The sequence below is a fragment of the Falco cherrug genome, chromosome 4, assembly GCF_023634085.1.
Source record: "Falco cherrug isolate bFalChe1 chromosome 4, bFalChe1.pri, whole genome shotgun sequence".
Classification (NCBI taxonomy): Eukaryota; Metazoa; Chordata; class Aves; order Falconiformes; family Falconidae; genus Falco; species Falco cherrug.
In genome coordinates this window covers 46,595,972-46,715,017 of record NC_073700.1, presented here as the reverse complement: position 1 = coordinate 46,715,017, position 119,046 = coordinate 46,595,972, and the positions used below count along the sequence as shown (strand labels likewise).

General features: G+C 58.7%; 4 protein-coding genes across 5 annotated transcripts; 3 read left to right on the top strand and 1 right to left on the bottom strand.

The window, feature by feature from the left end:
- Window positions 1-2,936: 2,936 nt before the first annotated feature.
- Window positions 2,937-51,820, top strand: STK11 (serine/threonine kinase 11). 2 transcript variants are annotated; one of them, XM_055708095.1, is made up of 10 exons: window positions 2,937-4,543; window positions 14,922-15,005; window positions 18,805-18,894; window positions 20,123-20,255; window positions 20,689-20,825; window positions 21,340-21,467; window positions 29,105-29,162; window positions 41,020-41,213; window positions 49,479-49,713; window positions 51,205-51,820. In XM_055708095.1, the coding sequence occupies exons 1-9, from the start codon at window positions 4,254-4,256 to the stop codon at window positions 49,685-49,687; spliced, it is 1,323 nt and encodes a 440-aa protein (XP_055564070.1). In that variant the 5' UTR covers window positions 2,937-4,253; the 3' UTR covers window positions 49,688-49,713; window positions 51,205-51,820. The 2 variants fall into 2 exon arrangements, with proteins under 2 accessions (XP_055564070.1, XP_055564069.1); XM_055708094.1 differs by having other exon boundaries at window positions 2,943-4,543; window positions 51,208-51,820.
- Window positions 51,636-60,446, bottom strand: CBARP (CACN subunit beta associated regulatory protein). Its single transcript, XM_055708091.1, is given in 11 exon segments — window positions 51,636-53,814; window positions 53,816-54,577; window positions 54,916-55,099; window positions 55,228-55,435; window positions 55,770-55,922; window positions 56,139-56,313; window positions 56,387-56,552; window positions 56,906-56,967; window positions 57,078-57,223; window positions 57,862-57,933; window positions 60,280-60,446. Coding segments are annotated over 10 exon segments (2,325 nt in total). The 5' UTR covers window positions 57,910-57,933; window positions 60,280-60,446; the 3' UTR covers window positions 51,636-53,393.
- Window positions 59,640-64,885, top strand: ATP5F1D (ATP synthase F1 subunit delta). The gene is made up of 6 exons (XM_055706737.1): window positions 59,640-59,828; window positions 61,308-61,526; window positions 62,519-62,672; window positions 63,127-63,215; window positions 63,752-63,879; window positions 64,756-64,885. Exons 1-5 carry the CDS (start codon window positions 59,640-59,642, stop codon window positions 63,872-63,874), a joined length of 774 nt encoding a protein of 257 aa, XP_055562712.1. The 3' UTR covers window positions 63,875-63,879; window positions 64,756-64,885.
- A 15,613-nt stretch (window positions 64,886-80,498) lies between these two features.
- Window positions 80,499-94,213, top strand: MIDN (midnolin). The gene is made up of 8 exons (XM_055708092.1): window positions 80,499-80,676; window positions 82,452-82,677; window positions 83,613-83,700; window positions 83,998-84,060; window positions 89,640-90,026; window positions 90,576-90,708; window positions 90,833-91,123; window positions 93,309-94,213. Exons 2-8 carry the CDS (start codon window positions 82,460-82,462, stop codon window positions 93,569-93,571), a joined length of 1,443 nt encoding a protein of 480 aa, XP_055564067.1. The 5' UTR covers window positions 80,499-80,676; window positions 82,452-82,459; the 3' UTR covers window positions 93,572-94,213.
- The last annotated feature ends 24,833 nt before the right edge of the window (window positions 94,214-119,046 follow it).

The following is a 119,046-nucleotide window of genomic DNA, read 5'->3' as shown; positions in this document are numbered from 1 at the left end:
GGTGCTGGGCCACTATTTTGGAGGATGCTCTTGCAGCTGTTTGGCCTCATCCAACCGTGTATCCCTGTCCCGTCCCCCATCTTCCTGCCTGTCACCCCCCCAATGCCAGCTGTCCCTTTGCTCAGGGTGGGTAGGAAAAGGTGCTCCCACTGCCTGAGTACAGAAAGGGGCTTAAGGAGACCATGGACCTCTCCAGAACTACTGTGCTGGGGATTTATTTTATTGCCCTCTTGTCTTTTTTTTTCCTCCCAAGCCTTTTCCAAGCTCTTGTGCATGGCCACAAGGGCCAGCAGACTTTTAAATAAAGGTAGACCTTCCCATGTAACCAAATCCTTTCCAGGAGAAGGGCTTAAAATATCACTTAGTGCAAAATTCAAAATAAAGCAAATCACAACTTATAAAGAGAGAACTCTCAGAGATGTTTTCTCCAGTGTTTTCTTCCCTTTCTGTAACAAACTGACCAAAAGCAAATAGCAACAGCTGGAAACTGTGTCACACAAATAACAGAGCCTTTAAAAAACACAAACAAGCCCAGGCAGCTGCTTGCTCCCTTGCTGCTCCAGGCTGCTGCAGAGCGGGCTGTGGGGTGGTTGCAAGCCCACCAGCCACCCTGCCTGGAGGGAACAGGTCCCAACTCCCTGTTTCTCCCAAATGAGAACTTTCCTGTTGAAATAAAAGGGGGAAAGCAAAAAAAGCCCCAAGTTTTATGCAGATTTCAGCAGTACCCAGCTTACGGAGGGGTTTGAGGAATTTGAGTGCTGCCTTTAAGTGCCCTTAACATGCACTGCTGGAAGCACAGCACCATGGACACAGGCTGGGAGAGCTGCAGGAGAAGCTTTTCAAGGCGGGTGAGTGAGTACAGAGCCAGAGACACCAGACTGCACCTGGTACAGTGTTTAGTGCTGGCAGAGAAAGCGAAAAACCTGTGGAAACGTGGGATCTATGGCACCAAGATGACTTGCATTACGTACTAGGAAAAAATCTTCAAGAGATGCAGTTCGGCACCAATGCAGGCTGTGCTGGGCGTGGGGAGGTCTCTAAAGGCTGGATGTAACGTGTGCAGGAGGCTGGGGGCTCCTGGCAGCATTTGCTGCATTTCCAGGCCTGGCTGTGCTGGGAGGAGCATCCCTGCCTGTCCTGCCTGATGGGGAGATAAGCTGTCTGGGCAGGATTCTCTCTGAGGGTGCCCTGTGCCTCCCTGGGTGATCCCTGGGCGCTGATGGTGAAACACAGCAAAAGGCAAATAAATAGTTTTGAGACGAGGAAAGGGTGAGGGGGGCAAGAGGGCACGTGTGTGAATGAAAAACACAAGCAATGTTGGTAAATTCCCCAGTAAACTCACCTCCCACAGCCAGAGCAATGTCCTTGGCCGCTCTCTGGGCAGGGAAGGGTTGGGATGTACCCGGGACCGGCAGTGGTCTAGGGAGGAGGCCATGGTGCTGCTAAGGGTGGGCAGTAAGGATCGCCTGTGGGGTTTAGGCTCGGCAGGAGCACGAATGCTGCTAGCCATGCTTGACTTGGTGGAAACGCTTCCCCATCCGGGTTTTTGAACAAGAACAGCAGACCTCAGTGCCTGCATTGACATTGCACAGCAGAGACGGAACAGATGCTGCCCCCAGCCCAGCGCTGGCTTCACTTCAGAGGCTGCCGCAGCGCCCCTGCGCCGGCATCGCCTCTGAGGGCTACAGACAAAAATCTGCGTTCTGTTTTATTTACTGTCCGTTATTTATTATTACCCTCGAGCCTGAAAACATGTGTTGGGACTCAATGTCCTCATCAAAACACCCAAGCCTGCCGAACTGTGGGGAGCCTTTGGCGGGGGAGGGAGAAGCCTGTGAGTGTGCGCTCACGAGGGGTGGACGAAGAAAAGGGACCTGAGCCAGGTCCACAGCTACGGAGGATGGAAGGGGCACCTCACCCCGGGAGAGCTCTTGTAGCAGAACTCCCTGTGTGCGTTGCAGAGGTTCAACGCACACATATAGCAAGAAGCGTACAGAACAGCAGCAGAGGTCCCCAAGACAGACGCAGTTTGGAAGCGTCTGTGCTCTGCTAAAACCAGGCAGCTCCAAACCACGGAGTGCTGCAGGAAGGCGGGCGGTGAAGGAGCTGTGGCCTGGCCGCCTGCCTCCGGCCGGGCCTGGCCCCACTCGGCACGCACGGCGCCGCAGGCCCCACCGGCAGCGGCGGGGGTGGCAGCGAGTACACCTGGCAGCACCGAACGCCCGGCCTGGCCCTGCGCGGCTGCCCCGGGCGAGGGTGGCTGGGTGACGCCGGGAGCCGAGCCGGGCTCTGCAGGGATGGAGAACGGGCGCACGGCGGGCCCCGCGTTCGCCCCGACCTCGGAGGCGCCGCAGAGCCGCCCAGGCGCGGCCAGCCCGGGAAGGCGGCGGCGGGACTGGCTGCCGGCGGGGCAGGCCCCGCGCCCCGTCTCCATAGCACCCGCCTCCCCTTCGCCCTCCGCCCCCTACCCTTTGCCCTTTGCCTTCCACCGCCCCGCCGCCGTTCAGCCCCGCCCCTGCCGGTGACGGGCAGCTCCCGCGGCCTATCCCAGCGCCCCGCCGCCCGCCGGCGCGGGTGGGCGGGTTGCAAGAGCAAGAGAACCAACCGGAAGCGAAAGCCGCGCCGCCGGCTCCGCCCCCTCGTGGCTCCGCCGCAGCCAACCGGCGAGCGCGCGTGGGGAGGCGGGGCCGGCTCGGCGGCCAATGGGAGCTTACGTCGGTCGCCAGGGAGGTGCGAGGCCCGCAGGGGGCAGCGGCGGGAGCGCGGCGGGGCCGGCCGGGTGGGGGCGGGAGGTAAACAAAATGGCGGCGGCGTGCGCGCTGCGGCGGGGCTGGCGGCGGGGGTAAAGGGGCAGCGGCAGCGGGAGCCGGCGGGACTGCGGGGCGGCTGGAGCGGGCCCCTGGGCAGGGCTGCGGGGGAAGCGGCTGGCGGGGCGCCCCCTGAGGTGGGGGGGAGGGGAGCGGAGCGCGGCGCCGGCCCGCGGCCCGGTTCCCGAGCCCGGCGGTGGGGAGGGGGGACGAGGCTGCCCGCCCCCCTCCCCCGACTCGACAGCGGGGTGCGGAGGCCCGGGGAGGAGGGAGCGGCCGGAGCTGCCCGTGGGGCCCGGCCCGCGGGGGAAGGCCCGGCCCGGGCGGGCTCCCCCGGCCCGCTGCGGGAGCGGGGAGCTCGGCTGCGGCTGGGGAGGAGCCGGAGGTCACCTCCGCCCCGGGGATCCCTTCTCCTACGTCTGTCGCTAATCTGGTTGCACTTAAAGTGTTTTCTCCCTTTTCCGCTCCCTTCCTGCCTTCCCCAGCGGTTGCTGCCGTGTCACTCATTTCCCTGCCTGCCCCGACTGACACCTGTGGCAGGGGTGTGAAGGAGGGGGGCAGAGCCTGGGCCAGGCCGGCATCTCCTCGTTGACCTTCCCGTGTTGGAAAGGGAATGGGGTGTTCTGGGTGCTGGGCAGAGAGAATTGCTTCCTTCTGCTTGTTCCCATTCTAAGGTGGGTCGGTAAAGCTGTAGTGGGTTTTGCGTTGTCTGACACCGGCTGACACCTGGACCAGTGGTGGTGACACATCATGTGCCACGCGGAATCCAGGTGGTTGAAGGATGCCCCTGGGAGATCTTGATAGGCACCGAAGGCCTCAAACTTTTGTAGGCGTGAAAAGCGAAGACGTTAGAATTGTTTCTGAAAACTCCTTCAAAGAAACTTGTTTTCAGCTTCCAAACGGCTGAAAGAAAACCCTCATCTGTGCTCATAGCTGGATGGTGAGGACAGCAGGGCAGAAACGTTTACCCTGCCATCCACTTTGGAGTTGGTGGCTATGATCTACTAGGAATGGAAAGTCACGAAAGAGACTCGGTAATTGTCTGTTTTTATGTGGTGGCCTAAAATCCCAGAGGATGACCTAGCACTTAAGAATCAAACTGGGCCAAACTAAAGGCCAAGTTGACTTGAAAGAACCCTAGCAGTGGGACCAGGTCAGAAGCAAAGCAAGTCCCAAACTGAGTGTATCTTGTCAAAGATATATGTTCTTTTTAAAAGACATTGTGTTACTGGAGCCAGGCCTGGATCTTTTAGCATCCAGTTGAGCTGGAAGCAACTCATAGGTTTGTTTTGTTTTTGGGTTTTTGTTTGTTTGTTTTTTATTCATGTTTGTACAATCTTCTGGATTTTTTTTTTTAAGAAGGAGTAAAAGGGAGTGTTGGAAACTAACAAACAGGATTAAAACCCTGAGCGCATAAGGAAAACAGGTTAAGGAACTTAATCCAGGATGGATATGCAGGAGCCACAGCAGCTGGGTATGTTTGCAGAGAGTGAGCTGATGTCTGTGGGGATGGACACTTTTATCCATCGCATTGACTCTACGGAGGTCATCTACCAGCCCCGGCGGAAAAGGGCCAAGCTCATTGGCAAATACCTGATGGGAGACTTACTTGGAGAAGGGTCTTATGGCAAAGTCAAGGAGATGTTGGACTCTGAAACCCTCTGTAGAAGAGCTGTGAAAATTCTGAAGAAGAAGAAGCTACGCAGAATTCCCAATGGGGAGGCAAATGTGAAAAAGTGAGTAAATATTTCCAGTAGCTGGGAGCTGAGGGATTAAACTTGGTTGGTTTTTTCCAGCTGAAGTTCTGTACCGCTTTAACTAACAACACGGCTTTCTGCTGTGCAAGTGCTTCCTAAACTGTAGGTATTCGGGAATGTCTTTGCCATTGAACTGCAGCCAGTGCTCTTGTTGAGTTTGAGAACAGGGAAGAGAGCTAGTTCTCGAGAGCCAGGGAGGCAAGTCCGTCTGCCTGAACAGACAAACTGTAACGCGCCGCTTTTTTAAATAGTATTGCTTAAAGAATAAAATAGGATTTCTTAAAGTAATTCCTTTTTAAGATTTCACCTTGAAGAGGTAAACTGGTGCCATTGGCGAGGGAAGGTGAGAGGTGGTGTACCTGAGTGCAGTAATGTGCTTTGCGTCGTTCCAGCCTGCGTTACTTGGGTACCCATCGAGGCGATGCGGCTCCTCGACTTTCTGGGATGGCAACTACTGCTCCCGCCTGTGTAGTAGGTGCCTGGGCCATGATCCAGCAGGCACCCAATGGGTGTAAGAAGTCTTGGTGGTGTTTTTTTGTTTACTTCGTTTCATTTCTGACTGATGAGTTTGGGAAGTAATTCAAGGCTCTTTTTCAGTTGATTTCTGCAGCTGTAAAATGGGGACAAGGGTTGTCAACCTTTTCAATTTCAGTGACCGAAGATACGGGCTTGGAAGCTTTCGAAGTGCCAGTTACATGCCGATTAGTCAGGGCAGAAGTAACTAATTAAAGTTAAGTGTGGGAGAAGCTTGGTGTTACGCTTCATCTGTTGGGCTGGGTGTATGAAACTTTCCCTTTTCTTGGGGCTGTGCTCTGCTTGCAGGGACCTCGCAGCCAGCTGTGTTTTCTGCAGCAAGCTGTCTGTCACAACCCTGCGAGATAGTTGTTTATCTGCTGCGGAGGGGAGCCTTGTGCAGCCAAAACAAACTACTTACAAGAGTTTATCTCATAGTGGGAGGGGAAAACTTGTGAGATGTTTAGAAGGTGTTTGTATTGGGTTTTTAGCTGTGGCATGCTGAGTGTGGAGCTCTGACCTAGCAGAGTCCTGTTCTGTTTCTCAGTTTGGTTTGAGTTTCCGAGCTCAGCTGTGAGATATTTCACATCCTGTACCAGGACTTCTGGCAGTGGGCTGTTTAAGTTTGCCTTCTAACCTTCATTGACAGACTTGGCTAAGGAGTAGTCACAAATGCTAATGCCGGGACCTCCCTTTCTTCCTTTGCTGGCTTAAGTTCAGAATCAGAGTAAACTGTTGGTTAATATGTAATAAAATCTTTCTTGTTTTTCTGGTAAAGGCCTGAGTGCCCCTTTACAGCTATGCCCCCTCCTTCAGTTACATCAAGAGCTGCTGCAGAAGAAGGGGGAGGTTGTTTCCTCCTTAGTGAAACTTTTAAATTTAAATTTTTCTCCCCTGTAGTGAAAAAGGACTTGCGAAATACCAGGGGAGCTTCTTGATACCAGAACTATGGTAATGGTCCTGTGTCCTGGAGTGAACTCTAAAGTTTTGTTCATGCACTGAGCCGGTCTGTGAACATCTTGTTTGGCTTCATTAAGGTTAGTTATTAAAGCAGGCTGGCCAACCACCACTCTGTTTTGCTGTGGATGTTTTTCTGGCTCAGCTGTACCTGCTTCAAAACACCGAAGCAGATTTTGTGTGTTGTCTTGTAACAAGGGTTTACTTTCATTCAGTTCCTGTTTTTGTCCCCTTGTTCTTCTCTCTTTGTCCACATATTCATTTTCTTTACCTGCTTCTTCAGTGGTGAATTTTTTTTAAAGGCAAAATGTCTTTTTTTTTTTTTTTTTTTTGTGTGTGTGTGTGGTTTCCCAGTACCATGACACTCTAACCTTACCAAACCCTTCAGTGCTACTACAACAGGCAGGGCAAGCCCTCTCCACTCTGAATAAACCTGTTGTGGTGAGATATGCCATCAAACCTGTATGGTTTGCCTGGTCAGTATGGAGGGAGGGGGAAACTAAACTGTTGCTGTATTTCCATGTAGTGCTGGAAATACTCTGCTAACATTATTTTTAACATTATTTTTGTAATGTCCTGTTCCTTGGCCAGACTCCCATTGAAATTTCACTTTCTACAACTGTGTTTGAGCGGCTTTGCTGAGTGGTTTATACCCAATAAACTACTTGCATGTAACAGAACAGCAGGAAATCAGATTGTGGACTGAATCACACCATTAGGTTCTACTTGCTGTCTTGAAAGCTGATAATAAGTAAATATGCAATTCCTGTGTTACACTGAGGCCTGCTTCCAGTCCCACTTGTGTCCTTATCTGTACAAGGATGTCTGCAGCTCAGTACATGTGAGAGATGAGTGTGATTAATTGTCTAATCTTTGTAAACATCCAGACTTCAGTTGGTGCCCTTTGAGATTAAAAATCTCTTAATCTGCCACCAGAACTAGAGCACTGCTTGGTGCTCTCAGTGGCATGTGCAAGCAGAAGGCTCTTCCAAAGCATTTGCATTCATGGTAAATTGGTCAGGAGCGAGAGTCTTCTGAATCCCTAATGAGTTGTTTTCTGTGCTGTAGAATCATTGCATAATGTTTTAACTATTAATCTGATCTGTGGGGGTTAATTTCTTCATACAGTGCTGCAAGTATGGCAGAAGTGCGCTGGCAGAGGGTCTGAGCAATTAGGGCATGCATTCAGGCTTGGGTTGAAGTGCTTATCTCTTGGAAGTGACTACTTAATATTTCGGTCTCAAAATACCTTGTTGTATGTACAGTTTTCTCCTAAATGCAAAGACAGTGTCTGTTCCTGCTGGTGATCTCCAGCATTTCTTAACCATACAGGGAAAAGCTACGTATGTGACTTAGGTTTGTTTGACAGAGATGTAATTTGAATTATTACAATGGGTTTGTGCCTCTGCTGTTATCACAGGATACCTCAGTATTGCTGCTGCCGTGGTGAAGATGAAACTTGCATTGATAGTGTAGTGTGTCATCAAAGAAATTCCCTAGAAAACAGTTCCTAGACTGTTGGCCCTTGAGTAATTACATGAGCAAGTAATACACAGGGAGTAATGACAAGGGAGAGCACGGTAACGATGAGCTGCGGAGGACTGTGCAGGTGTGTGCTGGGGACGCTGGATATGTGGGGCTGTAGTGACAACTCAGGGGGCTCTGACTGTTGGTACCATCTCTGTGTTAATTCCTTCCTAACATTCGAGTCTGCAGCCTCCTCCTGCGTGTGCAGGCAGGTTGCCCCGGTCCTGTGTCTTGGTGCAGTAACAGAGTTCTTGAGACCTAGAAATTAAGCCTGAAATACCTTTGAGACTTAAATAAAATTGAATGATTCTTCTCTACCCTAAAATATTCCAGTTCTGCCCCCTGAAAATGAACCCTTGAGGTATCTGTGAGTTCTGGTGAGGACACTGAGGGTTTAAACTCCTAAGACACATGTTTTGCCTAAATCAATATAGGGAATTTTCACTTCTTTTCAGTTATTTTAGAGAAATTTTGGGGTGGCTTAGTCAACCAGACAGTACTATGGCTAATTACTGCTTCCAGTTAATAGAAAAAAATGAGTTTAGTAGGATTGCCAAAAAGATGAAAGAAAATTTGGAAGACTATTTGTCTCTAGCAGCACAAGTTTAATAAAACTGTGTGCTAATAGCCTCACATTTTAATTAAGTGTTTGGGACTTTCTGTGCGTATCCCAAGTGTTTTGTACTGTACTTACCACACTCGGTGATTACTTCGATTTGAATATATGCTCATTAGAATTCCTCGGAGGTTTCAAATGTGTAGTAGGTCTGCACTTGGACAGTTTGCTCCTTGGGTCTGACTCAAGAGTCTTGCACCTCAAAACATGGACAGTTCTGCTGAGGGGAAGGACTTGTTGCAAGCAGCAGAGGCGTGGAGATGGGCTAATGCTGACTCATACGATTTCCTGTCCCTCCTAACAAGAAAGGTCTGTATGTAACTGGGTGGCTCTGTCACTTTCTTTGCTAAACTGGATATTCACTCGGATTCAGTGGCGAAACGTTAGAAACTAATCTGTAGCAGAGCACGGGTCGCTGTGCGGTGGTGGCTGTAGGGCTTGTAACATCAGAGATCCCTGCTGGGAGTGGGATGTGGATGGAGGCCTGGAACTAGTAAAGAGGAAAAAATATCACCGTGATCCTCCCCTCCCTTAGCAGCCCCTTGGGCTCACAGACACTGTTCTGGAGTAGGTGCCTGGCTGTTGCTGTCGGCTTCTGCGAGGCGAGAGCTGGCAGGGTTCAGATCGCCGTGTTCGGTGGCGGAGGGTGCGCTCTGATTTGTGTCTGCAGCACTTCACCTCTCGTGGGCTGCTTCTGGCTGCACGTAAAGAAAGGAGCGTGGTGACCACAGGGGCTGTTTCTGTATCTTGACATCTCTGACATTGCCTCCTCCAGGGAGGGAGGGGCAGTGGGGACGGGTTGCAGTTCTCACAACGTCATTTTGGGTAATGGAGAAAAACTGTTAGGATACTGAAACCTGAAAGATGTAGATCAGCGCTGGGTTCATCAACACATAACGATGTCAACCCCTCCCCATATCAGGCAGACCTTCAGATGTGTAAAGCTTAATTTGAAGAAGGAAATAGTGAAGTGCTCTGCTCGGTCTCTTATCTGAACTATGTTTGTGCTTGTGAGAGCAAACTTCTCACATGGTGCAGCTTCTCACATGGATGAAAATGACAAGTTGCATCCTTGTGAGTGGGGGGCTGGGTTTTTAGGTGAAATAAAGAGGAAAAAGCTGTTCACAAGCTACATTTTAAATAAGTTAATCTTTGTGGCGTATTGGGGATACTAATGTGTAATTAAAACTTGCTTTGGCTATACAGGATTACAAAATCAATCTAAATAAATACCTAATGTAGTTGTTCATTGTGTAAGGACCAGATGAATGATTCTTGAGTCCCTTGTAGCAATTAGCAAGAATGGCATTAGTGGCTTTATGGTACGTGCCAGAACTGGCATATGGAGCTGTTCTCTGTGCACGTCTCCCAGCCCTTCGCTGTGGCACCAGTGCTGCAGTGGAGCTGTTCCAGTTCCTTGTGCCTGGCTCCTCAGTGCTGTTCGTAGAGAGTCTGAGATGGCCCACGGTTGTGCGCAGAGGAGTAAAGGGGTGGCTGAGGGTGAGCTTCTCCCAGGCTGAAGATGTCACTGCAGACCTGCTACAAACCCACGTTTCTGACATGTGATCCAACCTGGTGGGTAACATGGAGAAGATTCACTGTCAATTGTCTCCAATAAAACCCCAAAAGCTTGGACCTGAGGAGGAACCTCGGGAACCCAAGGAAGGGAATGAATCTTGGCTGTATTGCTCGGTTTTCTTTAAGCAAAAATGGCTTTGGTGAAACTGAGGCTTGAAACAAGCTGTAGAAGGAATGCTAAATCTTAAGGTGAAGATGTGATTTTACTAGAATGGCCCAGGAAAGAATGTCTTTCCAGGCTGTCCTTCCAAAATTGTATAGCACGTGGTACAGGTAGGCAGTTTTGCTATATACAGTTCTGAGCACCACCACACCCCCCCCCCCCGTTATTTGCCAGAGCAAGGTACGTTGCTGGGGATTAATCTTAATCTGTCAGGATGAGCTTAATGAGTCTGACAAAACCACATGGAAACCTTGAAGTTAGAAGATCTTTTTTCTTCTTCCTCTGAGACGGTTATAGTTTGAAGCGGGCCCTGTACTCTGTCAGTCTGTCTTGTCACACACTTGAAATCTTTCTAGTTTAGAAAACCAGGAGCAGGATTCATAATGGAGACAACTCTAGCCAGGTAATAGTGGTGTTAAGTAGGGTGGGTATGGAAGTGACTACCCCATAGCAGAAAGCGCAGCCTGCCGCTTTGCTGGGCTTCTCCTCTGTGTTTGGAAAGAGGTCTGATCTCAAAAGCAACTGTTGTGATTTAAATTTCATGTTAAATTGTAGGGGTAGCAAAAGGAGGCAAAGTTGCAGCAGCAGCTGGAAAAGGTATGCTTAAAATCTGAACCAGATTCACTAGGCTGGTGTGGGAAAGGCAGGAAGCCACCTTGCCTGGGTTGAGGGGAAAGGCAGCAAAACCGCAGGCATGCAAATCCTCCTTTCCCTGCACTGTCAATTAAAATGCTGTTGTGCAGGCAAATTGCAAAGAAAGCAGTATGGGCTGGGGTGGGGGATTTTTTGATCATTTTGAAAAAAGTCAATTTAGGCACCTTCTGATGAGATGAGCACCTATGTTCGCTTGGTGAAGTTTGAAAACCAAAATGGAATTGGAGGTGACTGTGGTCTGGCTGTGTCTGTTCCTCAGTCATTCTAGAATGCAAGAGTAGCTAAAAATAGAAATAATCTTTCCTCTTGGAAATGGGCTGCTTGGCCTCTGCCCCAGAGGTGGGTGCACTTCACTGGCATTTTAGATTGGTTGACAAAGTCCTCCGGGGGGGGGGGGGGGGGGGGAAGAATCATTACAGAAATACGAAATATTTATTAGTTAAAGGTGGAAGGAATTAGTGTTTGTGCTTTCAAGCCGTATTACAGGGAATGAGCTGTTGGGATCAGGATTTTAAATGCGTTCCTAATATTGGAAGCTTTCTTTGCCTTCACAGCAAAGTAGTCTTATGTAAATAAGTATGTGTTCACTCCCTCTCTTCCTGGCTTGGTCTGAGCACGCAGCCCGTCTCCCTTCATTATGCAGAAACTTCTTAGACCAACACTTACGCTGGCTGCAGTTTCTATGCTAATTTAATCCACTTCAGCCTTTTGGTCATTACTATAATTAGAGTGGCTGCATCACTTTGCAAATCTGTCTGCCATTTAAACTAAACACTCTTCTGAGCTTTGCCTTGTTATCCTAGGTTTTTGTTTAGCTATCATTAAAAAAAATATATCTTTTTAAGGCCGTTTAGGCTAGGCATTCTTCCTTTATCATAAACTTCGGTAGTGAAATGATTAATACCACTGCTCAGGGATCCTTAGAAGATCTTTAAGGAACCAGTAGCTGCTCCTTCAAAAAGCCTGTAAGATGCAAGATCTTTTTTAATCAGATGTGATGCGTCAACAAGCCTTTGTACTGCCCACAGCTTGTTATTAGAGGCTGGCTAATTGTGCAGGCAAGGGGTGATGGCTTTCTGAGCTTGGTGTGTCATGTGTTTGGGCAGAGGCTCTTGCTTTCGAAGCTGTGCTCTGAATTCCTGGTAATACTGCTTTCAAAAGTCCTACCTATTGAAATGTAACCATGTTTCTTAAAGCAACTTACTGAATGGCCAGAGAGAGAAGCTGGATAGAGGAGTTTTTATGTAGTTTAGCCCAAGCCCAGGACTGAGCAGCAGAACAAAGAGCAGTATCTGTACTTCCAGACACTGACAGAACCACTCTGACCTGACTGTCCTGATCCTCCTGTTTCTCTTCACAGTTGGCATCTAGTGGGATTTTGCTGGCTTGAGTTTAATGCAAAAGGTACTAGAATGTGGTTTGGGGCACAGTACAAAATCCCAAGAGACAGAGATGAAAACAGTTGATACAAGATGACATACAAGGGTCCATTTTCATAGCCAAGAGAATATGTCTCCTCGCTCAGTTTTACATTCTTTACTCTCTGCAGACAGAGGATTCAATTCGGTTTTAATCTGTTCAGTCAAGTTAGGGCTAAAGTTTGGAAGAAATGGACTTATTAGCTGGAACTTCTGTTTTTGACTCATTCTTCAGGCTAGTGTTGTAATTCTTAGGTTGGTTGCTTCACTTCTGAATTATCCTGCAAATTTCAGCTTTATTAAAGGGTTCTGTGAAACTGCCTCAGTAGTTTCCTACTGCATATGAGTAACTTGATGGATTTTCAGGGTGATTTCTGTGCTAACTCTACTGTAAATACACTTAAACTGATCACACAAATGGATTAATGGACTGTCTGGCTCAGGGGTCTTTGGCTTGCCACCACAACACCAAACAGCTTGTATGTTGTATCTGGTGGTACTCGGGGGCAAGCAGCCTGTAGCTGTTAAACTGTGCATGACTCCCAAGCGGTTCCAAGTGTGGTTCATGCGGTGGGGAGTAGGTGGGAGATCGCTGGGTAGCCTGCATCAGGAGCTGGAGGTGTGCTGAGGCAGAGTGTGGAGTTGCTGGGAGCCAGCCAAGGCCAGCTCTGCAGGAGCTGGTGGGACTGCTGGGAGGCCGTTGTCATCTGCCACTTGTGAATCGTATGGTGGGTTGGGTTGGATGGGACCTTAAAGACCATTCTAGCTCCGGCCCCTCTGCTGTGGACAGGGATACCTTCCACTAGCCCAGGTTGCTCCAAACCCTATCAAACCCAGCCTTGAACACTTCCAGGGATGGGTCATCCACAGCTTCCCTGGGCAACCTGTTCCACTGCATCACCACCCTCATAGTGAAGAATTTCTTCCTAATGCTAATCTAAATCTACCTTATTTCAGTTTAAAGCCATTCCCACTTGTCATATCACTCCGTGCCCTTGTAAAAAGTCCCTCTCCAGTTTTCTTGTCAGCCCCTTTAGGTACTGGAAGGTCTCCCCAGACGCTTCTCTTCTCCAGGCTGAACAACAACTCCGGAGTTCTTCCATCCCTCAACTCCAACATCCATCACGCTTGTCTCCTGGCCACGGGAAGCTTTTGGTGCATGACTTTTTGGGTCAGGAATGCTGGAGATTCGCTGCCCCTTTGGCAGCCTTGGCACGTTGGCTGTTTTCCCTGTTTATAACCTCTCCTTGTTTTTCTGTACTTTATATGTTCTGTAGGAAATCATATTCTACTGAACAGTGCCTCTTCACACATTTCATGTGGTATAGTAAAATAGTTGCATTTTTTCATGTCTCTAGTAGATTAGCCAGTTTCTGATGTTTTTATATTTATGTTTAAATAACTGATATCTGTTCACAGCTATCAGAAGTAACTGATTGTTAGGTATAGAAACATTTTTATTTTTTTTGCGAGTACTAATACTCAAGTTGCTTCCCAGTTAAATAATTGTTTAAAAATTGTGCTGAAATGTGCTATATACTGCGTTAGCTGCTCTGCCACATTTGGCACCGGGCACTGCCTGCCTGTGACAGCAGGAGCACACCTAACTGCACGATGCTGTATCGCACTGACATCTGTGGGGGTTGTTCCTGCTCACGATGCTGATTTAAAAACATACCCTGAAATGTGAAGACTGGAAGCCTGAGCAAATTTACTTCTGCTCTTGTAACTACAGATGACACTTACATATAACGAAGCACGAAGTGCAAACATGAAAGGTTTGTCTTGGAAGTGACTGGCCTAGATATTACGGTAAACACCAATGTAGCACATCTCTAGGGCTTTAACTGAAGAGAGTGACAGTGAGCTAAGCTCCTAACAGTCCAGCATCATTTGAAAAGCTTCAGTTGGAGGGAAACTGATAAAGCCACACGTTTGGCACGCGGAGCAGCTTGGGGTAGGCTTTGACTTGCCTGAGCAGTTGATGGGGCAGCGATTCGGTTCCGATGACACCTTGCCTGTAGTCACCACTAGCTTGATCGGGGAATAGTGAGGCACTTGCCCAGGCCATAGGGAAGGGTGTGAGCTGGAGAGGGGACTGCAGGGGACACTGTAACCCCCTCCTTATGGCTGGCAGGAGGAGGTGGAGGAGACGGCTTGGCTTGCTGCACCAGGCCCTTGCAAGTCCAGTGCTGGTGCTGCTTGTAGAGGCAGGGGGTTTGGAGAATGTGTCCTTGGGTTGCTTTCTCTTTCTGTGCAGCCTGGTGTCCGAGGGTCTGGTGGGATCCCACCAGGAGCCGTTTTCTGTGTCAGCTCAGCATGACGTACCTCTGCCGATCAAGCTTGCTGTTCTCTTGCTCCTGCCTGCTTTGAATGGGGCTGTTTGGCTGTCAGCGTCCCACTGTTGACCAGTCAAATATTAAAGGGGAGCACTGCACAAATTTTACAGATAAAACCAGAATAAAGCTTACATGGGAGTGCAGAATAAAACTTTTTATTAGCAGAAGTACCACAGCCTGTGTTGACTGGCACCAAAGCGTTGGCACAGGGCGTTTTTATCACCAGGTTCATGTCCAGCACAAAGGCACGTTGCTCCTTGAGGATAGTTCTCCTGCTGTTGTTTATCAGTGGACTAAAACTCCTGTCTAGAGAAGAATTGACTGCCTGCGTAATGTTAACTGAAAGGGTACTTGTTTATAGTCCTAGTTAGTGACCAGTAAGTATTTTCGTGGTCTAACCTTGGACTAATGAATTCAGGAATACACAAGACCTTCTGTCAAACAGCATGCATAGGTAGCCTTAGGTGAAGCAGCTGGGATTAATATGGTTTGAGATGTCTTTAAAATCCCTGTGATTTAGAAAACATTAATTTTATCCTAGTAAGCAGGTAAGCTTTTTAAAAGTAACTTTTTTCTTTTTCTCTTCCTGCAGGGAAATTCAGCTCCTGCGACGATTACGGCACAAAAATGTTATCCAGTTGGTAGATGTATTATACAATGAAGAGAAGCAGAAAATATATCCTTTTTTTTTCCGCACAGTTGTTAATAAGGTTTGAATTTGCATTGTTCTCCACGATAGTGCTGAATCGTTAGAGTTCTGCTTTTTTTAAGACCCTTTTGAATGTTTCTTAAGCTTAAAATGTCTTTCACTGGTATTAAATATACCGCGTCTGGAGTGTTTTCCACACAAGTACATTTTCTTAAGTTTTCCAGCTTCTCAGCTGAGCAATGTGATATTGTCCCCAGGTTACAGATGCAGGGCTAGAGTAGGGAACAGCTGACCCTCAAATACCGTGTTTTGTTGTGTGACCTTCAGCAACTCGGAGATGAAAAAAGAACTGTGGATCTGGCACTTCTAACCTCCCGTCCTAGCTGTGGCATGTTAGTGCTTTTTTTTCCCTGAAGATGGGCCTTTTATCATCTCAGCTATGTGAAATCAATTTTTGTAATGCTTTTTTCTTTAAGTCCTTGGCAGTGATGTAGATGTGGGGTTTTTTTCTTTCCCTCAAAAGAAAAAAAAATTACTCGTTGGCTGGCATCTGGATGCCTGCAACTCTCCCCTTTTGGAGGGTCTGTACTGCTGCAGTGCTGCCTTCTCTGTAGGCAGTTGGTATGCTTTGCTGCTGGTTATCCTTAACAAGATAGGATGAACTCCCAAGCCTCCCCTGGTTGTTGTTTGTGTGAAAGTCCCTTGTGATGGCGTTTTAAGTGACCTAAATCTTGTAACAGTCATGAGCGATTCAAAGCATATTGTTCCTGAGAGACCTACAGCCCAGCTTTTTGAGACGAAACTGTTCATTTCTTGAATCAAAGTTGTGGCTTGTGATCTTGGTGCACCTTTCAGACTTGAACATGTTATTCCAGTGCACTGCATCACCCAAGCACACATGGACACTAACCAACGTAGTTACGTGCCATAATTTGCGAGTGGGTGGCTGGATTTCTAAGGAGTCTGCTGCAGTTGGAGTGCACTTTGATTTCAATCAGTTTTTAAGTTTATTGAGCTGATTGCTGTAGTAAGTGTTGTAAATGGTTGCTTTTATTTTTGACAGTGTTTTCTGAATACTGTCTTCCAATTACAGTACTTCAGAAAATGGATAATTTAATTGTATGCCTTAAGTAGTGCTCTGCCACCAAATCATTAGTATAAAAAAAAAAAAAGCATGACAACTTTTGGTTGTGTTTTGTAGCCTGAACAGACCGAAGAGACTGCAATTCAATTACTGTCTATAGAAAGATACCATTTAATTAATAAGAAGCTGGGCTGCTAAAGCAGAAGGATGGGGAAAAAGAGCCCGAGAGAGACCTCATGTGTTGGTAACAGGTGATGACAACCCAGAATGGTCCTTCAGAAATGTGACCTCTCTAAGCCGGGAAGCATGGTCCTTGCTTTATTTCCTGAACAGCAGCGTTTGAAAAAGAACAAACTGTTTTTCAGTACTTTCCCCTTGCAAGTGTAGGTTGACTTGACTGTTTTTTATCTTTTATCTGCTTCTACACTCTTTGAAAGTTTGTTTCTAATCGGTGCTTATTCTGTGCACGTGAGCAGCATTAGCACTGGGGCTGCGAGCGGGAATTCATCCATGATCATGTTCTCGTTTAACTTTTCTCCAGCTTCTCGTTGGCACTTGCAGTGCCTGTGTGGCACATCCAAGGATGTGGCGGTACAAACACTTGTGCCGTGGCATGGTAAACAGGCTTGGGAACAGATCCAGATGAAAAGTAACTTTCTCTTCCAGGCTGGCTTCTCTGGAGGTCAGTTCCCTTACTAGTTTCACTGCGTCATTGTGCAAATGTCTGTATTAGTGCCTTGCATGGAGCAATGCAAGGCGAAGGTTGAATGGGTTATAGAGGAGGGATGTCAGTCTCCCCCTTACTAATAAGAAAATGTCCTCATTTCCAGAATGAGCGTTGTGGCATTTGAAACTCGGCCTGTAGAAGGGGGAAGGGCTCTGTTCTCACCTGAGTTTTCTGTTGCTGATAGAAGTGAACTGCAGGCTTCAGCCATGTTTATACTTGGGAAGATAACTTACCTGCCTAGTCCAAAGCCTGCAATGATTTTCTTTGGTAAAGGGAAAGCTGTGATGACTGGATTAAAAATATCAACTACATTTAGTATTTAATGGGCTGCTTTGATGACCTGCTGTGGCTGGGAATGCAGAGCTGCTGCTGAATGGAGAACTAATCCAGGCAGAAAATAAACCCAGTTCAATAAGCAGCATCCCAGCTGACACCATCTCTGACAGCTTCTGTTACCAGTATGTGCAGTTGTGCGTGGGAGCAGAACCCTATTGATTAGAGGAATTGAGAGCCTCGGTCGTCTTGGGGCAGCTGTAATAGATCTGCCCCAGCCTGAAAGTTTGTACTCTAATCTGGCTGATGGACCAGAGATGGATCAGTTACAAAAGGAGGGGTGAAAAACAGTCTGGCAGCTAATGAAACCAAAATCAGGCTGTCCTTTGTAGATGAGAACAAGAGCTGGGTTTTGCTTCCCGGGAGCTACTCTACGTAATCTGCTGTTAGTATTACTCTCTTGAAGGTGGGAGAGTTGAGGTCTTCCACATTACTGTAAGTATTTAACAGATTTCTTCCAGAGTAAGAAACAGTAGGAATGAATTTTGGGAGCTCTTTCTTCTGTTCCTGCTTCTTCTGATTTACTGGGTGGCATCGTAAAATCTTACAGTATTTTAGCATCCCTCTGAAGAGCAGCTCACATAGGGAATGTAACGTGATTTTAATGAGTTTGCACAGTGTTTTGAGCTCCTGGATAGAATGCGCTGCAAAAGGGGAATGCAGCCTTTAGCACAGATCCCACTTAAAGCACAGGTCATCTCTTTAGCCTCTCCTGCCTCAAGAGTTAAGATGGCATCCTGGGACATAAGCAACTTATTTTAGGTTTAGGTTAAGAAGGCATCTGCCAGGAATAATTAAGAGTGACCAAAGAAATGCTTTGTGTTACTGGAGAACAAGCTTGGGCTTCCTGGCAATCAGTGCTTGTCTCAGCTCTTTATCTTGAAGGTGCACTCCCTTGGCGATGCCACCAGATGTCTCAGGGTCCGTCCTTGCTGGCCCCTCTGGGCTCACGTCTGCCGGAAAACAAAGGCAATTATTGCTTTAGGGGGTTGTGTCATTAAGGAGATGTAAACTAGAATAAGCTGCAAGGGAACAAATGCTAAAAAGTGCCACCAGTTCTTGGCATTCTGTTCTAATTTATTTTCATGCATGCGGTTTTGAAAAAGCTTCCCAGCTCTCTAGGGGTCCTTTCTCCTGCTACTGAAGTACTGCCATGGGGATGGGGGTAAGCAGTGGCTGTTAGTGCATACAGCCGTATCATTTTGAGAGAGGAAATGAAGAATAATAGAAACTTTGGGGAAGGTGATGGGAGCTCACTGTCATGTCAAGTGCAGAACAACTAAGGTGTTGGGAGAATACACTGCAGCTCTTCTGCCAGGGCTTTCTTAATTTTTTTGTAGCCACTTTAGACCATTACCCTATTTCTGTCCCATTTGTGAGATCTCTAACTTAATTTCTGTGGAGTTTGCATCCCGCTTTGGGTCTGATCACAGAGCTGCAGCTGGTCATTAAGCAGGAGAATTTTCCTGTGGGTTCTTTGCCACCTTCTGTTAGAGTTGGAGGAAGGCAGCTACCTTGGCAAGTGCCCCACAACTCGGGCTCTAGCTCTCCAGTGTCTGTAGACCAGTAACAGGTCTGTCTGTGCAGCAGCCGTCCAGTTGCACTGGAACAGGGCTGCAGTCCTCACACAGCGTTTGCCTGAGAAGTGTTTAACCTTGAAGTTTCCTTAACTCTGCCTTCACGTATATGGTGATGGAGTACTGTGTGTGTGGGATGCAGGAAATGCTGGACAGTGTCCCAGAAAAGAGGTTTCCAGTTTTTCAGGCTCACGGGTAAGTACAGCTTTGTTCCTTAGGCTGTGTTAGCCTCTCACCACTGTGCTGTCTTGAATTCAAGAGCACGTTCGACCGTGTTGCTTAGACTGCTGGCTACACTTTAGAGTAAACCAGGCTTTGCGTAATAACTGCATCTCTTACATCCATAGAACAAATGAAAAACTGATGAAGTGGGGGCAGGGATAGCGCTTAGATTCTGGGAAGCGAAAACATCTTTGTATTGAATTTTCTGTTACTTTTTGGTTTACTTCATGAGATGCATGACCTGGCCCCTTTCCTACAGCTCTGCCATTCAGCAAAGATGGGTGCAGGGGAGGAATCTGTAAGGACTCTTGCCCTGCCTAAATGGAGGCAAACCATACAGTTCAGCGTCAGAAGAGATACTAAAAGGTCTTTGGATGGATTAAGGATTGACAATATATCCAGCATGATCTGTTAGCTTGTTTAGTTAGTAGACAGGATAAGCTGAAGCCCCTTTCACTCTGCAAGTAAAGTAACCTTAGAATTCTGGAAGTAGATGCAGGAAGATTGTCATGTGTATCAAATCAGTGTAGATTAGCAAATCTGTGGTAACTATACAATTTTATGGTCGTACTTTCCCATTCTGTTTAAAAAGATCTTTGAGATTGCAGATGGCTTAAGTGAAATACAGGCACATTAAGTCAAGTAGTATTTCTGGATATTACAAAACAAAAAACATGCATGCACCATTGTTGCCAGGCTGTCAGTGTGCAATGCTTGTTATGTTCTGGTAACGGCTTGCCAATAATCTCTGACCATAAGTGCAGCGAAACACTCCTTTCTACTGGCTAAAGGAAACTTTTCCCACCCCCTGTTAGAGCAGACTGTGCCACTGAAAGAGCATCTTTTGCTGGCTTAACTTAGCCTAGACTACAGCAGGTGTCAGGATTAACTGTCAGGTCTGTGTCAGTGTGGTGCTCAGCGCTTAGAAAATACACAGAGGTGTGAAGAGGGCTTTGGAGTGGAGGAACCTGGAGTCTGAGGTGGTTAACACAGTGCTGCAGAGCTCCGACAGGTAACTTCTGACTTTGTCAGAAGATGAAATGCCGTTTCGTACAGACCACAGTTCAATTTCAGGTTCCTCATCAAATGTAAATGTATTTCTGACATGTTTCCAATAACAGCACTCTTTGCTTTATGTTTATCAGTTTTTCTTAGTCTATGGAAGTGCTTGGCTTTTTTTCCTCTTAACTCTTTCTTGCAGGTACTTTTGTCAGCTTATAGACGGCTTAGAATACTTGCACAGCCAAGGGATTGTCCACAAGGATATAAAACCGGGGAACCTCCTGCTAACAACCAATGGGACGCTAAAAATATCCGATTTAGGCGTAGCAGAGGTATGTGGGAAATGTGACATTCCAGGTTTAGGTCACCTTTGTGGTGTTGATTGACTTATTGTGCTTTTATTCTGTTGAACTTGCAGAGTGCTCTAGAGTGACTCTGAATATGTATTGCAACTGGCAAAACACTTTTGTTAACAGCAGCACAAAACTTCCATCCTGGAAGCGTGCAGAGGAAGGCCACAATCTCAGACAAACCCAAAAATGTGGTGAAATGGGGATAAGCTATATAACCTTATCCTTCTTACTATATGAAGGCTGTCTCAGCTAGGTAGGAGAGGTGCAAGAGGTGTAGTGGCATGTTCTCATGATGCGTAAGTAGATGTTCAGTGGCAGAGTTTTCCTGTTTTGGTTCCCAGGTGGAACTTTTCTAACAGTTACAATTTGCTTGCCTTGGAAGTTTGAAACTAATCTGTCTCTTCTACTGTAGGCATTGCATCCGTTTGCAGAGGATGACACGTGCAGAACGAGCCAAGGGTCGCCAGCATTCCAGCCACCAGAAATTGCCAATGGCCTTGACACCTTTTCAGGCTTTAAAGTAGACATCTGGTCCGCAGGGGTCACACTGTAAGTGCCCATCCAGCACTCAGGAATCGCAATAAAAAAATATATAAGCCCCCAGATAGCTCAGTCATGTGCATCTGCAGTCATTGCTGCTCTTCTGTATGTTTTGGGGAGGGGCAGGGAGGGTGTATGTCTGTTGGTCCCTCCTTCGGAGGGGTTTATGTTCCCCGAAGTCCTTGTAATTCTGAAGAAAGCAATCTTTACTTTCAGTGAGCCAGCCATTTCTCAGCATCCGAGATGCACAGCTACTGCAATAACAGAGACCACAAATATCTCCAGTATTTATTTTTAAGTTTCTTCTATCCCAGCTTGTCAGGGAAATGTCTTGGTGGTTTTGACTCATGTGAATGAAGAGGCTGTGATGAAGGAAGGCTAAGTTTAAAGAGGCATTCCAAATGCTGTCAAATATTTGTCTTTGAGTTTCCTCTTGGCTTCTCTTGGTTTATGTAGTCACATAAGAACTGAAGACCTGTTCTGTGAGCTTTATCTTATACAGCTTCTCCTTCTGCCTTTACAGATACAACATTACAACGGGTCTATACCCTTTTGAAGGGGATAATATCTATAAATTATTTGAAAACATCGGGAAAGGTGACTACACAATTCCAGAGGATTGTGGTCCTCCACTCTCAGACTTATTGAGAGGTGAGTCTCCCAACTGTCTCTAAAAGGGTAAAATTTATAGATGCCGCAGATGCTCAGCTTGCATAGTGCTGGGGAGAGCTTCATTCCAAGTATCCTGTGAAGATACAGGATCCTATTAGAAAGGGAGGTTGTGCTTATGAACCTCGTAAGACTTTGAGAGATCTTTAAAACTGGTGTTTTCATGAGATACCGTAAACCCTACGTGGCTTGCAGTCACTACTCTATAAAGAGTTGGTTTTGCATTATGTTTCTTGTGTTCCAAGAAGCTTTTAAATCTAAAGGCAAAGCCCACAAGAGGTTAAATTTAAAATGGCATCACAGCACTGATGCAGGTTTTGTAAGTGAGAACACTCAAATTCCTTGTCTGAGCTTTCTGTGATGAGGAATAGTGAGTACTCAGGTTCTGCTGTCCTTCCTCATCAGCCTCTGCTCTGAATTTCTGTGCTGCAGTCCTGGCTGTTGCCTCCTTCCCCCCAGATTTAGAGTTGCAAGGATACTGGAGCAAAGTGACTGCTGCCCACTTTCACAACAGGGCTGTGGTGGAAGCAGGAGTAGCGCTTTCTCGGTAGAAGCAGCTTGTGGGTTTTGTTTGTTTGGGGGGGTTTGTTCCTGTCACAGCAATAGTTTGAGGTTTAGCGTTGAACAGTCTCTACTTCTGCAAGCTGAATGGTCAGGGCAGCAGTTATGCTGTGCGTAGCAGCCTGCTTGGTGATACCCATTTGGCAGCAGATGGGATAGGATTTGAAGACGTGGGAGATGCTGACCAGAGTTCATGCTGCCTTACTGGCGGTGGAACAGCCAGGTGTGGTAGTGGCCCCCAGCCCTCAGCTTGGGCTTGCTTCTCCTTCATTGTTTCCGGCTGTTTGTGAAAGATCAGACCTCAAATATGAAATGACGCTGCCTTGTTTCAAGTGTATTTTTCTGTTTTTTGTGCTACACGGGGTTAAGAAGTTAGTGTGGGTGAAGGGCTGTGGGTCACTGAGCAAACCAAGTTGGTTTGCCCTCCTCCCATTAGCAGGTTTGCTCATACTATGTGTGTTATTGCTAAACCAAGGGGTTGTGTACTGTGCCGTGTCCTCTGTGTGGTCACGGTGCTGTTGCAGTTTGTGGCTAGCCAAAAGGTTCACGACTTCGAAGCGGTTTATGGCTGCACTTCATGCTAGAAACGGCAGCAGTTTTGCCTCGGCAGGAAGGGCTGCGCTGCCCGTGGGCTCCTGGCCTTTCCGAGGATGGTCACAAGGAGCTGCAGCTCCAGCCTGGCCCCACTTTCTCGCCCCATCGGGTCACACCGCAGCCTGGTGCGGTGCTGGCGATGCTGGTGTCCTCACACGGTGCCAGCTGCCTGCCCGGTGCAGTGCTGGGGACACGAGCATCTTCACGCAGTGCTGGCTGTGTGCCCAGTGTGGCGTTGGCGACTTGAGCATCCTCGCCGTGGAGCCAGAGGCAGGCATCCTCGCTCGGTGCCGCCTGCGTGCCGGGCGGCGGCAGGTGGTGCTGTCTGTCCGAGCTGTGCCTGCTGCTGCCTCCGGCAGGGCTCCCCGCAGCCCCCCGCTGCCGAGGAGGTGGCAGACCCCCTGCAGTCCTACTCATAGGAGACTATTTTAGCTTATCTGGCACCACGCCGGTAAGTTATTTCCATGTGTTTCAGAAAGCATTAACTACCGTTAACAGCTTTCGGAAAGCATTACATAAGGCATAGCTTCAAATTGCACTCAGCGCAGCTGGTATCTTGGCCGTTCTGCTGAGACTAATGTGGCTACTGCTCACAGCCCAGCACTTTGACTGATGTGTGTTTCATGTTGGATCTGCCTGCCCCAGGGAACGATGTCCTGATCTACGTGTGGTGTTTGATTTGCGAATGCTGACTCAAAACATAGCCCTTTTTATGAGCTTGGGAATTGCCCAAATGGAGTAAATCCAGTAGTCAGTCTAGACTGGCAGCCAGTCTTCTAAAGCATCCAGCAGAAATCATTTGAGGTTTGTGATAAGCCTCTCAGCTGCACTTAGTGTTGTCCCCCAGGGAAAATGAGTGTGGCAGTTGTTTCTCTTTTCTTGTCCTGAGGATATTGGTAGCTTAAAATCTTATGCTTCATTATCAGAATAACTCCCATTTTAAGTTCTCTTTCCATCCCTTGTATGAGACCTGGAGTCAGAATTTCTTTCTTTTCTTTCTGCCTCATTTTAAACAGAGGAGCCCTCGCACCTGATGCCCTTTGTCCATCTCTTACAGCCTCAGTTGCCTCGTTCATCCTAGCAGCTGTCTGTCTTCATCCCTTCTGTGTTTGGACACTACAGAGATGCAAGTCGAGTGTGTTCCATAGGCAGAGGAGCTTGCCTGGGAGGAGATATCTGTGTGTCTCTTACCAATTTGACCCTTTCTTCCAGGGCAGTGGGATGCCCTAAGGATTCTTCTGTCTGTCCTCCCTCCATCTCACCTGAGAGCACTCTCCCACCCCTCATCTTGTCATATGTACCTGTTAAGCAGTAAAAGCTGGCAAAAGCTTCTAATATTCCCCTTGTTTGGTTTGACACACTTTTTCTAGTGCTTAGAGTAGCTGGCAGACCTGAGGTGATTGAATTAAGGAGTGGAATTGCTGCGGCTCGCTCCACTCTGGAGGCCTGAGCACCTCCACAGCCTGGCAGATAGCAAAGCATCTGCTGCAGATGAGGGCTGAGCCTTGCAGTGGTGATACTACGTAGCTATGGTGACAAAACCTGAATGCTTTATTTAGTTCATGCGTTTCCACCAGAACATCTGCATTTCCTGGTAGGTGCCTGCTACTTCTGCAGCAGGCTGAAACTGAATCGAAAGCCTGCAGATCAGATATTGTCAATGACTGGCTGATGCTTTCGTATGAGCAGCACAGACACCCACAGCTCAGCTCTATTTCACTAGAGACTTTGTTTTGCCTTTGCATTGCTTTTAAAAGACTTTTAAAGTACTCTGCAGTGCTGCAAGCATTTGTTCTGGTTTTCTTGTAAGGAAGAATTCAGCATGTTGCAGAGTGCTTATTTGCTCTCTGGCTAGAAGTGCTGTGTTGACCAGAATACCAGTCTAGCTGTGAAGCAAACACTAGCATGCACTTTTTAAGGTTGGGGGGTTTTTTTCCTGTTCTTTTGTTGACTACTTTTGTAGTGGGTTTTTACTTTTTCTTCCCCTTGAGTTTGTTTTTCTTTGTTCCTCTTTCCAGAAGAAGTGGAGTTTAGAGGACTTTAAAGCTTCTACAGTATTTGAGTTGTAAAGAGACTTGCATGACTGTATTTCAACAGATTAGTTGGGATGCTGTTCCTCTTTTTGTCTCCCTAATCAGGGATGAAGCTTTATTTATACTCTTCACTGAGGGAGAGAAGGGCTAGTACTGTTCTGGCTTCTGTGTGTGCAGTCAGTAAAGATGTGTCAGAGTGGAAGCGTTTATAAATAGCCATAAGGTTCTTCTGTCACCATCTGCACATGACTTATCAACTTGTATGCAATTTGTTTCTGGACAAGAAAAATGCACAAGGTCAGCTTTTCTTCTTCCTTTTCTAATGTACTTTTACTGAAAGATAAAGCTCTGAGACTGCAGTCTCTGCATTAGACATCTAGATTGACTTCCAGGCTCTGCTACAGACTTTGTGACCTGGAACAAGTTAGTTTCTCAGAGTTTTGTTTTCTCACTTTTGTGTAACCACCGTGACCTTTCATTACAGGAATGCTGAGAGGATGTGCATTCTGATGGCAGTGGGATGCTTTAATTCTGTTAGAAGCAGGGAGTCCCTGGATCCAACTGGTGTCTATAACCCATCCAGTGGCAAACCTTCTGCACTTGTTTGATCAAAGACTCAAGGTTTGCCTGCAGAGGGAGTTTCTGATCAGAACTCCTGGCTGTGCTTGCAGAGGATGAAGGAGAGGGGAAAAGTCCTGTCTCATTTTACCAATTGGACTTACACTGCTTTTACATCGGTTCTTTTAAATGTTGATCTGAGTTGGAGGCTCTGAAGTGAAATCCAGGTGGAGTTCATTAACTCTTGCTGTTAGATTTCTTCCTTCTCATAGCTAAGGTTGTGCTGTCTGCTGAAAACGAGATATTCTACCAGATGATATAATGCTGTGCTTGCTCAGCATTATTGAAGTGTGTGGGCTGGAGTCTGTAAGGAGCTCAAGATGGGTTCATGGTCTCCAGTTTCTGGATTGCCACTTGACATGATTTGGAGGGGGTTTGAGACTACTGGTGTGCTGTGATGAACACAATATCCCATGTACGGGCATAGTGAATCCTTCTGAAATACCACGGGAGCAGAGGTTTGTAACGTAGGCATACTCATGAAGAATTGCCCTGTTACACTGTGTCTCATCTCTACTCACAGATAAACTTCATGGAAATCTTTACCGTAAATGGTAGAGAGTATGTGTGGTTACTGTGGGCAGACACTTAGGTGACTTGACTGGTGAATAGTACATGATGTTGTGTCTTGATGAAGTCTCTTTTCAGTACAAGACTTCAGCCACAGAGCTGCCATGGGTGAGTCACAGAGCTGAATGCATGAACATACATTTTTGGTGCTTGGACCTTCTGCTTTCCTTCAAACGTTGCCCAAAATACAGTCCTTTTTCATTAAAGTAAATTTCTTCTTGGTCAGTTATCATCTTGCAACTCTTTTTCTGCAGCACCCTAGTGAAATGAATCCCAATCTGAAAGTGCAAGAGCCTTGAGGAAATCCCACTGTACTTCACATTCCTGTGAAGAGTTTCTAGTTGTATCTGCTTGGATGTGCAGCAGCTTATCCTGACCTTGATGATAACATGCTGGATTCCAAAAGAGTCTTGAAATAAATAAAGGGGGGGGGTGTGTGCGGTGTCCTGACTTACCTGTTTCTGACTACATTAATAAGGTAACCTAGCCAGTTCTTGCTTTGGTGTCCCCTAGACTTCATGTAAGATCTCTCTGCAGTCCTATTTCTTTTTTTTTTTTCCTTTTAAAAAAAAGCCAACACATTTGTGCAGCTCAGCTGTGAAACTACTGCCTAATAACCTTATTAATAGGTTATTTAATTAGGTGTGGGATATTTTTTTTTCTCTGAACCACCTTCCTGTCTTGTTCCTCTTCTTGTAAGGTGAGGAGAAATTCCATCAAAGCAGGAGAAGATTCCTTTACTGCAAGGGAGGTTGGGTGCTGGAACAGGTTGCATAGGAGGGTTGTAGAGTTTCCATCCCTGGAGATGTTTGAAACCCAGCTGGACATGGTCCTGGGCAAGCTGACCCTGCTTAGAGCAAGAGCTTTGCACGAGGTGATCTCCAGAGGTCCCTTCCAACCTCAGGTGGTCTGTGATTCTGAGAAGGCTGCAGGGACTGCTAGGGATGCATGCTGGGGTACAAAAGAAAGGAGGAATGTGCATTGCAAGGACCCTTGCTGCGGAGAAAGGCCCTGATAAAGGCTGTGTTCAGTGTTAAACTAATTTTTTATTTTTTTTTTTAACTGTAGGGGTGTTTGTTTTGTAGTACTCCCTGAAAAAAGAAGGGCTTTCTCCAGCATCAGTTCATTAACAGTGGATAAAGTGAGGAAACAACTTGGAATTAGCCCTGCAAAAGCTATGTATCTTGCATTACAAGCATTGCAGCACCTTGCAGCGAGATTCAGGATCAAATCCATTCTCTGCTGAAGGTGGTTCAACTGTACCTTCCCTTCTCTCGCTCTTACTGTGAAACCATCTCAAAATACCCTTTCAGTGGTGTTCCTCAGTAACAGACCTAGCAGCTGAGCTGTTCGGCTTTTGGCACTGTCACTGGCATTAATCACCTCCTGCCACACACGGGTTTGGTCTGGAGCTGCTGGTTGCTTGTTTCTGGGGCTTTGGCCTATTCAGGGGAGAAGATACCAGATATAAGGAACTAGGGTCAAGGTTTAGAGTTCTTGAGCAGGGAGCTGTTGCTGTAGCTCCAGTTGAGCTCAGCCGTGTACCCCTAACATAGCCAAGTGGTGGTTTTTATGGTCTCAACAAGGCAAGTACAAATTTCTGGTGTGCTCTGTCTAAATTGCTCTGAAGAATTGGGCTCTAAAGATCCCAGTGACTTGAGTTTATGAGGCCAGTTGCCTCTGATGCACTTGACCTTCTCTAACCTGGAGAGGTCTTCCCATGTTTCTTTAACCTCCTTCATGGTGATGTCATGTCGATCAGTAGTGACTCCATCTGCCTTAAAGCTATTGGTGCTGTCATCAGCACTGATAAACCTTTATGAATTGCCATGGCAAACTGTACTTTGGTTTCTGGGGGGGAAAACTTCAGTCCTTCCACCCTGTACATTTTCTGTGCCCATATTCATTACTGTTAGTAATGTGATACAAACTGAACTGGCAAGGAAGATGTTCTGGATCAGCTTTTTTTTAATCACATGTACTGCTGGTGATTTATCTCTTCCGTTGGCTTTGGTCAACAGTATTGCACAAACTCGTCTGTGAGGCCCTTGCAACTTCTTATTTGAACTGCAATGTCTCTTTCCAGCCCTCCCTTCATAAATGTCCATCCAAACGTATCTCCCATCCTTGTGTTTTTCACAGTGTCCTTGTACTGGCTCTCACCAGCACTCTGCACTGTTTGCTCCTTATCCTGACGTTAACTCCTGTTTGACACTGTTCTGCTTCCTAGCCTTTCTTTTCTTCTGGTTGCTGGAGACGAGGTCCTCCTGTTCTCCCACCTCTTTCCAAAACCTTCCTCTTCATGCTGCCTGTGCAAGACTCCAACGGTGCTAGTGCTTTAAGAGCAACAAGGAGATAGCATCCAGTAAAAGCAAAACTCCTTGTAACGTACAGCAGTGAGACTTTGTTAGACAAATATATTCTTGGAACCTTCATTGGAGAAATCTTGGTTGCTGCTGCATGAGACTTGTTAGGTCACGTTGGGGCTAGTTTCTGGAGAATATGGCAAAATTTGCCACTTCCCTTCTGTTGAGTTGTGAAGCTTTTTAAAGGCAGTAGAGCAGAGTGGGCATCTCATGAATCTAAGGAATCCACCTCCCTCTCTCCTAGAGAGAATACAGATAAGCTACTTTTCCTCTCCCCCACTCTCTCTCACCCCCACCCCAGTTGTCTTAGCAGATGATGCCAGAAATCAAACTCCTGGCTAGGGCAAAAGGATGGACAGTAGGATTATTTTTTTTGTCAGTTCTCCTCATCTGTATTTCCAGAGTAGAATTTCACTAGACTAGAATTTCTGGGATGCTGAGCAACTGGATAGATGCTGTGCCTAAGGCTTTGGCTCTTCCATGGAGAAAGTTCAATAGCATTATCTATGAAATGCAAAGTCTTGATGTTCTTTGCCTGAAAACATACTTGGACATATGATCCAGGGCTGTGCAAGCCTCTGTCCCTGCAGCGTGGAGGAGGAAAAGGTCGTATCCACTTTGCAGGTGGGAAAACTGAGGAAGGAGACTTGATCAGGTAGTCAGCAATCGAGTTGGGATTTTGTGCTGAGCTTCCTGTGACCAATGCAGCATATTCTTCCTGGAGGTAAAGGCTTCCTAAGCTGCCAGGAGGGCTGGACACACCAGTTGCTGTTGTGGGGAGGGAGGTGGGAGGGAAGGGTAGAGCTTTATGCTTCCTGTCTTCAACTTGGCTGAGAGCATCTGTGATCACACCTGGACTTTTTTTCCTTCTTTTCAGGGATGCTTGAATACGACCCAGCCAAGAGATTTTCAATACAGCAGATAAGGCAGCACAAGTGAGTGTTCAGCTTCTTCCTATTAGTCATTCTCTTTCTGCTTCTTATGCTAATGTACCTGTGCTATTGCTCTCAACTCATTTTTCCTTTTGACAGCAGACACATGGAAGTCACTAGATACCCTTCCTCCAGCTCTGCTGGAGCCCTGGCAACCCCTACTTGGCTTTTTTTCCTCCTATTAGAGCATCCGGTTAAAACATTTGAATTGCTAACTGGTAAATGATGAATATGTTGAAAATATGTTCCTAGCATGACTGGTTCTTGATAATTAAGGGTTCTGGATATTTTTTTCAGAGGTTAGCTAGTAATAATGGAGCAGAAGAACAGGGGTTCCTTAGAGCTGGGTTATTGAACTAGGACTGTTTAGTACTGTGTGTTAGTTCTGGTTTTCTGGACAGTCTGGTGACAGAAATATCCCTTGGTATTTGCTCCATATGGAATCAGTATGTAAAGAAGTGTTCCAGGACAATAGGATTTTTTTTTTCTTTCTCTTTAATGTCATACTCCTCCCTCCCCCATATCCTGCCCCTTTATCCTTGCCATTGTCTGGGGGGGGGGGGGGGGGAAGGCCCCGTTATCTCTGAGGATTTTTTTTTTTTTCTTAAAGGATCTGTTTGAACATGCTGCCTCTGAGCAGAGATTTCCTGGGCGGATAAAAGTACAAGAACAAAAAGCATCATAAGGATGCTTCATTGCGGAGGCTGCATTAGCTTATCTCCTATTTGAATAGGAAGTGCTTCTGAGGACAGGCAGAGCTGCCTGCTGGACTGCAGCTGCTCGGCAGAGGTCCTGCCTACAAGCTTGCCCAGAAAGCTTTTGGGAACCTTGTAAAAACAAGGCTCTGATCCTGGAAGGTGATGGGCCTGCTCTGTGCTGCCTTGCAGGCAGGAAAAGCACTATTTTCTTGTTGTCTCTGGAAAAAAAAAACCGGCGGTGGTAGCCATGTGCTGTCAGATGATGATCCCTGGTAGATGTTATGGCATGGGAGGCATCTGCAGGAGCCACAGAACAAAACCTGACAGGCTTGAACTGCACTGGCGTTCTGCAGAGGAGCAACTGCAACCTACCCCTGGCGAAGATCAAAGAGGCTGGGGAGGCAGGTCTTACGGAGCTGCCTGGTCAATTAATTAAGCAGTCAGGCTGACTCTTTTAATAGTAGCCAAGCACTGTGCATTGCTTGTTTCACTGGGTCTGGGAGATGATGGGAGCAGGCATTTGCTTTTCAAGCCTGCCTTGCCTTGTGCACATGCCTCCCAGTAATAGTGGGCCATAAAAGAAACTGCTTGGGGCTGGCCTCTTAAATGCTGCCTGGCATTTAAAGCACCATATAGAGCTGGTCTTCGAAACAATAGCTCCTGCTGTTCCTGACTGTCCTCCCCTCTACCACTGAGGACTAGAGTGCTTCAAGCCAGACAGCAAAGCACTGTATGCTTTTGTACTTCGTAATGAAGCAGTTCTCCTGTTCATTACAGCTAGTGCTAGGGCAGTGATCAGCTTGCCGCGCGGTCAAACCGATGCTTTGTCAGTGAGCACTGTAAAGGAGCATGGCAGGAATTAACTCAATGGAGTAATTAGTAGGTGTTGAGAAAAGCGCTTTCTTTCCTATCGATGCTGTGGGTGCAAAGGCTGCGGTGAACTGTCCCGAAGCTTGGGGCAGCGTAGCTGGTTCTCATGTGTCACTGTCTGCGAGGTATTTGAGCTAGTTATCCAACTCTGTATACTTGATTTTATACTTCTCCTGTGTGGCAGGGAGTTTTTGTGTCAGCTTTGCCCAGCTGGAAGCAAAGAGGTTTCTCTAGAGAATCTGCCTGTAGTTAGAAAGCGGGAGAAACTGGAGCACCCTTCTGGCATGGAGGGCAGTCGCAAATCTCCTGTGCTGTGTCGGCACAGCCTGCCCTCTAATCGGGCACAGCTGCTGGTGGTGAGGCTTTTCATCTCATAGCCCTGAGAGGGGCTGAAGAAAGACTCTACCTGCAAACACAGGAGCATTTCCAGGGCTTAGTCCCTTATTAGTTTTCTGTGAGCTTAGCCAGTGCTTCTTAACAGGCTTTTCTTCCCTATTAGTAATTGCCTCCTTCCTCCTGCTGTGGCATCCTAGTAATTACATCAAGCACAGCAGAGCTTGCAGCCTTGGGCTTTGGATGTGTCTGTCCATCTCCTTTTTGTGGAGTAGCATTGTGTGAAAGAATCCAGCGTTTGGTTCTCCTGGCTGTTCTTTAAATAGAAGAGAAGCTTAGCCCTGACCCTGATTTCTAAAATTTTTTAAGTTGAACAAAGCAATCGGAAGGACAGCAGGTAGCCATTCAGATATTGTCAGAGGGTTTTTGGAAAGCATTTTAGTAGGAAAAGTCTTGATTTCTAGAATCCTTAGATTTCTACTGTATGTGGGAGTAATAGTCATTAATGATTTCGGGTTTCTCCACACTCCTCCCACAAAAGCATGTGTTAAGGCACAGGAACTAGACTATAGAAACATCAAGCGACTTACCCGGGCTGCCCTGCTGAGATGGAGACTGGCTCAAACCAGAATTACCCGGTGCCTTTCCGTGCTGCTGGAAGTCTCCTTTTATGTCTTTGAGCTGATGTTACTGGTGCCTTGCTCATACGGAGAGCTGGGATTATCAAAGTGCACTGAAAATCAACAGGAATAGCCCCTGTGTCCTGGGCAGCAGTTTTTTGCGGTAGAGCCAAACGCTGCTAGACCAGGCTCGTGCCAGCACAACAGCAAGCAGCCGTGTTCCCCTGTCCTGCAGGGAAGGGTGCTCCCAAGGAAAGCATCACAGAGCGGGTGTCCTGTGGCCGTGGAGCTGCTGGGCACTCGGCATCCAGCCAGAGCTGGCTAAACAGCTCGTGTGGCACCTTCTAGAAAGTGATGTTTCTTGCTCTCGTAGTGGGATCAAGGATAAAAGGCTTAATCAGCGCGTCAGGGGAAACACTGGGGAAGTACTGAGTGTTGCTCCATGAAACAACAGAGCTGCAGCGGGCAGAGAAGGCAGCCTGGCATGTGTTTATTGCCTGGCCACAGTAATTCTGCCATTCCTCCCTTTATTCTCGTCAGCTATTCCACACGCTTTCCCCCCTTCCAGTGGCAGCCCTGTCTGAACAACGCTGTAGGAAGTCTGCTTAGTTTTAATACCTGCCAGCTGCCTTCCTCCTCTCCTCACTTCTGTAGCTGAACTCTTGCATCAAACTCGTGTTTCTGCACTTTGTTTTAATTCAGCAGGACAAAGCTAAATTCTCTTTGCTTTCAGAGGCTTTTCAAACCTAGTCAATCTGTGCAGTGCAGACCTACAAGTTGTAAATTGAAAGGAATTAAAACTCTCTCAGCCTGTCATCTTAAGAGTTTATGAACTGCCAGAAGCTGACCCCTGAATAACAATGAAAGAGCCTTGAAAGCTGCTCTTCCCAAAAGGAGCTGGATAGGATGATGATCAATGGAAAAGTGATACGTTTAGTTCACCTCTGTGAATATTTTGTACTCCCGGGGTGGGGATGTGGGGCAGTGAAGAAAAGCTGCCAAGAGCCAGGGAGTTAACAACCTGTTCCCTATAGATTATTCACCATCTCCTCTCTACCCAGTGCTTTTGCTGAAGGGCTTAATGCGTTCACTGCATTTTGTAACCAATTCACTGACCCTGCTGCAGCACTTAAAGTGATGAAGTGGATGCAGAATTCTACCTCTGTCCCTTGTTTCCAAGGCAACCATCTTGCCTTCCTTCTAGAGAAGTGTCACACTTAATTTGTTCAGTCATAGATATAATTGCAAGAGTTTATAGCAAGAAAAGGAAGGCACTTCCACCTTTTATTAGTGGAGATGCAAATTAACCTGCTGGGCTAGTGTCTCCTCCTGACCTCCTGGAGGCTGCTGTGCCACCTTCCTGAGTGCTTTTGCTCACCGCAGAGTCCTCCCCGAGAGGTTTGGAGGGTAGCTGTTGGGTGCTCTGCCATGCTGTTCAAACCCCAGGTACTGAACCCCTTGGAAATTGGGATTTGTTGCCACTGTAGACTCCTTTGCAGGCGCTGAACATGTTCCTTGCCTTCTGTGCCTGCATTTGAGGGAGTGGAGGAGTTTCCCTTAACCTCTGCTTCAGCATGTACACTCATGGGCTTTTCCCATCCCTTCTCCATCACGGTGTCATGCAGTAACCTCCCCTCAGCAGGACACAGACAAAAAAAGCACTCCTCTCCTTTTTTTGCCAAGGCACCTGGGTCTGTCTGCCTTCTGTGTGGCAGGCATGTGGAAGGAATCTGGTTCTTCTGCCCACGTTCTGCAAATCAGTTTCATAATGCAACTGTGTGGGGCATGTTAAAGGAATGTGAGTCTCTAGAACCCCTGTCCTCATAGGAGTCTGAACTATCCCCTTTGGCCCTGGGATCAGCTAGGGGAAAATGGCTTCTTTCTTACTCATTTGTATTTTTTTTATGAACCTGGCTTAAAAGCATGGATATTTCCCTATTACAGGAGTTGGAGCAGTGATTGGAGTGATGCCGATATATATTTATTGCTAGCATGTGTTGCCTTTCCCCAGGGCATACTGTTGTGTGTCTTCCACGTTTGTCTGCAAGAGGACTGAATTAAACTGGAATGCTGTTAGTTGCTTCTTGTGATGCCTGTGACCTTCCAGTAAGCTTGAAGTCCTCGTGGTGTCACGGGAGGTGGAGAATCATTCATAACCGATTCTTGCTGGCAGGATGGTGATCTGCAGCTTTGCATCTGGTTTCAGAGAAAATTGTCCGTATACAAAACAAGCAAACTGAAATATTTGTGACCTAGAATGGGAAGTGAATTAGCTGTAAGTATTTGGAAGCTGCAGCTGTGCTTACTGATTCTTATTTTAACCTTGCTTATCCCAGGACTTGAAAAGAGCAGAGTGATGACTTCTGATGTAAAATTTGAGCTTGGAAGCTGCAAACCAGACAGGCTCATTAAGCATTGGTCAACCCAGATTCCTTTTTTCATTCAGTCCTTGACCCTTACTGTCTTATCCCCGTGTAGATCATAGCAACCCGTCTGGATGCTACTTCTTAACTGGCAGGATCACAATTAATACTTGTGCAATAATTAAAACTTGTGGTGGTTTCTGTGCTTTGCAGGCATTCTCAACAAGCTTGCAAAGTAATAGGAAACAATCTCTTACTACTGTTCCCTTCACTCTGTTTCAAAGAGCTAAGAGTAGCTAAGAAATGTTTCACAGACCAGAGAGGAATCTGCCTCTTCCTGGGGATGTTCTGGGCAAGGGGCGCTTTTGAGATCTGCAAAAGCTTTTCTTTTCCTTCAGCGGTAAAGCAGTAGTCTGCGAGCACCAGGTAAATGGCTCTGTGCCGGTGTAGTTGGCTCAGAAGACGTCAGTGAGCCTGGGAGTAAATGGTGAAACAGGGCACTCTGTCAGCAGTACTCTAATCCAGCCCGTGTTTTAGGGTCAGTGGTTGAAGGCAGGATGAGGAAGGACTTGATCTGCGTTGCTGACCGATGGGAGAGTTGCACTGTGGGAGGGTAGCTGCTTTCTGGCTTAGTCAGTGGCCAGTTGAGCCAGATTAGGGCATTTGATGGAGCCAGTGATCCTCAGATGAAGAGCAAATCTTCTCTAATAACATTTAGCACCAGTGCAGAAAGCAGAATATCTGTCCCTGCTGGAAAATTGCTTGCCAGGAAATACTCTGCTACTCGATACAGAACTGCTTGAGGCTCCTTCCAAGAGTCTTTGATTTTTCTTAGAACTTCAATGAATTTCTCTTCTCACTCTATATCCTCATTACCATATATGCATATGCAAGTATTTGAAATCACCTCCCAGAGGATGGAATCATTATGACTAGAGTACAGTGATTCAGGTTTCTGCTGTTAATAAAAACCTATTTTTACTCTCCTGGTAAGTAGGGCAGAAGGAAAGAAAAAAGCAGAGCTGAGATACAGCAAAATGAAAACACTAGTTGCTATAGACTTCTAGGCTTTCTCCCGTTAAAATACTCCTTTTAACAACAGTCATTCCGATCTCATTTGTCCTGTATATTCTATTTTTCTTAGGTCCCTGGCATTTAGTTTGGATCCCTCTAGCTCCAGTGCCCCTGGCAAAAATAACTGGTGGCTGTGTTGGCTTTTCTGTTTCTGCGCTAGATGATCCTGCCAGCCTGGATCAGCCTAGGCTGAACTTGCTATCTTGGCAGTCGCTTCCTTGACGAAAGCAGTCTCCCAAGGAAAGGAAATCAAATGATCACATTAGGAGTGCTGTGTGCCATGCGCATCACCAGGAAAGCCATCCACAGGCTTTGTTAAAACAAACGGTTGCCCCAAATCTAGTTACGCTGGACCTGCTCGCTCCTGTTAGTCCAGCGGCTGGGATGACTTTTTACTTAACTCTTGTAACCATTCTGTGATGATTCTATGCCGACGCTACTCCACGAACCAGAGGTTGTACTGACAGATGAGATCTGCATTCAGTTCTCTGCTGTTTCCCTGAAGTATCCTGCAGCTTCCAGTATGGTTGTGGTATGACCGTGGAAGAAATGCCAGTAGATCAGCATCGGTGTGGAGGTGGAACATCCCAGCCTCAGATTTTTGGGGTCTTGCCCATCCGTTCAGACTGTCAGCATGGAAGGACAGAACATGATTGCTTGCACGACATGGACATGCTCTGTGATTAACCAAAATACATTTATTTTTAAAACTTCAGGCTATAGGGACTGCTTCACTTTTTTTTTTATTTTTTTTTACTGTCCTTCTCATCAAGCAGTAGTCTTACTTTAAAACTCCATCACCACAGAGAAAACAGTTCAAAGATGCTAATTGTGAAGCAGGGTGTTTCTGGGTCAGGGTTCACTCCTCCTTTGAATCCTAGATGATTTGTCCCAATAGCTGCATTTTCATTTATCTCCTCACTCCTTGCGTTTGCTGGGTAGTTACGTTAAAATGCCACTTTTTTTTTTAGGCCTACTGTCAAAGCAATGCAAGACTAGAAGAAAATTATAATTACAGTTTTTCTGTGCAGGAGGTGCATCCAACCCTTACTTCCTAAAATGAATTTGGAACTGGAGTGATAAAAAACAGATGGCTCAGGTTTATCAGAGCTCTTTGATGACTGGCTTCAGGCCCTCCTCGGTGGTTATTAGCCAGAAGTTACTGGATGCCTGTGCAAACTATGGAGAGGGAAGCACTTAGGTCACATCAGGCTTGTCTAGGGCAGCAGTCATCAGCCCAAGGAGTGACTATACCGTGAGGGGATAATTTTAGATCTTGCTCTGCTTTTGAGGTGTGTTTTCAGAGAGACCTGAAGTTGCTTCCTAAGGCAGCACCCTTTTGTAGCCTAAAGTAAACTTGGAAAACAGGGGGGAAAAGCTTAGACTTTCTAGGCTGCCTCTGTGAAAGGTTCTGAGTGTCCCTTTGTGCAGGTAAGTGGCATCCACATGATATTTAGCAAGGTGACAAGAGCGCAGTTGATCTGGTGAGGCTTTTCTTTCCTTTGCTACTGTGCAAAGACCAGGAAGAACAGGTCCCAGGGGGCTTAACCAACATCCAGCCCACAGCGTAGAAACAGGGAGGCTGATATCCGTGCCAATTCAGAAGTTTATCAGGAAAGCAGGCTGCAGTTCAGGAGATGATCCTAACTGTGGGAGGGTTTGATGCTTTCTGACTCTGTGTCCAGCGACCCTCCAGGGTAAGGTATGAGTGAAGTGCCCCTGCAGGACAGCCTGCCTGCTGGCAAGGGCAGCCAGCTGCTTGGCACACCACCTTTAAAGGCAGCAGAACATCATCTGTCTGATGTTGGCTATCACCTGACCTTTTCATTTGCTAGCCCGCGGCACCTGATTTTTCCCTGTTGCAGGATGCGTTGCAGGGAAAAAAGGAGTAGCAGGAGGTGCTTGGGCTGGAAAGGTGGTTAGAAGTACCTGGATCAGGAGGAACTTCTGGTCCCACCTGCATTTAAGAGAGGATCGCTAGGAGTGTGGAGGCTCCAGCAGTACTTCTAGGAAACTTTCGGTGCCCACGTGCAGTGCTGCTAGATGTCCCAGAGACAGGCCAGCGTTGGAACCCTGCTATGGAAATACGATAAAAATGTAAGAGGCCACCTATATGGCTTCTGAGATGCTGATGTATGTGATGCAAGCCTCTTGGATTCTTGATCTGATTAAGAGCAGCTTTCAGAGCTGATACCCTTCACTGGGCAGATGGTAGCACTTTGGCAATGGTAATAGAAGTCCCTTGAGACAGGTAGGATAAAAAGTGTTAAGCATTTTTGCTGTGGTCTTGTTGAAAACTGCCTGTTAAAGGAGCTTGTGAGTAAATACCGCTCTCCTTAGACTGACATTCTGCCCGCTCTTTGTCATGTGCTGGGTTAGCCTCAGCTTCAGGACAGGAGATGTTTCTTCTTTTTCTTTTTATTGCTTTGACAATAAAACTCGGGAGCTCTCACAGCTCTGCTAATAGGTTTTGACTTACAGGTGGGTACTTTGGCCTTGAGTTGGCAATGGAGAAAATGTTTGAGCCCTGAGTGTTCCCAGGTCCTGAGCTGCCCTTCTGTAGATGTCCTGCACTCCGGTGCGTCTTGCAGCAGACTTTAATATGCTAAGTTAGTTTCTCCTTAGCTGATAAAGCACCTGGTGGATGGAGCACCTCGTGGAGTGGCATACACAGCTGTTGGTGTCCCTGCAGAGTTGTCAGCAAGACAGACTTGCCTTTCTTGACACTTGCCCTCTCTTGGTTGTTACATATTAAAAAAAAAACCTGCAGTGGTATAAAACTGGCTGGGAAGTGTTCCGTTAACAAACCGCACGTACTTCTGAATATCGGGGTAGAATGGGACCATCTTGTTATAAACGATAACAATTAAAACATTTTGGGTTCAATCAATTTAGGTTGAGAAACAATAAGCAAAAACAGCACTGGGTGCGCGGAGAACTCAATTAGTTCCATCACATGCACACCTGAGTCCTAAAAGCAGCAGCATCTTTTATACCAGCATCTTCAACAATCTCTTCTCGCGGATATTCATCCTGCTTTTTCTCCACGGGGTCGTTAGGGTACACCTTCTCCTCCTCTTGGCTCTTCTTTGGCAATCTTTTCTAAGTAGGGATTGCCTCAGAGGAAGGGGGAGTTTTTATATTAAAGGAGAAGCACATGCGCCTGTTCGTTACAATTGTGATACAGGTTATAATGGTCACAAACCATTTTAGATTTACACAGGGTACAACAATTACACTTATCAGACTATATTCTATTTTGACATGAATCATGATTGCGTTTATCACAAGCCCCCCTTCTGTTTTTATCTCATTGATTCATGTTTTAGTTTCCAATTCAATAATAGCTTTTTGTGTTGTAGCCATTCCTTATTTCTGGTTGCATAATCTGTATAGCTGATAGTATTAATCAAATAAAACATTGAATTAAACAGGGGATAAGTAACAACCCCCCAAATATTCCCAGGAGTACAATACTCACTTTGGTAACTCAATTACATACAACAATTGGTAAGATTAAATAACTATTACTCTTTGTTATATTTTTGACAAGTTTTACAAACAGATTTTTAGCAGCTGTGGGAACTTCATATTTGACTTCCATTTCCATCTCATGACAAAACCAACTAAGTAACAAAGGATGTTCTTTACCTTCTCCTTTCTTTATCCATCCCTCTGTTTTCTCAATATAAAGTTGGAAGTATAAAGGATGTCCACACCTTCCCACAGGGTTACAGTCAGGACCCATACCAAGAGAGGTCCCGTCAGGGTCATACTGCTCAGCGGTCACCGCCCAGGGGTTGCAGCCCTCGGCAGACCTTGTCAGCTGCAGCACCGATTCCCTCTGGTCTTGCCCTCTCCAGTTTTATCAAGGTGTGCCTTTCTTTTCCAACACAACCAACACAAACGGAGGTCGGGGAAAAGTAGGTTCCATCAGCTACTAAAGATAACATCGGTTCTCTTGTGCTTTAAATTTTTGTAAATTCAGTTAGAGTTTTTACCCTTTTACAAAGTCAATATAAATTTCCCCAGCCGTTACATCAAGTTCTTTTAAAAGTAGGTTTGGTATCCCCGGGTTCAGTTACGACTCTCCATTCCTTTATTTGGTCCCTTTACCCTTGAAGCATGTGTCCACCCCTTTTCAGCCATCCTTATTGTCATTTCTGTAATTTACACCCATAAAATTTTAGGAATTGTTCCACACAAGGGCTCTAGTTCCCTTTGCTGAGTTTCCCAGACTGCCATTGCAAACATTTTTGCTTTCACTTTTTGTTTTCCCTCATCCCTCTGTACATACGCTTTCTGAGCTTCCTTCAACAATTCTTGTAATCCTCGATCTTGCCAATCGCCCAGCTTTTCCAGCTTCTTTATTATATCCCCCCATGATCTGGCCACAAATTGGATTTTTAGAAATGCTTCTCTTGACTGGAGAGGCTGGGTTGGTTATTCCAATTCGGGTTCTGGCTAGGCCATTTCTGTTCCCCAGGAAGGCCTTGTTGATACCTTCTTTCCCACATCTCTATTCCTGCCTGTCTAATCATAGATTTTTCTTTGGCTGTAAATAATATTCCTAAGATAGATTGTATTTCTTCCCAGGTATAGGTATTAGGACCTAGGAACTGGTCTATTCACTTTCTTCCTGACTAAAGGGTTCTTTATTATTCACATATATAAGTTCAATGTCTTACAAATCCAAAACATCCAAATACCGGCCAATATACATAATCTGGTCGAATTTCCTCTCTCGTCCACACTTCCATACAGTAATGGACCATTTTTTCCTTAGTTTTTTCCTCTTGAGATGGCCAGTAACCCCAATGCCTGACATTGTTCCCAAGGGACTATCTAGGGGAATAATTTTTGGGTATTCTTTTCCCTCCTGTGTTTCCTCTTCAAAACTTGACTCCTGTTGGCCCATTTTAGGAATTTTGTGGCAATTCCTATCGCCCTTAGCAACCAATCAGCATCTTGCAGGGGGTCTGCACCCACCGACGATACCTGGGAGTGTTACACTCTTGGTTGCCGATACCAATGTCTACAGGGGGTTTAGGGCCTTCCACCCACCCGCGAATCCTAGGACTTTTACAGTGGCTTCCTATCGCCCATAGTTACCGGTGAGAGTGTCCTGCAGGGGGTGAACCCTTCACCCACCCACATACCCTATAGGAGTCGCGATCCCACCCACGAATCCTATAGGAACCGCTTCGGTCCTTCACCGGCCAAGTCCCTCACGGGAGTTTGGAACCGCGGTTAGAAGACCTCCACACTCGCTTCAGAACTCGACTCCTGGCTCCGAACCTAGAGTCCATTTCCAGAATTAGGTTCCGTCTCAATCACACTCTTACACACAAGCAACCGATCCCACCCAACCGAACGGCTTCCCTTATACTCACGACTCCGTCGTCTTCGTTCGGATCTTCGTGCACCAGAATTATGGGTCCTTTCTACTGCAGCTTTTCCCTAGGAGCTCCAGTCCCTTTTGGTTATTGTTTCTCTTTTGTTCGTTGATCTCCGGAGAGTGACCCAGAGTGCTACTCTCAAGCCACAATCTGTGGGGCACCCCTCAAAGAGTCACAGTCCTGGAAAGCGCAGTGAGATCACATCAGGGTCACCAGATTGATATAAACGATAACAATTAAAACAATTTTATTTTGGGTTCAATCAGTGTATTGAATTTATTTTTCAAGCACATGTGCCTATTCATTACAATTGTGATACAGGTTATAATGGTCACAAACTATTTTAGATTTACACAGGGTACAACAATTACACTTATCACGCTATATTCTATTTTGACATGAATGATGACTGTGTTTATCACAATCTCATAGTGTCAAGGATTTCTCCGTGCCTTCTGAAAAGTGAAGCTGTACTGATGAAACTGCTCTTGGATTCTTTGCAGTTGGTTTCGTAAGAAACACGCTCAGGCAGAGGCTCTGGTGCCCATACCTCCCAGCCCCGAAACAAAGGACAGGTGGAGAAGCATGACGGCGGTGCCTTATCTGGAAGATCTGCATGGCTACAATGAGGAAGAAGATGATGACTTGTATGACATTGAAGATGATATCATCTACACTCAGGACTTCACAGTACCAGGTAGGAGAGGATGATGCTGGGATGGGTAGGGCAGAAGTGGCTTTTCGTTTTTTCTTCTTTCTTTCTTTGTTAAAAGCTTTTTTAACAGGAAAGGGCTGGAGGTCTGAATAATCCTTTCAGCTGTAGAGGAGACTATTGATTATTAAGTGGTGCGAGTGCCCACGATGCTCCAGAGGCCTCGGTCCTTTATTTGATCAACCAGAATGCCCCTTCCTGTGTGTTACCTATGTGCCAATTTCCTTCCTTCATCCAGTAACAGCTTGTTCCTGCTGGACCCCACTGTTGAGCACATTTAATTCTTTCAGCCAGTTTTGCTAGACTTGAGTTATTTTGGAGCTGAGCTGTAAAATGACACGGTGTTCAGAGTAGATGGCACATCTGGGGAAGAAGGGTGCTTGTAGGCTTACACCGAGACCTTTTTTCTGCTCCAGTCTTGGTAACTATCTGGTTAGAGAATTACTTCTTTCTTTTATTAGGGATTTCCTGTTGTTTTAAGGTAAGTAAACCAGTAAGTACCGGGGGTATGTTGTTTTAACCGTGTAGTTCTTCCAAAGTGGTGGTAATCGAGTAGCTTTCCTTCTTTGGCCTCTCTGTGCCTGTAAGCCATGTAGCTTGTGAGCAGAAGGCTGAAGGGCACGTCTTTAGTAAGACTAAAGACAAAAACTGCTCAGCTTTACAGTCATCGAAGCAGCGATGTATGATACTGTATGATCAAGCCAGCAGTTTGTCTTGCTGCCTGTGTTCTCACTGCCTACATCAACAGAACATGAGTTTCTAGATTAATTGCTCCAGCCTAGTTTAATTGTTTTGGAGGCAAGGTGTCAAATACTGTTTGTAGGGATGCTGATTTACTTCATCACAGTGTGATTGGAAGTACCTTTCCTCATGGTAAGGAAAGCCCTAGTTTCTGTAGTTCAAGGTTAACCCAACTGCTTTAGTTTTTCCTTAGTGATGGCCTGGTGGGCTTCTGTGGACCTGAGTAAAAGCAAGGATTCACCAAATCTTGCACCAAAGACCTTGTTTTTTCTCTTTGTTTCCTGGTTAGGCGGAAATTGCTTTTATGAAGCACTGTCATGGAAGAATAAAACATCAGGCCTTGAATTTTAATAAGCCTCAAATTGTACCCAATGCTTAAAATTTATTTGGGCAACAACTGGAAGTAGGGTTAGCTTTCCAGGCAGTGCCTTCCAGGGGGAGAAGGGGAGAAGTTGCTCTGAGCTCAACTGGCTAAGCCAGCGCTCCGCTCCGTGCTGTATGACATCCGGGGGTGACAGTCCCCAACAGGGTGGCTGTTCAGATGTTCAGCCAAACGGATACGGAGGTGGGTCGGAGGTGGAGCCTGCCAAGATGACGGGAGCCTCATCAGAGTGAAATAGATCTGTTTCCAAGTGCTGATTCACTGGTGACTGTCAGGTAATTTATAACCTTTTTCTAATAGAACTAATGTCCCAGTGCCAGCTGGGTGACCTGCAGAGCTCTGTCCTTTGCTCTCTTCTTACATCCCACAGATTTTGTGCTAGAATCTGAGCGGGGGCCAGGCCTTTCCTCCCAGCTTAGCGGGGGTTTTTTGAAAGGAGGGATCCTCTTAAAAATGCAGCAGACACACTGAAGCACCTACTTGATTGCTGGGGCCTCTCGAAGTGCAGAAGCAGGAGAGAAAGGGACTTGCCGGATGCGTTCCCTGTTGTCAGAGGTTAGCCATTTTCTTCTGCAAGAGCTCTCACCAGGTGCAGCCCGTGCGTGAGTGCCCGAGATGTAATTCTGCAGAAGCATTGGGGATGGAAGCCCTGTCACAGTGTGGCCTGAGCACAACGATGAGGCTGTGAAGCTTGAAAATCCATAACCAGCATCACTTACATCCCTTTCTAATTTTACATTTTCTTTTCTGAACTGGCTTCAAGAGGCAGGAGGAAGGTATGGTTGGCCTGTGTGCGCCCATAACGTCCCTTGGAGGGCCAGCCTTCCAAGATGAGGGCTTCTGTGAGAGTGGATCTGTTGCTCTTGGTACCTGGACTATCTCCCAGCCAACCAAAGAGCCCACAGGACAGGCCGTTAATGCTTTCTTTTTTGGTGTCACTCTGGAGAATAAGCTTGTACATGTCTCTAACGGTGCTCTGTTGCTTCCCTGTGCGTTCCCAGCGGCAGAGGAGGAAGCTGAGGCAGGGCTTAGAGGACAGAGCGGAGCACTGAGCAGTCATGACCAGCTCTTTGGAGAGGAAGCCATGTTGCCATCGGCCATGGGCGCAGAAGAGGAGCGTCAAGCTTAGCCTAGGCCCCAAAGCCACTGCCCTCTCGGGCTTCCCATGGCCTGAGCTAATGGCAGTGGCCGGAGAGCGCAGGATCCTTACTTCCCCAAGCGGCATCAGGACCCTACTTATCTCCAGGATAGTTGTATTATTTCCAAAGCAGGTAACTTTGTTGGGCAAGGGGATAATCCCTTAGGTTTCGGCTTTGCATTTTTAAGCAAAGGGGAGCTGTAGGGGTTCAGCGTGCTACAGAGGAAGGTGGTTTGTGGCCCCTTTCCGAGTGGGTTATTGAGCTTGTAAAATCCAGCCCGTTCCTGCAGACCTGCCCCACAAATGATTTGGGACAAAAGATGCATTCCTGTCTGTTCGCGCTCCACTTTAAATGTTTTGTTTCTTGTTAACCTCTCCAGTGGTGATTAGCCTGCGTTGCTGTCTGGTTCACACACTTCGGTGTGGTTAAAAAGTGGAAGCTTGGGCAGACTTCCAGCATCAGAGAGCGGGTGTGTGTCCGGCAGGCCCCGGACAGGGCTGGCTGTCCCGCTTGCTCTTGAGGGTCCCTGGCCTGCGACTCCGCAGCTGGGTGTCGCGCGTGACCGTCTGCATTTGGAAAAACATTGCGCTCTGCCCTTCCTCTGAAGAACGGCCGAGTGTGCGGGGTCCTCTCCTCGGCCGGGTGAGAGCCGAGCCCTCCGCACCGAGCGGCCGAAGCCTCGTGCCCGCCCGTGCGCGGTGTCCGCTCCCAGGCTGCGGCTGCGTCCCACGGGCTGCATTACTGCCCCGTGCATGCCCTGGAGCCCGAGCCGAGCCCCTGCCGGTGCAGGCGCTCCTCCAGCAACCTGTGTACCTGCTGGATGTACCCACACACGCAAGCAGGTGACTGCGATAGTGGGAGATCATCTCCAGAGCAGTAATATCAGCTATTATACGCTCCTAATGCAAACAGCAGTATTTAAACCCAAATAAGAGCTGTCATTTCCAAAGATGACAGGCAAATTACTGGAAGATTTTTTAAGTTCTCATGTGTCATTTGTGCTGTTTCAGAGGGATTAGAGACCTGAAGGTTAACTGTGGCCCCCGTAGACCAGTGCTTCCCATGTTACAGTTAGCCAGGGTGGATAGGCTGTGGTTTAACTTGATGAATGGTGATGGTTTTCACCTTATTTCAAAAGTTGTTGCTTAACTGCTTAGGTAGATAGTGAAATGAAGCGTTGCTTCCAGCCACTCTGAATGTCCTCTTCCCAGCACTCGGGTGTTAGGCTTTTGTAGCGTTGGTGACTTGAGTTGGATGCATCCATGAAGGGTGGATTCTTTGGGGGCTATCAAACACAGCAGTTCAGGTGGGGGCTAGAGCTCGGGAATTCCCCAGGGAGCCATCCAGAGCAGGAGGAGGATCTCTCTGTGCTGGATGTTCTGGTGCTGCTCCTGCACAGCTGTCACTGTAGGTAGGTCACTGAGTATGAGCAAATGCGGGTTTTTTACCACCCTTGATTTGGGAACATAACTTGCACGTGGAAGAAATTCTTCTCCCTCAGACAAATCACCTCTGGCTTGGCTTGCCCTAGAAAGGACAGAAAGCGTAGTCCAGCGTGCCCCCAAACCCGGCAGGAACAGATTTCGCTCAGGGTTAAGCACTGAACAGCTGAATGCTGGTCCACCGTGGTGGGTCCTCTACCTTACAACTTCTGATCCGGCTCTGATGGAGGTCAAGCTGTTCACAGGACTTGTATGGAGCCCTGAAAAGAAGGCTGTTGCCAAAAAACAAAACAAAAAAAGGTTAAGAGGGGTTGGTGAGATGGGATATGAAGGTGCAGTTTCCAGGTCCAGTGTTTGTGATGGACAACAATCCCCTCACCAGAAGTGCAACACTCTTAGCAAGCTCCTGGGAGGATTGGGGTGAGGAGGGAGCCTGGTGTGGGTACACCATGCTCGGGTGGGTTTGCATGGTGTTTGCAAAGGCGGAGGGGCAGCTTGCAGAGAAAATAAATGTGGTTGGTTGGTTGGGTTTTTTTTTACCCGAGTCCTCCTGCAGGATCCTTTTGAACTTGCTCAGCTCCGTGCAAGTGTTACATTTCTAACGGTGACAGCATATTAAAACAAAAATTAAAAAAACCCTTGTAAATGACTGATCGATTCAGTTGTGGTTCTGCCGGGCAGCGAGAGCAGGAGTACAAGTGACTCATAGGTGGGAGTGGGTGTTCAATTTGGGAGGGGAAAAAGAGGGAACCTCATTAAATCGTGTATTTTTCGGAGGAAGAAGAGGCTTTGAGAATGTGCTTTTATTTTATTTTTTTTAAAGGCTTATTTAAAGATTTATGCAGCTCTGTAGAGAGCTTTAAATGCTGCACGCCCCTGGTTCAATCGGTGTTAAACATCTCATCCGAGGGAAGTGCTGAGGAGAGAATAACTGTGGCATTGAGCACGTGACAGAGCATCCTTTCCAGAAGTGGCTGCCGCCTTATTTTGTAGAGAGGCAGCATATGTCATAAATGGATGTAAGCATCTTGCTTGTTGCTTTTGTGCTGCGTTTCAGATTTGGAAGGCTGTGCTCTGCTTTTTTTTTTTTTTTTCTCTCCCCTTCCATTAACCCCTTCCTCCTCTGCAGTCCAGTCCTCCTGCAGAGGCAAACGGCTGCATAGCTTGATTCTGGGTTTGGTTTGGTTTTGGTTTTTTTGTTTTGCTCCCTTAGCATGCAGTCTGGGGTTGGAAAATAACTCCAGGACTGGAGTCTTTGAGTCAAGCCTGGTCCTTGGGAAGGTGCGTTTCTAGCCACAAATCATGTATGCGTGTTTGTGTCTGACAAACGCAGCAATTCAAAAGCTCTTCGTGGTTTTATTTTGAAACCTTTTTTGTGCCTGAATGAGCTGAATGGAGCCATTAAGAAATGTGAGAGGTGGCAAGGACGAACATGCACGTTCTCAGCGCCTCTCTCAGCCCTCCTTTTATTTATTTTATTTTTAGCGCTGTTCAGCCGGTAATGGTAAGGTAGGATGTAGCTGTTCGAACAGACACAGCGCTGGGTCACTGGCTTCCGCGTGGGCAGACAGTTGCCAAGACTTCATCCCATGTTGAATTTTTATTTTCATTAATTTGAACGTCAGCAACTGTCATTGGTGAAGGAGGTAAAATTAGCTTGCAATTCACCCTCCCTCCTTGGTATCCATAATAGACTCCCGGGACTGTGCTTTTGAAGCAGGGTGGGAGGGGGAGGAGAGAAGAGTCACACAAAAGACAAATGAACTGTTTGGATATATTTTTTTTTTTTCCTTCCCTGATCAGAAATGTTAATTGACTTGGCCTGAGTTCAGCCGAGGGAGGGGAAGGATAAGTGTTCAGCTTTGCTCTGAGCAGGGTTATTTGAGGCAGACGTGCAGTTGGGATGTAGGGAGGAGAAGAGGCAAAACCTTGAATTCTGGGGCAGGTTTTGGGCTGCGGCTTGGCCCACGCTGAGCCGCCCCGCGCCGGGTCACAGGGGAGAGCCCCATCCCCGGAGAAGCTCCGGGGCCAGCGTGTCCCCCTCCTTGGAAGGGGCTCTCGGAGCTTGGATGCCTCAGCCCTTCCTAGCAAGTCCCTACCTCTTAAGGGGCCGGAAGGTGGAATGATCGGATCGGTAGCAGGTCTGTAAGTGCACGGCCAGGTACGACTGACGTTTCTGCTCCTGGGCCTCTCGCCTTGCCAGTTGTTTTCAGAAAGCAGCCTGACAGATGTCCAAGGTACCCCCATCCTTTGTGCTGGATCTGTGCTTCTGGAGGTGCAAGCCTGGACAGCCCCCCCCGGGGGAGCGCAGTGGGTGTCATCAGCTCTGGCAGCGACAGGCTTGGGTGGCCGGAGCCAGCAGCCGTCCCTGCTGAGTCAGTGCTTGTCCCTGTCCCGTGGCAGGGCAGAACGCTCGGGGCAGCAGCAAGCCCGTAACCATGAGCTGTGGCAAGGCTTGGAGCCATCAGAGAGGGATGCAAGGGGCAGGTCCGCAGGGGAACCAATCGCGCTGGTAACCCGGGATCTCCCTACAACAGGTGGATCCATCCTACCCAGCCTTTCTGGTTTTGAGCCCCTGTACCTGGCTTCACCCCCTTTTGCATGGCCAGAGGCCCAGCTCTGCCGTGTTGGGGTGTCCAAACCACACCACCGGGAAGCTGCTCCCGAGCTCTTAGCAAGCTGAATGGCTTGGAGAACCGACTGCTTTGATCTATAGATCAATCAGCAGGGTAATTTCTCAAGATAATTCCTGCCTGGGCCCAGCTCTGCAGCTAAGCCTGCTTTTAGGGGGAGAAATCCGCTCCCTGGCGAGCACCCTGGTTCTCTGGTACTCGCAGTCTGCACCAGGCCAGGCCAGCCATGGAAGCACCTGGTCTGCCTGATGTCCAAGGACGTGTTTTCCCTCCAGCCTGCCGGATATTGCCCTGCTGCAGCCCCCACTTCGCTCCCACTCTCTGCACCAGTAAGATTTTACCGAAGCCGGTCTCCACCAGGCAGCAGGGCTGGGGGCTGGCGCTGGGCTCCTGCTGTCGCTGCTGCTTCGGGTCTCTGCGAGCGTTCAGCGAGGCTGATCCCTCTCCCCAGCACTAGCCCTCCGGGGAGAGGAAGGTGGGTGTGGAAGGTGACTTTGTCCGAACAAGGTGACCTCCGTGTCCCCTCGCAGCTTCTGTTTCCCAAATGACTCTTCACCCGTGGAGGACGAGGACTGGAGGATGAGGACGTGCCGTGCGTAGCTGCCCGGTTCCCGGTGGGGGCCGTGCAGGGATGGAGGGACCGGAGCAGAGCGGATGGGAGCCCGCAGCAATACCGGGGAGGGATGCAGCGATGCAGAGGAGAGCACAGGGGTCCGAGGGGGACCCCCGCCACCCTCCTCCAGAAAAGCAGCTCTCCCACCACCCCCATCCCGGCATGTGTCCCCCTCCTCCCCAAGCTCAGCGGCAGCGGGGTGATCATTGGCGCAAGTACAGAGGGATGACGTGCCATTCAGCCTTGGCGGAGAAAGGATTGAGCATCCTTTAAAGAAAATTATACATAATCGTCTTACAGCCTTCGCTTCCACTCAAACCTCTGAGTCATAACCGAAGGGCCCTGGAGCGTGACGTTCCTGTTGGAAGGAAATTGCCTCGGCTGGATCCGGTGGGGGGGAGCTGGGAACCTGACGAATCCTCTCATCAGCCCTGTGGCTGGCTGGGGGATGCGCAGGGCTGCCTTTGGTGATGTCCCCTCCTGCTCCAGTCCAGGGCTGCTCTGGGGGGGCCCTTTGTCACTCCCTGGGTGAATGGATGTGACCTGAGCCCCGTCCAGCCACGGCAGCAGGCAGATGCCTCTGGAAAGGGCTCTTCGTCTGCTCTGCTGAGTCACACGGAGCTGGCCCGTAGAGCAGGGGAGGGGGGCTGATTTGAAGCCATGCTCCCATCCGGGTGTCCCTTTTAGGGGACAGTGGCATGGCTGAGCTGCTGCATCGCTGCCTGAATGGGCAGTGCCCCCAGCCCTGCCAGCCGTGGCTGCGCGCCAGCGGGTGCCGCTTGCTCTTGGAACACACCGGGCTCCTGGGTGCTCCGCAGGTCGGTGGATGGGGCTGGCATTTGCATTCTCCTCCAGAGAAACCAGCAGGAGAGAGGAGGAGGAGGAGGAGGAGTGACTTTCTCCACTGATGCCCCCGCCGCTCCCCAGCCAGGAGCCAGGCTGCTGCCTGGGGGTCCAGGGTGGGCATGGCAGCTGCCCAGGGAGCAGGGGACATGCTGGTTTCGAGGTCCCGACCAGTTGTGCCCATCATTCTTGCTCCCAGCTTCAGGTTTTCTTTTCTCTTGTGTGCTGGGGACCACCAGCTGCTGCGTGCTGGAGAAATGGGGGTAAATCCAGTGGGGGGGGGTCTGGGTGCAGCCTCGGGCTCCCTGCCTCACGCATCCCCTGGTCAGGCTGCTTCTCCTGAGGTCCTCAAAGGCCCGGAGCCGGGCCCCGACAATGGGGAAGGTTGCTCTTTGGTGTGGGTGATGCTGCGGGGCTGCTGCCCTTCCTCTGCCTCACCGTCTCTCTTCCCTTGCAGGACAGGTGCCTGAGGAGGAGGCAGGGCAGAACGGGCAGAGCCGTGGCAAAGGGCTGCCCAAGGCCGTGTGCATGAACGGGACGGAGACGGGACAGCTGAGCACCAAATCCAAGGCAGAGCGACGGGCGAGCGCCTCTTCCAACCCCTCCCGCAAGGCCTGCTCTGCCAGCAGCAAGATCCGCAAGCTCTCCACCTGCAAGCAGCAGTGAGGCGGGAGCCCCCACGCTCTGCACAGGTACAGGCAGCCCGGTCCCCGGGGTGGGGGGTACCCTGGGTATCTGCCCAAGGAAGGGGGAGGGGGGGATATCTGAGCCTGCCCCAACGGTGGGCGGCAGGAGGGAGCTAGAAGGGGTGTTCTGGAGTCCCAGGTGTGGAGGGAGGGGGTCCGGGCCTGAGCATTCCTCTGCAAATGTCCCTGGCAGCCAGAGCCTGGATCCTCCCTGGTGTTGCGGGGGGTGCAGAGCCCGGGGGGCCCCCTGTGCTCCCCCTGCCCTGCTCTGCCACCTGCCTGGCTCTGCTCTACCTGCTCCTCGTGAGCTGCTGCTGTCGTAATCCTTCCTCCCCTCCTGGGCTGCAGCCAGGCTGCATCACGACAACCCGGTCCCTGGCACCGGCATCCCCCGGCTCTGCTCCCTGCCCGGGGGGAGCACCAAGCCTCCAGCACGCAGAGCTGGGCTGCGCCACCTCCTTACCAGAGGCGTCATCGAGAGAGGGACCTTCCCCCCGGTCCAGGAGGTGGCTGTGTCACCCCTGGCCAGGCCACAGCCGTGCCCGAGCCCCTTCCTCTGCTGGGGGATGCTGAGCACCCTCCCTGCTTCCCCCTCCTTCCGGCTCTTTCCTCCTCGGTTCCGCAGCCCCGTCCCCTTCTTCCCACCCCTCATTCATAAGTGAGCCAGCAATGACTCATGTTCAGTGCTCATCCACCCCCAGCCTCATGCTTGTGCTCGTCACCGGCGCTCTGTGGGGCTGAGGCTCTCTTATCTGTTTGGATCACGACCAGCTTTGTGGTGTGAAAAAAAGCCAGAAATAAAAGCCTGTTCCTCCCCTTGCAGCTGTCAGCCCCGCGTGCTCAGCCCCTGTGGCAGCTTTCATCTTTAATTCATGGCTGGCAGTGAGTCACCTGCATGGGGAGTTACTGTATCGGCAAGCGAATGCCTCGGATCTGGGGCTCCCCGGGGATCTGCTGCTCCTCTCGCCCCTTCCCACCGGGGTACCCGGCCTGGGGGCTCCCCGGCAGCTGCCCAGCGGCTTTGGGAAGGGGAAGGGCCCTGCAGGCTGCCTGAGCCTGGGGGCTGTCGCTGCCTCCGCTCCCCCAGCCCTCCCATGGGCGTTGCAGGGGCAGCCAGGCTGGGATCACCCACCAGTGATCCCAGCACCTTAGAGCCTTTGAAAGAAAAAAAAATAATAATAATAATCACGCAAGCTCCCTCCTGCTGCCTTTTCCCCTGGGGGTTTTGCTTCCCGGCTGCAGGGGCAGGTCGGGGGGCTGCAAGCACCCCCACCCCACCCGGGGGCAGAGCAGGGACCCCCGTCCCCTCGCTCCCATCCGCACGGCGCTGTCAGGAGGGAGACCTGGAGCAGGATGCGACCTGCCCGTGGGCACGCCGGGGGGCCGGAGCAGAGCGAGGGGGGGGGGGGGCGCGCTTGTGCCCCGCTCCCCCCCCCCCCCCCCCCCCCCCGCCCCCGGTTCGGCCCTCACCCCGCCACCTCTCTGTTCTCCCGCAAGCAGCATCCCAGGGCCCAGGCCAGCCTGCATCCCCCATCCTTGCCCCATCTCTCCATCTCTCCTGGGAGTGGACTGTGCTTGCGATCCAAAAAGAATCCAGAGGAAACCAACCAAGGAAACAGCCCCCCACCCTCCCTGCGGCCCCCCGCTCCGGCCAGCGCCAGGAACCAGAAGCTGATGGGTGGCCAGACCCCACTTACCACCTCGGAAGATGAAATCTCCGGCTGTGAAGATGCTGCCCCTCCTCCCCAATCACTCTTTGCCAATCAAGACACTGATTCTCTTTTTAATTTCGCGATGGGAAGGGTGGGATGAGGGGGCCGGGGGGCGGTGGGACCCCTGCCCCTCTCCCTGCTGGGCCCAGCCGTGCCCACCCTGGCTGTGTAGAAGTCGTGCAAAGCCATTGCCGTGCACTTTATGTTTTAGACTACTGTTATATATTATATATTTTCCTCCTTTTTTTTTTTTTTGTTTTGTTTATATTTGCGGTATATTTAGAGATTTCTACACATTGTGATGTGTTTAAAATAAACCAGATGAGGAAAAAAAACCAGGTATTAAGACAAAGCAAAACTCTATTAAACCTGCATGCTGTAAAAGGGCTCGGAAAAGGGAATGGGTGCGTTCGTCTTTTTTTTCTCTCTCTTTTTTTTTTTTTTTTTTTTTAAAAGAGAAAAAAAATAAACTGAAAACAGCGAGGTGGGTTTCATGTCCTTCCTCCTGCAGCAAGCGGGACGGGGGGGGGGGGGGCACGGCCAGCCTCTCTCCCTGGGGGGCTGTGCTCCTTTTGGGTGGGTGCGGGGCCCCCCCAAGCAGGATAGGACCCCATCCCCAGGGGGTGGAAGGTAAGAAGCAAGTTCAGAAAAGTCACAGTTGTTTGGGTTTTGGGGTTTTTTTGTTGGGCTTTTTTTGGTCTTTTTTTTTTTTTATAGACTTAAAAATGCTGAGTTGTAGATCCAGTTAGCGCTTTGGACAGAGACTTTGCAGAGGGAAGGAGCTACCCAGCCTCTTTACTCACATGCAACTGGGATGCCGTGGAGGGGTGTGGGGGGCCCTCGCTGAGCCCTGCCTGCCCCTCCTGCCCACCCCACTGCCGAGTCTCCCAGGTACCACATCTTCGCTTTGGGGGGGGGCGACATTTTTTTTTTCTCCTTTTTCTCCCCCCGTCCTTTGAAACTCACATAAAAACCCACTAAAAAGCAAACCCCTCCCCCACAGCAGCAGCAGCCACCTCTGTAAAAATCAGTAAATATCCTCTGAACACCTCGAGCCCAGCACTGAGCTCCCAGGAAGGGCAGGGGGGTGTGGAGGACTCGGGGCGGGGGGGGAGGCCCAACCCCAGGGTCTGCTCTCGCCCTGTACACATGGGCAGAGGGGACAATGCCAGGGGCAGGTGATGGGCAGCCCCCCCTCCTACTGGGGGTATTTACAGGGGGGGGCCCGGGGCTGGTCCTGCTTCCCCAGCCCTAGGGATCCAGCTGCAGCTGCGCCCCCGGGGGCGATGCCCGAGCCCCTCGAGCATCCTCCTGCCCCAGCACGGTGCCCCTAGGCCCCCCCACTTCCAGTTTAGATCCCAGGCTCCCTGTAGAACTGGGAGGGGGTTCGTGGGCTTGAGGAGGCAACTGTCCCCCTCAACAAACAACTGCCCCCCCTGGCAGGGCAGCACCGCAGCATTCCCCAGCCGGCCAGGGGATGCCGAGCTCTGGCCCCTTCCTCACAAGGATGTTCCCAGCCGCACAGGAGGCATTATTGCTTGTAAAACACCAGCGAGAGGGGGGAGAGCGTATCTGCTACACAGCTCTGCCGTGAGGTAAGGATTAGGCCTCAGCTGGGTTTGGGGGTTTATTACCCAAGTCCCTCGTCGCTGACCTCCCAGCCAACGCTCTGCTCCACCTCTGCACCCTGACCCCCGGGGCACCCCCAGCCCGGGCCCTCTGCGGCTGCCTGGCACCTCGGCACCTCGCTCCCAGGAGCGAGGGGGCTCGGCCACCCCACGCTACCGGACCCCCACGGTGTGGGGGGGTACGGCCAGGGGACCCCAGGCGCCCTCCTGGCCTTCCCGTGCCAGGGTGACGCTTCCCGCGACACCCCAGGCTGGTCCCCACGCTGGCAGCAGGAGGGGATGGAGCCCCGAACCCCGGTGGGGGCTGTCCCCCCCTGTGCCGGGGTGTCTCCCCCTCGTGCTGGGCCTAAACAGGGCTGTGGTCAGGGGGGGCATCGCTGGCTGCCACGGCCACCACGCACTCGGTGCTGTCTCCTGCCTTCCTCAAGTGCCCATAGAGCCGCTCCTCGAGGCCGCCGGCGATCTTGTCCATCAGCTCCGAGCCGGAGCCCAGCCCCAGGCACCTCCCGGGGCCAGGGCAGTCATGGTCCCTGGGGGGCTCGGAGCCAGCCTTGGGCTCAGGGACCACCTCTCCGGGCTCTTCCACGATCACCTGGATCTCGGGGTCGGGCAGTGCTGGGGCAGGGGGGACCCCATCAGCCGCCTCCGCCGCCTCCTCGTCACCAGCGCTGACGATGCGGGGCAGGGGGCTGTGGAAGCGGGCATCCAGGGGGTAGTTGGCGCTGTCCCCACGGCGCAGGGGCGTGCGGTGCCGCTCCAGCGCGGGGGTAGCGCACGCCGGGGTCGCTGTACTGCTTGGTGTGCTGCCACTGCTTGCGGAGGTGGGTGCGGGAGCGGTGCTTCCCCCGCAGCGGGGACTCGTCGAACTGGGGGTCGTGGCGCACAAAGGCGTTGAACAGGGCGTCTGTCTTCTCGTCGATGCTGTAGTCCCGCCGGGGCAGCGCATCCCGCCCTGGGAACATCTGCCCGTAGGGGGACCAGGCCAGGGGGCTGTGGGGACGGGGGGGTCCCCCACCCGCTGCGCCCCAGGCCGTGCTCCCCTCCTCCTCCTCCTCCTCCTCTTCCTCCTCCTCCTCCTCCGCCTCCAGCTCCCGGCCCTCGAAGCTCTCAAAGATGGTACCTTTCCGCCCTGCGCTGGTGAAGCAAATGCGCTTCTCGGAGGCCGTCTGGTCCTTGGGGGGCCCCTCCTCGCCCCCCCGGCTGGGCGCCTCGATGGAGGCGTAGCCACTGTCCATCTGCAGCAGCTTGCGCGTGCCAGGCTCCGACTCCTCCACCTTGGGCCGACCCCAGAGCTTCTCCTCGGGGCCTTCGGCCTCATCCAGGGAGGAGGAGGGGCAGGGGGGCATGCCACCAGCAGAGGAGATGCTGTCCCCGCCGTCACTGCGCACAGAGTCCTGGTCGTTGCTCCGCTCCGAGGAGGCGTACAGCTCCAGCGAGGCACGCAGGCTCCAGATGTCATGGTAGGCGCTGGGCTGCTCCGGGCCACCAGCCTCGCTGGGGCTGCCCGTGCCCCCCTCGCCCGGCTCTAGCCTGCGGGCACCACCCCCAGCATCACGGCAGGGCCGGGATGGACCCGGCGAGCAGCAGGCAGGGGCAACGCCAGCCCGGCAACCACAGGCGTCGCAGCGGTGCTGTGGTGCCACACGGTTCCCCCATGCTGTCCCCAGCACCCTGCCCATGCACCGATCCACCCTCCCCATCACCGGCTTCCCCTGGACCCTCACCCCACACCCTGCTGCCCCCCGGCCGCCCCACCAAAGCTGCACGAAGGCTGGAGCCCCCCACGCATGGGGGCAGCGTGGGGTCCCTTGGTGCCTTCCCAGAGCCCGGCTCGCCCATCCCCATCCCCTCTATCTACTGAAAAATACCTGCCGAGAGAGGGTGGGGGGCTGGTGGGGGAGGGCAGGAAAGGGCCGCCCGCGGGGTGGAAGGCCACATCATCCGTGTGGGCGATGTACTGGATGATGTCTGTCTGGTGAGGGTCCCAGTCCTCCTGGTCCATGCTCTCGCTGGCTGCCCGCTGCCGCTGGAACTGCCGCCGTTTGGGGGACCCTGGAGGGGGCACAGGGCAGGGCTGGGGGAGACAGTCCCGTCTTGGGGCACAGCAACCCCCCTGCCCACACACAGCTCCACCCGGCCGGGCACAGCCCCGCGAGGCCGTGCCCCCCGCTGCCCCCCACCTCTCGTGTCCAGGCTGGACGCCCGCTGGGTGCTCTCCAGCTTCCACTTCTTGATCTTAAAGTAGGGGCTGGCCCCGTCCAGGCTGGCATGGCGGCGCAGGCGGGTGAAGAACTGCAGGACGGTGCCCTGTGCAGGGGCTGGGGGGGGCTCCCCGGGGCCAGCACCGCCCCCCCCAGCCACCTTCCCACTCCTGGGTGCTGCTGCGAACTGGGGGGGGAGGGGGGAGGGGGACATGAGTGCTTGCTCAGCTCCGGGCAAAGGCCCCCCCCAGCCCCAGCTCGGTTCCTTTGTCACTGCCGAGCTCAGCTGCAGCAGATGCACAAATGTCCCCTGGGGCCGGGGCTGGGGGGAGGGGGGAGCAGGGCCCATTTCTAGCTGGATGCCCACATCTCTCCCCAGAGAGCAGGGGGGGCAGGAAGCCCCCCCGGGCCTGGGGCCGGGCCTGTGCTGGGGGATGGGGCCAGGGACAGGATCCCTGGGGCTGCCAAGGCTGGAGAGCCCCTTCCCCTGCCCGGTCCTGGCCGCTCGCCCCCGCACTCACCAAAGGGCCCTCCCCGGAGTCGGAGGAGGCGGACGGGCTGGCCTCGGTGAAGCTGGTGTCCACGGTGGAGTTGTAGGTGTCCCCGGGCAGGGCAGAGCTGGGGCACACGGCATGGCTGGGCAGCGCCGGCTGGGGCAGGGCCCCTGTGGGGGGCTGCAAGGCAGAGTGTGCTCAGGGGGATGTGCATGAGGGTCAGGGACCGGGAGGGGGCCCCTGCACCCCAGGGCCTCCCATCCCCACATCCAGCAATGCCCTGAGACTCCCACCCCGGGTCCAGCATTGCCTCCTTGGGGTGCTGCAGGACATCTGGACCCCTGTCCCCACTGTGTCGTGTCCCACCACGTCCCCCTTGGGGTGCTGACGGCTCACCTGGAAGATGGCAAGGCCGGGCTTGGGGGGGGGCAGGCGGGGGGTCATGGCCAGGCTGTTCTCGCTGGACTCGCACTCGTGGATGGTGACAATCTTGAGGGCAGGTGGTGGGAGGTGCAGGTGGGTCAGGCGGGCGTTCTTCAGGTGGTGGAAGTCCCCCTCTGTCAGCGTGTACCTGCAGGGCACGCCGGGTTAGGAGTGGCGTCCCTAGCCCACCCAGCCCACCCCCCCCCAGCCCAGCGTTTCACCTCCTCCCCTTCTCCTGGGTCTTCTTGCCCTGGTCAAAGAGAGTGGCCTCGTTGAAGGAGACACGGCGGGCAGTGGAGGAGCTGGAGGACAGAAACCGCTCGCTCTCCACATCCCGGTAGCTGGAGGACGATAGGCAGTCGGGTTCCTCCACTTTGATGGTGATATCTGTAGAGAAAGGGGGTCAGCAACCAGGGTCCCCCCTGCCGTGTGCACGCCAGCTTCCCCAGCTGAGGCCTGGCAAACTTGCTGCACCCAGGGCCTCAATGCCAGCCCGGTGGTCCCTGCTCCTGGCCACCAGTCCCAGGCAGGCCACCACTGGGATGGACGATGGGGGGTGCAAGGTGTGCATGACCATCCCTGCCCCAGGCCTGGGCAATGCACCCAGGAGAGCGACAGTCCAGGAGCTGCTTTCCCACCCACCGGGGAGCTGGGGGCGCTGCTGGGGGTGCAACTGGTGTTACTGGTGGGCAATCGCTCGCAGGTCACCATGGCACCCCCGGCCCCGCCATGGCACTCACCCTGGGCTGGCTGTGAGTCGTCCAGGTAGGTGGTGGTAGTTTTCTCAGGGTCATCACTGGCTCTGTGGGGGAAGGAGGGTCAGCGGTGCCCCATGCCAGCCCCCTGACCCCTTTAGCAGTGCCACATACCCCAGGGACAGCCGCAATGCCTGTCCCCGCAGCCCATCCCCACCTGGAGTGCCGGCGGTTGGCCTCGCAGCACCGGCGGCAGATGATCAGGATGCCAGAGAGCAGGACCAGGGTGCCCCCGATGAAGATGGAGAGCAGGGCAAGGAGCAGCACGTAGCCATCCTGGGGGGAACCCTCGCCAGGCACCACCTGCACAGGACGTCAGGGGCCGAATTGCTGGGGATGCACTGGAGGAGGGGACATGGCCCAGCCCCAAACCCTGCCCCACTGGGGTGCCAGAGCAGCCCCCTCCTGCGCTGAGGCTGATGCTGAGCGCTGCTCCCCAGAGATGCTCGCGCTCCCCCGCCACCCCCGGGCCTGCTGCCGGCTCCAGGGACCTGCCTTCACCAAGGCAACCGCAGCCAGCGGGGGCAGAGCCGTCAGCGGCCCCCGCACCAAGCAGGAGTGGGGATGGGGACAGGACCCCAGCCCTGCCCCAGCATGGGTGTCTTGGTCACACCCCTGGGCTATGGGAGAGAGGCTGACCTGGTGGCAGCACCCAGGCTTCCCTGAACCCCCAGCACCCGGAGTGTTTCAGGGGGTTGCAGAGGACACAAAGGGGTGTCACCCACCCCCAGGATGGGTGGAACAAGGTGAGCGACAACGGGGCTGGGTGGCTGCTGCCATCCCCACTCGGGTGCAGACCCCAGCCCCACAGCAGCCACGCAGACCCCACACCTCCCAGGCACTGCCCCACATCAGGACACTCATCCCCACCCTCCCCTGGGACCCCGAGGATGGCAGCATGGGCAGGGGCAGGCAGGGACGGGCAGGGTGGCCTCACTCACCGTGGCACTCTCCGTCGCGTTGTCCCAGGGTGTCGGGTCATCGCTCATGGTCCGTCCTGGCCCGAGCGCGTCCTGCAGTGGGGGGAGACAGTGGGAGGCACCGGGCAGGGGCGGCGGGGCCGGGCTGGGGCCAGCGGCGGCTCCTGCCCGGCCCCGGGCCCTGCCCAGCACCGCGGTGCGGAGCTGCCGGGAGGGACGGAGAGGGAGGGACTGGGATGGATAGATGGAGGGAGGGATGGAGGGAGGGACCGGGATGAAGGGATGGAGGGAGGGTGTGGTCAGGAGGGAGGATGGAGGCACGGAGAGAGGGAGGGAGGGAGGGTGCGGCCGGGAGGGATGGGGAGGCAGGGATGGGGAGGCAGGGATGGGGAGGCAGGGATGGGGAGGCAGGGATGGGGAGGCAGGGATGGGGAGGCAGGGATGGGGAGAAGGAGGCAGGAGCACTGCCCCTGCCCGAGGAGCCCCCAGGCACTACTCCCACGCCACACTCACGCCTGGAGCACAGACCCTGTCCCCGTGGAGCCCCATGCCAGGGTGGAGAGATGCTGCGCTCCCCGTGCCAGGCTGGGAACCACAGCACCCAAGCGCTGGTCAGTCCTGATGGCCAGAGCTGCCCCGGGGTGGGGCTGATCCTGCCCCAGGGTCCCACCCGGGGTGGCTCGCAGGGAAGGGGATGACATCACGCTGCCCCAACACTGCTGTCCCTAGGGAGCCATGGGGCCAAAGCGCAGCTCCCAGCACCCAGGCACCACTGCTGGAGGGGATGAGACTGCCAGGGGTCTGGGGGTGCTCGAGGGCCCCTCAGCAGGGAAGGGCAGCAGATGGCTGCCCCACACAGTGTGTGAACAGAGCTGGCGTGGGTGTCACTGGAGCGTGACGGGTGACGCTTCTGAGTCAGCCCAGCAGTGGCTCCGTCACTGGACTGTCACCATGCAGGAAGGGGATGAGGCCGCAGAGGGGCCCACGGGTGATGGAGAAGGGCCAAGCACCTGAGGAGTGAGAGCCACCAGAGCCAGGGGACACAGGGCTCTGCGTCCCTGCCACAGCATAAACCCTGCGGCCTTTGAGCATCTGGCCGAGAGCTCCTCGCCCTTCCGTGCTGCCAGCACGGGCCCAGGGGGGAAGGGGTCTTCCCTGGGGTCTGCCAAGCTCCAGCTCCCACTGTGGGCCTGTGCGTCCCCATCCGCGTGTCCTGGGCTGCTGGGGTGGACGATGCTGGTGGCAGGGGAGCCCCCTGGAGCGGCAGGCAGGGGTGGGCGTTGTGCCGGCTGGGGTGCTCAGAAACTGCCCAAAATCAGATCAGTGAAAAACGTGAATGGAGCCCGTGGCTGGGTGGGAAAAGCCACTTGCAGGGACAGCACAGGGGGTGACAGTGTCACAGCTGGCAGCGAGAGCCGGTGACAGCTGTGCTGCACGGGGCTGGGGGCAGCCCTGCCACAGCTCCGGGTGCCATCTCCTCCGGGGGATGTCGGGGTGCCAGGCACAACCTGGGGCAGAAACCCCTCACCTGCACCGGCCCTGGGGCATCTCTGAGCTGCCGGGGCAAGTGGGGCAGCGTGACGTGACCCTCAGGGGCAGGAGAAGGGGGTCCCTGCTCCAGCCACCAGCTGTGCCGGGGGGCACCCCAGGCCTGGCATGGGGGACCCCGGGGTGGGCGGGCTGCGGCTCCATGCGGGATGGGTGCCCCTGGGTGGGATCCCTGCGGGGCACCCTCTGGCCAGAGGCAGGGGCGCGGGGGGCCGGGGTGAGCAGGAAGAATGTCCCTCCTGTTCCCCATCATGGAGGAATCCCGTCTCCATGGCGACCCGGCGGGAACAGGACGGCCATTGTCTGGAGGAGGGGGCCGGTCCCCGCGGTCCCCGGGCTGTCCCCCCACGGCGGGGACACGGGGCCGCCGCCGGTGCCCACGGCGGGGGCCGCGGGACCGGGGGACACCGGTGCTGCCGCGGTCCCAGACGTGGGAGCCGGTAGGATGGGACGGGGGGGATCGGGGCGGGTCTGCTCCCCACGCGTGTGCGCGCCCCGCGGGGCCCGGCCGGGGCTGGGCTGGGTGCGGGGGGACCCGCTCTGCTCCCCCCGGGTGCAACGCACCCCCGGCCCCGGGCCGGTGACGGGGGATGCGGGCAGGGATGCGGGAGGGAGGCAGGGATGCAGGCAGGGATGCCGGCAGGGATGCAGGCAGGGATGTGGGGCAGGGATGCAGGCAGGGACGGAGGCTGTGGGGCAGGGCTGTGGGGCGGAGATGCAGGCAGGGCTGTGGGGCGGAGATGCAGGCAGGGATGCGGACAGGATGCGGGTAGGGATGCGGGAGCCCCCGGGACCTCCCCGCGCGGTGAGGCGTGATGAGCTTCCTTCGGCCGGGCCGGCCCTGACTGTCGCGATAGGGGCTGTCGCGAGGCGGCGGGGCTAGACACTCACCTACAACTGGGACCGGGGCTCCATCGCCGCCGCTGCGCTCGGTGCGGCGGGGCGGCCCCGGGATTTATGAATGAACCGGAGCCGCCCCCGCGCGGCGCGGGCGTCACGTGGGGACAGGGGCTGCCCCGAGCCCTGCCTGCCCCCCAGCTCGGGCTGCCCCACCGCCCGGGCTACCCCCCAGCTCTGCCTGCCCCCGAGCTCTGCCTGCCCCCCAGCTCTGCCTGCCCCCCCGCCCGGGCTGCCCCCCAGCTCTGCCTGCCCCACCGCCCGGGCTGCCCCCCAGCCCTGCCTGCCCCACACCCCTGCCTGCCCCCCAGCTCTGCCTGCCCCACACTGCCTGCCTCACCACCCAGCCTGCCCCACACCGCCTGGCTTGCCCCCCAGCTCTGCCTGCCCCACACTGCCTGCCCCATGACACCCCTGCTTACCTCCCTGCCCGGCCTCCCCCCAGCCGTGCCTGCCCTAAAACACCCCTGCCTGCCCTCCAGCTCTGCCTGCCCCACAACACCTGCCTGCCCCTCAGTCCAGCTTGCCCCCAGCCCAATCTGCCCCACTACCCTGCCTGCCCTCCAGCCCTGCCTGCCCCCCAGCTTGGCCTGCCCCACCACCCGGCCTCCCCCCAGCCCTGCCTGCCCCACAACACCCCAGCCTGCTCCACCACTCTGCCTGCCCCAAAACCTGTCTTGCCCCACCGCCCTGCCTGCCCCCCAGCCCTACCTGCCCCACCGCCCAGCCTGCCGCCCAGCACCGCAGCCCTGGGCCAGCCACAGGCTAGGGCCCCCGCGGCGGGACGGGACGGGAAGGATGCAGGGCAGGAGCGGCCCTTGGAGCCGACGGGGCACGGCCAGAGCCGGGGGGTCGCCCCCGGGGCCCCACTGCCCGGGGGGGGGGGTGGCCGGGTAGGGCCGGCGCTGTGCGGGGCCGCGGCCCCACCACCTGTCGGGGAAGACTACAATTCCCATGCGCCCCTGCGGGCCAGCACGAAACGTCACTTCCGGGCGGGGCGCGACGCCCCACGGGCCGTGTAGTCGCGCGGCGCGGAGCACGCCGGGAGCTGCAGTCCGCCGCCGTCCCGGCCTGCCCCGCGCCGCCCGCTCGCCCTTGCCGCCGCCATGTTCCGCGCCCGCCGCCTCCTCCCGCGGCTCTTCGCCCGCCGGGCGCTGCTGCCGCCGCCGCGCGCCCGCGGCTATGCCGAGCCTGCCGGCGGCCCGGTGCCCATGGCCTTCACCTTCGCCTCGCCCACGCAGGTAGGCCGCGGGCCCGGCCCCCTCGGTCGCCTGCGGCGGCCGGTGCGCGCTGCGGCGGGGCGAGGCTTGCGCTGCCGCCCCCGCGGGACGGGCTGTGCCCGGGGCCGGGCGGGGGGGGCGGCGGGGCCGGCTCCCGGCGCTGGGCGCGGGCGGACGGGCCGGGGCAGGAGCGGGGCCGGCATGGCGGGGCCGCGCGGTGTCCCCACCGCTCTGCCCGGCCCGGCCTTGCCCCGAGCTCAACCCCGGGGCCGCCGCGCCGCCCCTCCCGGCCCGCTGCCGCTCTCCCCCGCCGCCCTGCGGGCGCCCCGCTCCCGCTGCAGCGCTGCCGAGGCCCGCGGGGTGACGTTCTTGCTCTTCCCGCCCGGCCCTGCTGCTGCAGCCACCGGCTGCCGGCGCTGCCGCCCCGGGGCGGTGTCCTGGCCCCGCTCCCGGCGGCGGGGCACGGCCCTCGCCCGCCCCCGAGGTGCCCGCCGCTTTCCTGGGGCAGGGCGCCGGGGACGGAGCTGCGGTGTCGCAAGGCAGGGTTTGTGCTGCATTGGCAGAGCTGTGTGGGACGCTCGCACGGAGGCTGCGGCGCTGACTCCCATCGCAGCGGTGACGGTTGGCGTCAAGGTCTCCCTACGCTCTTCTCAGGCTTCTCCCAGCTGCACCCTTTTCCTCTCGCCCACTCCCGACTTCATGTCTCCGTGTGCCGCCTCCCTGCCTCTGCCACTGCGCACCCACCTCTTGGCAGGCTGGGAGCGCTTCCCCACTCTGTTTGCCAGGACCCCTCCTCCAGAGCCCAGCCCCGCTCCCACCCTGTGAAGGTTCAGGCTGTCCCGGTCACACCTTGCTGTGCGTTAAACGCCGTGGCCTGCCAGCTGCTGGGAGCAGGGCTGCTCCCTTGGGGTGGGAGCAAGCTGCCCGCCGCACCCCTTGGTTCTCTGGAGCCACCTCTCTTCTTCCCCTCCGTTCCTGGTGATGGACTGCTCCCATCTGCTCTCCCCGGCCAGGTGTTTTACAACGGTGCCAATGTGAAGCAGGTGGACGTGCCCACACTGACCGGCTCCTTCGGTATCCTGGCCTCTCACGTCCCCACCCTCCAGGTCCTCAAACCAGGAGTCGTGACAGTCTATGCTGAGGATGGCACGGCCACCAAGTACTTCGGTAAGGAAAGCAGGTTGGGAAGGAGGAAAGCGTGTGTGTGTGAGGTGCTCTCAGGGCTTTCACAAGGGAGACCCTGCCCATCAAAGTGTGCTCTCATGCTCTTCCAAGGATTTCTGCTTTCCCAGACTCTCAGGGGCTGCTGGAGGCTGCCCTCTGGGGAATCTGCCCTGGAAGATGGGGCTTAGCACAAGGCCCTGGTCTGGGGTCAGGTTTTCTTAGCTTTGCTCAGACTCTCTGGGAGCATCCCCTGCTTTAGCTTCCCTTTCGGTAGGAAACAAGCCTGTGCAGAACAGGAGAAATGTTCTGGGAGGGCACGAAGGTTTTGGCAAATGGATCGTGGAGGTTCCAGGGATGAGCTTGCCAGTTCTGTCCTGTGTGTTGACCCGCAGACAAGGCCCATCTGGCAGTCCTGCCCGTGCTGCCTGACTCAACTGCCGCTGTTGTGCCTTTGCAGTGAGCAGCGGCTCAGTCACGGTCCACGCAGACTCCACCGTGCAGGTGCTGGCAGAGGAGGCGGTGACGATGGACATGCTGGATCTGGTTGTGAGTACCCGATGCCAGTGGACCAGGCCACACTCTGCCTCCCTTGGGCAGGCCCTGGCAGCCAGGCTGCCTCCTGGAGGGGAATTTGCTGCCTGTTTTTCTCATGTGGGGTGGTTGTCTCAGGAGCTTCCTGTGGCTGCGGAAAGCATGCCCAGACCAAGGGCTTTGCCTTCACCCTGAGCTAACCCATCCCTGCTGATCGGGATCAAAGGCTCAGAGCTCCTCCACAGTGAACTGTCCAGAGGCTTTGGGGAGAGGAAGCCATGCAGTCGTTAACCCTTCCCCAGGCCACTTCCCTCGCCTCGGACAGATGCTGGTCTTGCCCCTCCCCACCCATCTTAGTCTCGGAAACAGCTTTTCCCCAGCAGTGCCTGCAGATAAGTTGTCTGCTGTGCATTAGGGGGTCTGTGGGGCCCTGTGCGCTGGGCTAACAGCTGCAGTGTGGGGAGGGAGAGGGGTGACTCAGGGGCTGTAGGACAAGCCACCTGTCCTGCGGTGGTCTCTCAGTGACGCATTCCTTGTGCTCTCATGTTCAGACCGCAAAATCAAACCTGGAGAAGGCAGTCTCAGAGATGGCTGCAGCATCTGATGAAGCAGCTAAAGCAGAAGCTCAGATTAAAGTAGAAGCTAATGAAGCCCTTGTAAAAGCCCTGGAGTAATTAAGGTAAGTGTCACCTGTATCCAGGCTGAGATTCCCAGACCTGCTCTGGAGCCAAGTCCTGGCTCTGCTGCCCATCGGGAGCTTCCCCTCACAGTGGCCAGGCCTGCTGGGCTGTGTGGGGGCAGACAAGGGTCTGTACCCGGGCTTCAGGGAGCAGTGACATGAGAGCTGTTTCTGTGGCCAGCTGTCAGCTTTGGGGGGCTCGTGGGGGACCCCTGCCCAGAGCTGCTAGATGGCAGCAGGGCCCAGTGCTGTGCCGTGACATGCCATGCTGCAGCACGGTGTAGTAGGACTCGGCTTGATGCTGGGGCAGGCCGGGAGCCTGCAGTCACTGGTGGGGCCTCGCTGCTCCCTCCAGGTCCCCACTGGGACAGGCCACGCCAGGGGCAGCTTGGGAACAGGCTGGATGCCTGGGGCCCCAGAGGGAGAGCGATGCGTGGCCTCTGCTCTGTGTACGCTCCTTCCACTCAAAACAAACAGCTTCTGTCTCAGGGGAGGCAAGGCTGGGCTGCTCGCCTCGTGGCCTCTTTTCCCTCTGCCCTGCTAAGACTGTGCCTCGTCCTTCTTCCTGCGTGCTGGCAGTTGGGGGACTTACTCCACAGCAGTGTGTGTGCTGTGCCTGGCAGGTGAGTCACCAAAAGCCTCTCCAATGGCCTCTGCCTGGAGCAGGTACAGCAAGGCACCGGCTCCCCTGCTATCTCCCTGATCTCTGGTCCCTGTGCTCTTTGGCCCGTGAGGTCAGGTCCGAGAGAGCCGGTGGCTCTTGTTTACTCGCAGCGGTTTTAACAACCTGAGCCAGGGCCAAGCCTTCAGATCAGATTCCACCGCTCTGCTGAGCCCACCCCGAGTTAAACCCAACTCCGCTTCTGTGTGTTGCAGGAATCCCACTGTCGATGTAGAGAAACCCCAGGCTGTCCTACTTGTCCTGGCTTCCCCGATTGTACAGATGGTGCGGGACAAATGGAGGCGGAGAAAACGCTCTGATCAATTAAAAGGAAATGTAATCCCGTCTCGTAGCATGTCACCTTCTTCTGAGGCAGCAAATTGCAGCTTGTGCTGCATGGGTGGCTGCGTGCCTGGGTGCAGGCTCCTGCCCTCATGCCGGGGTCTGCTGGGGTGCAGTGGCTTGGGGAGGGTGTACCGCCGGCGCTGTTCTGGGGTTCGGCAGGGCATTCCCGTGGGAGATTCACCTACAGGAGGCTTATCAGGCAGATTTTATAACCCCCTCCCTGTGCTGTCAGCCACCTCCACCTCCAGTAATCCACCTGGACAGCAGGATTACAGCGGCGCGGGAGGCATCCACGGGGCAGCGCAGGTCTGTACCAGAGGCTTCCTGTCCCAACTCCCCCGCCCCATCCAGCGCTGGCTCTGCTCAGCCTCCTGGCTCTGTTGCTGCAGGAATTCACATCGGCTGGGCTGTTTCTTCACGGTACTTCTTGCAGCTGGACAGCAGCTGCCGGGGCTTTGACCCATTCCCCTAGTCCTGTGTTTCCACCGCGCGTGTGGCACAGTGCGGGGGAGATCTCCCCTTGCTCCTTGGAGACAGGCTTGGTGTGGAGAGGGAAGCAGATGCCATATGCGGTGGGAGTCTTTCCTGAATCCATGTGTGGTGGGGGTAGCTGATGATACTGCTCTGCTGGAGTTGCCGCTTGCCTGGGGGCTTGCTAGCCAGCAGCCCTGTTGGAGGCAGCAGCCCTGGGCTCCTCGCAGCCTGGAGGAAGCAGGAGACACTCGCTTGTGTGTCTGCAGCGAGCTCACCGGTCCCCACGCGCCTCCAGGAAACGGCGGCACTGCTGGGAAGGAGTGGGCTCCAGCAAGGGGCCGGTTCTGCCTGTGCCAGACGCCTGAGGATGCGTGTCTTGCCAACGGCACCATCTGCTCCGAAGCTCCTCGCTGGGTGCCACCCTCCCCAGAGGCATTTCAGGTTCCCTCTGCTGTGCAAACCCCCCCAGCGCAGGCTCGCCAGCTGGGGGAGGCTGAGGCAGCCACCGGCCCTTGCGTGCGTGGGGCTGCGGTCCCTCTGCCTTGCTCTAATCCCCTTTTCCCTGCGGTTTTCCAGCGCCTGCCTGGGAACGCGAGTTGGCTTGCCTGTGTGGGCAGCTGCTGCAGCAAAGGTCAGCGGGCAGCAGGTTCAGCCTCCTGCCTGCCCTCCCCGCGGGCCGTGAGTCGGCTCCCTGCGGCTCCGCAGTTGGAGCAGGGCACAGCTATTTTCAGTGCTGCCACCCAGGATGTAATCTTGGCTGCCTCCTCTTCTTCTCACCACCGCCTCCTCCCCCTCCTCTCGCTCGCTGTGTCTTTCTCTCCCCCCCTTCACAAGTGATCAAAAATAGTGCCTGTGGTGTTAAATTTCTCACTCTCTAGCTTATTAAAAGCCTCTGAGTGCCTGACGCTGAGCCTATTTGAAGCTCAGCCGACTTCCCGGTTTCTGAGCTGCTCCAGTCCCTTTTTCTTTCCTTCCCCTCTCTCTCTCTTTCTTTCTTTTCCTTTTTTTTTTTTTTTTTTAAAGGTCATACATTGCACCGTGCAGAAGCAAAGCCTCAAAGTCAGAGCGAGTGCTAATTAAAACATCTCAGGAATAACTGGGGACGGATGGCTTCGCTCCCTCTTCCGTTCCCTCTTGCTCTCCTCTGTCCCTGGTTTCTATTTGCGGCGTGTGTGTGCCTCCCTCGACACACGCAGCCGCTCTCTTTCTGACGGAAGGTGGCTGTTGTGTGTGTGTTGGGGTTTTTTTTTTGGTGGGTGTTTTTTTTGTGTGGTTTTTTTTTTTTTTTTTCATCTAATGGAAGAGCGTTGGCGAGGCCGGGAAGCTGGGGAAACGGCCAGCTGCTATTTTTAGGATGGGAAAAAAGTGTCTTCGTCAGCGTCCTCTCACCAGCTCTTCCCACTGCCTCCCGCCAGCTCAGGGGTGGATGAGGGGGCCAGCAGGGATCCGGCTCTGCCCCCTTGCAGGGTGCCCTCGGCTGGGCTCTGCAGCGTGACGCCTGCTGGGACTTGTAGTCTGCGTTTGAGGGGAGCAGCGAGGGCCCCTCTGGCTCGCCCTGCACCCAGAGTGGCCAAGAGACCCTGGGGACATCCATGTCCCCATGGTGCTGCGGGAGGCTGCTCTCCCCCTGGGCTGTGGCTCCCCTGCCCTCCTGAGTCTGGGGAAAGGGGTTTTTTGTCCTAAATGCTGCCCTGCCGGCGCCCCTGCCGCTGCCAGGCAGCACTGGAGTGGTGCTGAGTGGGCACTGCACCCTGGCTGGCAGCGCTGCAGCCCTGCTCACCCTGCCCTGTGGCTCTGGGGTGCAGGATGATGTGGGGGGCATTCCCTGTGCTCTTGCATGCTCCCCCTTGCAACCGAGTCCCGGCAGGGTCCGTCCGTCCCCCGCAGCCTCAGCTCTGAGCCCCTCACCTGCCTCTGTCCTTGCCCATCACTGCTAATTATCTGGTTCTGTCGAGAGCAGCATTATCCTCCTCCCCCGGCTCGCAGCGCTGAGCTCTCGGCTCCCTCTGCCCACGCCAGGAGCCGCAGTCAGTCACGTCTGTCCTGCTGGATGCCACAAAAATGGTCTCTGACTCTGCGTGGTGCAGGAGGTGTGTGGCTGAACTGGAGGCGAAGCCCTTCCTGGCTCCTGGGATCTGGTGTGGGTGCTGCAGGGATGGACCTTGCTGGGGGGAGGTGGGGATCAAGCCCCGATGTGGACCATGCCTGTGCTGCTGATGTGATCCAGCAGGAGAATCCTCCCTGATCTCCTCCCCAGGGCTCAGGGCGGCTGTGGGGCCATCCCAGCTGGTGGTGGCACCAGCGTGGTGCTTGGCATTGGCACATGCCCTTGCAGCCCGCCGCCTTCATCCATGGCCGAGGCAAAAGGTCTTTCCCCGCCGCTTCATGGGGCAGTGGGTGCTGGGGCAGCGCCTTTTCCCTGCACTTTGGTCCCCAATCCAGGCAGGATGCAGGGCCATGGCAGCTGGGAGCACGGGCACGGCGCGGCGGAGTTATTATGGGGAGCCTGGGATCTGTTTCCCTCCAGCTTTCAGCTCCCTGGGATCTGTTTGTCTCCAGCTTTCGGCTGCCGCGGGGTGGGGTGGGCGTGAGAGGGAAACGTTCGTGTGCAGGAGGGAAGGGCTGCCTGGAAAATGGCGTGAGCGGGGCGGCAGGCCGGCGTGTCGCCCTCCTTCCTTTCCACCGAGGGCTTTTTTCGCCCATGACTTGCATCTTCTGCTGCCAGATGGAGGGTGGGGAGCTGGGCCGGGAGCACTCGGAAAGTGAAGCATCACCGTTTCTGCCAGCGTTGCCACTGGCAGCTCTTCTCTTGGGGGATGATTTCCGAGAAGGGCCGAATCTCCGGGTGCTGTGTCTCCTCCCGGTGCTGTGTCCCTTCCCGGTGCTTGGCCACATGGCATTTCCACCGTCCCACCCAGATCCCGAATGCAGGGGAAAGGTTTGAGCTCTCTCGTTTCTTTGCAGGGAAAAAAAAAAACACAACCCCAAACCCCACCGCAGCCCCAGGATTCCCCCCGCTCCCAGCCGGGCTGACTCATCTGGCAGAGCCGCCGCTTTCCCTGCCCCAGCCCTCGCTGCTTGGGATCCTGCCTGGCCTCTGGCAGCTGCCGCATCCTCGGTGCCCCCCTTGTGATATCGGGGTGGGGGCTGCAGGGACTGCCCCCCACCCCTCATCCCTGCCAGGGGGGCTATAGGGGGTGGAAGGCAGCCCCGCTCGCAGCCCCCCAGGAGCTTGGGAAGCCTTGGAGCCAGGAGCACCCTGCCAAGGCTTTCTGGCACCCGGCTGCAGACCTGGCTCCCGCCAGGACCCCTCCCCAACCCCCATGGCCATGGGGGGCTGCCTGTGGCCCCAGTGCCGGCGGCATGGGAAGGTCAGCAGAGGCTCCGCACGCTGCCAGCACCAGCCCGGTCACGTCCTTGGGCCAAGTTGCCCTTGGGTGGCTCGAAGGCCGAATCCTCACAACTTCCTTCTCCGGGGGGGCAGCCCTGCTGTAATGATTAACCCGCGCTGCGTTAGTCGTTCCATCCTGCAACCTTTTTTTCCTCTTGGTTTCCAGCACTGGAAAATGTTCCGCTTCTGCTGATCTCCCATGCACGTGGCCCCCGTGGTGGGAGCGTGGCAGAGCTCGGGGAAAATCCCCACGGGCAGGGCAGGCAGGAGCAGGGGACCCGGGCTTGGGGCACAGTGCCGGGCAAGATCTGGCCCAGCTGCAGCTTCTGGGTCCTGGCCCATTTTTGGGGCGATGTGCCGGCAGATGGCAGTGAAGCCGTGGGGAGATGTTGCCCCACCAGCCTCCCCGGCCTCACCCCCCCAAAATCTGGGCGCAGGAGCGAGTGCCGACAGGTGCTGTGGAGGGCGGGTGTTGTAGCCAGCGCGATGGTGCTTGTCATGCAGCTCCAGGGCCAACAGCCTCGCAGCACCGCGCTGGCGAGAGCGGCAAACCCTTGGCCTGGGGCAGGTTCTCCCTTGGGGATACTGAGGCACAGACGGGGAAAGCCACTTGCAGGCTGGGGAGAACAGGGACAGGACATGGGAATCCCAGACCCTGCTCGGGGGTGCCACCCCTGTGGGGGAGCTGCGGGGGTCAGGCAAGGGGTGGTGGGGGCAGTGCGTTGCCCTGGGGTCCCAGGTGCCTTGGCAGGGGCTCGGTGGTCCTGGGAGCTGCGAGCACAGCCCTCGCTTGGGGCAACTTGGGCAGCCGCTCATGCTTGGCTTCGCTGGAGCCGGCCCAAAGCCACGGGGCGCGTGGAGCGGGGCACATGGCCCCGTGCTGGAGGTCCCAGCGAAACCCCCTCCCACCGCCCCCCTGGCCAGGGCCGTGACCCGCACAGGGCAGGGGGAGGCCAGCGAGGAAGCGGCTGCCAGCTGGGCTCAATGCCGGCTACAAAGACGGCCCAGAGAGCCCGAGCGGAATGAGGTGGCACCCATCCAGGTTCCCACGGCGGCCCTGGTGCAGAAAATACACCCGGAGCTGGTGGCGGTTGCCACAGCGATGGGCTGGGTGCCACGCTGCAAGGGGGGCACAGCCCCAGACCCAGGTGTGCCGGCACAGGACCCCGGCTTTGGGTGGTGGGGTAGCAGAGCTGGGAGCTGGTGGGGACCAAAGGCTCCTGCCCCGGTTCCTGCTGCCCCCGCCTGCCTTTGATGTGCCGGTACTTCGCCCTTGGTAAAGCTGGGAGGTTCCCAAGAGTTCCCGGCTGGAGCCCAGCATCCAGCACCCAGGCGTCCCCACTGCAAGGCCCCGCAAGCCCTGGGGCTTCATCCACCACTCGGTTCCCTTTGCCGTGCCGTAGCTGGGGGGCTCGGAGCCCCCATGGCTCCCCCGTGCCTGCTGGGGCTGGCTGGGAGGAAATGGCTGCAGCTGGCCCCGGCAGCAGGGCTCTTCCTGGTGATGCTGGCGCCGGACTGGGGCCTGGGGTGGGGAGGGGAAGCCGGGGGGCCGGGGCTGGCTGCTGTCCGGGATGCCCTGGCACACGGCGGGGAGGAGGAGACGGCAGCAGCTCGGAGGCCTCCCGTGTGCCGAACACGAATAACTAGCAGGGCTTGAGGCCTCGTGTGACACTGGAGTCACTTGTGCCACCGCCACCTTGGGTGCTCCCCCTGCCGCCCCGTGGGACCTCAATGGGGTCATTGTGCCCTGCAGCCCTGCGGGGCACATCTTGAGCAGCTGCTGAGCCTGACCCTCCCCCCTCCCCCGCTTCCCTCCACGTGCCGGGGCCGCTGTGGGGCTCGGGGTGCCCCTCACTCGCTGTGGGACACTCTGCCCCTCACTCGTCCTTCTCCGCCCCGGCGGGCGAGGGCCACGCATGGGCTCCCTGCCATCCCCGTCCCCACCTGGCCGTGCCGGCTGGCTCTGCCCCGGCCCTGCCACCCCCTCCCTGCCCGGGCAGCGCCGGCAGCTGCTGTGGGGCGTAATGATGGGGTGTGCCTGCCTGCCCCGGGGTGGAGAGCGGCACGGGAGGCTGCTGCCACCCAGCAAGACGGGGCCAGCCGGGCGCGGAGCTTCCCTGCCTGCAGCCGGCGTGGCCACACCTGTGTGGGCTGAGCGGACCCCGCTCCCACCCCGACGCCCGGCTTAACCAGCTCCTTCGCGTCCCGGCTGCCCACGGACAGGCCGCTGCAGGCAGGCCCCCCCGGGCCAGGCAGGTGCAGGGTGCCGGGGAGCGCCCAGCGTGGTGGGGGGATGTGGGGGGCCTGGGGGAGCCAGAGCTGACTCCATCCCTGCCGCACCTGCCTGCTGCAGCCCCCACCGAGATGCCGGGGGAGCTGGGGGCCGGAGGGGCTGTGACCCCCTACTCCTAGCTGGGGGCTTTCCGGGCATGCCGGGACCCACCTGCCTGTGCCGCCGCGGGATGTCCCTGTCCCTGCTCACCCCTCATCGCTTCCCCACATTGTGTCCCCCCATCCGGCCCCGCATCCTGCCTCGGCAGCTGGGCCCCGACCCCGGCCAGCTGCAGCCCCCACACTTCGTGTCCCAGCCAGGGCACCCCAGGGGCGCAGGTCTCCGCCGGGGTGGGCAGTGATGCGCCCCCCCCAGCTCCTGTAGGCACAGGAAGAGCCAGATCTCCCATTGCGCTGCGAGTGGGGCAGGCAGGGCAGGCAGGGCAGGCAGGGGCCCCTCTGGTGGGGACAGGTGTGGGCACAGAGCGTGCACCCGTGTGCGCTGCACCATCAGTGGGGTGGGGGGTCGTGCAGCCCACATCCGCCCCATCTGCTCCCACCACGCTTGGCCAGCCCCCGGGGCTGCTTTCCCTCCCGTCCCAGTTTGGGGGGCGAGGGCTGGCTGTGCTGCAGCCTCCTTGCTCTCTGTCCCACGGGACACGGGAGCACCGGGAGAGCGGCACAGGGCTGGACGGCTCATGCCAAGGGCCTCCCGTGAGCAAAGAGCCGGGTAAGCAGAGCCAGGCCGTGCCAGCCACCACGTGGGGCCCCGGCCGACAGCTTTCTGAAGCCACCTCGGATTCAGCAAATGGCTGTGGCTGGTTGAAAAGGGAAGGAACTGGTCTGGGGGCTTAACCGGCAGTGTTTTCCTTTGGAAATGCATCTCCTGTAAAACGTGAGCTGATGCTTTTCACTTTGAACGCTGTCTGGAGCGCCTGAGCAGGGCAGGCGGCGCAGAGGCTGATGAGTTCTTCTTTTGCTTTTGTCTGGCTCTTGTTTGGCCAAGCACCCCACGCCAAGCACAAGCAGGCTCCCGGGTCTCTCCGGTTTCCATCAAAGCATTAGCAACGTCACTGCGTTTTTGGCTTGTCCATGGGTGATGAGGGGCTCGGCAGGGTGGGGGGCCGGTGGGGGCCGTGCTGCCTGGGGAGGGCGGCGGGAGGCAGGCGCTGCACCACAGAGGTTACACAAGAGCCCTGCTCTGCTGATGCTCCCAAAACCACAGATGATCTAATCTCCTGCAGCCTAACCTATCGCTGCCGTATCGCATTTCCCCTCAAACCCTAATCCTGCAGAGAGCACACGACGCCGGCCTGGCCCAGCTGGCAGTGCCCCGGTGGGAGCACCAGCAGGCAAGTGCCGCGGCACCCCCACAGCCCCCAGGGAGCCGCTGGCAGCGCTGGGACCACAGGCACTGGGAGAGCAGGGGGGGCCCCCCACCTCGGGAGGTTTTTTTCTGGCGGGGTGCTGCAGCCAGCCTCTGCTGAGCTCAGCCACCAGCAGAGCCCTCTCTCCCTCCAACCCCAGCCCCACATGGCACCGAGTTCCAGGGATGGTGGCCCGGGAGCTGCTCTGTGCCAGCTGCCCTGAGATGCTGGCTGCCCTGGGATGCTGGCCTTGTCTGGCGAACTATCGCAGCCTTGAAGCGAATGTCGCTGCAGCTACCCACACCCCACCGCCAGGGCCGAGCTCTGGGCACTAATTGCACCCTGTGAGGGAGAGGAGGAAGAAGAGAAAGGCAGGAGGAGAGCCCCGGCACAGCGCTTCCTTCCCCCTCCCCGTCGTCACAAGTGGTTCGAGCTCTGTCACCACATGTGCCTCTTTCATCACTGCGACTAACGCAATCAGGGAGATCCAATTCCTGCCCACTGGACACCCCCCCCCCCCCCCCCCCGAGCCTGGTGGGTGCAGGAGCTCCCTGCTCCATGCCTGCCAGAGGGGCTGCCTGCCTGGCAGCATCCCAGGATGCTCTCAGCATCACCCAGGCAAGGGGCTGGAGAAGCACCCGGCTCCAGCTCCGGGCTCTCCAGGCAGCGGGGTCCCAGCAGGGCTTGGTAGGGGTCTGGGACCCCGCTGGCAGCTGGGACAGTGCCTTGCCTTCACTGGCACGTGGAGTGCCGGGGTGTGCTCGAGCCCACACTCATCCACACCACCAGCCACCCGGTACAGGTGTGAGCAAGTGTGTTTTGGGGCAGGGCTGCCTCCGAGCTGGGCCAGCACCGGCCCAGCATGGCCAAGGTCTCCGTTGGGAGCTGAAGGCGCTATGGGCAGACAAAGGTTTAATGAGGGTTTGTTCATCTCTCTCTGATCCTTCCGCCCATTATCTAATCAGAGCAGGGCATTTAAAAGGCCACAGTGCAGGGTGAGTCACTTCCCTGGTTGGTGCCTCAGTTTCCCCACAGGTAGCGCGCCGGGGGTGAGCTGAGCCTGTCTCCCAGCAGCGTGCCTTGGCGCTGGGGAATGTGGCGCAGTGGGTCCAGCCCAGGGCCAGATTCTTCCCTCTGCTCTTCGCTCCGCATTGACTCACCCACACCCTGAGCACACCACCTCCCTCCCTCCCCCGGGGGGCTGGGGAAGGGGTGCAGGGTGGCCTCGCTTCGGCAGGCACCCCTGAGCACCCAGGGAGGGTCCGGCAAGAGGGAGGGGGAAAGCCAGCCCTGCCTGGAGGTGCTGGGACACCCTGACATACAAGTGTCCAAGCACAGGGCAGCCACACGGCACCCACACCTCCAAGCATGGCACAGGGCAGCCTCTGCCCGGCCGCTGCTGCCCAGCCCTGTGTCCAGCCAGGGTCCGGCTCTCCTCCCGCCAGGATTTCCTGCTGTTCCCAGAACAGGCTGTAGCCCCGCATCCGCGGGGGAGTGGGTGACCCCACACAGCCATCAGCTGGGGACCAGCCTGCCACCCCGAGCAGCACCAGGACCTGGGGTCAGGCACGACGTGCGGCGCCAGCACTGGTGTCCCACAGCTGGGGCCACGTGGCAGCACTTGTGGCGGTGCCCCCTGCCCTGGCCAGCCCCCACCCACCCGGTGCAGGGAGGGTCGGGCAGGCAGCTCCATCACTGTAAACAGGAACCGCAGCCGGAGGGAGAGCGCAGCCTGGCCAGGAAGCGAGGGGGTGCGTGCACCCATGACGGGATGTGTGTGAGCAGCGTGAGCCAGTGTCCGGCCTGGCTGGGGGGGTGTGGGTGGGGGTGCAGCCCCCACCTGGGTCAGCGTGCATGGGGGTGAGCGTGTGTGCCGGTGTCTGTGTGCAGAGCAAGCATGTCTGTGTGTGCATGAGTGTGCCTGGTTGGGGCTGTGCTGCTGGAGGGGTTGCACACGCGTGTGCGGGGATGAAGCAGGAGGAAGCGCCTCCTCCCGGGGCCAGGGCTCGGCAGGGCGACCAGCATCCCCGTGGCACCTCTGGCACAGCAGGATGGCACAGACATGGGCGGTGGGCACGGGCACACTCATGCAGACACATGCCTCGGTGAGCGCCAGGCTTGGGAGCGGGGCCGTGTGTCAGCATGCCCACCGCCCATGCCTGCACCATCCCGTGGCCTGTGCAGTGCCAGAGGTGCCACAGGGCTGCTGCTCACCCTGCCAGACCCTGGCCCTCCTGGCAGCAGCCCTGAGCCCCCCGAGGTGGTGATGGGGGCGCCAGGCAGAGGGGCACCCGTGGCGCTGGGCTGGCACCATGACCCCTGCCCAGGTGAGGTTCCCACATTCCTGACGTGGGCCTGAGCGGAGCAGCGGGCAGGCGGGGATGGGGATGTCACCACGCTGAGTGTGTGCCCACGTGTCAGTGCGTGGGGCAGCCCAGCGGGACATGCCACCCCCACCCCCCGATGGCCATCCCACACCAGGCCCCAGGGCCTTGCAGCAGCATCACCCCCGGCCCTTGCCACAGGCTCAGGCTCTGCAGGATCCATCCCACGCTCTGCCCTGTGTGCAGGCAGGATTTGGCCGGTGTCCCCTGGGCAGCAGGGACAAGCCCCCACGGGTGGGCTCAGCACCCCCCATCACCAGCCATGCTCCCGTGCGACCCCCTGGGTGGTGGCACCGAGCGTTCCGCAGCCACGGGGCAGTGGTGAGGGTTGGGTGCTGGGGATGCTGCACACCAAGCTGCGCACCCCGAAGGGGGGCGGCCAGACTACACCCCCCATGATGCATTGCGGGAAACACTGGCCCAACCCACTGCGAGGTCGCCTCGGTGCATTATGGGGTGTGTAGTCCCGGGGGGTGGCCGGGCTGCGGGGGTGGGGTGGGGGGTGGGGAGTGATGGGGTCCTGGTGTCTGTAGCGGTGGCACCATGGACACCCTGTGACAATGCTCCCTGGTGCCGGGCAGTGCCAGAGGGGCAGCCCCTGCGCCCCCCGGCTGAGGTGCGACAAGGGCAGGGGCAGCTTCGGGGGCTGGGGGTGGCCATGGCAGCAGGGTGAGGGGATCAGCCCTGGGGCGGCGGCGGAGGCAGAGTGCGGGTGGTGCTGGCTGGCTTGTGGCCACCGCAGCTTTGGCTCCGCTCTCGCCCCGGCTGGACCACAAACCGCCCCAGCCAGCCCTGTGGCAGGAGCTGAGGGATGGGTGGGATGGGATGGGGTGGGGTGGGATGGAGATTTTACTTTCCCCCTGATTTATGAGCCTGGGTCGCCCCACGAACAAGGTTCAGCAGGTACCCAAGGAGGCTACTGAAATCCCAGGTCCTTCCCCTCCCCAGGGCTGGCAACTCGCTTCAGCATTTATAATAATAATAATAATAATAATAATAATAATAATAACAACAACAACAACAAGCTGAGTTGTCATCTGACTCCTGGAGCTGGTGATTTAAAGCAAACCAAGAAATGTTGCGGCAGCATCTGAGAAACGACTGCGCAGGCTGGGGCCGGATCCAGCCGGAGGTCCAGCTGGGAGGGGGCTTTCCGTGGGAGGGAGGGGTGCAGGGTCTCGGGGCTCTAGTTCCTCTCAGCCACAGCGGGCAGGGGGCTGTTCCCTGGGTGCCACTTCCCACCCCAGCAGCCGCTGGATGCCTGCATTTCCAGGGGCTTTCTAGGAGCAGGCGCCAGGTCCTGCCCCACAGGGGGGTCTCAGCCCCCAGGCTGTGCCCAGGAGAGGGTCCCATCAGTGGGCACAAACCAGCAGCATGTGCCCACAGCGCTGATGCAACTGCCAAGACCTCTCCTGACCCGCAATTTCTGCGATTGCCACACCGCCCCCGGCACTTGCACAGGGCTGGCACTGGGTTCCTACATGGGCTGGGGCACAGGACAGGGCTCGGCAGGGACAGCGGCTGCGGTGGCAGAAGGGCAGCAGCAGAGCTGGGGCATGAGGTAGGACTGGATATGGCCCGTGCCGGGGTTCAGGGTTCCCCCTGCCCTCTCCCAGTATGGCTCTGGGCTGAAGCCCAGGCAGGGAGCGAGGCAGGGGAAATGCCCCCAGCCCCCACGGTGGTTTCAGCTGCTGCCAGAGCCCCGGCTGCACGCCAGCCCAGGGATGCTGCGCAGGACTGGGGCCAGCTGGCTGCCCGTGCCTGGCCCCGGGTGCAGCCGGGCCAACCTGCCCGTCTGCTGCTCCGGCTGGTGAGAGGGGAGAGTCAAAGCTCCGCTCCCACCCCGTCAGGGGGTGCTGGCCACGGGCCGGCAGCGTCAGGGGCTGGCAGAGAGGCAGCAGGGCTGAGGGCAGGGAGCCACTGACCCTGCGTCAGCGGGGACGGAGAGCTCAGCGTCCCGAAGGGGACCGTGAGCTCAGGGAGCCAAGAATAGCCTTGGCCTCACCGTAGGCAGCGGGGCCACGGCCCAACACAGCCAAGTATGGCCCCACACCTGGGCCCACGGTGCTGCTATATCCAGAGGGATTCGCCATCCTTCCCGGAGCCGGGGCCAGGCCATGAGTGGGAGCCTCTGCAGTGACTCCCCCTGCCCCAGCCCCGCACCAGCACTGCATGGCTGGGAACTGGCTCATCCTGGGGTCCGGTGGGAGCTCTCCAGCCCTGCACTGTGCTGAGGTCCCCCCTGCCTGCAGGGCTGCCCAGGGTGCCCGGTCCCCCCTACCTGGGTGGCCGCCTAAGTCATCCCAGTGGTGCCTTCACCTCTGGGGCTCACCTGGCCTCAGCCAGACCCGAGGTCGCAGTGATGGGCAGAGCCCCGGGGAGATGGGGTGCCCCAGAGCCAAGGCATGGCAGGCAAGACCAGGCTGGGCCACTGGCTCCGGCTGCATGAGGCCGGCAGTCAGAGTGTCCCCAGGGCTGTGACGCCTGGACACGCTGCCAAGGGCCACCGGGACACATCCCGGAGAGCCGGGAAACACACGGAGCCGGTTGTGTGTTTCTAAGGACACGCCTGGGTGTTTACAGCCCCACCAGCGTCACCAGCCCCGGCCCCGCCATCCTGCCCAAGGACGCCCCGCACTTGCCACGAGCTGCCGGCCACCAGGCAGCCTCCTAGCTCGGTGGGACGGGGGGCTCTGGCCACGGGGGTGTGTGCCTGGCTCTGTACCGGGAAGGTGGGGATTGCCGGTTCCCGGTTCACAGCAGCAAGCCATGTCTCACCTGAGCGCGCCAGGGCAATGTGAGTCACCGCTTGCCACCATGACTAAGGCTGAGCCGCTTGGCCCTGCAGGGCTCAGGGGATGGGGAGGGGGAGCCGGGACCCCCAGCCCTGCATCTCCCCCACTGAAGCAGTGCTGGCTGTACCTGGTGGGCCAGACCCTGTGGGTGGAGGTGAAGTGGTTCGGCTGCACCCTCCTGCCGGGGTGTGCCCGTGCGAGCCCTGCCGCTGGCCCCGTGCCCGTGGGAACGCTCCCACTCCTGCCGGCAGCTCGGTGGCGGGGCCCCGGTTGGGCACCATGTGGCTGGGCCCCGCTGCCTGTGCCATGCCCCCCGGCATCGGCCCTTTCATGGCCACGCCATTTCCCCATGGAAATGGGATCGTTCCCCTCCCCGGGCTGGGGGCCAGGTGAAATCACAAGGGAAAAGAGTCCCTGTCCCACCTGGGTCCCCCCAGGCTGCACGTTACAAGAAACTCCCCCTCTTCCCTTGTCTCCCTGAGCTCAGCACCAGCTCTGCCCTAGTCCCATGACCCCACACCTGCAAGGGGAGCGCAGAGACTTGGGATAAAATCCCCGTTCGCCCAAGCTGTGAAGTCAGCCAGGAATTCAATCCAAAAGGGGGTTAAAAAAAAAAAATTAATTCGGAAGAGAGAAAAGAGAAAAGCTGCTGCCTGGGCTGGTGGGGGATTTCCCCAAAGAAGGAGGGCTGGGAATTCCCTTCCTTCGAGGGACAGGACTTCCAAGAACCAGCCCCCAAAAGATTCAGGGCTCCCATCCGAAGCTGGTGGGGATGGAGCAGCACCAAGGGAAGCAGAGGAGATGCCACCATGGTCCTGCCCGAGGAGTTGTCACCGTGGTCCGGCCTCGAGTGTGCCCCTGTGCCGGGACATGCAGGCTGGTCAGGCCCTGTGGGAAGCGTCCCCGTGGGACCCCGGGTAAGCCCCTCTCCTCCGCCCCGGTGCATGTGAGCCGCCGCAGGGGCTAATCCGCAGGGCCCAGGTTAGCTAAGCGGATTGCGGGAGCTGCGTGTGGCCTGCAGCGGGATTTGTGTAGGTATTTGCTTGTCGGATCGTCTCTCCCCAAGCTGCTCAGCCATGCGGGGTTTGGAGAACGCTCCCTCTGGAGACGGCAGGAGCCTCTGATGCCGCACAGCAATTATGCCCAAGTCTGACTGTAATCTTTAACGATTTATTCCCAAGGCAACACAATAAACTAAACACACAGAATCTGGGCTGCTGGGAATCCTGGGATCTCCCAGCTTGCGTCTCTGGAGGCTCCGGATACCTTTGACCATACTGAAATCTGCACATGCTTCCTAAAGCACCAGCTCCCGGAGTCATGGGACTGCTGAAGGAGATGAGCTTCCTCCCAGGCAGGAGATGGAGGCGTGCAGGGAGGGTGGCGACCGTGAATCTCCTCGGGGCTGCAAGGACGTGGGGAGATAAACTGCCCTTGGGGCATGGCGTGCTTTGCCAACAGAGCGGGCCACATGCCCAGCCAGCGTTGGGGCAGCTGCCCCATGGCTGTGACATCCCCTCGTCCCTCCCCACAGGCCTGGGGTGGGGGCTGGGCCCTAAGGAGGTGGCTCTGGGATGATGCCTGGAGCCCACCACAGCCCCTCCTGGTACACAAGCTTGAACCGTGGCAGGGCCAAACGTGCCGGGGCCGGGCTGCCCCTCTCCTTGTGGGGCCTCACCCCACACAGCAAGTTGGGGACCTGCCCCCCGGAGGGGCGGCTTCACGGGCCCGGGGCTCCGCAGCTCCCGGGGAGAACAATGGCGCGTCCCTGCCCCGGCCCCTCTCCCAGGGACAACAATGGCAGGAGCTGGAGCCGGAGCCGCCTGAGCTCATCTCCCCCCTGAGAGCCTGGAGGGGGCCGGGGCGGGCGGGGGGCCGCGGGCTGTGCCACAGAGGCTCCCTCCCAACCCAGCTCTGCTCTTTGCACGTGGAGGGGCCTCACTCCCACCCCAACGTGGCTCTGCAACCACCCCAGGCAGCGTTTCGGGGCTACAGAGAGCTCCCCCCGCCCCCCCATCACTGCTGCTTCACCAGTCAGGGACGTGTGGCCCCCTCCCCGCTGCAAACTGGCCGCCAGATCCCCACCTCCAGCTGCTTTGTGTCTTGGTTGTGCCAGGGCATTGTCTGCGAGGGAGAGACCCAGCACCGTCAGCCTGAGGTCACGCAGCATCTCCCCAGCATGCTCCCCACGCACTGGGGCAGCTGCCAGCCCCCCAGAGACTGTCCTGGGGGAACAGTGGCCTGTGTGTCTGCTCCAGGGCACCCACCGGGGCACCACACCCCAGCACCAGCGGTACACTGGCCCCTTGCTTCTCTCCTCCAAAAAATTCTGTAGGGCTGAGTCCTTGTCCTGACTGGGAAGTAGGTGGTTGGCAGAGGGAATCCCTAGGGGAGGGACAGCCCAACCTCGCTATTAGACATCAGAGAGTCTCCACCGAAGCTCAGCTTCCCAGGAGAGTTCAGCCCATCGGTTCCCCATGCACAGACTGACTTTGACCCCCAGCGATGCGACAGCCGGATGGGGAGAGGAGTCCAGACCGCCCCCTCCCCCCCACCCGGCTGGTCCCCCCTGCCTGCCCGCGGGGTGCAGCAGCCCCGTGTGACCGGGACCCCCGGAGGGACAGAGCCGGGACCCCGGGAGAGGCCAAGCCCCCCCTGGGGGAGGGGAGGGGGGGCTGAGACGGGGGGGGCAGGGGGATGCCGAGCAGGGACGCCGCGAGAAGGACCCGGGATGGAGGGCAGGGGCGGGGACCCCCAGGGAAGGGACCGGGCGGCAATGGCCGGGACCCCCCCCGGGACCCCCCCCTTCGGGAGCAGGTGCGGCCGCGTCACCTGCGGGTCCCGCCGCGGCCGGGGCCGGGGCCGGTCCCTGCCCCCGCCAGGCTCCACCCCGGGCGGTGCGGGATAAAACTTGGGGCACCTCCCCAGCAGCTCCGCGTCAGGGCTGCGCTGGGGCGGGCGGCAGCGCTCGGGAGGGGGCACGGCACGGCACGGCACGGCGACACCCCCCTCCCCAGGAGCCTTCAGGGGTCTCGCTCCCCCTTCCCACCACCGGAGGCAACTGAGTTCCAGCCGCGCCGGGGAACCGCGGGGCAGCGCTCCGGGCTCGGTGAGTGGGGCCGGGCCAGACCATCGCGGGGGTCCCGGGGAGGTGGGGGGGACACGACACGGGACCGGGACACGAACCGGGACACGGGACCGTGGCTGCGCTCACTCAGTTTTCGAGGAGCGGGCGGGGTGGTCTCGCTTCCCCGGGGGACACGCGGCAGACCCCAGCCGCTCGCGGTGTCTGGAGCGCTCCCCATCCGCCGGGACCCTCCGTATCCCCGGTCGCTCGGGGCTTCGCCCGCCCTCGGGGCACGGAGCACCGGGGCTGGCTCCCCTCGCCCCGGCTGCCGGGGTCCCCGAGCGAGGCCTCCCGGGGAGCGGGTTGCGCCCCACTCAGCCCCCGCCGCGTCCTGGGGAGCGGCTCCGAGCCCCCAGCCCCGGCGCGCCGGGGGGGTCGCCCCGCTCCGTACGAGCGGGAGGGCAGCGGACCCGGGCGCTCCGCGGCCGCGCTCCCCGGTGCCTCGCAAGGGCTCCCCGGACGCGGGAGGCGCGGCGGGGCCGGCAGAGGGCGCCCGCGCTTTGCTGACTCATAGCCCCCCTCCCCCGGCCCCCCCGGCGACGCTGCCGGGCCCCGGAGCCCCGTTCCACCTCCCGGGCCGGGGCTGGGGGTGCTGGGTCGGAGGTTCCCGGGGCGAGGGTGGCAGGAGCGTGCTGGGGGGGCGCAGCCCCGCGTCGGGGCAGTTCCTCGTAGCTGTAACGGCGTCACCGGGAGGATGACCGGGCGAGTGCGTGTGACCAACCGCGGGTGACTGCGCGCGTGTGTGTCCCCCCCCCCCCACCCTTTCCGCCTCGGTGTCCCCGCGTCACTCGGCTCCGGGGGCTCCGGCCCCGCAGGCACTTCCCCTCCCGCCGCGGGGGGCCGCCCCCACCGCAGCCCGCCCATGTCCCGCAGTCACCACCACCCCCCCAGCGCTGCCCGGGCCTCGCACCGGCTCCCGGGGCGGCCGGCGCTGCCGGGCCCTTTGTTGCCCGCCGGGGTTATGAATGGCGAACGGCTCCGGGGGGGCGCCGGGGGCGGGGCCGCGTGGGCGGGAGGAATCCGGCCGGGCCGCCCTTCCACCGGGCCACGTGGGGACCTGCACCCGCCATCTATTGGCTGCCTCCGCGGATATCTGGGCGCCCGGCGCGTCGCTATTGGCCGCGGCCGCCGGCGGAGCCGGAGTGAATGAGGGCGAGGCCCCGCCCGCGGCCGTTGCTACATTGTAACTCCGCGCGCGGCCCCCGCCCGGTGGAGCGCGGCGACGGCGGCGGCCGGTTCGGCGGGTCCGGCCCCAGGGAACGGGGGGAGCGAAGCGTCCCCGGCGCCTCCCCGCCCCTCGCCGCGGCCCCCGGGCCCGCACCCCGCCCCCAGGCACCCCGCGAGCGAGCGGCGGAGAGAAAGAAAGGCGGCGGCGGCGGCGCAGGCAGCAGCAGGGCGGGCAGCGCAGGCAGCGCCGCTTCCACCGCCCCCCTCCCGCAGGCAGCGCCGCCTCCCCGCGGCCCCGCCAGCAGCCGCCGGAGCGAGCGGAGAACGGGTGGTTTTTTTTGTTTTTTTTTTTTTAATCGTTGTTATATTTTTTTTATATTTTATTTTGCCTGGGCCGCGTAGGGCCCTGCCAGGGGATCGCCACCCCGGCCGCCCCCCCCTCCTTCGGCTCGTCCCGGCCGCTTGAAGCTGTACCGGGGTCCCCGCGGCCGCCGGCGGAGTGGGCCCCGCTCCCTCCTTTGTCCGCTCCCGGCCCGCCCCCCCTCCTCCCCCCGTTCCTGCGCCGGCCCCGACCGCCGCTCCCCCCGCAGGCCGGCGGATGGACCCGCAGCCCGGCGCCAGGAGCTGCAGCCGCGGGGCTCCCGCCTGCGAGGTGGTCCCGAACGAGCCCCCCATGAACCTCTACATCAACACCACCACCGGGACCCGCTATGAGCTCTCCGTGCCCGCCGAGGAGACGGTGGAGGGGCTGAAGCGGCGGCTGTCCCAGCGGCTCAAGGTGCCCAAGGAGCGGCTGGCTCTGCTGCACAAAGAGAGGTAGGGCTCGCCCGGGGGGGGGGGGGGGCGTTGGGGCCCCATCCCCGGCCGCGGGGGCGGCCCCCTCGCACCGGGCTCGGCACCGCACAAAGGCTCCCGCCCCCTTCCCCCTGCCTGGCCCCATTCCTCGACGGGGCGGGAGGGCAGAGCCGGGGGGGAGCCCGGGGGGCCGCGGGCGGGGGCGAGCGGGGGCCGGGGCGGAGGGAGGGCGGCTCTGGGCCGGGGACCGGAGCGCGGCCGCCGCCCCCTCGCCCGGCCCTTGCCGGGCTCCTTTGTGGGCGGCGGGCGCCGGCCGTGCCCCGCGGGGGCCCTGCCCTTTGTTCTGGGCTCAACTTCGGCGGCGGCGCGGCTCGGCCCCCCCGGAGCCCCCAGCGCGGGGGGGGGGGGGGGGGCCCTTTGTCTGCCGGGGGCCCGGTCCGGGGGGGTTGTGGGGCCGCTCAGCCCCGGCCTGCGGGAACTTGGAGAGTCCCACCCGGATCGGGGAAGGGATGGCGGGGGGCATGCATCTGCCGGCGCCCCCGGGGGTGGGGGGGACCGCCCCACCGTGCCACCCCCCCCCCCGCCCTACTCTGCCTCCGGCTCCTTTCCCACCTCCCGGGGCAGGTTTCCCTGCGGCCCCCCCGCGCCGTCCCTGACCGGCTCTGCCGATGGCTGCGATGCCCCTGGGCCCCGTTTGCACCGTGTGCGCCCCCGGCACCGTGTGTGCTGTGCCCCCCTCCCTCGGCCACAGGGGGCAGCTGGGGAAAGAGGCAGCAGAACTGGTGCGGTGCTGGGTCCCCCCCCCTGCCTGTCGGGGGTGGGAGCTTGGTCCCCTGGTAGCAGCCAGGCTCGCAGCTGGGGTCCCCCCGTCCTGTGCGCCCCCCCCCCCCCGTCGGTGCACGGAGCCGGCTGAGGCAGCGCCGACCTCACTTGTATCCGTCTCCTCCCCCCCACAGCCGGCTCAGCTCTGGAAAACTGCAGGACCTGGGGGTCGTGGAAGGAAGCAAGCTGACGCTGGTGCCCACCGTGGAGGCCGGTTTGATGGTAAGCGGCCTTTTCCTGCTGCTCCCTCCCTCCCACTCGTTCCCATCTATTATTAAAGCCCCGGGCGAGGATGTGCTGGCAGCCCTGTGGCTCTGCTGCCCCAGCCCTCGCAGGTAGGCAGCGCCGGGCTGGCCACGGCAGTGGGTTTAGTATTTCGTAGCTTTCTCGGGGCTTGTGTAGAAATAGTGGAAGTGACATTCATCCCTCCCCTCCTGCTGCACAGACGCCCCCTCCTTCTCTGCATTTGTAATGTTAATTTCCACCCCCCCTCCTTTTTTTTTTTTTTTTTTTCCCCAGTCCCAGGCATCCAGGCCGGAACAGTCGGTGATGCAAGCTCTGGAAAGCTTAACTGAAACTCAGGTGAGAGGCTTGATGCCGGGGCACTGAGATAGAGACAAAGGAAGCGAGGCGAGGCGGTGGGGGGGTGGGCGCTGCATTGACCTGACTCCTTCCCCTCCCCAAAAGGCTCTGGTGTTTAGTGCTTCGTTTAGGTTTCCCCTTCAGAAAGGGTTGGGAGCGCTGAGGGTGGTGCCCGGGGCAGGCGCCGTCATCCTGTGCAGCACCGAGCGCAGGGAGGTCCCACGCTGCAGCGCTCGCAGCCCAAACACGCCGGGAGCCGGGGAGGGCAGAGGCGCTGGGAGGTGAAGTGACTCACTCAAGGTCACGCAGCAGGTCGGTGGCAGAGCTGGGCCGCCCAGGGGGTGTGGGGCTGCAGCCCCCCCACCCCCCCAGCTGTCTGCCCCCCAGTGCGGAGGCAGGGCTGCCCACCTGCCTCGTGGCTGGTGCTGTACGTTGCAGGGGGCTTGTGGGGTTGCAGCTGCCCCCCCTCCCCCCCCCCCCCAAGTTGTCTGCCCCCCAGTACAGAGGCAGGGCTGCCCACCTGCCTCGTGGCTGGTGCCCTGCGTTGCAGGGGGCTTGTGGGACCACTGGGCTACCCTGGGGGCTTGTGGGGCTGCAGAGCCCAGCTTCTCCCAGCACCCAGAGGGTTCTTCCCCCTCTCCTTGGAGCCGTCCTTGCAGGGCAGGGGGTGTTGGCCATGCCTGGGTGTTCTGGCACTCGTGTGCCTGCTCCGTGGCCTTGTGTGCCGGGTGCCAAGGAGGGGGCGTAGGGGGTGGCGCTGGTGGGGGCCGTGTTTAGAATAACTGTGAAGTTTCTTGGCGGCTGGTGGGGTGGCCTGCGGTGTGGGAGGTGGCGTGGGTGGGGGGTCCCTCCGCCTGCGGCGCGGGAGGAAGCGTTCCCAGCGTTGGGTGAGCTGCTGCGGGTGCGCGCGCAGCCACCGGCCGCCTGCCGCGAAGGTGGAATTTACCCCCAGCCGCGCAGGCCCTGGCTTCTTTGTTTTCAGTCTCTTTATTATTGCTGTTAAATGCTTTCCTTCCTTTCTGGCCAGTGGTGCAGCTTTTTTTTTTTTAAAGGTGGCGGGTGTTTTTGTTTTTGTTTTTTTTTAACCTGTCTCACTGAATGTGGAGGAGGGGGCTGAGCGCGGTGCTGTGCCATGGGCTCAGCCAGAGCTGGACCGGGTGGGGGGCTTGGTGGGGGCACGGCTGTGCCCTCTGTGTGGGGATGTGGCAAGGGCCAGGGCTGGCCCCCTCAAAGGGACCTCCATCAGCGGTGCCCAGGGTGACCTTGACTTTGGCAGCTGGTTTAACCCTGTGTGGACCAAGGGGTTGAGCTTGCACCAGGAGTCCTGTGCCACAGGCTGTCCCTGCGGAGCCCAGTCTGCTTGCGGGGTGCTGGCAGTCCCAGCTGGGGTGCAGAGCTGTGGGAGGGGGCTGGTTCTGGCAGCCCAGCCTGGGGGTCCTGGTGTGTGTCCTGGCTTTAGGGCTGCAGCCGTTTCTGGCGGGAGCTGTGTGGTTCCCTGCTGGGGTGGGCAGTGATGTGTGATGGACTGGGGAGCAGCAGGGCCAGGGAACCCATGGAGCTGCCCAGAGCAGGGGGGTTTGGGGTACCCCCTGCATCTGGGGGGGCTTGTAACAGCCAGCATGGCTCCCATCAGGCAGGCAGCAGTGGTCCCTCCTGGCCCAGCACAGCAGGGGTGGGGGAGAGATGTGTGGGCTACGGTCTGGTAGCCCCCCCCGCCCTGCGCTGCCTGGTTTTCCCCTGGAGGCTCTGCCGGGTGGGCAGGGGTCTGGCAGCCCGGGTGTGCTGCGGCAGGCGGGTGGTGCTGGCTGTGGGCAGCAGCTCAGCACCTCCCTGCCCGCTGCAGATTCCTCCCAGGTTGGTGATTCAGGAAGCCAGAGCTGTGCAGGAGGAACCGCCAGCACCTGGGGGGGCGGAGGGGGGGAGGGGGGGGGGGGCAGGAAACCACTCCTCTCATTCATGCTTTGCTTGGCTCTGCCTGCGTCACGCATCCTCCGGCAGCGCAGGGAGAGCTGCACCGACTTCCTCTGGGGGCGGCGGGGGGGCTGGGGCGCTGCCACCCCCTCCCCACCCAGGTACCTTTGGGGAAGTGGCTGCCAGGCAGGAGGTGACGCTGTGGCCCGGCCGAGCGGCACGGGGTCTTCCTGGAAGGGCTTGCTGTGCTTCCTTCCGCTGGGCACGCTCAGGCTGCCCCCGCTTTCCAGGGAGCCGTGCCCACGGCCCCGGGGCGGGCAGCTGGGGCCTGATCCTGCGGCATCAGCTCTTCCTGCCCCCAGCCCCTTCCGCCCCATCGCAGAGCACGGGGAGACGGGACAGGGACGCATCCTGCCCAGCTCTACCGGGGCCAGAGGAATGTGGCTGAGGGGCTCTGGCCCTCTGCCCTCCTTGGCATGGAAAAAACCCCGGGCAGGGGTTGGGTGGTGGACCCAGCTGCTGGCCACAGCTGTGCCCGGCTGGACAGCCGGGGGGGGGGGGGGGCTGTTTCCTGTCTCCCCCCCCTCCCCCATCCTTGCTCTGGGCTTGTTAATCCCTGCTGGCTCTGCCAGTTTCCCTGCAGTTCTGTGGGGGTGCTGCCCACCCTGCTGAGGGCAGGGGCTGCTCCCCAGCAGCCCGGGGGTGTCTGGGGCTGGGGACTGGGGTGACGCGGGGCCAGGCGGCGGAGGGAGGTGGGAATGCGGTGTTCTCTGAGTCATCGGCCTTTCTGAGAAGCAGCCGGGAGCCACTTGCCCTGTCCCTGTGGGCTTTGAGCCCGGCACAGTGCAGCCGGGTCCCCTCCCAGGGTTTGGCAGGGTCCCGGGAGACCACCAGGCACGGGGGCTTGAGGGCACGCGGTGGCCCTGGACCCCTTGGTCAGGCTGTCCTGGCCCCCGTGGCAGAGCCAGCTGGGAGGGACGGGGTCCTCCCCAGGCGGTTGTGGGCGGCCGAGCAGGCGGCTGGGTGGGACATGTTTGCATTGGAGCGGCCCGGTTTTGCCGGGGGGTGGTGGTGGGGGTTGGCAGCGGCGTGGGGGCGGGTGCTGGGAGCCCCAGAGCTGTGCTGCTGCCAGCCCAGCCGCCCTGCCCGGGGCACCCCGGGGACCAAGCCTCTGGGGGGGGCAGGGCACTGTGGGACCCCCATGCCTAGGGAGAAAGGGGTTGTTATTGGCGTGGCTGGGAAGCACCCAGCAGTGTGGGTTTGGGGTGCTCTGGGTTCTCGTGGGTTTGGGGTGCTCTGGGTTCTCGTGGGTTTGGGGTGCTCTGGGTTCTCGCAGTGCTGGCGAGGGGTCAGGCAGGGCACAGGCAGGTGTGAGTCAGATGGAGCAGGGAGGCGATTTGGGGTGCAGGCTGACGTCAGGGGGCCCTGGGGAGTTGCACGGTGCTCCCCCGGGCAGAGCGAGGGATGCCGGGGTTGGTGGAGGGTCGCAAGGGCTGGTGTGGGTGTTCCTGCCCCAATTACACCACCCACCCCCGCCCAGGTGAGGGAGGGCTGTGAAAAGAACCTGCTCTGAGTCTTGGTGGGGGAAAGGATGGGAGCCCCCCTGCCTGTCCCAGGCATGTTGCTGGGTGGCAGGAGGGGGCCGGTCCCCTTCCCCAGGCACGCTGGCTGGGGGAGAGCGGTGTCAGGACCTGGTCTGTGGGGTCCCGGTGGGGGTGGGGCTGGGGTGCTCCTGGGGCTCTGGGCAGCTGCTGCCTGTCCTGGCGCTGCTGCCTGCTGGGAGCAGGAGCCCAGGTGGCTGCGTCGGTGATGCCAGAGGGGCTGTTGTGGCTGGAGCTGGGGTAGTCGTGACTGAGCGGTGGGGATGGGGGGGTTACTGCATTCGTGGGGGGGGTGGAGCTGCCAGCTGGTTACGTCTCCATCCGTGGCTTCTGCGGGCAGGGAAACCGAGGCAGAGTCTGAGCCGTGGGGCAGGATGGGGGCTGGGGTGAAGCTTTCCTGTGGCCAGGTGCTGTGTGCATGCACATGCGTGTGTGCATGCGTGCCCGTGTGCATGCCTGCCATCCTCTCCCGCCCCCTCACCCCGTAACCTCCGTGTCCAGAGCTGCAGTGTCTCCTTCACGCCCACCTCTTCCTCTGCAGCCTCCGCCTGACATGCTCGGGGCTTTGCTGCTGGTATTTTTAAAGCTGCTTTTCCCACGGCTTCTCAGAACCGGCCTCCGCTGGAACGGGGCGTGGGGGAGCCAGGACGGGGCTGGGGGAGCCCAGAGTGGGATGGGGGGCTGTGCTCTGCAGAAGTGCCAGCTCCTACCTGGGAGGAGGGGGTGTGGGCCAGGGGGGTAATGGTGGGGGGGGGGAGCACAGCTCCGTGGGCTCTGCTTGGGACACCTCACCTTGTCCTCCGGGTGACGGTTGCGTCCCGAAGGTGCTGGTGGGGGTGTGGGAGGGTGACGTCTGCCAGCAGCCGTGCACAGCGCTGCACGTGACGGGCTGGGAAAGCCAGTCCTTGCTGTGCCCTAGAATAGCTCGGCTGGGGGGGGTGGCGGTGGTGGCGTCATCCCCATTAGCTGTGACCTGGTGTCCTGCCCACAGCCCTGCCTGTGTGTGAGCCCGCGCCCCTCAGCTGGCTGGGTGAGAGGCACAACGCCCCCCCCCCAGCAGCACAGACTGGGATCACCATGGTGGGGGGGCTCACAGCTGCCCCAGACCCCCAGGAATGTGAGGGCGGGGGGGGGGGGTGGGGGGGTGGTCCCCTGTTTCTTGGAACAGATGTCAAGTGATTTAGTTGGGGGGGGGGGAGCACAGTGTGCTGGGGGGCAGCAGATGATGGGGATTGGGCCCCCCCATCCATCCATCCATCCACAGCTGTGACCTGGGCAGGGTCTGGCCTCTGCTCTGTCTCTGTGCTGCAGCTGCTCCATCACCTGCCTGTGACAGAGCCCTCCGGGGTGGGCAGGGGCAAATTCTGCCTGTGCAGCCACTCTGTAGGCCCCCCCCCGCCCCCGGCTGCATTGGGGCGGGGGGGGGGGGGGAGGGGTTTGCACAGGACGTGGACTGCCCTTTCCTGCCTCATAGCCCCAAGTCATGGCAGTGGGACCCGGCATGTCCTCACCTGCCCCCTCCCCATCTTCCTGGCACTGGAGCATACTCCCTGTGCTGGGGGGGGGGGGGGGATGGGACGCCCCCTCCTTGCTGGTGCTGGGCTGGCCAGAGGAGCGGCGCTGGCAGCTGTGCAGCTGCGCAGCCGGCTGTGGCCCCTGCCTGCCCTGCCCACCGGGTGCTGGCGGGGGCACCCTGGCTGTGCCGGGTTCACTGCCGGGGGAGGGGCAGGCAAGCGGGCACGCTCGTTCTGTGCTGGGAGGTAAAGGGCAGGAGAGAGAAAAATAACCCCCTGGCGCCGTCAGCTGATGGAGCTGGCACCAGGCTGGGGTCACGCGGGGACGATGGCTGGGCTTGCCTGCCTGCCAGGCTGGCACGGCCAAGGGCCTGGGCAAGGGCTCTGGGGAGGGGGTTGCCCTTTCCTTGCCCTAACGACCCATTCCTATGGCTGTGTGCCCCTGGCAAGACCGGTGGGGCCAACGGACATCTCCCTGCTTAGCACTGGGGGGGGCTCCACGTGGTGGGCTTGCCGTGTGCCAGGGCTGACAGGGGGGTCCTTCTCTCCCCAGGTCAATGACTTCTTGTCGGGACGGTCCCCGCTGACCCTGGCACTGCGTGTGGGTGACCATATGATGTTCGTGCAGCTCCAGCTGGCAGCTCAGCAGAGCAGCGGGCAGCTCCAGCACCGGCATGTCATCGCCAGCCGGGGCGAGGCGGGGGCCGCCGCCAGCCCCCACTGCCGGACACTGCATGGTGGTACCGGCTCCGGCTTTGCCCGCATCCCTGTGGTGCCCACGTGCCAGCAGAGCCCGGCCCCCAGCCCTGCGCCCACTGCGCCAGCCCCCCCCATGTACTGTAATGCCCCCCACCCCACTCCCGTCACCGCTGGGATGTTCCGGTCGCACGGGGCCAGCACGCAGACAGTGAACAGCAGCGTGGTCTCCTCCTGCTCAGAGGTGAGTCAACCTGGGAGGGGGGTGCTCCTGGCACCTTTGGGGCGGGGGAGCAAGGCTGTGCGCTTCCCAGCCCTGCTGTGGTAATGCCCTTCCCTGCCTCAGTTGCCCCATGTGTGGAACGAGGGTGTTCCCCTGCCCAGTTTGCAAAATGCCCCCAGGTCCTGGGGAGGGGCTGGGGGACAGGGTGTAATGTAGGCCCTTACTCTGCTCATCTTCAGACCTTGCCTGTCCCTGCAGCCCTGCATGCTGCCAGCACTCTGCTGCTGCTTCCCTGTTAGCACAGCACTGTTGGCCTGGGGTGGGGGGTGACTATCAGGACCCCCAGAGCTGGGGACACCAGTGCACAGAGGAGTGGGACGGCCATAGTTTTTTGTGTCCCAGTAAAACTGGGGCTGGGGGTGTCTGCTGGACTCTGCTCCCTGCCTGGGGCTGCTGCAGGGGTCTCCTGACGTGACCCAGGTGGCTGCGTTGCCCCCCCCCTCCCCGGTGCCCTGGCATGCCTGGGTCCCCTGCCTGGAGGCTGACCCTGCATCTCTCCCACCCATCCAGGTGGACTGCAGCACCCGCAGCAGCAGCTCCCCGGGCAGCAGCCCTGCCCCCACGGCCCGATCCCGCAAACCCGGTGCGGTCATCGAGAGCTTCGTCAACCACGCGCCTGGGGTCTTCTCAGGGACCTTCTCCGGTACGTGATGCTGTGCCACCCTGAGGGCTGCGGTGGAGGCAGCTGGGGGGCGGGGGGGGGGGATGTGGAGGGGGATGGGGGTCTCCAAGCCGCTCATCTCACACCCACCTCTGCCCTCCCACAGGCACTTTGCACCCCAACTGCCAGGACAGCAGTGGGCGGCCGCGGCGGGACATCGGCACCATTCTGCAGATCCTGAACGACCTCCTCAGCGCCACGCGACACTACCAGGGCATGCCCCAGTCCCTGACACAGCTCCGCTGCCAGACGCAGTTCTCCTCCTCCTCCTCGCCCCCCGCCTCCCCAGACCTCACCACCAAAACTACCTCAGAGCCGCTGCCCGCGGCCGCAGCCTCCCCCCCCCTGCACCCCGTCGTCCAGTGCCAAAGCCAGATCCGGATGTGCAAGCCCAGCGGTAAGCCTGTGGCATCCGTGCCTCGCGTGGGAGGGGGCTGTGCCGGCCCCCGGGGCCTGCTGCGTGCCGGGGTCGCCCTGACCAGCCCCACCACCCGCGCGCTGTGGCAGTGCCCAGTGCCAGGGCTCTGCGGTGGGAGCTTGCCGGTGTTGGGGTTTGGCACCCATGGGTCGGTCCCATGGGAGGGGGTGGGGAGCCCCTGCAGCCCCCCAGGTTGGAGCTGACACCCTGTTTGCGCAGGATTGCTCCCCGTGACAGCCCTGCGGAGCCCAGTGCTGGATTCGCTTAAACCTTTGGGTTTGATACTGGGAATTTTTTCTCCTCTAACAGACCAGCCTCCTGCTGCTCCCGGCACAGATGGGTGTGCTGGAGGGGCTGGGGGCACCCCAGGGCTCAGCCCCCCTCCTGCCTGTGGCAGAGGGAGCAGGCGGGGGCTGGCAGGCAGGATGGGGCCAGGGGCCCTGGGAGGGGGCTGTGGCAGAGCCCCTGCCCACCCCTCCCCCCGGCTGGGAGTGGACTGAATGATTGACAGGTGTCTGTCAGGGTGGGGGCCCTGCCTGTCTGCAGGGGGTGGGGGGGGAGTTTCCCGCCTGCCTGACCCTGCAGGGGAAGGGGTCACCCAGCATCCCTGGGGACCTGGAGGGGTCCCCCCCCGCCTGCCCTGCCCTGCTCCAGCCACTCTGTCAGCCACAAAACCTGCAGAGACTTGGGGGGGGTCCGTTGATCTGGGGGGCACCAGCACCTGCGGTGTCCCCCCTCCCCCAAGAGCCCTGGGCCTTTCCCTGCTGCAGGGGGTGGGGGGACACACGATGCCACCCCTGGGCTCTGGCTGCTCACCCCCCTCCATGTGTGCAAACCCCCCATCCCAGGCTGGGTTCGAGGGGGGGGGGTTGGTTGGGGGGGGGGTGCCCCCCTGCCAGGGCACAGCATGTGGCTCCTGTGTCCCCCCAGGCAGTTGCGGGGAGCACACCTGCACGCCCTGAGGCCGGAAGGCATCCGGGGGTGCCCACCCTGGCCCCCCCCCCCGCCCCCTGCAATTTGCTTAGAGAAAAGAAGTGAAACAGCCAGTGGTGGCTGGGGGGAGCTCGTCCTCCCCTCTGGGTTTCATCTTCCTTCTCCCCTGGCCAAGGTGGTGGGTCTGGGCCCCCCCCGGGGGTGGCTCTTTGCTGGCTCCCAGCCCTCGGTGACACGGCCCTGACGTGCTGACACGGCTGACCGTACCCCAGGGCTTTCCGGGGCCACCTGCACCTCGGGGGGGGGGGGGGGGGTGTGGGGGGGGGAAACCTGCCACCCCCACGGTGTGACAAGTCCTCCCAGGCCCTGGCCAGGCTCAGTCTGCTTGCCCTGAGACCCCCAGCCCCTTGGCCCACTTCTGTGCTGGTGTGAAACTCCCACCCCCAGGCCTCCCACCAGCCCTGCACCCGTGGCACTTGCACCAGGGCCGCCTGTGTGGCTTTGCTCTGTGCCAGGACCCCGTCTCCCCCCTCCAGGGGTTCTTGTTTGGGGTTTGCAGGGGGGTTAATCCCCCTGTGCCCTGCTCTGTTCCTGGTGCGTGCTCCCCCTCGCAGTCCGTAGGGCTGCCCCGCTGCGTTTGGGGTGGCCATGGTGGGCTCTGTCCCCATTGCTCGGGACCAGCCTGGGTCCCCATGATGCCAGCTGGAGCAGGGGGCGGGGGGGGCACGCTGTGCCATGAGGTTCAGACGTGGGACCACGCTGGGGCTTTGCTGGGTGCCTGTGGGGGTAAATCGAGGTGGGCGGAAGCAGAGCTGCTCTGTCCCCTGTGTGTGCCTTTGCTGTGTCCCGACGCTCCCCTCCCAGCATCCCCCCACCCTCTCCCACCACAGCTGCTCTCCTGGCCAAGTTTGTTCTGGAGCGGGATCCCTTTTTTCCTCTTTCCCCAGCGCCGGAGCCCACGTCTGGAGCTTCGCTTGTTCCTCCTCCCACATGCTGCAGCAGGGCCAGGCCTGCGCCGGCTGCGGTGCTGCGGTGGAGGGGGCGGCTGGGCTGGCGCCGTGGAAAATACCCCCACGTTGGCACAGCCCCACAGCACGGGAGCTTGTCCCCAGTGGGGACCAGCTGGGTGCCGGCAGTCCCCCAGGCTGCTGGGGATCCTGCTTTGGGGGGTGTCTGTGCACCCGTGCTGGCGGCCCCCCATGACCTCCCCCCCCCATTTTTGCCGTTGCAGGCGACCGCTTGCGGCAGACGGAGAACCGGGCGACGCGCTGCAAGGTGGAGCGGCTGCAGCTATTGATGCAGCAGAAGCGGCTGCGCAGGAAGGCTCGCCGGGACGCCCGAGCCCCCTACCACTGGTTGCCCAACCGCAAGTCCAGCCGGACCAACAGCAACAGCAGCGTCTCCAGCGAGGGCAGCCTGGACCTGGACTTCGAGGACTCGGTTTGGAAGCCAGAGGTCAAGGCGGACATGAAATCGGAGTTTGTCGTAGCATAGAGCCGTGCCCGGTGGGGGCCCCAGGGCCGCGGACTCTGCTGGGGAGACCCCCCCCACTGCTGCCGCCCCAGCTGGTGGTGGTGTCATTTCTGTTGTCATGGGCCAGATCTCCTCTAGATTTGCCATCTCCTGTGACCGGACGCCTCGGGGTTGACCCTGCCTGTGCTGGGGGATGTGTTTCACAGCAGGGGGTCAGCCAGGGCAGCCTCACACACCCACCCCCCTTCCCCAGCTTGGATGGGTTTGGGGAGATATGGGGAGGGGGGAGCAGGCAGGAGCCGCCGGCCCCCCCTCCCCTGCATCCTCCCTGTCTGGGAGCAGGGGGTCCCAGCGCCTGTGGGGCTCCTGGGGGATATCAAAGCTGCTGCTTTGCTGTGAAGAGGGATGCAGTGTGGTGGGCTCTGGCCCCCCAGCCTGGTGTGTTTGCCCCCCACCCCCGGTGCAGGCAGGAGGAGATGAAGTCTCTTTCAGAGGTGCTGGGGGCCCCCCTGGGTTTGGGGGCCATTCGTTTTCCTTCCCTTCTATATGTAGCATTGCTCGGCTGTGGGGCTGGGACCCCCCCCCGGGTGGCGGGGGGGACACACGCGTGTGCCTGGGTGCCGCTAGCCCTACTGCCGCAGCTGGGGGGGGGGGCAGGGGAGGGGGGGGGGGGGCTTTGTTTTGGGGGGGGGTTTAATTTTGGTTTTGGAGGGAAAAGAAATGGCGCCTTCCCTCCGCGGCTGAGACCAACTCCTGAGTCGCTGGACTCCTTCCTGCCCACCTCTTGGTTGGTTGGATTTTCTTTTTTAACTTAAAAAAGGAGAAGAAAAAAAAATGAATAAACCCAGTACTTGGTCATGGCTGTCCACAAGCCGTGGGGCTAATATTTATAGACATTAATTACCCGACTGAGCCAATACTGACATAGTCTTGCATAGGCCGTAGAAATCCTTTTTCTTGTCCAACTTTGATTTTTTCGTCAGGAGATCTGTGCAAATAGAGAACCCATGTGATGTGTTTTTTGTCTGTAAAAGTCTTTTTTTGTGTGTTTTGAGGAGGGGGGGTGGGGGGGAGAGCGAGGCTTTTGGTCTTTAATATTTTATTTTTTATTTTTGAAATAAATTTGGGCAGTCTGGATGCACCCATGCCTACTGTTGCTGTCGGGGGGAGGGGTGGGATGGGGTGGTGCAGGGGCAGCCAGGCACCCTGTCCTCCCAGGGGCAGCACTTTTAAAGTTATTAATCTCCATGCACATCTATGCACGTAATCACTACATGTGTGCACATGCATGGCCACACATGTCCCCTGTGCACACACATGGCTGTGGATGTCCCTACAGCAGCCACGTACACATGGCCTTGTGGATGTGCTCAGCACAGCCGTGCACAGGTGTGTGCCTAACCATGCACATGTGTGTGCACAGGTGCACACGTGTGTGCCCAACCATGCACATGTGTGTGCACTCAGCTCCACAGGAGGAAGGGATGCCTGATGGCATGGTGAGGTGGTGATGGACCCACTCTGGCCTCCCAGGAAGAGGGACCGGGTGCTGGGGTCCCCTTGCCCTGGGCACTGGTGTCGGTATGATGGGGACGGTGTTTCCAACCTGTGCTGGACCCTGATGCGTGGTGCTCGCCCAACCAGGTGAACCTGGTCCTATCCTGCTGGCTGTGCCAACGTGCTCCACCACGGCCCCGAGGAGCTGGGCTGGTTCCACCAGCTGGGCCAGCCGTGGGTGCCGGCACCCTCCCTCCTGCCCTGGCCTCACCGGCTGCCCTGCGTCACAGCGGGCCGGCCGCGGGCCGGGGTGGAGGGGCTGGCAGCCACGAACCAGCTGCCGCCCTGACGCCCCGGTTCAATCCCTGGGGCCCGGCACGGCCGTGCCTCAGTTTCCCCACATGCAGCTGCAGGTTTGTTTCCCTGTGGCTTTCCCCCGCCCCGGGGAAGGTGATGGGGTGGGGATGGCAGTGGGGACATGGGCCAGTGCTGTCCCACCCACGGGGGTTTGCTTCCCACAGCCCTTTCAGCTCTTGGGGGTGAAGAGGCCCAGGAGGAAACTGGGGGGGGTGGGGGCGGTATCGGTGGCTGCACGGTGCCATGGCTGGGGGCACTGTGGGCTGGAGCCCACCCTGCCCTGCACTCCTGTGCCCAACAGGGACATGGTGGCATGGCGAGCACTGGCACTCCTTGGTCCCCGGCATACCCAGGGGGGTAGGGGGTGCCCGGCCCAGGGGAATGGAGCAGGGCTGAGCTGTGCGGCTGTTATTTGGGGAGAGGGCAGGAGTGGCTGCCCATGTCCCCTCTGCCACAGCCCCTTGCTGCTCTGTCACTGCACCCCAAGGACTTGGGCGGAGGGGGAATGACAACACCACAATCCAGAGCCCCACGGGTCACCCAGCACCCCATGGGCAGGACAGGATTGTCCAGCTGGAGCTGGTGGCTCTAGGGGAGAGGAACGCTTGGGAGGGCCCAGCCATGGGGCTGGGGGGGCCTCCCCAGTCCCTGAGTCCCTGGGGGTGACTGAGCCCTGGAGGAAGCCAGGGCCAGGAGAGGAAGTGGCTCAGGTTCCTGCGGTGACATGTGCCACACTGGGCATCCCGGGCATTTGACGTCATTTCGGGTAGAGCGTGCCCCAGGCTGCCCCCCCCGACACCCCCGGCCCGTGCCGCTCACGCCAAATTTGGCAACGGGAAAAGGAGCCGCTCACCGCGCTGGGAGCGACCAGCGGAGCCCTTTTAAGGCAATGGCTGCCTGGCTGGGCACACACGGGATGCACACACGTGTGCATGCTCACGCCTGCCTGTTTGCACATGTGCACGCTCCTGCCCGGCTGTTTGCACGCACATGCATGTGTGCACAGGGATGCGCGCAGGCAGCTGTGCATGGGGACACAGGCAAACAGTCACACTGCGGGTGGGTGGGACGCTGACCCCCTCTGGCCCAGCCTGGGGGTCCCACTGTCTGCTCCTGTCCCTCAGCGCAGGGTTGGGGTGGGGATGGTGGGTGCTGCAGGGTGGGTGGCCTGGGGTGCGAGCTGTGCGTGGGTCAGGCCTGGCCCCAAAGCATGGCACGGCACGGCACAGGCTGGCCCAGCACAGCGTGCCATGGCACAGGCACCCACGGGAGGTGTCTGCGGCTTGGCACAGGCAAGCTGGGACACGGGGCGCCGGATCGCCTGCGCCACCGGGGTGACATCACCGCGCCCGGGGCCGGCAGATGCTGGTGATAAAATGGGGGGGGGTCGCTGGCGGCGGGGCGAGGCCAGGCAGAGCTGCACTGGCTGCCCAGCCCTGGCATTGTGTGCTTCACAGCCCCCTGCATCCCATCCTGCCTCCTCCTCCTCCTCGCTGCCCCTCACCCAGCCATCACCCCAACCCCCCACCCTGCCCCAGTGCTGCCGTGGGGCCAGGCCCACGCCGGCAAGGCTGTGCTCATCCCAGTCCTCCCAGTATGGAGCAATCCAGTAGCGCCAGCATCGAGCCTTTGGTGTGGTGCCTGCTGGAGGGGCAGCATGGGTGTCACCCCGTGAGTGTGCGTCTGCACACGTGGGTGGGGGCTTGCACAGGGGGTGTACATGGGGCTGGATATACAGAGGGTGCTGGGGGGGGGTCTGTTCACGGCGGGAGGGGGTGGTTGTGCACACAGGCGTGCACACACATGAGCAAGTACACGCTTGCAGCTCCCAAACACCCTAGTGGGGCCTTGGCCACGGGCCTGGGGCAAATATTTGCCTTCAGTGGTGCAGAGCTGCCGTGGTGCCTGTGTGTGCTGGCAGGAGAGGGTGGGGGACCCCAGTGCCCCGGGGAACCCCAATGCCCCCCCACTCACACATGGCCAGTGGGTGTGGGTAGGTTGGAGCATGTGCCCCCCCCCCTCCCATCACTCTAGCCCAGCCCCCGCAGTGGGGAGCATGCCAGGAAACACCCACGGTGGGCGAGCGCCTGGCGGCTCCCACGGCCCTCCCAGCACACCCGTGGGCTCTGGCGCACACCCACAGCGCGGCCACAGCCGCAGCACCGCACTGCATGGGGCACACGCCCGGCCCAGGCATGCATGAAGGCTGCACATCAGCTCCTTGCACACCCAGACCCTTGCACACCCAGACCCTTGCACACCTGGACCTTTGCACACCCACCCACCGCACCCTACATCCCCCCCCCCGCACCCTACATCCCCCCCACCCCTGCAAGCACAGCCCAGCCTTGCCATAGTTTGCACACACATGCATGTTTGCAGACATGCATGCACACACCCGTGTACACGCATGCACCCCACCGCCGAGTGCAGCAGCACATGCCCGGCCCATGCCTTCATGGCACCAGGACCCCCGCCCCCCGCTCGCCAGGCTTCTCCCCTGCTGACATAGGGTTGATCACGGCTTGGGATGGGGGGCCCCAGCCCTGCAGCCCCCCGGTGCCACCCACCGTTTACTGGGGCACCCGGCGGTGGCTGCTGGCGAGAGACGGTGCTGGCGCGGCTCTGCCAGACGCCGGGTGGGCGACGAGTTGCCAGCGTGTCCCTGGCAAGAGCTGGGAACACGGCATCTGCCGGCAGCAGGGTCCCATTGTGGGGGTGCACCCCAGCCCCCACGCAGGGGCTGCAGACGGACTCCCCACCACCCAGCTCTAGGGGCAACCGCCAGGGTTTGGGCACCCATGGGTGCACCCTGGGCATGGCTGTGGGGTGCAACCCCCTGCCCCCAAGAGCTGAGCCCCCCGTGCTGGGCCCCGGTGCTGCTGGAGGGCTGGGCTGTGGGCAGGCAGCCCTGGCGTGGGGTGCGGAGGCGGTGAAGGGGGGGCCGGGGCGGGAGCTGCCGGCACAGGGACGGATCCTGGAATTAAAAACATTCCAGGAACTGACTTTGAACCAGATAAAATAACAAGCGCCGCAAGGAATGTCTCACCCCACCCCCCGGCCAGCCGCGGCCTCGGCCTGTCCCGGCCCCACACCGCTCCCTGCAGCCCACACGTGTCCTCGGGCCCTTGCACACGCGTGTGCACACAGAGCAGTGTGCACACATGTGCAGCTGGTGTGTCCGCCTGCAGCCCGGCCGTGGCTGTGCACCGTGCCCAGGCTGAAGTGTTGGTGCCTGGCGGGGCTGGGAGTCCTGCGGGGGTGTGGGCTGAGCACCCTGTCTGCAGCGAGGGGCTCAGCACCCCTGGGTGGGTCCGTGAGGGTGCACACCTGCAAGTGGGCAAGCAGTGCGTGTGCACACACGCCTGAACACAGCTGTGCATGTATGGGTGTTGCATGTGCAGAGCATGTGCACACCAGCCCCCCCCTCCCCACGTCCCCTGATTGCCCCCAGCCCAGCCGGGGTGTGGAGGGTCGTCGTCGTCCCCCCCCCCCCCCCCCCGTGTGCTGCCCAGCCCCTGCAGCCCCCGGGCCTCCCTGGCCCCCCCGGCCTGGCCCATGGCCATGGCTGGCGGAGGCAGCCTGGCGTGCTTGGGCGGTGATATCACGGGGGCCGCAGAGCCAGGGGCATGGCGCCCAGCCTGCTCCCCGGGGACCCCCACGGGGCTGGGCTGGGGGCGGAGTGCGGATGGAGCAGCAGTGGGAGCCCATCTCACTGCTGCTGTCCCCAGGGTGCCACACTGGGGACCAGTACAGGTCACACTGGGAGTCCCAGTCTGGCTGCCTGCCCTTGCCAGCAGCAAAGACCCCAAATCTCCCCACCCCTCTTAGCTCCACACACCCCCCAAAAAAAAAAAAAAAAAAAAAAGCAAAAAAGCAGCAGCATCTCCTGGCCGGAGGTGTTGTGGGAGGGGGCATAGGTGCAGCACCCCCTCCCCTAAGTTGGGTTCCCCAGGGAATGGGGCTTAAATGCCCCCGACAGCACTGGTGTGGGTGAGCGGCATCTCCCCGCGCCACCCCAGCCCTGCAGCCTGCGCCGGGGCGGAGGGGGGGAGTGGGGGGGTGGGGGGGGAGGGATGGGGTCCTGGCCGGGTGCCAGACAGGGGGTGGGCTGCAAGGCCAGCACACCGTGGCCCTGGGCAGTGTGGTGGGGCCAGCAGGTCCACGGGGACCAGAGGGCAGCACAGTGTGTCACCGTGTTTACAAGGACCTCGAGGAGCCCTCGTGACGTCCGTGCTGGCCCAGCCAGCCCAGGGCCCTGCCAAGTGGCACGGTGCCACCGCCACCACCATGCTCCCTCCCGGCCACTGCTGAGATTTTTGGGGCTGGCATGGGGCCACCTGGCCCCTGGGCTTCAGTGGCTTGCAGAGGGGCACAGAGCCGGGTGTCATCCATCCCCCCACACACCCCCTGGCCACCAGCCGCTGTGCTGAGTGAGCAGATGGGGGTGCACAGGGCTATATATAGTGGTGGGACCCACAGGTAGCAATGCGTCAGCATGTGGGTGACATGGCCGCTGTGAGCAGGCGACACTCGGCTGCACACCCCCGCAGCTGGCTCCCCACGGGCCGCGGTGGCCCCCCTGACCCCCTGTCCTCCATGCACCCAGAGCTGCGGTGCTGGGGCGGGGTGTCATTACATGTGCCAGTCATGGCTGGAGGATGCTCAGCCCTTGGCTGTGCTGCATGAGGGTGTTTGCTGGGTGGCAGGTGCTGCAACCCCCCCATGCGTGTGTCTGTGCATGTATGTGCATGTGCATGTCTGTGTCCATGCCTGCCTGCACACGGGTCTTGAAAGTGCATGTTGTGTCACTGTATGGACAGGGCTGCATGTGTCACTGTGTGTCCCCACATGTGCATGGCTGCAGTGGTGCTGCCTGCATCTCAGCATGTGTGCTGCTGCATGTGTGTGCGTCCCCACACGTGTGACCAGAGCAGTATTGCATGTGTGTCTGTGAGTCCATGCATGTGGCACTGTCTGTGTGTGTGTGTCCCCATGTGCAGGACTGTGGCCATGCTGCACAGTTCTGCATGTTGCTGCATGTGTGTGTAACCACATGCGTGGCCACATTGCGTGTGTGTTTTGCTGCACACACATGCCCTCAGCGTGTGTGGCCGTGGCGTGATGCTGCGTGTGGCTGCGTGTGCAGTGTGTGCGTGGCCGGGGGTGACTCAGCCCCCAGGCAGCCCAGGAATGCCCCCCCCTCCCCCCCCTCCGGCCAAGCCCTGCTGGGAACAGGCGCTTCTGGGGATGCTGACAAGCTGGGGTGACCCAGACCCTGCTGGGAAGATAAGGCGGCGCCCCCCGGCTCCATCCTGCCTTCTGGGAACCGCCTGGCGAGGGGGGGGGGCAGGGGGGGCCTCGGCCCTGCGGCAGGCACAGAGGGGGAGGGAGGCAAGGCTCTGCCCGGGAGACCCCCGCTCTGCCCGATGTCCCCACAGCGCCGTGCGGGGATGAGCCCTCCCCCCCCCGGGGTGCCGAGGCCAGGGGTGCAACGGGGGGAGCCCCAGCCTGCCCCCCCCCCGGCCGCCAGCGGGCAGGGTGGGCGGCTTCCAGGGCCGACGGGCTCCGGCCCCTTCGGGGGTGCCTGGAAGGGGCCCAGGGGGTGTCCGGGGACGCGGGGCTCCGGGCACTGTGTGAGGAGCGGGGGTGCGGGGGGGTCACGGGCCCCGAGCGGTGCGTGGCGGAGCGGCGGTGGCCCCGCACGGTGCGAGTCCTCTCCGCCCGCTGCATCCAGGCCGGCTCTTCCCCCCCGCCGGCGACCCGGGCCCCTGCCCAGCCGCGGCGGAACGGCCCGGCCCGGCGGGCGGTGGAGCGGGAGGGCCCCGGGCACGCCCCGAGCCCCGGGCGGCCGGTGCCGCTGCGGGTGCGGGGGGGTCGGGCAGTGGGGCACTCCGGGGGCGGGGGAGGGGAGGAAGAGCTGGGCTCCGGGCTCCGCTCCAGGCTCCGCGTTCCGCTCCGGGCTTTCTGCGCCGCCGTGGCCCCGCTCGGCCCCGCGCGCTCATTCATTCATAGATCGCGCCGCGCGCTCCCGGCCCATTCATCCCGGCGGCGCGAGGGAGGCCGTTACCGTGGCAACCCCCCCACTCCCGCCTGCACACCCCACCCCCCGCACACCCGGTGCGGCCGCAGGGTCGAGCACGGGGAGGGGGGGCCGGGCCGGGGCAGCCCCCTGTGCTGGGCGGCAGCGGGGCCCGGGGCTCCCCCTGCCCGGGGTGGGGGGGCTGGCGGCCACCCGTGGGCCCGCGGCGGGGGGGCACTGCCGGGGGGGGCGGGGCGCATTCTGCGGGGCGGCCCCCTCGTTTGCGGGGGGCGCGGGCAGCCCGAGCGGCCCTGATCCCCACCCAGGGTGGCTGCCACGTCGGCGGGGGGGCGGGGGTGTCCCCCCCACCCCGGGCCCTGCCTTGCCCGAGCGGCCCTGACCCCCACCCAGGGTGACTGCCACGTCGGCGGGGGGGGGTGGGGGGTGCCTCCCCCCGGACCCTGCCTTGCGTTCGCTAGCGGTTTCAGTTATGGGATGGGCTTGGCACAGCCTAACACACACACACCCCGCCCCCGGCTCAGTGGCGGTGGTGCTGAGCTCTAGCTCGGTGGAGCACAGCGCAGACCCCCCCAGCGTGGTGGGGAGCCTGGTGCACCCCCCTTGCACCCCCCTCGGCAACCCCGGTGAGCAGGGTGGTTGTGGGTGCCAGCGGTGTGAACTGCCAGCATCTGGCTGGGGGGGGGTGTGCCCCGGTCCTGCACATCAGGGGGGGGTGCAGGTCCTGTGTCCACATGTACAGCGGGGGGTGGGGGTGCAGACCCTGCCTGTGCGCTGGCATGAAGCTCAAGGCTGCAGCGTGGGCACGGGGTGGAGTGGGACAAAGCTTCCCGACCTCTTCTGCCTCCCCAGGACACCTGGAGCGAGGTGCCAGGGCCACAGGGTGCAGGAGAAACTGCTGCTCCTCCCTCGGGTGCTGTTCCAGCCCCACGGGTGGGCTCCAGCCCCAGGGCTGAGGTCTAAGCGTGGTGGGAAGATGCCACCAGGCAGCCGTGGGGCTGGGTGTGGATGCTTGCGTGGCTACGCTCATGTGTGTCTTGCACGGATGGGTTCTCCTGCAGTTGGAGTTTGTGCACGTTGAGTACATGGGCAGACAGGAGCACACACGTAGGTATGCACGACGTGTGTGTTGGTGCTTACTTGTGTTCTCAGGCATGTTTGCATGTGGGGCCACACGCGTGCCCCTGCTGCCTGCCCACGGTTGACGCGCTGACGTTGGTGTGTGCCAGGGCGGGGGGGTGTGCTGGGCCGTGTACACGCACATGTCAGGGGTTGCCCTCACATGCAGCCATGTGTGCTTCGCCTCCCCAGCAGCCTCTGCATGCCTGGCCCCTGCGTCTCCGCACTGCTGGGGAATGACTCATGGGCTCGCAGAGGAAGCAGTGACTCAGTCCTGGATTCCTGCCTCTCCCCATCCCCCGGCCGGCCATTGTGGCCACGTGGAGCCTGCGGGACCTGAGCCCTGGCCGCTTGGTGGGATGCAGCTGGACGCTGGGTGCTGAGTCTCCCCGTCAGGCTGCTGGGAGCAGTGCTGGGGGCACGTGGGCCTTCCCTGGGCTGCTGTGGGCCATGGGGTCCCTGCAAAGCTGTGGAGACCCCAGTGCCTTCGGGCACACAGGAGGAGGCAGCTGTGGGCGCTTGGGGTAGCACTGGGCATGCCAAAGCTGGGCACCGGGGTCAGGCTTGGGTATGTTTCCCGGGGGTGTTCCAGGTGGTGCCAGCTGTGCCCAGCCCTGGCTGAGCCCGGCATGCCACCCCCGGGCAGCGGTGCCAGGTGCTGCCCCGAGCTCGCAGCCGGCAGGGCTCCCCTCTGTGTGGGGGGCACCTTTGGAGCTGTTACCTGTGGGTGCCTGCCATGGGCTGGTCACAGTAGCATCACCGATCCTGCCACCCAGGCCCCTGCGGCCCTCTTGGTGCCCCTGGCTGATGTCCCAGCCCCACAGCAGGGGGGGATCTTGCCTGTTGCTGACCCGCTCCTTCCCTGGCCCGACGTGCTGGTGCCCCTGAGCAGGGGCTGCAAGCCCCGGTACAGCGCTGGCACCAAAAGTGGCTGGAGCTGCTCCACCTGTCGTGGGTTTGCCGTGGGTCTGGGGTGCGGCAGCGGCTCCACCTGCCCCTGGTTCTCAGCCACCGCTGGCACCAGGCTCTGCAGCTGCTCTTGCCGCCGGCCCGGTGCCTGCTGGGGGTCTGGGGTGCCACAGGGTCCCACAGCAGCAAAAGGGGCCTGGGCATGGGCTGGGGGAGGTGGCTGCAGTGCAGAGCAGTTGGCAGTGCCGTGCAGTGCCCAGGGTGCTGTGCCAGCGGTCAGCGGTGCCATGCAGTGCTTCGGGCGCTGTGCTGGCAGTGCCACGCCGTGCCCAAGGTGCTGTGCCACGGCAGCACGGGCAGCCTCTGTGAGTCAGAGCAAGGTGGAGCTGCTGCCCCCTCCCCGCTCGCCCCGTTCCCAGGACCCGCTCGCCAGAATTGCTTTCGCAATGACTGGGGCAGCCGCCCTGGCCCTTCCCTGCAGCGCCTGGCTCTGCCGAGCTCGCCCTGGCCCTGTGCCCTGCAGGTTCCCCCTGCCCACACTGCCCACACTGCCCACACTGCCCACACTGTCCATGGCCTCCTGCTGCCCACCACTGTCCATGCCCCGGCGTGGCTGCTGCTGCCGCGGGGTTTGGCCGATTCCCCTTAACCCTGCCCTTCGCCACCTCCTGCCCTGGGCACTGCTGAGTGCTGCGGCGTTTAGACTTTGTGTGACCCCATGGGACCACGATCCCCTCTGTGGGGACAGGGTCTCACAGGTGGCAACAGGGGGGTCAGGGCGAGTGGCTGCCAGGGCCAGAGCTGGCAGTGAGTGCCCGCAGAGATGGGGTGAGTCAGCTGCAGGCAGGTGGGGAGACGCGGGGACGCACAGCGATCCGGGAATGACTCATCTGTTAAACAAACAAACAGGCGAGTCCGTGTGAAGCTGCTTCCTCCGCGCCCCGGCAGTGCCAGGGCAGCCGCCGGGTGCACCCCGGCAGCTGAGCCCCCCGGGGTGGCAGTGGCTTCGGGAGCAGCCGCAGAGCTGCAGCCGCACATGGTGCTGCCTGCACACACGTGCATGGGGCACCCCTGTCCCCAGCCGGTCCCCGCACTGCTGGCAGCATCGCAGTGGGGTGCACCAGGTGGGGGGCTGCAGCCGTTTCTGGTTTGGGGAGAGGCGTATGGCACCATGGGGACATTTTGGGGGATGTTTCAGGAGTCTTGGCAGCAGCGCTCCAGAGGTGCGGGGCTCGGCTTGTGCCATTCAAGGGGTGGTGGAGCTTCTCTCAGTGAATCCACCCCTGGCGTGCAGGTGACTCAGCCCCAAAAAAAAAGCCTCAAGAGGCTCCATGGTACCTGCCAGCGGCACTGACCTGGCAGCCGGGATGGGCACAGGGGGACCCTGTGGGGCTGGGGTTGACCCAGCAGGGATGCATCCCAGCTGGTGCAGGAGCTGGTCCGAGGGACTCTGCAGGGGTGATACTTGGGGGTGGCTGCTCCACTGGGATGGGATGGGATGGGATGGGATGGGATGGGATGGGATGGGATGGGATGGGATGGGATGGGATGGGATGGGATGGGATGGGATAGTTGCCTCCAGTGGCTGTTGGTAGCCCCGACCTGGGAGACCTGGGAGGGAGCCAGGATGGGAGCCAGCACTGTGCTGGCCATCAGCAGCACCAAGCAGCAGCAGCAGCTGGTGCATTTAAGGGCACATGCCTGGGAAAGGGGCAGCAGGCCTGGTGCCAGGCAGGCGAGGACGAGGGGGACCGAGGGCAGCAAGCAGTGGCTGCTGGAGCCAGTTGTCCCCAAAGCAGCAGGAGCCAAGGAGCTCGGTTTGAGCCAGGCAGAGCACTGTACCGAGCACTGTGTGCAGGCTGGGGCCAGTGCACCGGGGACTTCCAGGGCAGGGGAGAAAGCAGTGCTCAGCCAGGGGTTGTGAAGGGTGAAGAGGCTGAGTCAGTTAATTACGGGGCTGCCAGCCCAGCATCGATCCTGGCAAAATCATGGAATAGCTGATCCAGGCTGTGATTAATAAAGTGTTAGAGCGCAACAGCACGGCTGCTGCTCGCGCCCACCAGCCACCCGCACTATGGCGTGGCCCCGCTGCCAGCCCGCTGTCCCCGGGACCTCAGATGAGGTTTTGTTTCCAAAACCTGTTTTTCAGAAGTCAGCAAGTTTCCGGGCACAGTGGAGATCTTTCCTGGGCAGGCAGCCGAGTGTCCCAGCTTCTGCTGGGAGAAGAGCTGCTGGTCCCTGGCAGGCACCGTGCCTTGCCCTGTAGCCATCCCCTGGATGCAGGGGAGCAGGGTGACTGGGTGCTGGTGGGGCCAGGGATCCCTGAACACCTGCTTTTCACCCCTGAGGTGAAGGTGCCTTTGCAGGAGCTGCAGTGGCTGGTGCTGGGCAGGCGCCTGGCTCCGGCAGCTGGGAATTTCCCAGGTCCAGGCTCACCTGGGCTGGGGCCGCACGGCCTCTCCCTCGGCCGGCGGGCTGTAAAACCCAGCTGTATGCAATTGCCCTGGCCCACGCCACAGCCAGCCTGCCTGGGCACACCGCGGCTCGGCACCGTGCCCTGCCAGGCAGGGTGCGAGCTGGGGGCAGCCAGGCTGTGCCAGGGTTGCCAGCTGCCCAGCTCCAGTGGGTCCAACGTGCAGCCTGAACCTCTGACCTGCAGGTCCCATCTCTGCTCGGAGTTTTCTCTGTTCTCAGCCTTCCTCCAGGCCATGCTGCAGCTGGGGCAGAGCCAGCGTCTCAGCCAGCATTGCAGTCACTGGTGCAATGGCGGGGGCTGCAAGTGCTGCAGCGATGCTGCACCCCAGCACAGGGTCCATCACCCCAGTCCTCGGTGGGACTGCGTCATCGCCACCAGTGAGTCCCAAGCGTGACCCGGGGCCCCATGCACACACATGCGCGCCCTCGCCGGCATGGCCCAATATGTCAGGAATGTTTTGTGGTGTGGCTGGAAAAAGGGTCATTCACTTACTGGATATTTAACCTTTTTTTCCCCCCTCCTTTTTGCTCCTTTCTTCGTTGTGTGTTGTGGGTTTGGCCGGGGGCCTGTGGCGGGTGCGTGTGTGTGTGTGTGTGTGAGAGCAGGCATGTGATGAGCCGGGTGTGACGGGGATGCTGAGGTCTGTGAAAGTGCTGAGCTGGTGTGAACCCGAGATCCCCATCTCCTCCTCTACAGCCCTTCCTGGAAGCGGCTGCGGGGAACGTCCCTGCTGGGTGCGGTGTGTGGGCAGCTGTGCCCATCCCCACGGCATCTGGGTGCCTCATTGCGGGAGGGAGAAAGAGCCCTGCTCCTGCCCCAGGGCCAGGAGGCTGAAGGCAGGAGGTGCAGGGGTGGGGGGGCTCAGTGCAGGTGCCCTGGGTGCTCGCGGATGGGGCAATTCTGCCTGTGCCGCCCCATGCGAGGGGTCCCCGCTGATGGTGCGCACCTGCCTGCTGTGCCGGGGCAGCGACCGGACCGGCGCATGTGAGGCTTGGGAAGAGGCATCATGATGTCTCTCGTGGCTGCTGGGGCAGTGCTGATGCAATCCTGGCAGCATCTGGCAAGGCCCACAGAGGGTCCCCAGCCCGGCTCTGCTGTGACAAGCCACCGCGAGGGATGGTGAGTGGGGCCAGAGCTGGCACTGAGGCGCAAGGGCATCAGGTGTTGCTAGCAAAGCTGTCTCATCTCCGGAACTTTTTTGCTTAATTTAATTTATTGCCAATTAACTCAAACTTCTCATCGCTAATTTAGGTATTGGGGAAAACCTAAATAATTCAACAAACACTTCAGTAAACACCTGCCCCTCAGCCAACCCCAGCTGGAGCCCCCCTGGTTGCCCCTCACCTCGGCCACTGCATTCTTTCCAGGGGGCTGTGTTCACCTGTCCTGGCTCCCGTGGGTGCTGGTGACGGGCGGTGGGTGGTGGCTGTTTGATGGGTCCTCTCTGCCCCAGGCTTGCTCCGGGGGCTGTGGTCTCACAGGTGGGTGTACCTGCTCCAGCATGGATCACCGTAGCCGGGTGCTCACGCATGAATGGTTGTGTCACGTGTGGGCTGACTGCATGTTTATGCAATGGATTAATTGGGCGCTTGTCTATGAGTCAAGTGTGCGATCATGCATGTGCTGAGCGCACATGCGTGTGGCTTAATCGTGTGCTCGTGTGCAGCCTGGTTGTGCACTTGTGTGTGGGAGCAGCGTGTTCATGCATGAACCGCTGGTGGTTTTGTGCAAGGGTTAACTGGGTGCTCATGCCTGAATTAACGGTTGTTCCTGCATGGATCGACTGTGGCTCCTGCAGGGGCTGGCTGGACTGATGCGGGAGGGATTTGGGTGCCCACATGTGCCACCAGTGTCCCCTGGGGCTTGTGCCAGCACAGCAGGGCCCTGTGCCAGGAATCCCTTTGGTCTCAACAGAGAAGGGGAAGGAGGAGACTGAGGCAGCGAGGCGTGGGGTCACTGGTTAGGAAGGGAGTGTGATGCTCCCCAGACGGGGAGGGATGGGCAGGGACATTGCTGGGGCTGCTCACCCTCCCCACCCCCAGCCCCACTGGCACCCCCAGCCCCAGCTGGCAGCTTGCACCTCACTGCTGCATTGGGGCAAACCAGGGCACATTGGTGGGGAGCAGCCCCCCCACGCTGCGTGTGGCAGCCAGGCCCCACGGTGGGTCAGGGACCCTCCTGATGGGTCAGCTCAGCAGTGCTGACCCCGCTGCCTTGTTTCCCTGCTGGGTCACGTCCCTAGTCGCATCCCTGGAGCAGGGATGTGCCGCTGCCCCTGGCTCTGCTCTTTGCCCCTTTCCAGCCTGCCTGGCCGTGATCCATCTGCAGCCACGTGATGCCAACACACTGGTTGGCACCGGTCCCTGTCCTGTCCCCTGAGACCCAGCAGGAGCCTCAAGTGGAGGCAGATGTCAGGTCAGAGCTGTGCCATGACTCTGCCCGCGACGTGTCCCCTGGCTGGGTCCCTGGGGACCGTGCTGAGCCATGGTGCTGGTGGCATGCACAGCGCCAGGGCCGGGGCACTGAGCCCCGGGGCTGGCAGGAGCTGTTCGCAGGTGCTCGGTCCGGTGGCATGGCTGGGGACGTTGCCACCCCAGGGGTCCCTGTGCTGCTTCCCCCTCCCCTTGGTGGGAGCTTGGGGCTTGGCATGTCCTGCCTGGGGCCACAGGCTGAGTCAGGGACAGACCCAGAACAGGCGCCCTGACTCACCCGCCTGTGTGCGAAGCTCCGGGCAGCGCTTCCCCCCGGCAGGGGGGACTCGGTCAGCCCCTGGTCCCCTCTGTCCCCACTGGCCCTTTCCTACTCCAGAGGGAGGGAGAGGACCCAGGAGAACAGGTCCCTGCTCTTGTCCATGGGCCCTGGCCCCCTCCAGAGGTGGGGGCTGCCACCACCGCTGCCTCTGTCCCTCGCTGCTGACACCAGCCGCAGGGAAGGGAAATCCTGCCTGTCTGCAGGGGGGGAGCAGCTGCCTCTCACTACAGGACCCCTTGCCGCCCCCCGGCACCCCAACCCCTGCCCACACAGGGCAGGGAGCCTCCCAACAGCCCTTGGGGCCTGCCAGTGTGCCGTGCCGAGGGGCTGGGAAAGCCTTGGGGGAAGGTGTGCAGGGAAGAGCCAGACACACACACACACCCCATTTGCAGCTCCCCTTGCACACACGTGTGCACAGTGCACCACCGCCACACGCACGTGTGCATCGGACTGCAAACACACACAGCCCCCTTGTTCCCCCCCCCCAGCTTTTCACAGCCCCCCACAGCTGCTCGTCTGTTCCCCGCCAGCTCCCAGCCAACCCCCCCTCTTCATCCTGCCTCTCCGAGAGCATTTTCCCGCAGTGTCTCCATTGATAAATCTGGAGCGTTGCCACGGAGACGCTGCAGTGGGGCGCAGCAGGGTGCAGCGGGGGTGCAGAGCCACTGAGGAGCCCAGGGGCAAGGGGGGGGCTGACTGGGTGCACACATGTGATTGCACGCGTGTGTAGTTGCACCCACGTGTGCATGGTGGGTGCCAGCCAGCCAGCGTGTGTGTCTGTGTGTGCGACGGCTGAGATGTGGGTGTTTGCTGTCCCTCTGCAGAGCCTGCACGGGGGTCCGGGTGTGCACATACGTGCAAGAACTGGCATGCATGCCCTGTGTGTGCACATGTGTCCAACACGGAGTGCATGGGCTGGGTGTGCTGGGGGCAGAGCAGGCAGACAGGGCCCCTGGCTCTGTCTGGTTCCTCTCCTGCAAAAGAGCCTGGGGCCACCAACCCCAGTGGGGAAACCGAGGCACGGGGATGGCGTGTGATTCATCCCGAAGCAGACAGTCACTCAGGGACAGGGAGGAGAGTTCACATTGCCACCGCCTCTGACCGCTCGCTGCATGGCGGTGTGTCCGGCCGGCATCACTGTGTGCGTGCTCAGACACCCGTGTGCCACTGGCACCTGGGGGGCTGTGTGAGGGGGGTCTCGCCATCGGGTTGCAGGGTGGGTGTGCACACGTGTGTTGCTGCAGGCAAGTGACCCTGTCTGCCCTGCAGCGTCAGGTTGCAGGGATGTGGGTGTGTTTCTGTGTGTGTGTGCACGTATCCATGTGTATGTGTGTGTTCCTGTGCTCATGTGTTCCCGTGCATGTGTGTCCACATGTGTGCGTGGTTCCACACTGGGTGCTGAGGCCCTCCTGGCTGCCACGGGGTGCTCAGGGGCCTGGCACTGTTTTGTGCCTGCATCGCTCTGGCAATGGGGACCCATTGGGGTGGCTGCAGGGGGGCTGGGGGGGGGGGGGCTCAGGCCAGGCTGTGGTGTGCAAGGGGAGCACAGTGGGGCCAGAGCTGGGCCCTGTGCCGGGGAAGCCCCGGGACCACCCACCGCCTCCAGTGTGGCCAGGCGGCTGCAGAGCCCAGGCACTCACACCACGACCACCCCCTGTGTGAGGCTGGGGTGGGCGAGGGGAGTGGTGGGGGCTTGGGCAGGCACCGCCTGTCCCCAGGCAGCTCCTGCTGCTTTGCTGACACCCTCTGCCATGCCACCCATGCCCATGTGCTCATGGGTCCATGTGGGGAGACCGTATCTGCGGCCACGTGTGTTTGACTGTGTGGAAGTGGGCAAGAGCCTGATGCTGCCAGCACCCAAAGCCCCGAGCCGTCCTGCGGCAGAACTGCAGGGTGCCAGGATCAGCCCCACTTGCAGCCAGGAGCTGGGGGTGCCCCTGGGCTGCCCCTTGCTGAAGAGTGGGGTCCCACCCAGGAGCTGTGGGGACGCGGGCAGGACCCCACGGCATGGGGTTGCTGCTGAGCACAGCATGGTCGTGGCAGGGGCACCGTGGGGCGCAGGCGTGGGCTGTGAGTGCACACGCGTGTGGTGCCGGGCGAGCAGGATCAGTGCCGTGCATGTAGCGTGGCTGCCCTCTGCTGCCACTGCCACGGCAGTGCTCAGCACCCTCCGGCACCGCATGCCACCGGCACCCATGGGCGCAGGGCCCAGAGGGATGGCAGGCAGCTGCCCCAAGGGACACTGGGCAGGATGGGCCGGCTAGGGACAGGGACAGCAACCCAGGATGGGGACATCCTCAAAGAGATGTGTCCAGGGCACCAGAGAGGCTGATGGACCAAAGCACTCCTCCCCACAGGCTCTTGGGGGCTGGGGGGGGGGCCCGGCGTGGCGGGGAGCCGTGCCCAAGGGGACAGGCACAGCGGTGGTGGAGCTGCGGCCATGCCCAAGGGGACAAGGACAGCGGTGGTGGAGCTGTGGCCATGCCCAAGGGGACAGGGACAGCGGTGGCAGAGCTGCGGCTGTGCCCAAGGGGGCAGGGGCAGGCGGTGGCGGAGCTGCGGCCGTGCCCAAGGTGACAGGCACAGCGGTGGCGGAGCTGTGGCCATGCCCAAGGGGACAGGGGCAGCGGTGGCAGAGCTGTGGCCGTGCCCAAGGGGACAGGGGCAGGCGGTGGCGGAGCTGCGGCTGTGCCCAAGGGGACAGGGGCAGGCAGTGGCAGAGCTGTGGCCATGCCCAAGGGGACAGGGGCAGCGGTGGCAGAGCTGCGGCTATGCCCAGGGGGACAGGGGCAGGCGGTGGCAGAGCTGCAGCCATGCCCAGGGGGACAGGGGCAGCAGCGGTGGCGGAGCTGCAAGCTGGCACTGGCGAGCTGGGGCACGCTGCAGCCCCACTTCCATGAGCACCAGGTCCCGCTGGCCCGGCCGCCCTCGCTGCCACTGTGATGGGCTGGGTGCCACCAGGGTGGGCAGGGGGCTGGCAAGCAGGCACGGCTGTGTGCCCACCACTGCTCGTAGCTCCTGTCCGGGCTGCCCCACCAGGCACAGCTCAGCCCCGGCTCCGCAGAGCCCCGCAGCAGCTCGCCGCAGCCCGCTGTGGGGCTGGGCATGGTGCCTGGGCACTGTGCCCCACGGCACAGCCTCACCCCCCCGTGGCCCCATGCCAGATGGGGCAGGGGTCTGGGCTGCAAAAGCACCACGGTGGGCAGGTTCCCTTCAGCCTGGAGCTTCCCCCTGGGGCACCGAGGTGCCCCACAGCGTTGCAGCTCATGGGTGCCGTGGGGCAGGGCAGGGTGCAGGTGTGGGTGCCATCTGGCAGCTGCGTGGTGAGGTTGCCGCGGGCTGTGCATTGCAAACACTGCCAGCACCCCCCTGCACACCCACCCACCCACCCTGTGGGTGCCCTGGAAGTGGGGGGCTCAGCGGGTCCCCAGCAACTCTACAGAGCCAGGCCTGTGCCCCCCGCTGCTGCCAGCCCCCCCGGCAGCACCCTGCCTGCAGCAGTCCCCGTGTGGCTTGGGGGGGCTGAGTGCGAGAGCCGTGGGCGTTAAAACAGGAACCGCGGCCCCCGCTTCCCGGATCTCGCTGGGTTTTTTTTTTCCAAAACATGAACAGTGCAGGAGGGGAGGGGGGGGAGGCTGGGCAGCGGCCATGCTCTCGGCCGCCAGGCCTGCCCACAGCGGGCAGGGGTCTTGGCCACAGCCCCCGCTCCCCCCCTGCACTGAGCGCACACATGCCCACCATGGGCAGGCTCAGGGGTCTGGGCTGGACCCCCCGGGCTGGACCCCCGGGCTGGACTCCTGGGCTGGACCCCCGGGTGTCTGGGCTGGCACGGTGCCACGTCGGGGTGGCCTGTGTGCGCCGGAGATGCTCAACCAAGGTTTGGGCAAACCGTGAGCCCTCCGGTAGCGCCCTGCCCAGGGTGCCACGGGGCATCGCCAGTGCCAAGGGGCCCTCTCTGCCACCCCTGCCCCCCGAGCCCACCGGCGCCTGCCCCGGGAAGGGCGCACGGCTGAGCCGAGGGCCGGGCAGGAGCAGGGCAGAGGCTCCGCTGGCAGCACCGGCTGCGGCAGCACGTGCGGTGCCTGCCGTGATGCGGCTGGGGCTGGGCCGGGCCGCCCCATGCCAGCCCCACACTTGCTCAAGCAACGGAGAGGACAAATATGGGGCCGATGCTCCAGGCTCTGCCCCACGGTGCCGAGGCCGGGTGTGATTTATCACACTGCCGCTTTCACTGCCCTCTCTCCTGCCCGACCTACGTTTTCCCACCCCCAGCGTGCCCCCATGCCCAATGCCTGGCGGGAGGGCTGGCCGGGGAGGGCGGGGGCAGGGTGTCCTTTGCCGAGAGCGGCACGTGGGTCTGGGGCGAGCAGCAGGGACCCCCACTCTCAGCTCTGCCATGCAGTGGAATGGGGTAGAAGGGTGCTGGGAGAGCAGCCAGGGACAGGCAAGAGCCCGGTGGGTGTTTGCACCATCGCTCCTGCCGGTGCCCCGCGCACCCAGCCACGCACCCCCTGTCCCACCCGTAGCACCCCCACCCCGGTCCCAGCCACATGCCCTTCCCTGTAGCCCCCTGGCCATTAGGAGAGGTCTAGTTTGGACCTGCCCCATCCCATCCAGGGTTGAATTCAGTGGGGCAGGTAGAGACACCCCCACACGTCCCCCCACCCGCTGGCTCCCCAGCTGCGGTGCCCCCCTTTGTCTGCAGAGCTGACTGCACCAAACAATGAGCACCCCCTCCTCGGCAGCCCCCCCCGCCCCGTGCCAGCGCCCCGCTGGCTGCCTCCCAGCCACGCAGGGACAAGGGGCTGCGTGGGGGTGGGCAAAGCCAGGGGAGGGAGCTGCAGAAATGCTGTTAAAAATGAAATGTGCCCTCTTCCCCACCCCCGCCGCCCTGCAGCTGGGACGAGATTACCCAGCATCTGGGAGGGAATTAAGCGGCATCACTTGTGCTTGTTTTCTGGGCTTTTAAAGCAGCAAGGAGGGGGCTGTAGCCCTGGTGAAGGCAGGTTTGTGTTCTTGGTGATTTCTGGTGGTCTCTGTTGCTCTTGGGGGTGTTGGGGCTGGGATGGTGCTGAGCAGGGCTGGCCTGCAGCTCGGTTCCCATCCTCCACCTCACCGCATTGGGAAGCAGGTCATGTCCAGCTCCCAGCATGGCAGCGATGCAGGGGGAGAGCTCAGCTTTCTGGGGCAGCATTGGGCTGTTTAATTAGCAGCCAGCTGCAGCTTTTGGGGCTTATGGTGGCCTGGGGGGCGGGGGGGGCGGAATTTCCAGCACAGAGCAGGTCTACGTGCTGGTGCCATATCCCTGGGACGTGGCAGTGGGGAGCTCAGGGCTCAGCCCCTCGCTGCCCTTCAGTTCACCCTGACGGGAGGCTGATAGCACCCGTCTCCTCCCTGGCTGCAATGCAGGGAGGGCTGGGGGGGAGCAGGAGGGGGCTCCCCTCAGGTTTGCCTGTGGGAGCAGGCTGGGGTGGCCCTGGGGGGAGGGATGCTGGGCACTGTGGCTCCTTGCAGAAGTGGGAGGCTGGGTGCCCTGGCTGCTGCGGCGAGGGCATCGCAGTGTCCCACGGAGGGCTGGGGGCGAGCTCAGGTCCATGCTGCAGCCCTGGGGCCGGGCTGCCCCCTGCCCTGTTGGGAGGCACTGGCCTGGGTGCGAAAGGCCCTGCAGTGCCCCTGGGGAAGGCAGGGCGGGCAGGCCCTGGGGGACCCTCAGAAGAAGCCTCTCCTCCTGCCAGATGCCAATGCTGGGAACGCAGCTGCACTGAGCGCTGGCTTTAGCACCATGATGCTGGCTCAGTGGGGTGAGGGGATGCAGGTGGGTGAGGGGGATGCCAGGGCCGGGCAGTGGCTCACCCGCACATCCCTCCATTATGCCTCGTGTGGGGCAGCTCTCTGCCCTGCTGCACGGAGGGGAGAGGTTCCCCTTCTGCCCTGGGGCTCGCTGACAGTCCCCAGCACTGGGGTAATCTGATGGGGTGAGTTTAGAGTGAAGCAGGATGCGGCAATAACTGCAAAAGCAAAGGGTGCTGGGGGCTGCCAAGCTCCTTGCTCCAGGAATCGCTCCCCCAGCCCAGGATGGCCGTGCAATGTCGGAATCTGGCCTTTCCCTGCAGATGCGTGGCTCCCCAGGCAGGCGTGGTGCTGCTGGAGGCAGAGATGTTGCCTCTACCTGCCTTCATTCAGATCAGCTCATGGGGGAGAGCAGGGGAACTTTCCCGACTCATTTCCCCACCTTAAGGGGGGGGGGGGGGAAGAGAAGCAGTTGCATGACATAGAGCTTCACAAGAGGCAGCACTGGGGGGGAAAGTGACCCAGACAGCCAAGAATCTGCTCTGCTGTCGTTTCTCATTCCTCCTCTGCAGTACAGAGGGCTTGGGGAGAGCTTGGGTTACAGCCTGGCTGCTGTTGCCGGCGGAGCAGGGAGGCACCGAAGGGGGACGGTGCAGGATGAGCTCATGCGAGGGCGCGGGAACCTTCTGGGCAAGGCAGAAACGTTGATTCTGCAGTTCAGGGGTTTCTGCAATCGTGGCTGTTCCCGCAGAATCCCAGCTCGCTCCGCCACGCTGCTCCTTGTGTCAATAACAATAAAGCTGCTCAGGAGGGGCTGCGCTTCTCTGCAGATCTCAGGGTGATTTACGGTCCCTCGCCCTCCCAGGCAGGGAAATGGCAGCACACGGTGACTTGCTGAGGAGCAGGGGGGGGAGGGGGGATAGCGGTGTCCCCTGCAGGGAGCTGAACCAAAGGCCACCCTGCACAGGCTTGGGCAGGGGTCCGAGACCACCAGCCCCACTGCAAATCGTGGCAGCCAACACCAGTGTGCTGGCAGTGCCACCCGGTCCCTGCAGTGTGAGTGAGTGCGTGGAGGGAGCCAAGGGGGGTGGAAAAGCTCCGATTTCCTCTGGCACCCAGGCTGGCTCATCTCGGTGTGTATTTCACCCCTTGCTGGGGAGAGATACTGTGTTCCTGGCAGGTTTTTTCCCCTGCAGGCTGTGGATAAAAACCTTCCTGCATCCCCAGCCCTCTGTCCTGCAAGGTCACTCGGTGTTTGCGCAGAAGTTTGTTTATTGTGTCCTTGGGTAGCATCTCCTGACCTTAAGAACTCCTATGCTGCAAATACTCTTAGATGATGATTAATGAGAGCTTATATAACCGAGATGAGTCCTTAATACAGCTGGTAGGTTGACAGGAGTGAAGGTGGGAGAGAGGAATGCACGTCTCTCTCTGCTGCTACTTTTTCCACACCAGAAGTAGCTGTGTTTTGTACAGGGCACCCTGGCAGATGTGGATGTGGGGGTGGCCGGGCAGATAGCCCACCTACGGAGCCCAGCGGGGCCTTGCCAGAAGGGGTAGCAGCCAGGGCAAGCCCCCGCCTGGGTTTTCCGGGCAGCCCGGGATCCCACGGGTGTGAGCAGCCCATGCTGGTGCAGCAAACCAAGTCGCCCACGGCACAGGCAGCCTCTCCAGCGCAGCGGCGCCGGGAGGTGAAAGGTTTTATGCCAGTAAAGTATTGCTACGTAACCAGTGGCTGTAACGTCAGTGCTGATGCCTGCAAACTGGTAATGCTAGAAGGAAAGGGTACAAATCCCACTGCAAATGCCAGACCACGGCCCACGCTGGTTGACGAGGCTGTTGCTAGAGCTGCTGTGTGCTGCAGAGCCGCTGGCCTCTGGTGACGGTAGCCTGCATAGGGGAGCGGGGTTCGGAGAGGTGTGGGCTCTGCAGAAAGCCTGGCCTCTTCCAAATGTTGCTGAAGGCTCTAAAGAGGAGCCGAAAACTGCAGCCACTGCAAAAGCAAATGACAAGAGCTGCTGTGCTTCTGAAAAGGCTGACGCAGTTAAGGGGGGGACACAATTAAGGGAGGCTGAGTAGTGCTCTTTGCAGGCCCCTGAGACAATGGCTGATCCGAGGTTGTTCTCACACGGAGCTGTTAATGGCATGGAATTGGTCTGTCCTTCTGGCTAGGATGGCAAAACAAACTGCTTGGACCAAAGTGCGAATCCCTGCCTCTGTGTCGGTGTCAGATCCCAAAGCCAGCTTGCTTTGCAAGCTGTGATCCCTCACAGACGTCCCCCGTGTGTTTGTCGGGACAGAGGCAGAGCCAGGGAAACATCGGCACCATCTTGGCTGTGCAGGTGGTCAGGCTACAGACAGATCCTCAACGCAGGTGAACAGCAGCACAACTTGGGGCGTCAGGGCGCAGCCCTTACTGCTGTGTGCCCCAAAAGAAGTCTTACAATTTTTTAGGTGTGATAGCAGCACTTGCATTCAGTTGTTGCTAAATTTCAGCTCTATTTGGGCAGGTATGACAACAGAGGTTTTAGTTTTCCATAGTCTGGCTGAGAAGCACAGCATCAGTCCCTGATAAAACTGCTTCCAAGCCATTTACATTGTTGCCTGGGTTACCAAATGCTATCTTCACCATCTTCCTAACCTCAGCCTGGGTGCACTGGCATCCCCAGCCCCGAATCCCTTCCTAACCTCAGCCTGGGTACAAGAGCTTCCCCAGCCCCGAATCCCCTCCCTGGAGGCACAGAGCATCGTGCCAGAGCTCTGTCCCAGGACTGGGGTTTTGGGGTCCAGAGGTGTGGCTTCCTGGGCTTGGGTTCCCACCAGCCTTGCCAGGGACAGGTCTCCCGGCCCTGCTTCCCCCGAGCTGGTCAGGGTCTGCCCCCTTCCTCCTCCTGGGGCACCTGGACAGCCCAGCACAAGGGGAACAGGCTCTACCCTTTGGGAGACCTTTCTGAAGGAGCTGCCTGGGGCCGACTGCTCTGAGCTCGCCTCTTCCTCCTCTCAACCCTGGCAACTCTTGCAGACAAACCCCCTTAGCCCCTCGGCGTGGAGTCTACCTTCCTCACCACCAACTTTGTGCAGGTGAGCTCTCAACGAGCAGCAGCCAGGGCTGTACCTCCTGTGGGTGATGCCTTCTGCACCTCTGCAGCGCTGCTGCCTCCCAGTTAGAGGATCCCTGTCTGCGGGCTGGCCCCCTCGTGCCACGTGCAGGTCCCTACCTCCGTGTGAAGTGTGCCGCTCTAAAACAAGGTGGGGTTGCTCTATAACCAGCTCTGGAGTCACTCTTTGCTGCCGTGACAAGGATGGAGCGATGGAGAACTGGAGCCCCGGGGTGGTCACTCACTGCAAGGGGATGGTTAGAGTTTCTAGGAAGATGCACAAGATGGAGGTAAAGCCGGGAGTGGCAGAGGCTGAGCTCACCAGGGTGGATTGGGAGCGGAACTCATTTCCTAATACTCCAGTTTGGGTATCCCCATGCTGCTGTAACCCCCCTCGCCGCCTTACGGCAATATGTGCCAACCCAGATTTCATGCAGCTTTTTGCAAGCCTTGCTGCGGATCTGATCCCTTCGCTCGCGGTGGCTTTGTCCTACAACTTGGTAAATCCTGGTCACAGTAACTCACAGAGGAAAATGCAGCAGCAACGCTTCTTGCCATGGCAACCGTATGATTGCGTCAGGGTTTTTTTTTCAAACTGCAAAGCTGGATAAGCAGCTCCCTCAGGGAAAGTAGTAAGAGAGAAGGGAATATTTTTTTTCCTGTGGGCTTTGGGACTGCCAGTTCCCAAATTCAGAACCAGCTCAGTATTTCACTCCCTGCTTCAGAGTCCAAGGCTGGCAATGAGACTGCGCGTGGTCACACAGGGCAGACTCACTGGGGATAGGAAGGGCTGGGGGAGCGGCCGTCCCCTGCAGGGAATGGCTCTGTGTGCTTTCCCCGTGCTGGGGAAGCCTCTCTGCTTCATGGCGTAGGCTGACTTTGCAGGGAGATCAGGAAGGAGGAGGAGGTTTGGTGGATGGAGGCCTGGGGGGCGGCCCTGGTTCAGTCCAGACTCACATTCCCTCTTTCCCTGCAATCCCAGCAAAAACAAAGGGAGAGGAGGTGGCTCTTCCGCCAGCGCCGTTTGTGCTGGCGGGCTCTGCGGCAGCAGCTGGGCAGCCCTGCTCGCCCCCACCGCCCCTCCAGCTGCGCCTCTGCTGCTGTGTTTGCAGGAAGGGTGGTCCCGCATGCTTCACTTAGGCTCAGGGGGAGGAATGCGATGCTGGAGCACAGAGCAAATGTGGGCTACGTGGATGTTTTTGTTTCTTCTCCAGTCCTGCTGTCATGGAGACCATGTGAGCCACAGCCCTGAGAGCAGACCACGAGACACCCAGCACTTCTGCAAGGCTTCTGGGTGCCCACCTGCCCCCGCGTGCTGCCCCTGTGCTCTGGCCCACCCTGCTCTTCCCCTGTTCCTCCTGAGAGCTCATCTCCCCAGCCCTCGCCTGAGGCAACAGCACCCGGAGGAGCACAGGGCTGCTCTAGGGTTTGGAAACCTCATCAGAGCAGTGCCTGGGGC

Bases quoted from the DNA above. Each gene is read 5' to 3' on its own strand.
- STK11 (XM_055708095.1), top strand. From the start codon at position 4,254: ATGGATATGCAGGAGCCACAGCAGCTGGGTATGTTTGCAGAGAGTGAG. The intron at 20,256-20,688 runs GTATGTGGGAAA...CTTCTACTGTAG, and splicing joins CCGATTTAGGCGTAGCAGAG to GCATTGCATCCGTTTGCAGA. The intron at 29,163-41,019 runs GTGAGTGTTCAG...GATTCTTTGCAG, and splicing joins CAGCAGATAAGGCAGCACAA to TTGGTTTCGTAAGAAACACG.
- ATP5F1D (XM_055706737.1), top strand. From the start codon at position 59,640: ATGGAGGAATCCCGTCTCCATGGCGACCCGGCGGGAACAGGACGGCCA. The intron at 59,829-61,307 runs GTAGGATGGGAC...CGGGCCGTGTAG, and splicing joins GGTCCCAGACGTGGGAGCCG to TCGCGCGGCGCGGAGCACGC. The intron at 61,527-62,518 runs GTAGGCCGCGGG...CTCCCCGGCCAG, and splicing joins CCTTCGCCTCGCCCACGCAG to GTGTTTTACAACGGTGCCAA.
- MIDN (XM_055708092.1), top strand. From the start codon at position 82,460: ATGGACCCGCAGCCCGGCGCCAGGAGCTGCAGCCGCGGGGCTCCCGCC. The intron at 90,709-90,832 runs GTACGTGATGCT...GCCCTCCCACAG, and splicing joins CTTCTCAGGGACCTTCTCCG to GCACTTTGCACCCCAACTGC. The intron at 91,124-93,308 runs GTAAGCCTGTGG...TTGCCGTTGCAG, and splicing joins CCGGATGTGCAAGCCCAGCG to GCGACCGCTTGCGGCAGACG.